Genomic DNA, 115,406 nt, shown 5'->3' with positions numbered 1-115,406 from the left:
CGTGCCGCTGGGAGAGCGGCGGGGCAGCGTGTGAGCGGGCCGGGGAGCTGCCGGGTACGGACCGCTGAGGGCCAAACTGCTGTCATTGGAAAGACCGAATTGCAAAAGTACGGAGGGAGCGACGTAGAGGAGCGGTGCTCGTGGTGTTATGGCACGGAGTGCTGCTTCTGCACGGTGTAAAGATAGAATAAACAGTGAGGCATCGGTGGAGTGACAAAGGATCGCTGCGCCAGCGCTGTGGGAATGGCGCGGCGGTGACCAGCAGGCTATTAAGGACAGAGCGGAACTGCTTCTGTGGCTGTCGACATAATTGGCATCTTCTACAAAAATATACAAAAAAAAAAAAAACCCACCAAGTTGTTTTTTAGGTACCAGGGGACCTGAATGCACCAGCACTGTCATCAGATGGGTGCTGCAGAGCCTATTTGTGACCGAGGTATGAGGGCTCCTCCAAAAGTAATGCCTCCTGTTTCGTCACGTTGGCCCATGATGTCAGAGGCAGATGCTGGCATGGCAGCAGAGGTTGAACCTTCCCACCAACATCTCGCTCCATTTCGTTCTGATGGCAGCAGATGGGAGGTCTGACAGAACGGTGTCTGACACGGGAGTACAAATGGAGCAAAGAGATGGAACTGAATTCCTCCATGCTCAAAAAATCGCACCCACTGATGTTCATCAATGGCTGCTGAATGTTGATGAAGGCCAAGCAGTGGATGTGAGCACAGGGAGGGGCGGTGCTGCGTCCCAGCAGTGGGGCAGAGGGTCACCTCCTTGTGCAGGTCCTTATGAGCGCAGCATGCAGCTCTTGTTCATCGCTGGCAAAATTCACAACTAATGTTGGCGACCGTGATGAAACGCAGTGTTTCTTGAAGTTGAAAACGTGCTCTATCAGCGCTGTTGCACTCTTCTTATCTGTTAGTTTCCATGGAAATAAACGGGAGGCATTACTTTTGGAGCAACCTACACACATGAAAGTTAAGAACAAATCTTCCAAGATTATTATTATTATTTTTTTCTGTGCAATTATTTCCTAGCAATCGGAAACACAACTTAGGATGCAGGCACGGTGACGTTTAAGGCCCCTTCTCCCTGCAGCGCTCGGCGGGAGCACAGCCGGGGGCGCGAGCCCCGCAGCAGGGAGGGGTGAAAGGAGGGAGCGCGGGGCTCGTCACGTGAGCGCGCGGGCTGACCTACTTTGGGCCAATCGCAGCACGCGAAGCCCCGCGCGCCTCCCGCAGCAGCGCCACAGCGTGGAGCCGCCGCAACGGTCGCTCCACGCGCCCCGCCCCGCCCACTGCGTGGCGCCTCGCCTCGCCTCACCTCACGGCACCTCGGCCGTTTTGTCTTCTAAATACACTTTTTGGGGGGGGGCGGAGGGAGAAAATTGCAAAAGTAGCGGGAAGGATGCAAAAGCAGGAGAGCGCGGTTTGGGGAGCGTGCAGAGAAGCAGTTCCCCCTGGCTGAAATACTTCGGTTTGGCACCGCCCTCCCGCAGGCTGCACGGAGATGCGGAAGGGACAACGGCTCCAGCCTTTGTTTTAGGTGTAAAACAGCAGAGCACCCCCAGCTTGGCCTCGGGCGTCAGTCCTCCTCCATCTGCCCGACAGGACCCGTTACTCAGAGGTGCATAGAAAGACAAATGCTTACGTTTAGACACCCACATGCCAGGCAGAGCTCAGAGCCGGCAGCTCCTGAAGGGCAGCACGAAGCCCCAGCAGCACGCCCTGCCCTGTGCCGCGCCCTGCTGACTGCTGCCCGCGCGGCTCCTGTGAGCAAGGACCTCTGCTGAAGGAACCACCATCTGCCCCCTCCGTTTTTATTATTTCATTTCTTTTCAAAGGTTTTTAATGAATGTGGGAGAGACAGGTTTGGAACAGCGTTGGGGTCATGGCAGAGGAAGTTCTCTGAAGTAATGTGGGGGCAGTGCCAAGAGCCATTCCAGTTCTCAGAAAAATAACCAGTCACTGCTTATGTGCTGGGAGCTGAAAGATTGATCATTTTTGCTGCCAACATTTACAGTCAGTCCTGACCATGACAGTAGATCAAATACATGTACTTTTCTGGACAGCTGACCTGGTTTGAACTCAATGAGTATTAAATCTCAATGATGACTACGTTTATTTAATAAATACTTTGCTATATTTTTTAAAGCAACCATAACCTCACCAAGCACCAAGCAGCCTCTTAGGACTGTTTCAAACACCTGGTGCCCTTGGTGCCTTGGGGAATTGCTCAGACCCCGCAGGTGTGACTAGCTGGTGAAATGAGATGACACAGCTGGACTGAACAAGCCACAAAGAAGTCGCTGGCCTGTTCTGCAGTTGGACATTGATTTGAACGAGAGTAACTTCCAGCTGGTGCCAGTGGGAGAAACAATTTGATCCTTTCTCTGTGCTCGGCTCCTATTCCTTTCTCACTTTTGGCTTGTGTGCAGCAGGAAGGCAGTTAGAAATAGCTGTTCTTACATGCTTAAGACTGTTTGATTTTGGAACTTGGTGCTGGTTTTACTGGAGATAGAAGAGCACCCACAAGCAGAGAATGAAACATCCCATCCCCAGGCAGAGCTGTAACGGGAGAAAGGAGTGAAAGGTGAGCATCTCTTCCTTATTCAGAGTTTCTAGCGAAGTCAATGACCCAGATTTCTCTGACTTCAAATGGCTGTTTTCAGCAAGCTTGCCAGAGGCATGGTGCTGGGGAAGGTCAGGCAGAATTCAGCCTCAAGTGTTCTGCATGTTCAGGCTTATCAGATCTGGATTTGTAAAACTTCATACTGAACACTCACTAAAATCTGACCAGTGCCCTGGGCTCCAGACTTGCAAGGCAGCTGCCCAAAGCTTGGGATTCCTTTGTCTGTACTTCTGGGCTCAGTTCTGTAACAGTCGCCTTGTTCTGAGATTTTACTCTTAAAAAAATTACAGAAAACCAGTTTTTAATCTGTGGTATTTATTAAGAACCTAGAAATACAATAAACCTCTTTACGTTCTCAAGCAAGCCTGACCTGCTGGAAAACTGGGACAAGTCCTGCAGACAACAATCAACCTTCCAAACAAAGGCATTAGAAGTCATGCTATGCCTTTTTATGAAAGAATCGTCATAACAGCACACATTTTAAAAGAACAGCAAGCAGTGCAGGAGTGCTCGTTACTAACCTGTATGCAGTTTATCTTGAAGGACTGGATCCATTAAGGCTTGCAGGTGAGATTTTCCCCCCTCATTGCACCCCTCCTTACCACCCCAAAATGTTTTCCCACTCAGTTATATGCAGTAGTGGAGAAGGTTCTCAATTTCAAGGTTAGGCTGTAGCACCCTTCCTTAAGATCTATCCTCATGTCTCTCTTATGCCCTTTTTTTTTTTTTAATCTCTCATAAATAAAAAGAATGAGTTGTAAACTAGTTGTTGTTATCTGAGTATTAGAATATATACACTGAGTATGTGTAATACCAGTCTACCAGACTTTGCATGTATTTTGGAACCTACATTTCTAAGTACCATAAAGCAACCACCGTTTTAAGAGGCAAACATACCTTGCATTTTGTGCACGCAACTCCTTCCTTTATTTGATGCAGTGAGACTGATTAGATCTCTAAAGATTAACTTGGATTTTTAAAATGCATTTCCAAATATTGAATAAGCTTCACTAATACTGAACATCCAAAATCTGGATTTCGGCTGTATGCTCAGTATTTACCAAAAGGAAGTGGAGGTATTTTCCCATAACCATTTATTGGCTCTGCCTTAGCAGTGTCTGGGGCTGCTGCCTGCTGTGACTCAGGATGGAGCAGCTGCACACTGGGAATTGTGCTCAGAGTGCAAGATCCTGGGCAGCCACAGTGCAGGTCCTCCTGCCTCAGCTGTGCTCAGCAGCCCGCTGCAGAGGTCCTGCTGCCTTCTGAAAGAGTAGATGAGTGGATTGTTAATCTACCAAGAGTAGATTACTGATGTCTCCTGTAAGGACAGACGTGTATGGAAAAAAATATACATTAAGAGAGATGTATAGCAGTTGCCATTTCAAACATGTTCAGCTTTGTAAAACTATTTTTGTGCATTTAAATGAAATGCAAAAGTTGCAGTGGTAGCTGGCAGCTGCATTGTACAAACTTCTGATGTTCATGCAGACACAAGAAACCATGGAATGATTGCTTTTCATTGCTTTATTCTGCCTTTGACTTTTTTTAATCCTGTATTTTATTTTGAAGTTGTCAGCCTTGATATGTGGAAATGTGGATGCGTAATTGTCTACATCTGGGTTAAAGATATTCTTGCCTCTATATTTTCCTGGTCAGGCATTTAGACTACAAGCTATATTGAAAGCCTTGGGCAGCAACCTATTCTGAAATCATCAGAATAACTGGTTTCATATTAAAAAGATCTGCATTTGTTTTACTCCCACACATTTTGCTTTAAGCTTTTAAAAAAATCTATCTTTAATTACCTTGCAGTGTAGCATTTTCGTAGGCACTGGTGAGTTTTATTTTCATTTTTCTTTAATTGCCAAAGGGCATAAAAATAACCAGTATTCTATGGCCATGCAACAACACACATGCAAGGAAATAAAGATGTCCTCCTGTATTTTCCCTTAAATGGCTTTGACCTGGAGAACACATCGTTTTGATTGACATAAGAAAGAAGGCTGTGATCTTATTTTTCCTGTTTGCTATAGCTGTTTCAAACTTATCAAATGAAGAAATAGAGGCTTTTTAGATGGCTGCTTGCCAGCATCACTAATCAGAATTTTAATGAGATTTTTCTTTGAAGGCCTAAATTAGGTCTAATTAACAATATATAAAGCAAATATATAATGCCATAAAAGAGATGCAGCCTGCAGTCTTTTATACAGAATACGCATTTCAATCTCCTTACAAATAGAATTGTTAAGCTAAATACACATCTTTATGCTGCTTAAATATAGGCAGAATTTCTTTACTGTTAGGCATTAATTAACAAATTGCCTTTAGAGAATGTGGTCCTACACTCTTACAGTAAGTTGGAAATCTCTGACAGGGATCAACGGGAGCGCTTACGGCTGAAGCCCTCAATGAATTCTGTTCACGTTGACGCAGACTCTGAAAACTCCAGTCCAACACACGCCACAGTCACAATGGCAGGGTGAGCTGTTCTCTTTTACTTCCCTCAAGTACTCCATTTGCCACCATCGTGTCTCTGGATGGACCATGTGTTCCTATTGTTTGTGGGATAACTAGCCTGCAGCTCCCATTTCCCAACCATCATAAAAGGCGCTGTTAAATTTAGTCTGTAGTTTTCCCCCCAGCATTTAGGACAGAAAATCATTAGCAACTACAAAACATTATCCTCAAAACACAGCATTGTTTCTTCTGTTCCCCACCAAAGCGTATAGCACGAAAAGAAAGAGGAATAAACCAAAGACATTTTTCTTTCCCACTTGTAGGGTTTTGGTGCTACTTACTGTTCTCTCCTGGGCTGACATATCTCTAACATTACACAGTTTTTTAGAAAGGGAAGCATCTTTAATTAGAGATGCTCAAATGCAGCCTATTGCAATTAAACACCTGAAAGTATGGAATTACAACATCTGCTTAAACAGATCATTTTATGCACAAACTGAGACCATTAACCAGGAAGCTTCTTTCAAAGCCTTTTTCCAAATTTAATGCTTAGTAAACAAATCTCATTTCTTTTATCCCTGTTAAATCAATATCACTTCTGATTCATTCAGTTCGTGAAACTAAAGATGAATAGCAGCATAACAATGGGGGAACAAACAAACAAACACACACCAAAGCACAGCAGAATAGAAAGAATTGAAACCCCAAGTGCTCCCCCTTGCACAAAATCCAAGTCACCAGTTCAAGTGCTGCTGGATCGAAGCATTCAGAGTGCTTGAGCGGGATAATGCTCTAGGGATTGCTCTGGAGCAGGTCTATTTGGGAAGCTGTAGGCAGAGTTTATGTTAAATTGCAGCATCTGTAGTTAATAAGAATAGTCTCTCAAGTGCCCATTAGCTTTGAACTAACATCAGACATGTTCTGAGTAAGCTTAAATAGCCATTTCAAATGTGTATTTCTTGAAGTGTGTAAATAAATATATTCTCAGCAATTTTAAGAGAAGAGCCAAACCACAGGGTGAAGTGAGCCAGAATCATTTCGCATCTGTTACAACACTCTGGATAATGTTTTGGTTGATTTATAGTGGAAATATTTGTTTTTCAGCTGGAATTTTGGTAACTCAGAACAGATGTTCACAGCAATGTTGGAGTAATGTCTACCCATACTTCTCTGTTAAATAAAGCACTGTTACACATTTAAGCTAACCTAGGTTGGTTTAACCTGAAATCTAATACACTGTGAAGTTAGTAAGCTTAAGAAAGATATATAGTAATGGAGATGCTCATGGAATCCAATATCATTTCTTTTCCCATTTTATCAGAATTAAAAGGCTTACAATGGTGCATATAAAGAACTGCCAAAGCTGTTAGATTTTCTGTTTTGTGAATCTAGATGGAGAAGTGCTTGTCTATCAATTTAATATTTTTTCAAAGCTATGTAGTGTTGAACCAACTCATTTTTCGGACTTTTTTTCCCCACCCTCTGCAAGCAGAGGGATATTTCTTAACCAGGAGAGAGAACCAGGTTCTTGTGATGATAAAGTTATGTATGTTTCCTAAAAATCTGGCTAGTTGTCTTTAAAATCATTAGGAATTCAGTACATAATTTAGAAAAGACAACACACAAAACAGTAATCAACTGTCTGTATCACCTAGACCTTTGACTGCAGAACAGAGATGAACAGAGTCCTCTCTTCTCCACTAGAATTACTCATCTCTCAACATTTTGCCAGATAAGCATAGATGCAAACTCATATTAGCTGGATAGACAACACGTTGTGAAACCAAGTGATATCTCTGCATTTGCTTCAGTGGCGTGGAGCTCTGTTTTTTTTATTTCCTTTTGCTCTGTGGAGGCCAGACAAATAGCATCCAAAGCTCTTTGCTGATGCAAATTCCAGATTGTCGGTGGAGTTGTACCTGATTTGATGTCTTTACCTTATGATGCTGGTTGCTTCTTCTAGGAACTTTCAGCTTCTCTGCTGTACTGTTCTTGCTTCCCAGGAAAGAGCCCCATTATCTGGCATGCAGCTATTTAATGGTTATCCCGTTTGCAGCTGTATTTCTTTCCAGGTGGCATTACTATTTTCCTAATAGCTGAAAGCATTAGCAATGTCAGAGAGGTTTCAGTTACTCATTTCTATGTGGAGCACATACTTTGAATGGCTGCCACTGCATTTAGCTCTTGAAGGTATACCCAGAGAAGCTTCCTCACTGATTTGCTGAGCTCCCAGCAGTACCTGATGATGCCCAGCCTTGTGCTGTGTGCTGTTAGAGGCGCAGTGTCCTGCTCAGTGCTTAACCCCAAGTGCTTCCAGGTGGGAGAGAAAGGCAGAGGCAGAGCACCAGGAGCGTAGATTTTCCTTGGGCTGCAGCTGTTTTATACCTGCGTCTCCTCCTCCTCTAAGCCATCACTATGCACTGTTAGCATTTGGAACAACTGGAGTCTCAGCAGAAGTTGTTGTGCAAATGCAGTACAAATGCAGATCTTATTAGAATATACTTTTTGCAAGCAGGTTTGTATTTTTAGCAGTGACATGAGTTGCCTCGTTAGATACCATGGATACAAGCTGGCTGATTTCTGCTTCTTAAAGAATCCTGAACTGCTGAGAACTCTTCCAGGTCCAGAGGGCATGATCCTTCCAGGCTGTGAACGCTTTCTGGGGCTGAGCTGTCCTCATTCCATCAGAGGTGAAGGCTGTCCCCATGCTGTAGGATCAATCGGGCTTGAACAGAAATTCTGTGCATATGGCCTACAAGAAAGCACAGCTTGCTCTGGAATGCCCATAAATAAGCCTGGTTTACTTAAGAGTTGCACTGAGGCTCTTTGGAAGGCAGTCACAGGTGTGATTATTGTGGGATTAGTGGCTCATGAGGAGTGCCTGCTGAAACAGTTCACTCTCACTGGGCTGTTGGAATTTCTCTGGTACTGTACCTCACTGCCACACAGACTTGTTTTGAAAATCAAAGAAATCTGTGGAAACACCATATTTCTGTCATAAAGGTCAGAAAAGGATCTGTCATGTTCGTGCCAATGTCTTTCTTGAAAAGGTAACACTGGATTTACTATAAATGTATGGTTTGCTGGTAAACTTTTACAAAAACTAAAATATGTACATGTTCCTGGGATGAGCTTTTGTAACTCTGGCACATGCTGCAGCTATAGACACAAAACACTGCACTTTTGGTTCATTTAGTGAATACACATTTCAGCACTCAGAGGCCCCCTTATGATCAGGCATCAGCACAGACTGCACTAATGGGAATTTTCAAATTAACTCTGGAAAAAAAATCATTAGAAGCTTTCCAGTTCTATGCTAGACAACAAGAGCTGTGATTTTCTTCAACACTTAGAGGAGTCCCTCTCAAAATTGCAAAACTCTGCTGATTTAGCTCTTCTCCAGCAGGCGTGCGCTGCAGGGGAGGAGCTGCTGGGCCCGGCCCGCAGGCCACAGCGCTGAGTGCAGTGCAGACTGCACAGCCCAGCCTTGCCTGCTCCCTGCTTGTCAGGATGGGCAGCAGGAGCTGCTCCTAGCCTGCCTGTGACCTGGATTCAAGAGGCTTGAATCCAGCTGGATCCTGCTGTAATCTATGATTTTAATCCTCTCTCCTCCCCCAGAATTGCATGAACTGCAGTCGTGGCTGAGGTTCATATCCAGAATCTGCGCACAGATTAAAAAAAATCTTGACAGAAAAGCTCTCAAAAATATCTTTCATCAAGCAGTAGTCACTACTTGTAATTACCCTGCTTTCATCTGTAGCTGTCATTGCACTGTAAAAAGTGGCTGTTATAGAGGCTGTTACTCCCATTTTAGAGAAGAAACAGATGTTCTAGGGACTTCTGAACAGATTAATACAGAAATTGCATGCCTAAAAGGTCTTCTAGAAAATCCTGTCATTATCACATGACTGATTTGGTTCAGTGCACCAGGAATTCGGCAGATCTGCTTCTTGTGCTTTGCTTCTCTTATTTGTTTTAAAGTAGTTTTGGTTTGGAGTTTTCATTTCACTTCTGCTCTTGGGCAAAGCTGACATAACACTAGCTGTCAGCACTTTCTTTTCAAGGCAAACTTTCAGGTAAGGATTTGTTTGAAACTTCTTGAGGCTTAATTTGGTTTTCTGATCAAGAGACACAGAAGTCGCATTTGTGCAATCCAATTAGGCTCCATCCCTGGCAGGGACATGGCGCAGTGCACGTATGTCCAGCTGACTCACTGTCCTTCCCTGCTCTCAAAGCCTTCAGCCTCACTTGCAGAGCCATGCCTCTTATCGCAAGTATTTGGGATTACTGCAGGCTGTTTGGGAGGTGTCAGAGCTGTAGTCTTTCCCTCAGAAACATGGTAGGTGACAGTGAGAAGGGCAGGCGAAGAACAGCAGGTGGCTGTTGTGTTGGTATCAACAACTTGAACTGCTACAGTCAGTCATTACTGCATGCCACTGTTTCCATCCCCAGCAGCACCATGTCCCTCAACTTACCTTTCCAATTTGTCTGCAGCAGAAACTATAGATCTTTCTCCTTAAGTGAAGAACTATTTCTCTCAGCCACATCAGAAATCAAATTGCTAATTACTGCGTTTCTCACCTCCCTAGGAAGTAATCATCCCTCCCCGCAGAGACCTCTTGTAGAACTCTCTTGTGCCATGAAAAAATTCTTTCCTGCAGGCTGAGAATTTTTTTTCTGAGAAGGAATCTGTATTTTCTAAATGTGCTGAAGTTACCGAGTCCTTTTCCTTCACTTCCCTGAAATTGCATCCATTTGTAGATAGGTTAATTTGTGTGTATACATAACAGTGAGGACAAGCAATTATAACAATCTTCGACTAAAATGGACTCCAGAGCTTTGAACCAAATATCTCTGAGCGCAGCACTTATCTTCAGCCAGCCACAGGACTTTCTTCTTGGTGTGCATTTATCACCGATCTGTTTTAAAAATATGATGTGCTGCTGGAATCTAACCATTTTGTGGAGCACTGCAGCCCATATTAGCTGCTACTTTAGCACATAAAACTGTAACCAGCTAAGCACATAGGTATTTTTGAGAACTTAAGTTCAAGTGGCTGTACTACACGCCGAAGATGAGCAGACACAGAAATGAACGAGGTAAGATTAATTGCATCTAAACATTTTCCTTTAATGATAAGAGGCCTCCTTTCAGTTGCATCTTCCAAATAGCCAAATAATAAGACAATCAGTCTTCAACTCTGCAGGTGTCCTATTTCCTGTTCCTCTGCACCTTTATCGTTTACAACACTTTCTGTACTTAATTTTAAGGAACAGGATGTTCTGAGAGTGACAGGCAGCTTTCTTAATGGGCTCATCAGCTCCTCTTCATGCCATGACATCAATTATGTACAGTTGTCTTTGACTTGGAATTTGTTACCCCCATGGTGACTAATTACAGTACCTAATGTTAGAGTCCCTGGTGGCACAGGCTGGAGATTAATAAATGCAATTCAGCCTGCTGCCTGGGGATGGAAAGCTTCACAATCCCTGGAGAGCTCATGGCTCTTGGATTTTTGAGGCCACTGTAGTTGGAAAGGAATGGTGATTACCATTCCTCTTTGCAGTTTGGAGTTTGTTACCTTCCTCCTTGGAGTAAAAATGAAAAAATGAGAAGGAATCCCAATGCTAAGGTCGTCTCTTTCCCGTATTGATGCTATTACCTTTTTATTTTAGGCCACAAACATCATTTTATATTTTCTTCTATTTTAATCACGTTTTAAAGAATTCTCTTCACATACAAGAGCAAGGAATGTTCTTAATAATAATTGGACCATAGGGAAATTATGACTTAATAGGTTGAGAGCCAGGGTTTGAAAAGAAGATCTCTTGAAAAGAGATTAAGGCATTTCTGATGAACTTGTGGCTTCTAGGAGTTGGAGTGAAATTGTGACTTATCCAAACTGTGGCAGAACTGCTGATTTTCCAGAGCTTCTTTTACTCAAGAGATCTTCGGGTAACGGGATCTGACTACCAGTTCTGTGTTCGCTCACTTCAGCTCTTGTTGAGGCAATGTAAAAGGGACGAATCTCTTTGAAAGCAGGAGACCGAAATCAGAGACGGCCTTATGGATTCAGGGGCAAACTCTGCAGGGATACACTAACATCCCGGATAACTTCACAAGTGAGAATAACTGGGAAGGTGTGCATTGGGTTTTTCTTTTTTTTTTTTTTTTCCATAGATTCCCTTTGAATCAGCAGTTTGAACTAGTTTGAATTTGACTCGGGTACCATACTATGGTGACAAAATCAGTATTGGTCATTGGATTTTAACTTCCCATCCTAATTCCTAATTTATCTCTAAAGAATGTTACAAAAATATCAACCTATGGATCCATGGGACCATTAGCCATATATGTTGAAAGAAGAGTATGGAATGAGCAACGAATAATCAAGCTACCAAAAATGCGAAAAGAACCTGGATGGTACAACCTGTGAGACAGCTGGTATTTTTAGTATGATGTGAAATCAATCCCCAGGGAAAGGCAAAGCTAGTTACAGAGGACAAAGGGCAGGCTTTATTCATTAGTAGCTGATTTTTGGTACAGTATCGTTGTAGGCTGTGAGGAGAAGGACTTACTAAGATATTTAGGTACCTAAACATGCCTAGCAGCATTTATAGCAGCATCTAAGTAGGTTAGGTACCTAATTCCCATTAACTCCATCAACTTCTTTAAGCTGCTAAACATCATTGTAAAGCTGGTACCAGTGTGAGCTGACAGGTGCCTCTATTTAAACTGAGGTGGCTGTACTCATTAGCAGCAGCTGAAGTCTAAGCTCATGTTTATTGCTCAGCTCAAGAAACGCACTGGAAGCTACCTGGGAAACCTTAATGCTTACTTCAAACCTAGCACCAAAACTCAGCGCCCTTCTTGCAAATTCTGGTTGGAGTGACTTTTGCACAGTTCTACCTTAAATTAAGTCAGAAGCAAAATTTCAAATCAGCTCAGGAATTAGAATTGCCCTTTGAGGGCAACTACGTGAGAACTGAAAGGGCAAGTTCTCAGTGCAGAATCTCATACCACAGCAAACCTGTGTGAATCCTGAAGGCTCCAAGTGAGGTTGTGTCCACGTGAATGTGGTTGTGCCCCTTGGCTTGTGTTAAATGTCTGTGCACAGATAGCAACTGTTTCTGTCATCCTGATTGATCTATAGAGGCTCCATGTATATGCTTACACAACATCTGTATCTTTTCTGCACTTTACTGCAGAAGACTGGCAGGGCAGCCATTATACTGGCTTGCCTGTAGAACACCAGTGCCTTAGCACAGGTTAGGCAGTGTGGCTGTGCTCCTGCCAGCATAGGTGCCTGAATATTTATGCTTTATTCATAGAATGGCCAGCTTGCGTATGTCTGCATGCATATATTTATTGCATGAAGTTGATGAAAGAATCATCATTTATTGAGACCCTGAGTAGTGTTACAGGGAAATTACTTATTATATCTAATATGCCAGTGTAGGTATCTGTGCTAAGCTGTTTGCTTTGATGGCAGCCAATGTGCCATCTAAAGCTTACAGTATTTGTGGTATTTGAAGGGCAGAGTGGTGCAAATATTCAGGTCAGTATTAACACCTGTGCGTACCAGAACGGTATTTCTCAGTGTCACCTTTGTATGGAAAATAAATAAGAGATGCAGGGATTACTTATGGCTCTGTTGCCATTCCTTTCTAAAGCTGACTTTCATTATTTTAAAGGCCATAAAGTGCACTTTTTTTTGTCCACATCATTTTTTTAATTCTGCAATGAGAATGGGAAGCCATTGTTTACAGCACTGTATATTTTGACAACTGTTCTTTACAAATTCTTCTCAAGTTATCCTAGAACCATTTTCTCAATATGCATAGTTCAGTTCAATCAAAATAATTTCACAAAATATTTCACAGAAAGGAAGAGACAAGGGGAGATACAGAGAAATATCCTAGGAAACAAGCATGCCAGCATACAAAAATAGATTAGAACATTTGGAAATTGTAGGTATGAAAATGTAGCCTCAATAGCAGAGCAGTTGAACTAGTGGATCATCTGAAGAGGTAATGCTTACCAGAGAAGAAGCTAGATAGATGCAGAGATCTATTTCTAATGACTTTAATTTCTAGGCAAATTTATAAGAGAAAGAAACAGTCTCCATGTTTCTGAAATGTTCTCATCTGGGGGTGGAGATGGTAAGCAGAGCTGGCAGGATGTCAGCATTGTGCCTTGATTTCTTCTCCTCTCATGCACAGCAGGCTGTGCGATGCATTCTCAGAGCAAGAGATCATTACCAGCTCTTCAGGAAGGGCCAGCACTATGTACATAGCTGTCCTCCTCCAGCTGATACAACAGAAGGACGGTTTTAAATTGCTGCTAGGTCTCCGTAAAGCCTCTTCTGATGAAGTCTGCCTGATCCATAGCCTCTGCCCCTAAATAGCTTCTCTATGAGGAAACTCAACTAGCTGTCAGAAAGCCAGCAGCAGAATAAATCAAGACTGCGAGGGTCAAGTGGAGCTTGAAACTTCTTTGGAGCAGAACTGGAAAACTGGAGTCTATATGAAGTCTGGCTGCCATGGAAGTATGAACTGAAAGCGCCTGTCATAACGCATCCAAATTACTTCTAAGGCTACAGTAAATATTGCAAGGCATTTAGAACCTGGCATACAGTTTATGGGTCACAAGTCTATGCCATTTCAGAAAAGGTATTTAAATAATAGTGCATCTAGAGTGCTCAAATGAAACTGAAGCACACACTTTGTCTTTTCACACTGTGCTCTCAGGGAACACAAAGGAGACCATGAAGCACTTAGGGGTCACTGGAGCAAAATATGAGAGAAGCCCAAGTGTTACTGCTATGAGAAATTTTCTCAGAACTATATGCTACTGTGAGTCTGCTGAGAAAACTCCTACCTAATCCACCTGTGTAGATTCATGGATAACGTGGTTCTGACCTACTTAAAAGTACAAAACATTTTTTCCTATTTGCTTGTTCAATGTATCCTGACATCTCCTTCCAGCAAAGACTGCAAAAGAAACTTTCATGAGCTGCACTCTGTTCCTACACGAAGAACATTTGGTGATGTGCTCTACAGCTCACAGGCCATATGCAGTAGATTGCTGCACGGCTGTTCAGAGAAGAGACTTGACTTGGGTTTTTACAAATTGTGTATTATTTTAGATTCAAAAGGACCAGCAGCCCCTGTGTGCCTGGCTTGGCACAGCTCTGCAGTGCTGAGGATGGAGATATGACACAGACACCAGAACTAGGAGGAAGTCTGGGCTTTATACACCTAGCTTGCTCTGAAAGTAATGCTTCCTATTTATTTCCATGGAAAACACAACAAATACAGTGAGCAATACAATAGTACTATTTGACAACAAATTCTCAGCTACAAAACAGTATTTTTCAGCATAGGCATCACTGGGAGCTATACATTTTTGCCAGCAGTGAATAGGAGCTTGCATGTTGCACTTGTAAAAATCTGCACCTGCAGAGCTGACTCTGCTGCAAAAAATTTTTTCTACCTGGAGGAATTCAATTTCATACTTGTTCCATGCACCCTTCCATGTCAGACCGCCCCTGCTGCCGTCACGTGGCAACAAAACAGAATGGAATATTGGCAGAATGGTTCAACCTCTACTGCCATACCGCCACCATCTGCCTCTGACATCATGGGCCAACATCATACAACAGGAGGCACTGCTTTTGGAGCATCCCTGGTACATTCTTCTACATGCTTGGATTTTTAATACCACATCTGCTGGAGACAGACCTCCAAAAAATGTGACCGCAAGTCCTAGTTTCTTCGTATGGGCCAGCAGAGGGGAGCTGGAGTGGAGAAGGGTCCCCAGCCATTTCAGAGAGGTTTAGAAGTCCTAAGTGTGTGCCTCAGAAAAATGCAGGTTGCAGCCTGTGCCTTCCTCACACTGTTACAGTACTGTTCTCCTTGGCCTGAAGTTTAGTAATAGGGTTTTCTTTTGGGAAATCCATCAGTGCTTCTGCAATGTTTCAGATCCTTCTTTCATTTATTAGTCAACACCTACCATATACATATATATATAAAATACATACACAGAGTCTCTAGAAAAACATAGCATTGAATCATGTTTGTAAAGCTAGCATCATATGTTGTGTTGTGAATAATGAGATTTAAAATATCCTGTGCTATTGAGGTGCAGCAAAATCTGTTTACTTAGATTGCAGTAGCACCCCGTCATTTTCTTTATCCTCTTTAAATCATCACCAGTGTTTACAAAACGATTCTGTTCTCCTTGAAGACCATTTTTGAGGAAGTGACTGATTTCTGCTGATCCTGGAGGTGGTTTCACAGGTTTCATTGTACTTGAAACTTCACAGCTTCTACTGAAGTATCTGATGCATGTATGCACCAGTTTAGCAGAGTACAGAAGTAGAATAATTTTCTTTCTTGCCACATATTGTTATCGAGTACGGTGTCTTCTCCCAAAACTGCTTCTTTTTGTTTGACATCCTATCAAAGATTCATTTTCCTTAAGCCCAACCTTAAAAGTAATCAGGGCTGCAATACTTGTAATTTGTAACTGCCAAATTTCTGTTAGCAAAACTCATTCACGAATTTATTCTATAAAAATAAGATTATTCAGTAGCTACACAAAAGGCATCCATCTGCATTACACTCATTAGCATTGGTCTTAAAAAAAAGCAGGCCTTGCATACTTCAGCAAACCATCAGATGGAATATACAACACGAAGCGTATCCAATGGCTGTCACGCTGGTCAAAATAGAAAATTTCACTCTGAGTCAGTGGAGTTATGCTGCTACAGAAGTCATGAATTGGGTCCTAAGATTCACAACTGATCCCTACACAGCTGGGGAACTTACGGACTAAGAGAGACTTCTGCAGTGCCAGCATCTTTTGAGGCACCTAAAAATAAAGCCATGTAAATAGGCAGCAGAACGGCCCTGACTTCATGGGGAGAAGTGTCACTGGGTACTACAGTGTTGGTACTACAACGATGAGAGAACGTTAGAATAAAATGTGTGCTTCTCCTCTCTAATGTTTGGAAATCAAACTGCTTTCAGTCAGCAGGTGCCCTCAGTGGCTCTTGGATCCTGGAGGCTCTCTTATTCCATCGTCATCATCCTCAGAGCAGAGCAAGCTTAGTGCGCTTGTTACAGGGTGGATCCACGATGTTGTCTGTGTCACGTGGCTAAAAAAGAAAAGACACACTATCAGCAATCTAGAAGGTTTACCAATCTCTGAAACAAGAAATGCCAGATGATATCCATTTTCAGGCCTTGTGTTATCATTACAATACTTTCAAATACTGAATTCTCTTTTTCTTGTTAACTAGGAGATTTTACAAACAAAATGAGGAGTCTTCCGGATGCTAGAATCTGGAAAGTTTCACTTCCAAATAAATGAGAGAGTGCTTTTCTAGGAGATTCCTGGTTCAAACTAGCAACATTTCCTGTTAATGAATAAAACTGACCCAGCAACAGTGAACAGCCCAGACTATCAAAGTCTTAAAAAAAAAAAGAGGAAGTGGACTGAACACTCATCATTAATATTTCTCACCGAAAAAAAGTTGATGAATAAACCCAAACAAGGTGTACTTTGTGTAAGTAATAAAAAGGAGTATTATCTTTTTAAAGGCCTAAACCCTATACTTGAAAAGGAGTCTGAGCTGCTTGGTATTTTTGTTGAGCTTCCAGATGAATGGGAAGAACCTGCTCAAACTCAGTAAGGACAGATAAATGGGATGTGCTCATTGTCTGAGGGTGAGAACGCTGCACACCCTACGATTGGTAGCATGCATGCTAGCCATACTGTGTGTGGGCAAGGCACAGCCTCTTCTCCCTTCTGGAATAATGTGTTCTTGGTAAAGGAAATAGCTTCTCTGGACTTAAAAAATCTTGCTAATAAATTCACTGTTTTTATAGTCAGGCCAGTGCAAAGATGAATTTTTTAATACAAGTTCATGAGAAAAAGTTGCTGAAAAATATGGCATATTTAATATAAACTGTAAAAAACAAGCAGTTCTCCTCAGTTAAGTCTCACAACTACTAACTGTACCTAAAGCTCATTTCTGTACTCACATTTCTGGTGCATAAGTTTAACTAAACATGAAGTTGTGATGAAACTACTCTAGATTTACCTTTTCAAGTGAAAAGTTTGCATTTTTACCTTCAAGAATGCTATACAGAATATCTGATAATGGAAATTGATTCACCAAAGTAGGATTCTGCGGGTCAGAGCTCCATCACACTGACTTACAGGTATGGAGACTGCTTTCCATCTACCTGCGTTGAGACACAGCGCCTTCCAGTGCCTGAGGAATCACGGGATTCCATCCATTCATTCACTGCCAATGCAAGATTTATTGCCTGCAGTACCACTCAAGTGTTTATACTGCCTTTTATCAAGCCATTTCTCAGCAAGCCATTTCTGAATTTAAATAAGAACCAAATTATTTTTGAATTTTTTTTCTCATTTGGTATTCAGCTGTAGATGCCTTGACCTGCTGCATACCTTAGAAGTCAGTTCTTTCAAACTTGCACTAAACTTTGTCCCATGCTTCTAGTAGTACAGTTTGTTTGAAACCTTTTGTTAAAATCCTTACTAGGAAATAACTCTTGTAAATAACTCTTAAGTCCAGATAGCATGTAAAAAGCAGTTGTAAAAAGACATACATTGTAAGAAAACATACACAATATGCACAACATGATTTAGGTAAAGAGTAGATGTAGAAACCTCCTGCTATTTATTTTTAGCTCCCTACAAGTGCTGTGGCTAAAAAGCTTTGACATAATCAGTCTGAAGAGATAATCCCAGATTTACTGGTTTGCAGAACATTCCTGTATTAGAAATACATCCTCTCTGATTTGTGTTAGGCCATCAATACGAGCAAGAGAGAATACAAACCTACAGGCATTTTTGGAAGGCTTCTTCTATTTATGAAAATCAGATTACTTGAAATTAAACATTCTTTTTTTTCCCCTTCCTTTGTTAAAATTGGTTTAAAAGTGGCCACTCCTTCAAGGCACAGTGTATAAAACTATACAGGGAGCTGCTAGGTCCTGAAGGATGGACTGACATCACCTTTCCTCGGCTGCAGGAAGATTGAGAGCACTTGTCACTGTGTCCTAAGGTGTCATAAATGTTATTTTTTCTTTAATGTCCCTCAGGGACTGAAGGTTTGGCTTAATGGTAATTAATGCTTGAGGGATACCAAGTGAAAGTAGAGAGTCTCGCTGTTTATCCCTGGATAAAACAGTTGTCTACTAAGAAAAATGTATGAGCAATCTCAGAAGTCTGTTATCACTAGGAAGATATGCGCATCTAAATGGCATGCTCGATCATTAAAAATTACCAACAACAAACTAATGAGCCCACTGAAAATGAAAGCAGTAATAAAAATGGGATCGGAGCCAAAGCTGAGTAAGCCCAAAGGTTTGAGTGATAGGATATACAAACTTCTCACAGTTTCACAAGTCTGACCTGAATTCCTCCTCACACCAGTTTTAGCCAGCTGCTGTTAACCCTACAGCGCTGCGTTAACCAGTGCAGTTACTCACAGCCCTGAGTGCCTCCCCAGGCCTCACACGAAACACACATGGAGCAAACCCTTACTGTGCCCTGCTCTGCCTCTCCCCAGACGCAGGATCCCAAGAGCCCCGACTCAGCCCATAAATGCCCCAGCACAGGAAAACTTCCTGGGAGCCTGAACTTTCCAGCGTCCAGCTCTATTTATAGAAGTTGCTAAATAGTGAAAACTAGACCCTTGATCACACCAGGCTAAGAGTAGAATTACCCAGCAGAGGCAACAGAAATCAATGCACTGATTTCCGTCGAATTTACAAGGCTTGAGCAAAACAGTAATTTCAGCTGTAAGTGTTTCCTTACTGAAATGTTAACAGCTGCCTCGTATGACACGTCAGAACCTGGACACAGCAGTGTTTGTGGAAGCTGAAAGAACGCTTCTCCATTTTGGTTCTTGAAATTAAAAAACAAACAGCCTCTGAAGGAAAAAAATTATCCAATCAAAAGCAGCTTAAGGACTCAACATTCTTGTATTACAAGCTCATGTTATCATAAAATCCAAAGCCAAGTTTTCTGGTTGCACATCTGAGGCTATTTTTCTTATAGTCATGCAACTAGTGAAAATCAGACTGGCAGAATTCCCTACAACCTAATCATCTGCTGATGATACACTTCCAAACCTTAGAAATTATTGTGAATTTTCACCTTATCTCAGATTACTACCAGTAAGCCTTTAAGTCTTTTTGTTAGCCAAAAGTCTACCTCTGTAGAGGGAGGTAGGAGCAGAGCTCATACTTGATTCATTCCCACTGCATGTTCAGTGCAGCAGATCAGAGTTTCCCTTAGTTTGTTACTCTGAAGTCACTGAAATACCAACCTTACTGGAACGTGCAGTTTACTCTTAGATCACCTCTGCTACAATTTGATCTTAATTGAGCTTGATTTCTTCTTAGATTGCCTGTGGTCAACTAGTATATTGCAATACACTAAAAACAAACACATAGATGTGCTACATTTTTGGGTTCTTTGTAATGCAGTAGAGATGTGAAAGTGCACTTACAAAAGGAGCAGGTTTGTTTTTCAGTTGAGCACGCTAAGTAAAATCAGCTGTGATTTATTTTCCATTTACGATGATACCTTTAGCTCTACTTCACTGTTTACACTACAGAAGTTCATTTACCACACATGCTTTCTATTCTTAGTTGAGTCACAAAATCATAAACAGTTTCTGTGACTGCCCAGCTTTCAGTAGAATTAATGTTGGCTCCTTCCCATACAAAACCAAAACAAATAGAATATGATAAAATAAGTCCAATTTGTTATTTTCCAAAGTAGAAGCATAATTTTAGGTACGATTTCAAAAGCTACCAGAACACACTGTGTGTTTTTATTAACCTGTAATGTATGTATTGCTTGTCTTCTACTCTCAGTTACACTGACATGCTGTCAAAGCACCTGTGCCTGCTTTATCACACTGAAATACGCAGTGCTTCAATGTGAAGCTTCTCATTTTTAGGTAAATTAATGAAAGATAATCCTAAATCAAACATTACCATTTCCTTTTTAATATAAGACTGAAAATCCATATGTCCTAATTCATCTACGAGGAAGCATCCCAAAACATTAAAGGAACTTCTGTGTGTCTTTTAGGCTAATTTAATTTAAGATAAATGTTCTTGAGAAAAATAACAGTTAATATGGAATAGCTGGAACCTAGTCCTGTTAAAAAGCTAGAAGAGGTGTTACAGGGGCAAAATTCACAGCTGGTCCTTACAAACTGTATACATATGTAAGCAGTGGGTGGGAGTGGGAGGGAGAATAGCAAGGCCCTACCTAATTATAGGTGCCAGTCTCATGATACAGAGATGCCATATGTTAAAGGTGAATGTAGTGGGAGGGTGGAAGAGATCAACTTTGATGGGTTTTCTGAGGAAAAAAATTAGTGTCCCAGCTATACTGTAAGTAGAATAGCATAGTTCAGTTGGAAGGGACCTTCACAGATCATCAGGTGCCCGTTGGAATAGGGTGCTTGGATAGGTGGTGGAACCTTCCTCCCTGGAAATGTCCAGGTCTTGGTTTGACAGGACTCTCATTTACTTTTCCGCGGAAGGTTTGATGACTTGACCTCCAGAGATTCCTTCTGATCTAGACTTAGGATTTTCTTCTCTAATTTTGGAATTGCAGTGGACTGCTGAAGAACCCATTGGGCTACGTTCAGTTGCTGCTTTAAGTTCATGAGGTCAAGATTTCAGCTCTTCTGAAACAAATTCACCGATGTAAACAGGGATAGAAATATCAAGGGTAAAATAGTGAAGAAGCAGGCATGTATTTCTATTAGACATCGTGTGAGGGGGCATGAATGTGGGGCTGCACGTGGATGAATGATTGCTGCCAGGCAAAATAAAATAATGCTTGCACTATCCATTACTTTAAAGTATATCAGATTATTTCAAAACATATCTGGGGCCAAATTCAACTTTTCCTCTTCAGCAAGAGGAGAGCAGAGCCACATTAGCAATGAAGCTGATTGCTGCCTTTTAGTCTACTGGCATAATTGTTGTCCTTTTGATAACTTCTTTATGTTATATTGCAGAACACTGAAACTTGCTCTTGCTGCACTGTATGCTGACACATAACTCAGAGAGGCATACGCTGCTATCTGATATTGCACGGTAAGTCTATATGCATGACCTTAATGCCTTGCATAGAGGTACGTGAGTTTATGACACGATAGCAGCCTGAAAGCTAATTTCCTCTCACTTGCCTCGCTTGCACTTTGTGACTGATCCTTAGCAACTTGGTTGATTGATAATAATTTACTGCAAAACTGAAATCATTTCCTGAGTAAAAGAAAGAGGTGACTTCAGAAAGTTGTCTGCAGGTACATAGAGGTGAACAAGATGAGTCTTTCCACAGTAGATGGAGAGCAGTTTAGTGCCTTAGGAATAGAGCCATGTAAATGTTTTATTCATGTCATTTATTCACATAAGTGGGTTTTCACTTCAGTGTGTAACACAAGCCAGCTGGTTTGCTTCTTTTAAACTCTGATTTCTCATGCACTTCATATTGCTACACCCCCTTCAGAGATATTTATGGGAATTTCACAGCAAGCTGTCTCAAGCTTATGTGCTATTAAGATTCCGTTCTGGGGTGTTTACCACATTAGATTTATAGCATATAGATTTATGGACTCAGCTAGTTGATGGCACAATAAAGCACAATGGAACTGAAGGCAACTGCTAAATAATTCTTACACCCCTCATGGCTTTGGATCTTCTAAACATCAAAGAATAAAAGGATTGATATTCACAGCCAAAGAGAACAAGTTTACAGTGCCAGGACGGTGAATTATCAACTATTCAGCTAAATCAATTTAAACAAATGAATTAAATTATGTGAATTGTCTAATTATCTGAAAAGGATGAGCTGATAAAGATGCATCTCAAGCAAGCTCCTCCTAGAAAAAAGATTTTTTCAATGATATTTTTAATATTAGGTAGAATTTTATCTTCAAATTTCTTCAAGCTACATTAGAAACAAGAGACTTGCAACCCTTGTTCCTTTCTCCAAATAACTGTCTGAGATGAATACTGAAGAGGTATGAATTTTCAAGCCTATGAAGAGCCTGGCTTATACTCTGTATGTACATTTGGTAACAAAGATATAAACAAAATTAGGAATTAGGTAAAAAAAATACTAATTAATATCATGTTTTATCTTTGCATTCAGTTAATTCCGTTCTAATGAAGTGAATTAAGACCTCTTAACAAATGTGGTTGTTCCATTTAGAACATGACAGGTGATTTCATTCCCTTCTCTTCAATTAAAATGGATAGATTTTCCTTGCCAGCCACACAAAGCTTCACAGGACAGGTTACAGAAAGTAGCAATGATGGAAAACCCAGGGCTCTATCACTTGCAATGCTAGGAGCACGTTAAGAAGAGGGAAGAACATTTTTGATCCATTAATGGTCAAAGGCCAGATATGCAAAAGTTCCTAAAAAAACTTGTTCATGTGACCAGTTCAGATCTGTAGCTTCAACAAGTGGGGGCAAAGTGAAAAACATGGGAAGCTTTCTGAAATTAACTTCTACCACCTGGAAAGGCTGAGATTCCGCTGTTGCTAATAAGCATCTCATTACTACAGCTGCAACAGTTCATCCAAGATCCAAGAGCAGATCTTAAGAGTTCTTGAGCAAACTGAGCTTTCTGCTGACACCCAAAAACACTTGTATGAAAGACACCAGTAACAAAACCAGGAAAAAGTGTTAGATTTCTTTTATTCTGTTGCTAGTGTATTGTTTGCATAATTCTCTCTTCAAGCTCAGTTCCCAGTTATGCTGGTAAAAGCCTGTATTCCAAGTGCTTTACCCAGAGCAGAACCCAGCATCCACCTTAAGCATCCGACTGTGCCATAATGTCTCCCTGTATCAACGCCCAGATGGAGACCAAGTGAACAGTGCTCTGCTTAATACTCGCTCTTGTATTTATTTGCATTGTTATGAAATTGGCTGCTGATTTGTTTTCATTTCCTAAATTATTTGCCTACAATTTTATTTTTTATAAATCCCATTTAGTAACTCGTATCTGTCTGAAAATAAAAGCCACCCTTTGACTAGAGCTGGAATGCACTATTGTGTATGGTGTGTTTGAAAACCTCTGCAAAAAAAACCCAACAAATCACGTCTGCTTTAACACACGTAGCCTGAGGCACCATGGGATGAGTCAAGGACAACAGAGCAGTGCTTGAAAAAAAAAAACCGAAAACCAAAAAAAACCAATTTCCTGCTTTTCTTCACTAGCTAATACATAACCTTCACTGTTATTTATGTGACTTCTGCAAGAGTTTGAGATAAAAGCAGTTGCATCTCAGTGCAAAGATTCACTGCCTTTCATGTCTTTTAAGAGACTTCAGGGAAATCTACCTGCAAAATCAGACTTAAACAGTATGTAAATTCCAGTAGCTGAAATAATCTGCTACGATGTAAGCAATCATTTGTGATGTATACAGAATGGAGATAAATTATATTTTCTCAGCAATTGTTTCTGTCTTTTAGAGGAATAGTAAAACTATTACATGAATTAGTTTTCACTATATTCTGGAAAAAAAAATGCTTTGCAGCAACAGAACAACTGATTCCCACAGAAGGGAACAGGAGATCATATTTAAAAAGTCATCAGTAGCTGCTGATAGCTCGGAGACTGAATTCATTGCTAAGGCAGTTCTCCCCAAGATGTCCATTCAGGACAGGAGGTGACCAGGGAAAGATGATCTTTCTAGTTACAGTGTGCTATGAGTGCTGCAGAATCAGGAGAGCAGACAGAACTCCACCTTCTGGGGCAGCCGACACATTTGGTAGGACAGCTGGACTCTGGGGTCCTTAATGCCACAATGGGACTAAAATCCACCGATGAAACAAGACTGGCATGTTCTAAAAATCCAGCCCTCAGAATTCTTCCACTTCCCCCAGAATATAAGAACATTTGCAAATGGATATATTTACTCTACAATTTTGGGGGGATTTTTTTTTCCTTCTGTATCTTCTAGGTCTGTTATATGGTCAAACACAGCTGGGGACGTTCTCAACACATGCACTGGGGTTTTCAAAGACATCTGAAAGACAGAATCTCACAGTTCTCACTGAATTTCAGTTGACTTTGTGACCTGTAGGACTTTCTAAACAGTGCAGTACTGAACCAGAGGAATGAACAAGTGATGTTGGTAATAAAGATGTGTATTAAAAATGTGAGAGCTTTTGTTAATTTGCTTTTTTTCCTGTTCAATCTAGGTTTAAAAATGCAGTTAGATGGGATTTTATTTTAGCTCCAATCCATTTCCTCTCAGAAATACTCACTTGATAAAATATTTGATTCCATCTGCTGTATAAGCTTCTTCCCATCCATAAGGTAGACCTACAATGAAATAAAAAAAGTCTCAAAATTTAGGTGACACAAGGAACAAATGGTTTTGAAATGGCATAAGTTCAAGGCATTTCATGAAAAGATTATAAACAAATTCTTACTCTTTTTGTCACAGATGATAATATAAGCAATGCAATTTAATATTTGCTGCACAAAGAAGCTACGAACCACTCGATGATACTTATATTACCAGCATTTCTCTTCCAGAAGCTGACAGTCTGGTCAAATTGGAGTGCAGCAATTTGGGCTTTGGAACTTTTCTTGTAATTCACACCTTTATAATATCAGCAAAAAGAACCCTGTGCTTTACCGAGGCCTGTTTTAATTTGTTTTTATAGCTTTTCATTCAGATGGCTATATGAAGTACCAATCTGGACAGAATCAACTCCTCTACTGTCTGGCTTGTCACCGTCTTCTGTGCTGCTACATAATTATTTGGAAATTTAGACCAACTCCAAGATAATGAATGAAGATAAAAGAAAGAAAATCCTAAAAATCTCTTCATTTTTTCTGTAGACTAGAAATATATATGTGCAGTTAAAAGATGCATGAAGATTGTTCTGCAAGAGTTTTAGCTTGAAGTCATCTGGAAATGTTACTGTCTTACAAGTTCCACTATTTTTGTTCAAGTCACAGTCAATCTCAAAGACCAGCTCATTAGAACCATCTGTGAGCCTGCTTTAGATTTAAAACTTGTATTTGGAAAACATGCTGGCTTGCACACACCATATGATCTTCAAAATCTTCATACCAAAGCTTGCCCTAAGTGCACACATTTTCTGGGAGGGAAATTCTTTCTTAAAACACTGATTTTCTTTTCTCAAATTGTCACATCTTTGTTTCTAGTGCGTTCTTCTTCAAAATCTGGAACGGGATGGCTTCAGTTCTCAAAGAGAAACAAAGTTCACCACAGCTATGGAAGCACTGGCAGTGAAGCAGGCACAGACCAGCTACGAGGTAATCACAGCTGGATGTAGACACCATGTGATGAATAACAAGGATGTCTACCAGAACTCAGAATTCAGATGGGTGACCTGAGAACAGGTACCTGTGTGCTGTCACAGCTTTGTACAGCTTTGAAAAGGAAAGAGCACATCAATCACATTTTTCCTCTCTTTTGACCCGTATTTCCCACTTATCTCAAGCATCTTTACATTTTCAGTTTAGCATAAGTCTATGTAATCTGGTCCTCAGAACTTTCCACCTACTGCCTTTGAGAAGGAATAATCCACAGCCACTTCCCTTTAATACCAAGTAGTTGCTGTGTAACACTTTTCAGGCTTTGATTCCTACAGAGGAAAGTAGGAAAGGATATTTTTAAGTTATAAATACACTAGACATCATCACTAACTTTTCTGCCCTTCCCATAGATCGTGGGAATTTTATTCAACTTGGATATTTTCTAATGATAAGAAGGGAAATAGGATTCATCCTTCAATTACTACCATCTTCCCTGGCTTTTCCTCATTCCTGCACGAAACACACAAATCCAAAACAAGTGACAACACACTTGCTCTGTTAAGAATAAAACCTCAGCATCTCCTCTGTGCTCACTCTGATCCCATACATCCCCTGTTTCATTCATCACTGATAATTACATTTTACGCTGGTAATTTGTCTAAAATTATTTCACTTTTTTTCCTTCTAAATAAAGGCTGGCATGTAGGTAGCAGTGATAACTGACGCAACCACGAAAGATTGCTTTTCATAAATAGTGAATACATTTGTCAGCTGTAAATGAAACTGCAAAGATAACTCTGCAGCTTTATTTGCCTTTCTCACTTAATATGCAGTAGTTTGTATATCCTACTCTATCTCCATGTTCTTCAAAGCTCCACCTTTGTATTTTTTAATGCCTTAGTTTTCCACGCTTTTTCACTGTTAACTGTCCTTAACCACTGTTCTCTTCATGCCTTTCTCTCACTGTTAGATTTATAGTTATTTCTCTAAGTTTCTGGTATTTCCCATGGTAGCCAGGAGGCTCTCATTTTTTGCCTTGTATTTCCCCAGACACCATCTTCACTTACTTCCAGCTCACTTTCTCCATGAATCATTCAGAAGTTGATCTACTCGCTAGTGCCGTGTTTTTTCACACTGTCTGGGGTCAGATTTGTTGTCTTTCCTAGGACTTGCTTTGGAAGACTGCAAAGCTCCCACCTGGGGTAATTGGGAGGTAAAGGAGCTCAAACAGCAGAAGCATAGTCTGAAGACCACATTTAGCCTATGTAACCCACGGCAGTCTTAGGTTTCCTACATCTTTATCATTTCTTCTGTGAATTGCTACATTCTTTGATGAAACTTCATAAATAATGTATCTTAGCTGTAGTTGTCAGCATGTATAATCTTTTAAAAGAGTCAGATTTGCAGTATTTAAAAATAATTTCCTCACAGCAGAAAATACAAGGCTTCTAGCTATTCAGATTTTTACAATTATTTGTCTTTTGCAAGAAGGTAATAATACAAAAGTAACAATGCATGCAAAACAAAAGGAATACATCCAAAGGCACCCTTTGCCCAAACAGAATAGTCTCCCTAGAGAGCATATTAACCAAAATATATTATAACCTACCATTATTTGGTTCAGAATATATGCATCTAATTAGGCTTAAGGCAAAGTATATAATTTTATGCAAAAAAAAGCAAAACAACAAACTGCTTGCTGTTGTATGTGCCAGTACTGCTGCAGCTGCTACAGAGCAGCAAGGCAGTATCCGAGGGGGACTGCTTGCTTCTCAGCTGCAAGATGCCTGCTGCAGTAACTGCTGTATCAAGTTCCCACTGCTTAAGGCAGAGGGAATGAAACCCTGGGGCTAACCAAACTTTTTTCTGCTACTACATGAAGTGTGCATCTCAGTGATCTTGTTTACTTCTTTGGTTCAACAGGACAAAGAAAACGCGTTGATACTTGGCTGACTGCACTAAATAGAACAATAAAGATAAGGCCAAATTATGAACTTGTACAGGGTGAAAAAAATGTGCACACTGTGTCATCAAAGGTACGTCACTAAAAGAGCAAGGAGGAGAGCAGAGAATTTAGGGAGGAACCTCATTTTACTGGGCAGTTATCAAGCCTGTAAGTAGTGCAGAAATGTTATTCCTGCTCTTCACTAAGTTAAGTACAATTATAGGACAGGAAATGTGGAGAACAGCAGATGAGAGTAATAGTAGCAGATATTACAGCACAAGCATTGAGTTGAATCTAAAGAGTTATTTCTCTAATGAATAAATAGTGCAGTCCAAAACATTTTGGTTTTATTATTTGCTGATGACAAAATTACTTAAAGAAATGAAGAGATTCACAGACTAGTAAGAATGGATCAAAATTTACTGTTCACTACTATTCAATTACCTCCTTGCAACTGATATTTAATATTACAGTTCTCCAAAATGATAAGTTTTTGAAGAAATAGTAATTATCTATTAAAAGTACATCTGTTAGAAAAGGTTTCCTAAAGGACGCTATTAAACGGTTTTCTCAAACTTTGGATAAATGAAATTTTGAATTCTGATCTTTCCAACATCCAGCAATTTATGCTCTTATTCACACTCAAACCCTCCTCTAATGGCCTCAGTAGTTGTGCAAAACTCATCAGTTAGGATCTCCAATGCCTTTGGCTCTTCTCTTTGAGCTATCTAGGCCATGCAAAGGAGATGGAAAGCCGAAGATCCAACCTGCTGGTCATCTGATGGCTGGTCTCAAACTCCTGAGCACTCCTGGAATATGGGAATATCCCAGATAGACTGGAGACATCAGTGATGCAGGACAGGCAGAGAAACTCCTGTGTGAGTTATGCTGTTCGGCACAGCTAAGGCAAAAATTTGTGGAGGAAGATTCATCCCTGTTTGTCAAGAGTGGGTCAGGCATAAAATGGCTCTTTGTTTTTTGAAGCTGCCAATAATTTACGTATATTTTAGTGCTTACTTGCAAGTTAACTACAAAAACAGCTAGAGGTCCAGGAAAACAGCTTCCAGAAGAGAGTATGCACTTCTGGCATTTGTTTGTGTGGTACTTTATTCTTCAGAGCATTTCAAGTGCTCTTCCCACAAACAAATGGACTCTATTTTATGAATAATACTCTAAGGGGACATTCAATTCTTGTCTTTCACATATCAAATTCAATTCTTTTTTCTTCTTTTGTTTGTTGTGATTTAGTAAAACAAAGATGGAGTCAGTAGTTTTCAAGTGGAGACATCTGGGAAATACTGGCAATTGAAATTTATGCTAATTTAGAGTAAGGTTGGCAGGGTGGCTTGTCTCCAGTCAGCAGTGTTCCTAGAAACCAAGCTTTAGGAAAAATAGTGTTCTTATTTTGACACAGAACATGGTGAAAGACAACCTTGTGCCTTCCATTTCCTGTTGATCATATGATACTGACCCATCTATGTCAGCAAACATCTCTTACTGAGACAAACGCACTGCACTGAATAGTAGTTAGGTACTAGGAGAGTAATGAAAAAAATAAATCACATGGCAAAAGCTTAGATCTCATTTTTACTGGAACACTGGCTTATATGATCAACTTTAAGATCTTTCTGGTAATTTTGAAATTATTAACTATTAAAAGTGTTTTTGTTCCAATAATTGCCCTTGAAGAACTTGGTACAGTTATCGGAAACAGCATGGATACAATGGAAATGCTCAGTCAGATGGCTTATTTCAGGAACCAAGACTGAATGACCTCCGATCAGTACCTGGGGATCGGACTTTACTGTAGGTGTCCTTTTTTTCCTAGCTTAGGAATTAGGAAATCCAAATTTGAACAAATTCTTCCTGGAATGCACTCTTAAGTTCAAGTGAGAGCAATAGTCATGCAGGCACTGAGGTTACTAATAGGTGCCTTCAAGATGGATAAAGAATCACATTCCTGAAACATTATTTGAAGAAAAAAAAAGGTATCCCTTCAGAAGCTGAATGCTATTAAAACAAAAAAATGCATGTTTTTCAACTAACTGCTAATATTCTCTATTTAAATACAGTTTTACATTCTGTAGGATACAATTATTAATACTGTAATTAAAAAGAGAAGTGAACAGTCTAGCTGAGGCCTGTTTTTATGCAGGAGGTTCATAGTGTAATGAAAAATAAGCACACCTCGCTTCATTAAGGCAATAAAATGCTTTCTTCTGCTTAGCCGACAGCAATCAGATGCATACAACAAAACACAATTATGCAGAAACCGCAGAAGTCACCACACTGTGCAGTAACATCACTGTGAAATACTCTGACTTCCTTTTTGAAGGAATGGAAAAGCTGCAGCAAATAACTGGGCTGTACTGAGTCTGTCTGCTTCAGCAATGGATGCTGTTCCTTTAAGGTACGCTGCAGAAGATGCTCATTTTTGTGAGAACAAGCTGAGGTACATAAGCCATTATCAGCTAACAGAAAACCACTGACCTTTGGATAAATCCTTATAGCCCAGAGGGAACACTGACGATCCAGCCATGCCATCAGCTAGGCACTGGCCTGATCCTGTGCAACTGCACCAAGTCTTGGTAAGAAACTGAGAACGTCTCTTAAGCATGCAGAATGCCCAAGAGAGACTGCATTCCCTGAAATTCCAACACGAAAGGAATTTAAAATTATTCTGATTATGTCTGTAGAGAGAAACCTTCTAGAAAACATGCATTATTTAATAACTTACACTGAAAACCATAAGCTCTTTATTTCTTGTATTCACTATTAACATGATTGCCTGTTTGTGATCAGTTAAGAACACAATATTATTTTCACAACACACAATAATTGCTGTACAATCAGAGACATGGGCCATAGCTGGGGAAGAAATCTGCACCACGTCCTTACATACATTACATTTAAATCCTGGCTCCTAAGTTCATTCCCAGGCTAAAAAAGCTAAATTCATAGAAGTGAAGTGCTCTCTCGAGTACATTCTTGCACTAAGTCAGCACTGTCCTCTTCCAGCTAATTTCACTAATGTGGAATAACACGTTCTGACTTCAAAAGCCAATCCTCTGCACACAAGGCACGCAGGACAAAGTGGGAACAGCCTGGAGTACTTCAGTGCACAGACCTGCTCCAAATCATTTTTTTCCACAGCATCCCTTTCTCTTGCTCCCCTGGTTACTACTCCCTCTGTTCTGGAGTTCGTTTGTCTCCTCCTCTCCTCACTGGATCAAATCCTCTTGTCACCATCTATTGTGCTACCCGCCCACTTCCATCACCGTCATCTCGCACCGCTCCCTGACGCATTTGTTAAATATAAGTTTAATTAGAAAGCGTTCATTGGTAACAAATGAAAAAGCCTAAAATTAGAATTGGACAGAGATTGTCTGAGATTTAAAAAGTAATACTATTACATGATATGCCTTTATTGCTAAGCAATATCTTACTTTTATGCACTGATGATGAAATTAATCCATGCAGGGGCTGGCATGTACCACCTTCAATTTGAGAACCACACAACTACTTTCAGCTGAGCTCCACAGTAAGTATGGACCAAAGTAAGTAAGAAATACTATTTTGCTATGAAGCAAGAATTGTGAGAATGCATTAAAACAACACCCATTCAGCCTGTTACTAAAGCCACTGTAACTACACCTGAGTTAAAGAAGGGCTTTACTTATAGACAGACGTGACTCCAGGACCAGTGTATTATAACAATTGTCAAATGTTCCTAGAAACTAGGATAGATGCCTTTTTTCCATAGTAAATCTGAAGAAAAATAAATTCATTAATTCACCGTGTACCAAAATTAGCATATTTATTTTATCCTAATTGTGAAAGATTCCAACAGAATAATTGTACCAACCACTAACAGGAGCCAAAATCACCATCCCCAACTTCCGTTCATGATATACGTGCTTCATGGGATGACAGATTCAGTACGAGATGTATATTTTGTACCTCATTTGGGTCTCCTTCATAAGCACCAAGCAATTATGTTTTGCTATTGCAAATTCTCAAAATACACTTTTGAAATCTTCCTATTCCACTCTTGGCAATCAACTTCTTCCATGCCTCTTCCCATTTCAGTTTTCACATTTGTGCACCACATTCACCATCTATGTCTAAGTAACTCTGCTAGCCCTCAGCTTCTCACTCCTGCCTACTGAAAAGAAGTGAAAAAAATGTGCCAACTGAAGGAACTGACAGAGCAGCACATTGCCCCTCCTATGCAAGATGAGCACTGATGGCTTCAGCATGCATTGACATTCTAAGCAAAGGAAATTAGCATTAATCCACTCCCAGGGTGCTCCTAACTGCATAGCCATGGAAAATTAACTCAGCATTAACTGCACAAACAGCTTTGGTTGTGCTTCCTGCTGTAATGGTTACCTAATTTTTTGGTACCTGAAATGAGGAGATAGTTACTCCCTGACAGGTGTGCAGATACGTGCACCCCAACAGACATCTGGGCACCCTCCTCTCCTGACAACCAGCATCCTGGGCTGACCTGTGCTGGCGGGTCAAAAACAGCCTGGAGTTTGAGGTACTATCTGGAATTGAGAACATGGGTTCAATTCCCATCTCTGACTTCTTTGATTGGGAGCAATTTGCATGCTACAAAACTGAGAAGTATTTCTGTTTTCTTCTTCCTCACGTCAAGGACGTTGTACTGTAATTAATTGTCAATACATGTAAAAAAATTCTAATCATTATGTCAACAGAAATTAAGACGAGGGAACTTAGGAAGTACCTACCATCCGGCACAGTTGTTGGTTCTACAGACTTTTGACTGTCGTTTCCACAGTTACTGAGAACAAGTATGGGAAGAGGCACCAAGTCATTTAATTTTTTCATGGCTGGGTCACAGTATGAACTGAACACGTGCAAAGACTTCTAAAGATTTGTTCCTTAACAAAGTCTTCTTATCAGAGATGCTGGAAATTTACTTAACAAGTCTGTCCTAATCTTGTTAGAGCATCTCCATTTTATGGTATAATAATATCACTTACTTGTTTTTCATTATTAAAATGTTTTGATTAGAAAGTCAGTACAGACAGTGCCTATTCAAAAGCTGATTCATCTTTTCTCATTAAAGGTAAGTGAATGGAAAAGGAATAAATTGCTTTTCTAGCAGCAGCAGCAGAGTTCTAAAATCTAGGTCACATTAAAGAACACTTAAATAGGGTTTACACATTGAATTGTCTTTCTCATTGCTGTGAAACACTGGGAATAAAATACATGTTCAATCACCAGTAAATTAGCTAGCAATTTGTTCACATACTTGCTTTAAAGTATCCCTTCATGATACTTTAAATAGTTTTTCTTGTAATGTGATCAGACGATAAAATTATTCTGTCCTTCTAAGTATCACCTCTTATATAGCTTCCCAGCTTGTACATAACTGCAATTTGCAATGTTCTGATTCTTGGACATGAATTTAAACCTGGAAAGAGGAACACGTGTACCAGCCTAAGAGCTTTTGTATGCTGTATGCTGTATCTTAAAGCAAACAAACCGATTAGTCCATTTTATTTCCCATAGGAAGGTCTCAATTCCTATAGCATAATGCAGTGTTGATGAACTGGAAAGAATCCAGAGAAACAAAAGAATGATAAAACAGCCAGAACAGCAAAAAATGAGCAAACTGGTATTAGGGGCTTATTTTGGGAACAGAAAATTCAATGGTGAAATGATATCTTCAAATATATTAAAAGGTACCACAAAGAAGAACATACTAGGATGTTCTCAATAACCGCTGGGATGAAGAAAAGCAGCAATGGACTTAAACCACAATGAGGATTTAGGCCAAAGAAAAAGCCTCCTAATGGCAAAGATAATTAAGCATGGGAATCGTTTGTCTAGAAAAGCCAGAAAGCAGAATATGTTTGACAAACACCTGTCTGGATTCATGTAGGTGTAATTGCTGAAGGCAGGCAGGTGCTCCACCTAATTGCTGGAGATTCTTTCTAGCCGTATGTTTTCAGATTCATTGGTACTATTCCAAGTACTTGTCTACTTTTGGAAGCATCTGTGTGATTTACATTACATATACATATTTCTTCTGCTTCCCATTCACAAGGCATTTTTATACCTCAAATTCACAGAAGTAATGCATGTGCATTACGTTATGTACCACACAAGTCTTCACTTGTCTCCTTCCAAGTATTTACTGTAAAATCAAATCCATCCTGGCCAAAGAAACAGACTTTATGGCTTTTTTTAGGTTGCAAGATAGCACCTCAACACACACCCCATCAATCACATTAAAACTGAACAGAAAACCCAAAAGCAAAACTGAGAGCTTTTGCTGTCTGCTGCCTTTCTAGTCAACCATTAAACCCCAACGTGGCTTCACTAGGCTTATTTATTTATTTAACACTATAGACACGGCTTTTAAGTTCAGGTATTTCCTTAATGAGCACTGTTTTCTATCAAGAAGAGCAGGACACCAGAATACCAGTGCTGCTAATTAACAAATGTAACCTCTACACCTTCAAAGCACACAGCATAGATTTTAAGATTACTACTTTTGCTAGTCAAAAACAATGGGAGCTGTATAGATGCTTTAAGGACATATGTTGTATAATTTAATAGGGCTCCTCATTTCTGATTTGAGTAAGTCACTGAAATATTTATGGCCTTACCAGAACAGTGAATGTACAGTTATCTCTTCAGTTGTTATTATGCTGCTCTTTCTCAAGCAGCTCTTTCATTCAGGAAGAAAAGGTACATTCCGAGTTTATTAGCTGGAACTATATTAAAGCAATGTTGTCCTCCCAGTGCAGAAGTGTCCCTAGAAAGACACCTCACAGGGAATTATTTTCTTGCTCTGACACTGAAAAAATAAAAACATAGCAGCACGAGCAAGTGGCAGCAATCTGAAAATATTCGTGGGGTCAATGGAAGGGAAGAATTTTGATACTTGGGCTCTGCAAATGCATCTTTAATACCACTACGCTAATTACTAAGAGTCAAGTTAGCCACAGTGTGCCTGTCTCACAATTACATCTAGATATCAATGCACATAAATCAAAAAGGCAGGGGGAAACACCCAGTGCTTACCTATTAACTTCTCCACAACTTTCCCAATCAGCTAAGCCAAACAGCTGTACAAAATTACACCACTGCCATATCCTTAATTTTAAGAACAAAACTAATAAAGTATATGGCATTAATTTGACTGTAATAAATACACTGAGGCTGTAATGTGTAATTAAAAAGAACATGAATATTTAGCAGTATTAACTATTCTCAAATTAGCAACTGCTGTTTGAGAAGACTTGCTACTTTTCCTTGTAGCTCTGCCACATAATTGTGTCAAAGGAATGAGAAGGGACAACTAACAGCTTGCTAAACATGGAGCTGTGTTGGCAACTTACCATAACGTAGTTTAAAAAGTAAACAGAAGAAATTGAGGGATTCCATATTTTAGCTGTTAATACCTGAGATGTAAGACTTCATCTGTGGTCCAGAAAGTAACAGCAACTTCACTACCAAAAGAACAAACACCCATGGCTGCTGATCACCAGCTCTTCCCATTGCCTTCTTTTTATGTGCAATCAGCATACAAGGAAAATGAACGCAAAAAGTGGGCAACTGAACCCCTGCCTGTAGGATCTTCATAAGTGAATGCATAATGCCTACTGCGGTACCTGGAGAGATCAAAATCAGGGCAGCAGGATTTTTGGAAGATATGTCTTTGGAGATACTTTTAGTGAACTTCCAATGACGGCCAGATCCCAGGCAGGAAAAGAGATTAAAGGAAAATGATGTCAAGAAATAGCTCAAGATATGCTGCTTTAGTGCCTGTGATCAGAGAAGCAGGGTTCTGAGCACGTAACAGATACTGATGGTTGGGATTATATCAACAAGGGCAAGACTGTATTTTTTAATAGAAAAGTCAGAGGCAGGGTGAGGAAATTAGCAGTCAGAATACTTGAATGCTGTGTTATTCTGCTGAACGTTTCAAAATGCTCACCGCCTGCTGCTGTATGAAGAGAGAAGTATGTTCCAGAGCTAATCAGATTTTTGCCATTATCAGTAGCAAGTATATTTCTTTTTAAATTTTGTAATAGGAAAGAAGAAGTTGCTTTCTCCATTTTTTTCTTTACCATATGGACTACTAAGTGCAGCAGCAGCTACTTTTAAATGTTACGGTTCCTTTGCTGAGGCATTACGATCCTTTGTAAGATGAAAGTAATTTTCTTTGTGTCTTAAGGAGATGGTATTCTGCAAAGCAGAAAGGCCTCCCAAGACTTAGTGCCTAAAAATAGCTAACAGCCTTTCAGGAAGATGAAGAATGAATCTTTCAAGAGACGTGCTTGATTATTCTGTTTATTACTCTGATTTGCATTTCTGGAACGGGAGGATCCTGTAGTAGTAAGCACTGTAAAACAAAGGGGTTTGGTTTTGTTTGTTTTATACAGAATCCTGGCTTAAATCACCACACTGACATCACGTAGCTGTCATTCAGCCTACCAAGCTGTAAACTGCTCTGCAGCATCATTACAGACAAGGCAACGTGTACTTGGAGAGTTTCAAGAATACACTGAACTTCTTTTAAACCTCTTCCCCCAGGCAAAATGTGAAGCTATTGTGCAACAGAGGTCACTCTGTGCAGCTAGCTCATGCATATGCCATTTTGTTCTGGATGTCAAGGATGATTTTTAACAAGGAAATCAGTTTCCATTTAGAACAACACTCTACACCTAGACGTGTTTCACATCTACTGTAAATAAAGTAAAAATTAAAGGGTATAATGATGAATGTCCAGCAGTAGATTTTTATCCACTTAGCAATCTCAGAAGTATTCAATCCAGTTCTGTAAGAACTCAATAACAAATTTTAATTTGGAGGCACTTGTCTGGATAAAAAGGAAGTCTTCTAAGTAGTGTCTACAGTCCTTTTTTCTTTAATGTATGATATTTATGAAATGCTACATACATGAGAGCCCTTTTTAGGACAGCACATCTGCAAGAAATCAGAAGATCACACAGAGAATGTGCTGTGAGAATCTGGCCTAGAAGGCTGCAGACAGAATGCCAGTTCCTGTGCTGTAACTATTTGTCTTTTTTTTCTTTTCTTTTCTTTGAGAGAGGAAAGCCTTAAAGCTTTAATCTCACACACCAGCTCATCACATTCCAAGTCTATCTGTAATGCTCTCCAAATGAGAATGAACTCGGAAGGATGATGCTCAATCTTTAAATCCTTCTCTGCAGAGCTGTTTTCAACTTACAGTTTCATAAAAGGGATCCTTGCTGTGGCTCTAGAACTTTCTGACGTGTCCTACCTGTTATGCTTGACAACCACACGGTAGAATTCAATTGCATTTAGGACTAAAAGTTTTCCTTGCATGATTTCCTGTGTAGTGCGATAGAAACAACTTAATGTGACAGCACACTTCCATTGTCACTGGTGGAAAACAAATCCCCCTCCCTCCTGGCCACTGTTATTAACTCCAAAGCAAAGAGCATGTGCAAAAGGCAAAGGAAAAAGAACAAATGTAAAAACTGGATCCGCTGCTACCAAACTGCCAGCCCACCAAAACAACATACATGCTAACAGAAATAACACAAGGAAATGCCCCGTGCATTTTCCTAGAAAAATATTTAAAGATTCCAAAAAACTCCGTGACTTCATTGTCATTCAAATATCATATCACTGTTACAAAGTCTTATTTACTTTTTTGTTCTTTGTTTACACTATTTATTTCTGAAGAAGTCACACTGTTATCTGTTACATGACTCAGGGAATTAGCAAATACATTCAATTTACTTAAATAGGGTAATTACTACTACACTCAGCTGATATTAATAGCCTTTATGCAATGAACTGCCCTGTGATGTGTGCTTAAAATTAAGGAAAATATGCATGTATATTTTAAGAGCATTAAGAAGGAAGAACACTTGTAACTCCAGACATGTAAAAGTTTTTCATCTTCTACTTTCTGTATTTTTCTGAAGTACTGATTGAATCTTAAGCTACCAGAATGAAGGCAGCTCTGTAGTCTCAGAATCAAATGAAAAAATAATACAGTGTATAAACTCTTCTGGGTGAGATAGACCACAAAAAAGCCACCAAAACAACCAATAATGCACTCGAAGGAGTTAATGTTATGGTAAGGTTAGGGCTGGAAACACTGACAGGATAGGAGCAGCAGCCCCTAGCCTGCTTTGGTAGGTCTTCTGTCATTCTGAAAGACAGTGCATTCTGGTAACCATACCCACACCACACTCTGAACACAGTGGGAACAGAACCCATACTCAGGAGCCTTTTTCCACACTTGGGAAAAAACAAACAAGGCGACTGCTGAAACTCATCATGCTCAATTACTGAGCAAGATGCTAAAGCTCCAACATTTAATGAAAGAAATGAAGTGCTTATGTGCATGTATACAAGTGGACACACACACAGGCATGCAGCTCTTACTCACAGTTTACTTCCAGAATGGCACGGACAGACTTGGCGAGGTCTCTGGCTTCTGCTGCAAGAGCTGTGGTAACAGTTGGTCCAATCCTCCCCAGCCGGGCAAGAAGTGCTTTAGAAGACAATGGTGTCCTTCTGCCACTAAAAGAAGGGGACAAAAAGGCATTTATTTGTAAGTTGAGCAAAGGTTCCTTTCAATAAAGTAAAGCTTGAGTGTCATTCTATGAAAAAATCACTAGTATCATCAAGCATAAGTTGGTTTCAGAATTATTCTGTCTGTATAACAAAGGCTTTTAGGAAAGTTAAAATAAAACAGCATATTTAATTTCCCACCCCCACATTGAGAATAACAGCATTCAGAAACACACAACAGAAAACTAAGGAAAAAATACAAGACAATTTTTAGGGACAAAAGTAGATTATTTTTCAATATGTGTGTGAATAACAGCTCATATCTGCTTACCTCAGAACAGCCGAGGAAGGAGAGTTTTCGGAAAGCATTTCATGCACAACCTGTTGGCCACAGTAAGAAGTTAACAGCTCATAAATCAGTGCAGTCAAGAAGGTCAGATCTTTGGCACGTGGGCTCTGATCTGTACTTCATAATTTGTTTCTGTTATAGCATTTCAAAACATTACTAAATACCATTTTTCTGCCTTCTTCCTCTGCAATATTTCACAGAAATCAGTATGCTCATGAAAAATACGTTTAAGAAATCCAACCAGTTTCACTGACTCCACGTACAGCAAGATGAAAAGACATTCCTACAAGAACAGCACCCGTATTTCCAGCATGGTGCACCAAGCTGGGGAATCAACACACAGCTTTCCAAGCAGAACAGTGCAGTGGCACAGTTACCTCTACAAATTGTAGCAGTTTTTCAGTAGCCACCTCAAAGCTCTTCCTAGCCGACTCCGATTTCCGCAGCTGACAGTCAAGAACAGTAACCCTCTTTCTCAAATCTTGGATGCTATCCTGGAAAAGATGTTTGGTACATGCTAGTTTAAGGCTTTTATTTTCATCATTTGCTTCTATGGCTCACAAAGGTAAAAGGTGCGGATTAAAATAGACGTCTGAAATGTTTTACACCTTATGTTTCCTACCCATACCTGCTCAGGTAAGCTCTAGTAAATAAGCTCCCGGTTATCACATCAAGATAAATTCAGACTGGCAGCTGACAGCAGTGATGGGCTGAAACTGAGGATGCTCTGTACTGATTCATGAACGGATGAACAGCGCTGAAGTGACGCTGGCAGGACCTGTCGGCAGGGTGCCACAAACAGCCAGTGTGTGAGGAGTTGTGGTCCTCTGGTTTGCGTCTGTACATCCTTTGTCCAGCAGAGCAATTATGGCATATCATATTGAAAATTACCCCCCAGGATTTGTCCACGTGCGCTTGTATAAGCTATCGACCTGAGTTATTCATCCTTCCTCTACTTCAGCTTCAGACAGTGTGAGCCCAGCACCACTGAGTCTCACTCATTAGGTCAGGTGCTGAAGGCTCAGGGTTTTCTCTCGAGTCCTTGGAACTGTTCACCATGAGAAAAGTTTTCATGTGTATGTAGGTTGCCCAAAAGCAATGCCTCCTACTTACATACATGGGAACTATAATACAGAGCAGTACAACATTATTTGATAGAGCAAATTCTCAGCTAAGAAACACTTTTTCTACACAGGCACTGCTTGCAGCTGTGCATGTAGGTATTTCACCCCAATGTTTGGAAAGGCTGCGACTCATCACACATGCCATCAGATGAGGGGAATTTCTCCCTGGAAGTTACACACATTTCCTGTGTTGCTCCTCCGTAAGCTCATACACCGCAGGGGTCAGTTTTATCTTATTAAAACCTTTTAATATTGAATTAATTCTCACCGTGAAAAAAGGCAGCAGTTCATTAAGTCTCCTTCACCATTAATTCTTATGCACATCTATTTTTCAAGAGAAAAAGAAGGCAAACACACACACCAACCTGTTTGCACTTGTTTGAACCATGTGTAGAATATTAAAAGCACCTCCAATATTTTTACTCCTCAGCATACTTTGAAATGATTCACTGGAAATGAAGTAGTTTTAAACTATGAGACTCAATTAAAAAATTGTAGGAAATTTCACTGGCAGACTACTGTTGGTATCATTTAAATTACTATCTTGATTAAATCCACACGTACTTAAGAACAGCACTGGATTTTGTAACATTAATCTAGCAGAAGCATAAAAAACCATTCAGGTAACTTTTACATAGGTACAGAGGCAAACAAATGCGTGCATCATCTTCACAGCTGCTGTCTACAGAGCAGAAACTATTCCTGCTCTAATGCTCGAGATGTGCCATGGTGACCTGTGGCCCACATGTGCTTCCAGCTCCTGTTTTTCCAGCCCAAAGACGTCTGGATAAAGGAAGACTCACGCACTCCACATTATCCCCCCCCACTACAAATCATTCCAGTTATTGAATAATACAAGACAAACAGTGACCTACTTTAGCAAAGCAGATGAAAAGAAAATGAAAACAAGATACATGACAACAGCAAGGAAACCATGGTAACTATGACAGGAGACTGCTTTGCTTACTTTATTTTGGCCACAGTGATCAGAGAGCTGAGCCTTCAGCTCCACTATTTCAGCTTCCAGCAGGCGAATTACTTCTTCGTAGTCCATCTCCATTCCGCGCGCCTGTCTCTGTGCAGCTTCTGCAAGATGAATCCTGCTTCGCAGGGCTCTTGTCTCCTCTACAGCTGCCTTGGCTTCCTGTAGATGATAGAATTTAATTGACAAGTTACAACTCCTGCTAATAACAAAGGATTTTTTTTTTTTAACTGCAAATTTAGCTTAAAAGCATCGTGGTTCACGTTAGGGCTGCCTTCTAGTGTTCACAGTCAGCTGATCCACTTCCTGATTTTTACATCAGGTTTTTACAGAAAGATGACATTCTCAAAGAATTACAACATTAATTCTATGATTACTTTAAATCCAATTGAATGAAAGGCTTTATGGAAATGCATCCAAAGCTGTTAATTTTTCCCATTGCTTCTGCAGGAGGCGAAGTCCTTCTAATGATGTTGCTACATACTTTACTGTCACTGCCTGAGTTTGCACATCATGCAGGTGGATTCCAGATGCAACCATTCAGTCCAGACTGCTCTTAAAGTAAGTGCTGTTTTTAATTTTCCTGCCCAGTTCCTGCTCTTGTTATTCTGCATTACCACAGAACAGCGTCACATAACATTTATTTAGAAATATATGTAGAAAATTAGAAAAGAGAAACTGTTAAATTCTTATTCAGCTAGAAATAAATGCTGTCAATGCTCAGTTCATCAACTCAAATTCAACTTCAAATTTCATGGAAAATACGTCATATAATGTTTAACAGGTGTCATAGTATGAATGAGTAGAAAGTTCAGTTAGGCTTACAAAGGCAGATTTAATTCCATTGTTTCCTGATTTAGAAACACGCCTATTTTGCAAGCAATATTCTTCAAGCCAGGTTTTCCTACACTTTGTCTGAATGTTTTTCATATAGAATGATGGCCAGCTCCACCACTGTCAGTTTCATATGTTTTTTAACCTGTAATCTGTTAGCCCAAGAAAACAATTATATTTTTTCAGGCTGTGAGTAAATTAATCTGAATGACATATATAGGACACCATCTACCCCATATTTACAATGGTTTTGCAACGTAATACCAATTTGGATAATTGCCAGGGACATTCTGGTCCTTTGGAAAATAAAGCATTGAAGGAAATAAGCATACACGTAGCAAACAGCAATATCACTAGTACAGATGACAGCTTTTATATAAAGACCTTTCTATTATAACTGATGAAAGATACATTTTAATACCCTTTGATAGCGAATATAGACATTTGCTATTTTCTTTTAGAAGCACAAGCAGGTGTGGCCAATGCATTCTGCATGACTGTCATCTGCACCTGGGAACACAGGCGACCCGAAAGCAGCGTCTCTGTTGGGCAGCTCGTCCTGCTGCCAGCCGTTAGCACAGCACCCGGAGCTGAGCAGCGCTGGCTAACAGACAGACAGACAGACAGCTGCTCACGGGCACAGCACAGACAACGCGTCCCTCCTGCACGTGGCTCACAGCAGTTCCCTTTCCTTCAAATTAGTCAGGGGATTTCTTAGAAATTCCAATCCATATCTGCAGAGATCAAACCTCCTGCTTCTGCAGGACTTCCCTGCCGCTGTAACTCATCAGCAAGAAAAGGTGGGCCCTGCAGATGACAAAGGATGTTTTCATAGTCTTCAGTAGCAAAGGTACCAGCAGTGAGCCCAGGTGAGGGAAGGGCTCTTGGAGAGAAAAGTGGAAAGGTACTAAGTTTGCTGAACAGAAATGAACACAGGGGCCCCGACAAAGGGTAGCATCTTAAAAATGCATTGGTGGGAATTATTTAAATATTCTGATAGCAAATAAGTCATGGGAGAACTGCTATAATGAAAAGGGAGGTCTTTATTTTGAAATAAGACTTCCTTGAGATAGAGGTTTAATCTCTTCTAACCCAGAACTGCCTTCACTCCTCCATTGTTTCTTCTGAAACCCAATTGTTGAATATTAATTCCTCTGTAATAGCAGACTAAGTATGACCAGATTTCAACAATGAAAGACCTAAAGGAATAATTAACGAACAATGGACTCTTCTATTACAAGGAAACGATTATCCACACCAGGACTGAATTAGCAGAATTTTCTGACAAACCAGAGCTGTTTCCTCCAGCAGGGAGCACAGAGGGATGGAGGCCATCAGCTTTCCCAGTTCTACAGTTACTGAAGCTGGCACTGCTGTGACGCGGTCGGTTCTAACCCACAGAGCTGAGGGGCATCCACCACGAGAACAGGTGGACTACAGCATGCTGCAGCAGCACCTCGTCTCATCCTTTTGACTGCAGGCATAAAGGAAGACATAACAGCTGCAAATATTTTACCCAAATAAATGCTTGATGGAACCCTTTGTCCCAGTGTGGCACAAAGCCACCACCACAGTCGAGTGCAGGCTGCAGAACAGAATGGAATCCTTATGGAGAAGGTAAGGTGCAGCTTTCTTACATGCCAGGTATTTCTCCCTCAAATTAATTCAAATGTTTACAGGCTTTATCTGAGAAATAATCCAGCCACCACAATCACTGAACCAAAGTCACAAGACTGGGGAGGAAAGGAACAGAAACCCTGAAATGGCCATACCTACATGGAAAGCTGCAGAATCTTTTGGGAAAAGCCCCTCAGCATCTATGCCTGGAAAAAAATCACAACTTTAACACTGACTCAGTCAGTGTTCAGTGCTGAGACTTCTTCCATTAAGGACTGCACCACACCTCTACCCGTCATAATGAAGATGTATTTCTTAATACATATACAAAAAAAAAGAGGCAGCATTCAAGTTATGGCTTCTAGACTGGCAGAAAGAAGGGTGAGGTGGGCTTGAGTACACCAAGAAAGAAGTTGCTCGTGCTTTCACTTTCACAAAATCTGTTTTTCCATTATTTCTCCTGAAATAAAGCACCTCAGAGACATTGCACCCATTTTATTTCTTATACTTCTGTGTGGATAAGCACCTAAACTGCATATCTAAAATGCATCCTCATGTTCGCTCCAGGAAACATCTACCTCCTCTGAGCACCTTCAATGCAAATTAATGCAAATTAAAGTAGCCACAGCTTAAGGCCAAAAACATATTCCTAGATCAGCAAAGCAGTTTTCACTTTCTTGCTGAGTGAAAAATGGAAAGCACTTGCACTTTCACTTTCCTAAGTCGTACCCTTCCTCACCTCCAACAATCCCTGTGTGTCAGAGGACTCAAAGAGGTTCAGATAAGAAGCCTGAAGTATATCATTATAAATTAAATGACAACTGGCAGTCTAGATTGCCTATTATTATTAACTTTGTATCACTATGAACCTCAGTGTCAACAATGGTTCTGAACCACAGATGTATATATATGCACTATATCAACATATAAAAATGTAATAATTTCATATATACATATAAATACTATTTATGTATAGTTATATGTATAGTTATACATAAAACACTTGAAAATGTGCAGAACACACAGAACTGTATTTTCATCAAAAGCCTTCTCTATACCTCCAAAGTGGGACTCAAACAACAGCACTGCTGCAGTGACACATCAGTTATTATTTCTCTCTTTCACTGTCTGGGCCCTTTTCAGCAGCAGTTACTCAAAACCTCAATGGGAAATGTTGGTATTTATCCCTTGGTGGGCTGCTTCACTCCCAGCAAAGCCACCTTTAGGACACGTAGCAGGACTGGACAGAAAACTAGAAGTATGAGGACCTCACCAGGTAGAAAAGGGGCATTGCTTGCACCGGAACCGACTGGTCCTAATAAAAGTCCTTCTCAACAAGAGCAGCTGTGTGAGCTGAGGCTCCACGAGGAGGACCTGCTGCCATATCACCCGTGTTTATTGTTTGTGCTTTCTCTCGGCTTTAGTTTGAACCGATGGACACCAGCTCCAGTCCGGAGTGACGACCTGAGGGCCCATTAATGAACAGAAACATATGCAGCACCATTGTAACGTACTTCTGCTTACATTCATCCAAAAAAGAATCTGGTTTAATTCATCAGGGTCTGCTGTGGAGAAGGTAACACCATAGGATTAACGGAGGAAGCTTCCAAGCAGTTCTCTTGCATTTGTGGAATGAAAGGTACCAACAGTGGTGCTTAACAGAAACACGTAACGAGCAAAAACGTAAAACTGATCTTTGCATAGCAGTGAACTGAAAGATTTTTCAAATTATATTTTGCATTTTTGCATCTGATGCAACTGAGAGCCTCCAAGGAAGCCTGCAGCAGTACAAGAGAGAAGAAAGGGGAGCAGCTTTGGAGGAGGGCTGACAGAAGTGTTTGGTAGAAGCAGGAAACAGGGAAGTTGCTCCAGCTGGAATTTGGGATATAAACAAATTTCAAGAGAGAATGATTTTATTTTAAAGAAACTTCAGCATACTTGCTTGACTGCTTGTAGTTCCTCTGTTAACTGCTTCTGTAAATTCAGAGATTCTGATAATTCTTCCTGTAAAAACAAAAAAATAAATAAAGTATGCCATAGCTTGTATTCCAAACCAGATTCCAACTGCTGTGTTTGCAGTTTGTGACACACTCTACAAATGACATCGAATAAGCCCACAAACACACAGATTTTAAAAGCGCTGGTGGGAAAAAAATAAAATCTGAACATTTTCTTAAGATCTGGGACAGAATCAAGCTGTAATTCATAAAGGACAGTTTTTGGAGGGTTCATTAACGTCATACTCATTGCATTTCTCAAGCATCTGAGGATTACACACTGAATGTTTCTGCAATGCAAATAAAACACGCTTTAAGCCTCTTGCTGCACAGCCACAGAGAAAGTGCACAGAACAAAGACATCTCTGCAGCTTGCTGCACAGCCTAGCATTCACAGCAAGGTATCTCCAGCACTGTGTTTGACCACTCTTTTAGCTGCCTACTGACACCAGCAGCACAGTCAGGCTGTGCTGCCACAGCCTGCACCATTTCCAGAAGCTTAAAAGCTCTGGAGAAGTTTATTAAAAGTGCCATAAAAGCACAGAGATGCTCACACTGAGGCAGAGCTTACAGATGTTTACAGGAAAAGTAAAAGAAATGGGGCGATTCTCATAAGCTGACCTTACCAGCTTTCAACATCAGCTATTCAAGGCCTCCTGGTCAGTATCCAGTTCTTCAAATTGATCACTGGAGACCAGGCTCTTTCATTTCAGTACAAAGTTCTTTGTGAGAAGAGTCCTTGTGCACAGAGTGAAGAACAGTTCTTTGTGTGCACCAACCCAAAGCTTTTGCAGTCTCTAGCAAGGATGAATTTGTTGGGCCAGTTGACAACATATAGAACTGCTTGTACCCTGGGATCACGCTTCCCACTCATGTCCAAGAACAAGAGTTAGGGGCACTGAATACAGAATTTTTTTTTTTTTTTTTACATCTTGGATTGCTAAAGAAATTCAAGACCACAGGACAATGGTTGTAACCCGAGGTATGAAGTAAAAATAAATACATTAATTGCTTTTGATCTTACGTGTTTCATAATGTCTGTGAAAATACGCATTAATTTTGCAAATGGATTCATTTATTTTCCAGTTAACTTCTTTCAAAATTATCAGCATCTGCTCAGACACTGTGGTTGTGAGGATCCCACATTTCCAAATTAAACTGCTCTGCAAATCAGTCACTTCTCCAAAGACACTTCAATGAAATGGCTTCTCAACCTCACCTCCCTGTGAATCAGATTTAAAAGTCTTTGTGGTCCATGGAATAAAGCTCATGTTCTCCATACTGTGAGCACACGATCTCTAAGCATTATGCAGTTTGCTCTGCCTTTTTATTTATCTATCACAACTTGAGTGTCAAAAGCAAAGCAGCAAAGTACACAAAAATTCGACTCTTGATTAAAATAACACAAGTCAAAATTAAGTATTACCTTTAATTTGCTCATTTCTTTTAAAGCTTCATTTCTTTCCTTCTTAAGCTTTTCCATGTCATCCTCCAAAGAATCCCAGGTTACAAACTGCGCACATTTAAACAGGCCCTGTTAGAAACCAGCCCTACGTGCATCTCTCATAATCCTTAACATCCTACCCTAAAAGGTCTTGTCAATGAAATGAGAGAATGATTTTAGAATGATTTAAAGCTCTAGAAAATATTATTGAAATCATGAAGAATTTTTAAGAAAATTCTCAGCAACTTATCAAGTAATTTTTCCTGTTACAAAGGACTCCCAAACTACTACAAAATGTCAAGACCACTACACTAACAGTCACCACTTTGTTCAATATTTTAAATAACACATTATTGTATTTAGATTTTCCTATGCTACAAATACACTGCTTTGGCACTCACTCCTAAGTTACCTCCAGAATGAAGTGATATTCCATTTAGCAGCAGCACAAATCACCAGACCCCATAACTGTTTATTATGCACACAGGTAGTAGCAATGTGTATTTAAGAAACCTTGGCAAATCACCATTGTCTGTACTCACAACAACATCGTTATGTGAATTGCTTTCTGCAATGTAGGTTGCTTCGAAAAGCTTCACGGAAACTGGGTTATCTTAAAGCACAGCATGACAGGGAGCTGTGCTGAAAACCTGCCCAAGATTTGGAATAATCTCACACTTAAGCTCCCCAATAATCCCCTCCCAGCAGCTGAACACTGCACACACACACACACACACACACTTCACCTGCAAATCTAACAAACTGGCAATTTCAGCAATCCCAAACGTTACAGGTTTTTGGCCACCATCTGTTGCATCCAATTGCACAGAGAACAGATTCCTTGAAACTTCAATGAAATCTAGAAAACAAAACAGTTCAGGTTTTGTTGCTGCAGTCTGCAGGTTCGTGTCAGTAGCAGCATCAGTGGGTGCAACACAACTGCTCAGAGCACGACACAAGGCTGCTCTCAGAATGCAGCATCTGCTCTCCACAATTTTCTTAAAGGAAAACATAAATCTTACAGTTTTGTCAGACACAGCCCTCTGAACAGAAGCAAGATGGCAAAATAAGAACAGGTCCTGGCACAAAATGCTTCATAAGTTGTGAAGGAGAAAGGAAAACCAGAGTTCAACCTCCAAGTACCTGCTTAGAGATGCTGTACACTCGCAGACCCCTGTGGAAACCTGAGATCTGCACATCTGCTTTACACCCACCCTGCCCTGTGGATTGATCTTCTTAGAGAGTCTGCAGGAAAGACACAATTCTGTACTAGCTCACCGCTCAACTGCACCTTGGGGAGCCTTCAAAAGCTCTGACAGAGACCTGGGAAAAGCGATGTTGGACAAGGAAATTTGACAAACGCTGTGACAATCTCAATCAGTGCAGCCCGAACTTAATGTTCATTTTGAACGTATCAAAGAAAACGTTCTGCTACACCAGGAGAGGAAATGTGAAGGTCAGTTTGTGAGCACCACAAAATCCGATGGAAGATCCACCACCTTCACCAACAGGATACTTGGAAATCCAGTGTCACTTGTGGATGATTTGGTACAAGCAATTATTTTTGTACCAGTATGAAAGTTGCATTAAATTTTATTACCAGTGTTTGATGCCGTTTTTCACAAATTTCAGGAAATTTCCATCAATTTTAGCATTGGAAATAAAATATCTCAATGTAAAACAAATATTCTGAAACTGTTGGTGTCACCTACCAGCACTGCCACAACCAACAGCAAAAAACTAGACAAAGCAGCGTGCTGGGCTGCACACAAATGTCTCTCCACACGTAATAGCTCTTCTTGGTTGTCACCAGCTGACCAAGTGAAACCATCTGTCAGTTTCATTTCTTTTCTCTACCTCTCAGATACAATCACTTCGTTTCAGAATTTTAAGCTTATTTTTATTAAATAGAAAGGTTTCTGCCCTGCAGTATTGTTTTATTTGTGGTAGCAATCTGACATTGACAGAAAATATATCTGCTATTTCTGTATTCATACATCTTGCTGTTTTCCAGAGTAATTAAGAAATTATTACCTCCAAAAGACACTGTTCCTTTGGAATCTTTCTGAAGTTGCTGCCTTAGGGCTTGCTGCTGTTCAGCTGAGGGCTGAATCCCAAGATAATTCAATGCCTGGAAGGAAAAAACTTATTTTGGAGAAAAAAAACACCAAAAGGACCAGGGATAAATGGCTGCAGGGACAGAGCTGCACTTCAAAGAGCTTTTGTATCAGAGTGCACTCTCACTGACTACACTTTTATTCCAGACACTCTTTGTGACTTCTTGTTCTAATTGAGAGATGTTCAGATATTATTTAACCTTGAATACAGATGAGCATAATAAGCAAAACCCTTTGTCCTTAATAACTTTCTTAAAAATCCTGAGGGACGTCAGATCCTCAGAAGAGTTAGTCAGTAATTAGATTAACAAAAATAGTAATTTGCCCAGTATATAAAATGAAATATTGTCCCAGAACCTGAAAGAGCTGCCTCAAATTCATACCTTTGGTTTTGTCAACTTAGGAATATCCTCCAAATGCTTTACATTATAAGGAGGGAGGAAGGAAGATTCAGAAGATTCTGTTTACCTTCTCTAGCTTTTCTGCTTTGAGACGAATAGCAGAGCTGAAGGAAGCCCTTCCTGGCAGACTGTAACCATTGCTCTGGTTGGGGGCAATGACTGAGAAGAAAAAAAAAAACCAAGCAGTAACAATTCAGTTGTAATTCCTGCTTTGAAAAACGTAAGTATTGATACCTTAAACTAATCTGAAGTTTTCTTTAAAAAAATTGCAACTACTGAGTTAATAGAGAGAAACCAGAATAATTTGATGTGTTCATGAAACATGCAGCTTCTTTTTGAAGTGTTTTCCTTTCTCAGATCTACACAGCAAAACTCTGGAAACAGAAGGGGAAACACTGTTGTGAATTCCAAGAAAGATCTTCAAGACACACCTTCAGCACAATCAACAGTTCCTAAAGGCACATCCAGTGATCTGGAGAACCCTGTGGGAAGAGAGGCAATGCCCTGCTGCCAATTAAGCATGTGCAGAGGTAGCTCAGCCTGAATTCCAGCAGGATTCTCAGCAGGTTTTTTGGGGGAGGAACTCTTCCCAGGACTGCCATCCATTAAGTTCCATATTCCAAGTGTTCATCACCCCCCTTCCGGTTTGTTCAGTCAGAAATGCTGCAGTTTTGCATAACTTTAACTAGTTGCATTGATTAATTCATTACAGTGCATTAAGTTCTAATGGAAGTTGAAAAATGCAGCTACAGCCTTGTCATGTTTCACACACACCTGTGAATACAACAGCACAAGAGGAGGCAAAAAGCATAAACCAAAACATCTTGAACATCTCTGATGCCTCTCACATGCTGTATTAAATTCTGAAGACTGGGCTAGAACCTCAGTTCAGTTGGCACTCTTTCTTTCAGCTCAGAATGACAAAGCTTTGTGCACGGCTTTCTGCAGGACTTTCTCAAAATTATGCTGATTTTTCCTATGGCATTTCAAAAAAATCCCAAAGCTACTTCAATTTTTCATGGTTATCTTTGGAAAAGGGCAACAGGAGAGAAGTAGCAGCTTTGGTTAAGGCCTGGCGACAACTGAAGTGAAAAGTGACAACAAACTTCAAGCTGGAGTTGCAAGTTTTTCTGCTTTCTACTGTTAGCTACGCTCTTCAGAGAGGTTGACAAATTGCAGCCTTGTTCTCTTTAGGCAGCGTGAAGCTCCTGTGTATTGCATTGTACTAAACGAGCCTCCTATTCTGAACACACCCAGCAACAGCTGTTTGTCTCGTGCCTTTGATTTAATCACAGTGTTTTTAATCATCAGTACGACAGAGCTGAGATCATTAAACTCCAGGTGTATTCAACTACAGCCTTTGCAGTATCAAAAGCTCATATTCCATCAGCTCACCCTTCAGGGAAGAAAACCAACCAGTCAGGTTTGCACTATGGAGGCTTTCATCTGGAATTGGGATATCTAACGTGGACCACAAAAAACCCAAGCACAGCTTAAATAATCAGTGCAGAAGCATCTAGGATGAATCAGATGCTGTATGTTTGTCCTTCATCTCATCGCTCTTCCCCCTCAAACAGAAAGAAGCACAGGTTCTGCTTCCTTACTGCTGCCCAGAACATCGTTCAGGTTTTCATACAGAGATACAGTTTCATTATTGCTTTCTGTGAGGATCTCACGATCACGTCTGCATTTGCACTGTTTATACATGCATTGCATATCAGCATCTCAGAGGAACGACAGGTGTTCAGTTCAGACTCGGTTCTGACCAAATTCTAGAACCTCTCTTTAGTTTTCCCTACTGCTGCTTTCATAACATGTATTTGAAGATACAATCCAAGTGATTGCAGTCTTAGCTTGTAATGTCACAGCTCTCAAATACACGCATGCATTCTGTTTGTTATTGAAATAGTGCTGAAGAGGTCTGCATGTTATGCCTGTACTTCCAAAGCCTTGATTAAAAAAATGTGCAAGCAATATACATCCACAGAATTTCATTAAGGCAAGAAAGCACGGTTTCTATGGCAACATAATCTTGATCTATATGTGAGTCCTCATTATCTGCTTTCTACTAAGTCGGTTATCATTACTGCCATACAGCAAATGTTGTGATCACTCATTTTTGTTTGGTTTCAGATGTTTGTTGTTATATCTGACAGAAGCAACTGCACAATCCGTTGATCTCTGCTCATTTTGTACTATAAAGTGGTGCAATATTCCTTTTTTTAGAAGCCTAAAGAATCTTACTACATATTATTTTCTGTTAAGACAAATACTAAAGAAAAAAAGAGTGACAGGGAATTAAACCAGCATTTACCAGGAACAGATACATCAGGAGGACTGCTCTCTGCAGAAGTAATTGGAGACTGCTCTTCCATTTTGACTCTAGTTTCCATCTGTGAAAGGAAATCAAAAGTCACGAAACACCATTTTGTAAGAAGGTCACAAACAGACCAGAAGCACACATTGAACCAAGAGAGGGAAAAAAAGGGCTGAACAAACTAAAACAACTCCATCAGAAAATGCAAAGCACAGTGAGAAGGTGCAACAACCAGAACTCAGACCGGGGCCTTATCAAAGCCTTCCATGGGTTTTGAGTATTTTCACAGATGAAAATAGCAAAGCATTCATGCAACTTGCTTCAATGCTTGCACCCATGAGAGGAAAGAAAGCGGGCAAGAATTGAGAACATGAAAACAATTGAGAACCAGATTCTGATTGGGGAATCTTTTGTTCTTCCTCATTCAAAGGAAATGCTTTATTTTGTTCCAAAACGTTGGGTTTGTTTTTTTTTTAATACAAATCATACACTAGCTAAAAAAGTGTTTCTTCTTGTGTTCAGCATTGTTCCTTTACATTGAGGATGAACTGTGCTAACTGCCTCTTACTTAGCCAAAATAAAGAAAACTTCCCATTTTTCTGGGATGCTGATTTTTAAGCAAAAAATTCTTCATCATGGAAGAAGTGCAACCTGTGAGATTGTACTGTGCTCATACAGAAATCAGGCACTGAGATACAAAACTGAATAACTCGCAGATATCAAGTTCTGAAGCTTTGCTGCCAGGAAGAAACAGAAAGAACTCTGTAACTCTAAATGCAGTTGTGGCTAATTTTAAAGGATTTGTTTTCCTACTACAAGTCAAATAATACTCCTATCACCCTCATCAGTGTTTATCTTGCTGTTGCACAACGTGTCTTGAAAGAATCCTACGCTGAAATTCCAGTAAAACCCAGGCAAGGGCCACTTGCTTCCTACAGGAGCAGTAAGCACACTCACAGCGTTAGGAAGCAGCGCTGACACGAGCTTTGTGTGAGGAGATGCCACAGGACCGGGGCCTGCAGCTCGCTGTCCAACAAAGGCTGCAGGAGGCGCTACGAGGCTGGGAGGACGCTGCAGATTCTCTGAATAACTGGGAACACTTTTTTGTCTTATAAAAGCTATTTCACAACAACTTTCAAACCTAAAATTAAAAATGAAAAAGCTTTCAGCATACTGGATGTGATTCTATTCATGAGAGCATGTACTACTAGTGCAAACATTGTTTTTTCCCCACCACTGCATTATTTCCTCTTCTGTTTTTCTAAAAAGATGTTTTATTCTCTACCATTAGAACCATTAGGCAAGCAGTGCTTTTTGGTTTTCTTTTTCTCCTTTAAAAGGAATGCAAACACAGTTTTAAACAGCTAAGGGGTGCATTTGAGTCTCCTTCTGTGATGACAGTATTTCAGCTGAATGTATCAAAACCACGAACACCCCTTGTGTCTCCTCTAAGCACAGAGCATTTCACAGTAACCCAGTGTTCACTGTTGTCTAGTAGCCCATTTTGGAGCAGCTGTCTGGCAGTGGCAGATACCTCGTCCTGGCTCTGTCAATGATACTTTTTGCCTCTTCATAGGACACGCCAATCAGTGACTCCTTGTTTATGGAGACAAGCTGATCTCCAGGCTGCAGCCGTCCATCCTGATCCACAGCAAACAGAAAACAAAACCACAGATTTTGTATTAACTACCAACACTGGATTTTGGTGAAGTTGTGTAAAGAAATTTGGACAGCAGGTCATACTTCTGTTGAAAACAGATAAGCCATAGATATTTGCTTCACCAAGAAGTAACGACCCATAAGACGAGAGGAAACTTCTTACTAATTAACTCCGCTGAGACTTGGACTAATTTGTATTTCAAGAATCAGACATTCTTGGATCTGAGTAGGACTTTTCAGGATCTCCTACCACATTCACCTTACCAACACAAGCAGACCTGCAGACCTGTCTGTTGGGAATTGGCCAGGCAGAATTACCATAGAAATAATCATAGAAATAATATTGTCAACTTTGTGTTGAATTGTTCATTGCAATCTTTCTACCAGCACAGGATTCAACGGCATTTTCCTGCTTCAGGTCTGCAAAACAAAACTTTCAATCTGCGTGGGCAGATTTCTCACTAATATAAAGCATTCTTCACTCACTTTTTAAACAAGCCTTAACAAATTTAACTGAAAACGCATGGCATTCACCTACATACTGCACATCAGCCATGCTTATGGTTACAGATTCAGTTCAGACAGTTGTGCAAAGTAACACACACAGAATAACATCGTGTTCTTCCTTTTTCAAGAAATGAATCACAGAAGCAACCTGACCACATAAATCAAACTACAAAAGTGAAATACCTTTATAAGACTAATATAGTTTGACATACTTAATACTCTCATACACTAAGATTTAGTTATGTTATTTCAGCATGTGATCACACTTTGTTACATTTCGTGTCATTAAAAGCTCAGGTCTTCCACTTCTCCTGCAAGCAACCTGTTAAAAGATATCAATTTCAATGCTGCCCTCCGGTGGCACAGATTTAAAATGCACTCCTCATTTCGGTTTCTCCAACAGGATAAAGAAGAGGGAAAACACCTCCAGCACTGCTAACACCAGAACACAGAACACACTCATGGCTCAGCCCCACTCCATCAATTACAAGCACGACAGTCTGTAAGTGCTTTGAATTTACACACTTACAATGAGAAAAATGTTTCAAAAGCCAAAAGGAAACAGCAAAAAGGAAGAGAAGGAGGATTACCATTTATCTATGAAGCCTTGGAGAGATTTGGCATTTTTTCCCTTCAATCTCTGCCTTTTAGGATTAACCTCAATCTACAGATGTTCAATCAGAAATAGTTTAAGACTATTTTGGAGCAAAACTCACTGCTTGTGAAATTAACTTGTACCCTCTTGCTTGGCAGATGGCAAACGCTGGCTTATCTACACCTCCAAACAACCATAATAACACAGGATGACAAGAAGACTCTTAGATAAACAGATCTGTGTATTTGAACCAGACTGTTCTGTTGTTTATTTTTTAAACTTACAAGCTCTCCTGATTTGCATACTGCACTTGTCATAAATGAAAACAGAAAGCAGTACTGATTCATACATTTTATAAGTCTGCTCTTTTTTTTGAAATTATTTGCCTATGCAATGCTTTTCAACTGCACGGATTCAGCTAAATCCAGTGCAAGGGGGAAAAAAATAATGCAGGTCTGCAGGTCTGTCCCCTCCCTGATTTTCCTTGCATCATAAAGCCTCTTACAAAAAAATCACTTTCTCAAGTTCCTCCTAAGTGGAATAGGGAATAAGATCTTCATTTACCCCACACAAACTCACACAATTTTCATTTCAAGGCAACCACGCTGCGGTGCAATGAGACAATTCTGCCCAGGGAGAAACAAAAATGGATTCCATAATGACAATGTGTGCATATGATGTATATTGGTACACAAAACGCAGGCAAAAATACAGGGGACTCAACAGTGTGAGAAGGAAAGGTCTTCACCTACCTTATGACAGTCACCGCCAGGGACAATTCCTTGGATGTATACCAAAGGCCCCTCATTTCTGTCAATCCCTCCAACAATATCCAAACCAAGGTTTGCTCCCTTGCAAACAGAGATGATCTGAAATGCACTACCCCTGGGAAGAGAAAGAGAATGTACACTTACCTCACAGCTCTGCATACTCACAAATGAGTGTCAAGCCTACTGATTTCACGGGTGTGCACCACAGTAACAGACATAACCAGTGGATGGAATTGAAACATGATGCAGCTTGCTTACTACAAAATCTCTAACTTCGGGTGTTGCTTCAGGGAATTACGAAAGGAACCACTATATAATTTTGCAAGACTATGAATCTCTCTCTCTCTCTTTCTCCCTCCCTCCAATGCACCATCCAGGTACACGAGCCAGAAGCATGCATTCATTACAAGACTCTAAGAAGAACAGTCAATCTGATTAATCTAACTTTACCAACTGAACAATTAAAAAAAAGAGAAAAAAACTTCTCTACTCTGACAGTTGGTGTTATCAACAGTATTATAGGATTCAAAATACAGTAATTTTGAGCACTTCAACGCTCAACTCCCTCTCAGACAAGGAAGTTACCATCAGCTTTGGGAATTACTTTGCAATCTTTGGAGATGCTGCTGGTGCAGAATCTTTTCTGCTGACGGTGGTGACAACGTCCTCTGGAGGCAACTGAGGGCTCTGTGACCTCGAGGATGATCCAGAAGAAAGGCTGTCCACAGGTTTTCCTTAAAGAACAACGAAAAAAGAGAAGTAAAACACACCTTTGGGAAAAAGCACAGTTTCAGCTCACTTAAGGGCTCGGTGGCATTACTTCATGTTAGGAAGCAGAAAACTGTGAGCAGTTGGGCAACAGAATAAAGTTTAACTCTACACAGCGAAGAATTGCAGCCAGCATTCCAGGGACACAACAGAGCAAGGGATGACTTTAAAAAATATGGTGAAATAAATAAACAAATAAATAAAATCACAGCAACTTTCCAAAAGAGTAATGGTCCAGCAATTGTTGTGTACAGACATTCTATGAATGTGGTATAACTCATAGAATATGGTATTCTAGCTCAAATTTTTATTAGTAATTCATAATCTTGTGGCACTTTTCATCTACAGCCAAGCACTGTTCACACAATTAACTAAAACTGATGAAAGTGGACAGTAGAATATGTAAGTTAGAGCTGGGAAAGCTGGCACAAACCAAGTGAATCACATGTTCAGACTACAAAGTAAATGCTAAAGTCCCGAGTAAACGTGCTTTGCCTGACTTCCTCTTGCTCCAGTACCCTTCCCACAAAGCCTTTCAATGCAGGGTTCTAATGCACACAAGCATAAATTCTGCCCCACAGGATTATGTCAGGGCAGGAAGCAATCTCTCACCAGCTAACAGCTGTGTTGGAGAACTTCTTGCAGAATGGGCGTCACTGTGAGAGCCGTACTTATCCATCAGGTCGAGGAATTCCTTCCTGTGGGAATACAAAAGATCCTTTTTGTCAGGACTTGGTACTGGTGCTAAAGGTACCCTTAGCATCCTGCTAGCATCTCTGCTGGACAGTCAGTCCCTCTGACTGGATAACACAGGTATGCTAAAAAAAAGAATATGAAAAAAGGTATGGAAAAAAAAAAAGGTATGAAAAAAAGATCATAAAAAATAAAAATGGTGTTTTTACAAACCTACCAAAACAAACTGGCAAAAAAGCAGCAGAGATGTAGAACAAAGTACACACATTACAGAAAAGGAAACAACTCCTTATTAATCAAACACTGGATGCAGCCTAATAGAAAAGCATGATTTTTTAAATAATCTGAGCTATGAACATCTCAGTAATAGAAAATGTAAAAATAAATACATAAAAATCAAGACTGATGTAAGCCAGAAACATCACTGAATTAATATTATGCAATTAAAGATAGAGGACAAAATTAACTGACCACAGTAAGTTCCTGTCATTGCAGTAACTGCAGACTAATTGAAATCTTGTTGGATGTGTTGCTTAAAAAAAAAAAAAAAAAAAAAAAAAGACCATTTACTGAACTAACATTGAACCCAAGGAAAACACACAAACCCAGTTAAATGGAAATTGAACCCTTTATCACAGGGATGTGATGAAATTCATTTACTCAGAGGCATCTGAGTGAGGGACTGTGCAGAGTGGTACAGCATCAGGACACTGAGCATACCACCAGGATGGCAAAAGGACTGATGGGTTTTAATTATTGAGGGAGTTTAGAGGAACTAGGTCAGAATGCTTTAGATAAAAGCAGATTAAGAGCACACCTCACCTATCTGGGCAGCCTTAAAAAAGGAGAGATCAAGGGCTGCAGCAGGGAGTCATTTACATTACTGTCAGATACAAAAATAAAGGAGCAGAAAGAGGAAGGGTGAGGTGTCACAGCCATTTCCTCCAGAGATTTAAGTCAGAAGGGTTACAGGTGTGGATCCTAACATCCCCTGTGGTTCCAAGTATCAGTTTATATGGCTATCTTTAGACAAGATTAAGCAGTACTTCACATAAATGTACTTACAATGGAGGTTCTGGACAACCTGCTGTGGTGAACAGTTTAACTTACTTAGCCAAACTAATTCAGAGCTCATTAGAGACTGAAAAGAAAACTCCTGAGGAGAATCAATACTCAAATTTGCCTTTTTTCAGAGGGCAAGACCAGCTTAAATCATATATCTTTGTGGTACTGTAGATCTAATATATTCCTACTTCTTTATTATTTTAAAATGTGAAGTGTATAAAGAAAAACCTATCATTATTGCAAATGAATTGTAACAATAAGGGTTGGTAACATAACATGTCAATCCTCTTCATTAAACTGAAATCGGCCACAGCTTACTGCTATCAACAGCCTTGATAAAGTGAGCCTCCCATTCCCCCCTGCCCAGGGCACTAAGAAAACAAACTGCTGTGAGATGCAACGCTGGAAAATGTGACATGTGCTGCAATTCTGTGATTAATCCCATCTGAAAGTAAAACACGTGCAATCCTGATCCCTACAACCTCAGGTGCTGCGTTGGATTCTGTCAGTTTGAAGTTGAGGATTTCTTTTTCTCTTACTTTGCCTCTTCATCTCTGGCAACCAGCAGAGACATGTGATTAGATGCAGAAGCTGTTCTCAAGATGTCAACGGCCCTAGGAAGGAAAAATAATTAAGTAAATACATCAAAGTTTCAATCAAAGTTGGTAATGCTAAAGTAGTGGGAAAATGAACACATATTTAATGTAGTTAATCATTTTAACAGCTGGATACAGAGAAAAAAGTTTGTCAGTATCATAACCCAAAACTGAGTCAGTGCCAGCTGACAGCAGTAACCTGGGATGGCCCTCTGTCTCCCACCCTTTTGTCCCCATCTCTCCTTGGTCGATCCTACTGCCTTCCTGGATCTCCTTCAGAACTGACAGCTCCATCAGCAGAAGAGCATTGCTCAGACACTCTGTTGCTCAGGATTTCACCTGGCAACACACACAGTAGCTTTACTGTGAATTTTAAATGTACATCATACTCCAGAACGAGGCTCCACATCGATCTCTGGTGATCCAGCTGCAGAAACCATTCTGCCTTTTTTTGAAGCAGCAGCTCTTTAATTGTCTCATTGCAGTGACACTCGTTAGCTGCATCATTTACTCTCACCTCTATTCCATCAGCACACGGTTATAAAAATATCCTAACAGCTCAGTATCTTATAATGCTATTTACACATACATTCAATGAACAACATTATAAAACAGACATTCTGTCATTACAAAAGCATTTAAATGCCTGTCACTTTTCTACAATGGTTTTGCACAATAAGATTTATTGGATCAATTCATTGCTAGCTCAATTCCAGTGACCTCAGTGGAGCCATCTTTCATCAGTGGTCAATACTGTCCAAATAATCCCAAGCATATTCCAAGCTCTAATCAACATCTAATTAACAGGACACACGTACCTTTCATTGGTTACTCCAGTTAAGTTTTCTCCATTGACATCCAAAATGAGATCTCCCGCCAGCAAACGGCCTTGCAGTGAAATCAACAGCAATTCATCAATCAACAGGAGAGTGCAGAACATATGATATCATGCTAATAAAACAGGATATGTTCTTTCAATTTAAAGTAAGCTGCAATATCAGGAATCCTGACTACGCCACGCTATTTTAGACATCCTACCTAATTTTTTCAACAGCTTTTGCTTCAGAGCAGATTTGCAACAAAAATAAACAAAGTTACTTACTGTCCACAGCAGCGACCCCTCCAGGCAGAATTCTCTTTATGAAGATCCCATAATCTTCTGCTGTTTGCGCCCGGTAACCTCCAATTATTTTAACTCCTGCACAAGAACAGACACAGGCAAGAAAATGGTTATTCCACCAGTGCCAAACTGATTTACAGCCGAGTCCCTAAAAGGCAGACAAATTAAACTACTGACTGCAGCGTGAGCTGGAAAAGCTCACAAAGTGCTTTTAGATCTGGTTTCCTATGAATCAACAGAACGTGCAACCTATTTACCTAATCCATTCTGACAGTCAGAAAAAGAGATGCGGTGAACAGCTCGATTGATTCCATGAGGGCCCATGATTGTCCTAGAAAATAAAATAAGAATCATTAAACCCCTCATAAATCAGTGTATGTAAAGTCAATGCAGAATAAAGTACAGCGACCGTGTTTGTAACACAAACCCAAAGCAGCTTCTTGGCAATTTCTTATTATTTGATACCTCCAAAGAAAATTCAATCTGTTCATAGAAATCTGAGATGGTAAAATAAAGTACGCTTTACTTCCTCTTCTCCCAAAGCATTTCAGGCCAAATTCTGAATCCCACTTTGCTTATAACAAAAGGACTGAAAATCCCATGGCCTGGTCCAGCTTAACAGTTTGGCAAGAACACATTGCAACATCTCAGCTCAGGGAATGAATATTAGAACAGAACCACAACTAAGACAGTGCATACAAAAACATTTCCTAAGATTCCCACCATATCACTGATTTTTCATTAACATAATCTTTTCCCTGCAGCTTCTTATCTTTTCTTCAACACCATTCCACGTAAAAAGGCAAACCCTGCCTGCTCCCCTGCACACCTCCCACCCAGGCCAGCACTGCAGGATGGCATGTGCAACGAGTGCTCCATGGGCACCTGATAATGCTAAAGGACTAAAGAACTACGCCAAGTAAAATCAGATCCCTGAAACCTACATTCACAATCTCAACAAAAATATACGGCCGTGGGAATGCAAAGGGAAAGGACCATAAATCCAGTGCATCAGAGATGCTCTGCCCTCCCCCTGTACCATTTTGGGAACAGTCTCACCAGATGCCTCCTAGAAGAAAGCACAAGCACTGTTCAGGTTTTCCTGCTTTGACCTACATTTTGTTCTCTATTAGATAATGAGCAGTGCTTTCTAGAGCATGATGCTGAAGTGAAATGGAACAACTAGAATTCATTAACAGGGGAAAAGAAGATCAAAGTGGAGGACATAGTGACCCAAATCCTCCCACGCGACCAAATCCAGCACAGGGCTTCAGCTCCAAGCCTGAAACCCCACATTTCTGTGAAACCTGCAGAACGTGTCATTAAAATGTGCCATGCCAGAGAAGACAAAAACACAGGAGGCCCAAATGTTGCTAAATTCCAGCACCAGGCAAGAAATTCATGTCCTAAAGAACATGCCAACCTCTTGCATTTTTGTGCAAGAAAACAAGGTGAGCCTTCTATCGATGGGCAAGCACTTGAAAACACAACAATCCGTTCCAGAACCTCAAATTCCCAAGCACTTGAAACATCAGCCTTTGCTTCATAGAGGCTCACCTAAGAGCAGCCCAATAACCATTCTTCCCATCCTTTTCCTATCTTGCCTTCTGTTACCACTGTTCTGTTTCTCATGCACCTGGACTCTCGCTGGCACTCTGCAAAGACCCACAGACTGGCATTCGTTATTCAAAACATATTCTTCTCGGTAACAGAGACCTCAATTACACTGCATTTCCTTAATTTCATCACAGTTCTGCTGTGTTGGTCCATCCAAAATACTGCACTTCTTCCCAACTTCTGAAGCATTAGCGTAGAGCAAATAGTAGCAAACGAAGCTCTCTCAACACATGCATAGAATATCAACTTCCAGCAGAACTTTCAGAAAAGAGAATCTAAAAGCGAGCAAATGTTGAGCTTCAACTTTACACCATTTATTTTTGTGAAGTTTGAAAATAATAGATCTCAGATTTTAAGTCTTTAGTATTTCAAAGGCGGTGGAGCTCGCAGTATATGTGCTATGATCACAGCATATTACCAAATTTAGGCACAGAATACATCATACAAAGCTATGTTACCAGGAGCAATGCTTGGAAGAGGGATCCAACTCGCATGAAATTCATTCTGAGAGGATACAGAGAATGTGAATCAATTGACAGCAATAACAGAAAACAATTTCTTTGTAGGAAAAGATGCAAATCATCAATTGAACATTGCTGCTCCCTCCTGTAGAAGTCACTCAAAACACCTGTGAGCGAGCTTCCAGCAGGCAGAGGGAATGGATGAGAGGCAAGAGATGAAATAAACAAGCAGGTGCTGAAAAAGGTGTGCTGTGACTTTGGGACATTGAAATTATGAAAAAAATATTCCAAAGCACTTCAACCAAAGTCACGGAAGATTAGCAGACAGCTTTGTGCACATGTTCCAGTAAGGCACTCAATGAAATCTCTGATACTCTTCTCTATCACTGTTACCAGCACATACACGGAAGCCAACAGTTCTGTTTCCTACCTTCTGGAGACTGAGCAGCACACACAGCTCTGAGCCCTGTTCTGTTCTGAATTCCTCAGAAGTTACCAGTCACTGCCATCTACCAACTACTCGGCTGGACTTGCCAAAGGGTAACAGCAAACAGCAAACCCTCCCAATTAGCCATCACCTGGCACTCCAAATCTAAATGTTAACCTCTGACTGCTTATGAAAAGAAGGCAGCAGCTGAAAACAATTACAGCTTGTAAAGGACTGAAGGCTGCTTTCTCCATCTGCAGGCCCGAATGCCAGCAGACCCGAACGGCTGAGCGTACCAGTACAGCAGGGAGAGACCATCAAAGCGCTCCGGCTCATCTTCGTCTCCAGGTGAGAGCAAGGACATCCTGCAGCACAGCACAGCAAACCCCCGGCGCACAGCTCAGCTTCCCAGTGCAACTGCACCAAGGTTACGAGCAGGGCAATTTCTGCTCCTAACCAAAAAAAAAAAAAAGCAGACAGAGCCCCAGACGAGAGTCTCTGCCTGCTTAATCTGCTTGAAACCCTCTGCGTCACATGGACTAATTCAGCTAGGGAGGTAATGTTTACTTTTTCTCCTTTGAAATAAGGATTTGTAGCAACTTTAAAGAGACTGATAAACGCAAGGGAGAGAAGTCACTCGCATTTACTAAAGCTGTGATTATGTGAACTATATTTAGCAGCAGCAACCAAGGGAAATAATTAAACTTATTCACTCGTGTTCTTCCAGTTCTTTATGTGCTCCATACAAACAAGGTCAGCAGCAGCAAGTCCTGACCTCCACAACGCAGCCCATCAGCAAACTGGGTCACCTCCACCCCGCACAAAAGGGAAAGCCCACAAAGCAGGCAGTGGGCAGCACTAAACAAAGGCCATCATGCTATTACCTTGCATTCTCTACCACAGCACTGATCCATGTCATGCTGTAACTGATTTTTAGCCTTTCAACACCCAGCAGTCACAAGTTAAGCAGAACTTGATGTGCGTTCAGTAGGAATAGATGCTGACGTGTTTTAGTCAAGGCAAGCAGAACTGGTGGAAGAGATGATTTCATTTTGTTAGTATATCCTCTGATGGCTTTTATGGCATGAGGAGTTGCAAAGCAGGTAAGATTCTGCACCTCACGTTCTCCTACAAAAGCGATCTGTGAACAAGCTGTGACCCTGAGGCTTTAAAAAAAACAACAAAGACTTTTCACTTGTCACCCAATGCTCAGAACTGCCCTTCTTAATCCAAATGAGTCTCAAAAATTGCCCCCCAATTTCCATGTCCACTTCCAGGAATGCTTTGTCACGGAGCTATCGGAAGAGCCTCACAGCCCTGCAGTGCCAGCTTGTCTCAACAAACCCAACAGTACAGCAGAATACCAAACAGAACCGTTCTCTGTTGCTACTTGAGAATAATCCTTTCAGAAAAGACAAAATACACCACAATTTGCAGAGCTTACTCTCCTGCTACAAGACTCAGCCCTTGCACTGATTTTCAGAAGTTCTGAGCTTCCCAGATCAGTTTGATTACCGACTATTTTCCACATTTGCATCACAGTGCACTTCTATAATCCCCCACTTCCTAAAATACCTTGGCAATATTGCAACCTAAAATGAAAAGCAAACATTGTGTGTTGGATGAAGGCTTTACAACAAATCCTCCCTGCAGCAGGGTGTCACCTTGCCATGAGACAGCATCTGTCAGCGTCTGGAGCCGCACAGTGGGACAGCTTGGCTATGCAAGGAATGCATATGCTGAGCCCAAGTGCTTTTTTTTTTGTTAAAGTTACAGCAACTGTGGCTTTATGAGCACGTGGGCATTCCAGGAAAACAACCCTTTTGCTTACAAGCATGTATTTATTACGTGGTGATCAACAACTTTGAGATCAGCCCTCAGACTGCGCTCCCAGGACACAAGACAGAAAGCTGAAGGCTGAAAGCCAAAGTGACCCACAACAGACAAGCCTCAGGATGGAAGCAGAAATATGAACGCCGCCTTCCCAACTCCCACAAAGCAAAGGACTCCCACCAGCCTCATTCAGATTGCTCACACGCATTCAGTGACAAAAACGTGTGCTCTGTAATCCTTTCTACTCAGTTTAACTCTGCTACTGTTACTGGCATTAGTCCAAAAGAGGAAAAATCACTGTTATTTTCAGCACTGTATCAATTGGATTTGCTCCAGGCAAGGTTACAGATGATAGCAAATAAAATACCCACTGCCTTCCTACAACTATTTTTTCAGTGTTCTTAACAGTGCAGTTCAGTTTGTGTATCACTACACGGAGCATTTGTCAAAACAAATCACTCAGACCAACACAGCGTGCTCACATCATCGTGCTTTCTGCAGCACCAACACACACCTTTAAAAATAGTTTCAAAGCTACGCATTTCCATTATTAAAAAGACTAATCCTTATTAAACCAGGCACAATAAACTCCCCAACAACACGTACAGATGCAAAGTAGCATCACCTCCTTATTGCTCCAAACTATTTTTATTAGTGTGGTGATCAACAATGCATCCCTAGTTCAAATACTTGCTCCTCCACTCCTTCCTCAAGAGAAAACCCTGCAGTTCAGCTTCCTGAGCTCCTCCCCAAGGCCTCTACCCCTCTTCACTTTAAAATCCTCCTGCTGTGCTGCTCCTACAGTTCCTATAGAGTCAATTGCAAAACTGGGATCACTTCTGGTGCCAGCTCTCCGCCTTTCAGAAGGTGCTCTGTGCAATACGAATTCCCTTTTACTTGCAGAAAGAGCTAGGGACACTGTGACACCTGCAAAGCTACTCCTGCTAAGTGCAGGTCAGACTGAACTGTGGTGGGAGATGAGGCACAGCTGTGCAGCAGGCAGACAGGCTCCATTCCTAACAGCCAAACCATCCTCATGTAGCAGTGTTTTAAATTATGACTCAGCTTTCCCCAAAGAAATTCTGTAATGCTTTAGCAACCAAAATGGATTACAGGATAATTTAGCAGATGATAAAAGGACCTGTATCATCTCTGATAGCAGCATTCACAAGATCTTTTACAAATTAAAAAGAGCTTTATGAAAACCCCATTTAAGCAGATGATGCCAACAGAACCTTTTTAGGTTTGCTAACCCTAAAAGGTGAAAATTCACTGTGACCCCAGGGACCCGGCCAAGAGAACACTTTATCACACAGTGTAAGCAAACTCTTTCTTCTCATCTATTTCAAAGCATTAATTATTCAAAACTGTATTTTGTTGATTAGATCATACACATTAAAAGAAAACATATAATTACGTGCTGATTAGTAAACACAGAGGAAAAAAAAGTTGGAGCAACAAACTGTGTAATTGTGGAGAAGCAGGAATGGTTTGAGGGTAACCCCTGCATACAGCAGGAATGTATTTAAGTTTAGGTAAACCTCAATTAACATTTAATCAGCTGCATTCTTGAAACTCTCTATGCTGATACTGTCTCCCAGAGTTTAAAACTAGTATAGAGAATGCCAGTCTGGCACCACAGTGTGGCTCAAGTACGGTTATAGCACAGACTTCGTATTTGTTTCTTACCTGAAAAACTGCTTTAGGAAGTCAGTGGCCCATTAACCATTTATATGAAACACTTCACACAGCAAAATGTAACTACTTAAAGATATGTTTGCATTACACGCCCCATCACCCTTTATTTCCATTTGCCTCTTCAGACCTCAGTAAAAAGTTAACTCTTTTTAATACCTTATGCTGGCTTTTTTCTGTCTGCACGATTTAACCAAGTTACTCACAAAATGACGTAATTAAGCTATGCTAAATCACTTAATGAAGCTTCTCAGCACCACAAGCTAGATCCTATTGCACAAACACAGCAAACATGATACAGCCCAGCATGAGCTGCCTGCTTTTAATTACAGATTCGATGATGCTGTTGGCATGGTTACCGAGCAGTTTATGACATTAAAATAATTCTTACTATTCTGAAAATATGATGATTGTACCAGCTGTGTTCAGCTATGCCATATAGTTGGGGTACCTGCACAAGGAACCTGTTTGCTACACAGCTCACAAGTACGTGCCCATAGTCTTGGGACCATTAAGGAATTTTTCCATGGGGTTTTATCTGTGGAGATGCAGCTCAAATTAAGTGCTGGGAAACCTGATGAGAAGCAGAGAAGCTCTCCTCCCTTTCTTTGTAAACTCATGGCTGTTGGTGTCACCGTCTGTAAGTAGTTGTTTCACATTGTTTCAGTGTCGAAGTTACTTTTAATGCACCATCAAAACATGTTTCTATGTAGACAACTGCAAGAACTTTCATGTTACAATCCCATAACTGGTGTGAAAGTACTTACGTTTCACTGGAAGCTGCTGGAGGCTCTGTTTCGGGCATCTTCTATTTCAGTAGAAGCTCAAAATGAAGAATTCTGAGATAAGAGGCTCATATTTCAAGCAGTAATGGCTGTGAAAACAGGAAAGAAAAAAAAAGCTGTTTTAAATTCACACGGCTATGTTTCCTTCCATGCATGCCAACCATTCCATCACTGCCCCACACCAGGGTCAGATGGGGAAAAGAAACAGCGATAAACCAAGCCTTGCAGCGTCAAAAAAAGCAGATAACACTTAGGACCTGACTGCACGCTGTACTGAAGCGTCCGACATCCTCATTAATCCTTCATCTACGGCACAGGGAGAAGCGAACCTACGTCTAAAATCTTCGAAAAACCGAATGAAGTCACCGAGATTAAAACAGCTGCGAGCGACGCGATGCTAAACGGGCTCGGCTGCAGCCATCTGGGAGAGCAGGGCTGGAAACCAGCCGCTATCAGCGCTCAGCGCAGCTCGCGGACCGCAGGTGTGGAGGAGCTGCGGGCTGCAGCGGTGCGGCACAGCCCGCACGGGAACGGAGCCCCGCGCGGAGAAGCGAAGCGGTCCCTGCCGATAAGGCTGCGATGAAGCGGTGCGCTCAGTGCCCGCGCAGCCCCGCACGGCGCAGAGCCGCTCCGTGCCCGCAGCGCCGCGCCCCGCTGCCCCCGTGCTGCCGGGAGCCGCCGTAACGCGCGCACAGCCCACCCGGTGCGCGGCCCCCGGAGACAAAGAGCTCCGACCCCAACGGCCGCGACAGTTACCTCGGCACGCGGACGCCGCCCGAGCGGCGCGTCGGGACACGGGGAAGCGACGGCGCGAACCCCGCGCGCCTCAGCGGGGCGGCGCCCACGGCCCCGCGCGCCGCTCCCGCCCTCAGCCGGTCCGCCCCGGGAGGGCGGCGCACGCGGCGCTGAGGCGGGCCGTGGGGAGGCGCGTCTCGAGCCGTTCCCGCCTCCTCTCGCGAGAGCCGCGCGGCGCCGCGTGCCGGCAACATGGGGCCGCGGCTGCCCCTGTGCGCGGGCGCCCTGCGGGCTCTGGCGCCGGGCGGGACCGCGCTCCGGCCGTGCCGCGACAGCTGGGCGGCCCGCGGGCTGCGGAGCTCCAACCCGTTCACCCGCCGGCAGGAGGAGGAGTGGCGGCGGCGGAACCGGACGGCGCTGACTTACATCGCGGCGGCCGCCGTGGGCATGGTGGGGATGTCGTACGCGGCCGTGCCGCTGTACCGCCTGTACTGCCAGGTAGCCCCGCGCGCCCCTGGCGTTACCCCGCCATCCCCCGCCCGCCCCCGCGGCGCTCCGGGCGGCGCCGAGCGCGGCCTTTCGGCCTCTGTGTCCGCAGGCGACGGGGCTGGGCGGAACCACGGGCGCGGGGCGCGGCGCGGAGCGGCTGGAGAAAATGCGGCCCGTGCGGCAGCGCCCGCTGAAGGTGACGTTCAACGCGGACGTGCACGCCGGACTGCAGTGGAACTTCCGGCCCCAGCAGAGCGAGATCTACGTGAGTTGCGCCGGGTTTGCCCTGCCTGGGGCCGTCCCGGCTCGGGCTCCCAGCCCTCCAGGACGCGCAGCTGCCGCAGCCGCGGGGTTCGCCTGGCACGGCTCGCGGCTCCGTTTGGGCACCGAGAGGGATTGCTGCGCGGTGCCCTCATGCAGCCCTGCGCTCACAGCTCCGTGTGCTCACCGTGCGGGTGAGATGCAGAGTGCACACGTACACCGACACAGCTTAATTCACAATGGGGCAGGTTGTCCCAAAGCAACACATTGACAAAGTTACAGAGAAAGTTCTCCTGCAGGTCGTACCTGGAGAGACGGCGCTGGCGTTCTATAAAGCAAAAAATCCTACAGACAAACCAATAATTGGGATCTCTACCTACAACGTAGTGCCCTTCGAAGCGGGACAGTACTTCAACAAGATACAAGTGAGTGAGCACGGATATGAATCGTTATTTGTAAATTATTTCTTCTAATTTCAATCCTGGGTATCATTTTAAATATGCCAACATGTTAAGAAAATACCTTAATTCCTCATTTTTAGCCTTACCCTCTTCATAAAAAGCATTAAAGAGGTTCCTAGTTCCCTGGCATTTGGTACAACTGTTGTCCTCTTGCTCGTACAGTTGTTCCTTCCCCAGGCTACAGGGATGTACAGGGAATGAGAGTTAAAAGATGAAATGTTCCCATACTTTTGCAGAGAAAGTTCACAGTTTCTGTCTCATTTTTTTTCCTTCCCCCTGTAGTGTTTTTGTTTTGAAGAACAGTGGCTGAATCCTCAAGAGGAAGTGGATATGCCTGTCTTCTTCTACATCGACCCAGAGTTTGCAGAGGACCCCAAAATGGATAAAGTCGATTCGATCACCCTCTCTTACACCTTTTTTGAAGCAAAGGAAGGACAGCACTTACCGCTCCCTGGCTATCAGTAACGGGCAATCCCTACCCCTGCCTTCAGCTCCCTGACTGCTATGACATCATTTTTCTACAAAAAGAAAAGCTGAAGGAGCACTGTGAGACATGACAGAATTATTAAACTACTGTGGGCGCATGCTGGTGTTACGGAAGCATGCGTTTCTTATTTAACCTTGTACAGTTGGAATGTTACCTCTTAGGAGTAGTACTTCATCAGAAGACAGAAGGGATCTCTTTGTGGAGTAGAAAGTTGTCTCAAAGCCATCCTTGTATCAGATGATACATGCTCAATAAATTCCATGAGGCAAATTTTTAAATCTAAGTGTAAATTGAGATATGTAAATTTAGAGGAACAAATCAGTTTATTAAATACCTAACACTGCATTGCTGGCTCTGAAAAATAATTAACTTACCTTTATTCAGTGAAAGGTTTTTACTTCTCAGTAGCAACCTAATCAGTTCACGGACTCTCAAAACTTGACTGTATTGCTTCATAGCCTTCCCACAGCACAGGAAGATGGGATGATTTGAAGATGATGCTCCTTCTTGAATTATTACTGAATCAGTAGTTCATTTGGTAAGAGCAGACTGCTCTAGAATTGTTGTTTGAGTGAGGAACAATAATTTATGGACTGCTTGGAGAAGCATTTGACTTGGAAGGGAAGTAATCTTATTCTTGTGTTTATAAATTTTCTGCATAGCTTCCATGTAGGAAACTCATTTAAAATATCAGCACTGTTACAGATTCCTCTTTCAGTCCTGCGAGGGCTGTACACTGGGCACCTCTATACAGAGAGAAGCTAAACTTGGGTCAGAAAAGTGCTAAAGGGAAAGACAGTGCACAGCAACTGCTCTGCATCACAGGCTAAAGTACCACAGAGGCACCTCAAAAACCAAAAGGATGTCGACAAGTCTGCCCAGAAACACACCAGCTGATCAGAGTACATCTGAGTACTCACTGTTTACCACCAGAACACGTAACCCTGTATTTATGTAACTTTTTGTCATTATCTGGGGGGGGAACGGATAATAACACTTTATCATAACCCTGCAAATAAGGACTGTGTTGCAGAGCAAGTTTAAGTGATGTAGGCATTTTCAGACAGAGATTAATCTCAGTTGAGTATCTCATCTACTAGGCCAGTTCTTTCTACCCCTTCAGTGGATGATATCTCAAAAGATAAGACTGATGTTGTTAGAAGACTCTAAAAAGGTACTGAGTATATTGTAAGTTGCCTTAGTCTCAGTTGTGTTTGCATACAACAATAAGAATGGTGCCCTCTGAAAATACGCAGGTGCTACCTTCAAAATGCATTTTTGTACTGAATACCTTGTGTGTTTAAAAGGATTCTGGATGATGTGTCATGCTTTCACTGTGTATTTATTAAAGTTTAAAACTGCCATTAGTGCTGTTGTATCTCTTATACGCTTTATCCAGCAGAATGTGGATCCCACACAAGTGGAATGCATCTGCATGAAAAGACCAGCAAGCTTTATAATAAATCTGTAATTCCAGTTGTGCTTCAGAAAAAAAAAAGTTACCAAGACAAATCTTAGAATGCAGGCTAGGGAAAAATAACAGTAAAATCTTACCTTGGTTTTCTTTACTTCTTTGTCATTTAGAAAAATGAGCTGATCCTGGAAGTCCTCTCTACACCTTCCTTTGTTCTGGCCACGTGTTTTAGAAGAAAATATCCTCTTGACAAATGCTACTTCATAAAGGCTGCCTTCCCCTGAGTTTGAAAGCCCAAGTCTGCACAGATACTGAGCACATCCCAACGATGAAACAAGCTCTGTAACCTCAGTGATTAGCCAGTTCCCTTCACAGTTTTTACCTATCTGTAGTAATTTTCCTTCCTTAAATATTGACAAGTTCAATTAGCAATCATTTCATTATGGGTTACCCTTGAAACAGGCTATTTAAAACTTAGATTTGGCATGCTAGGGTCTGCATATAACTAGGCTGTAGGAAAAGTCATCCATCTCAAATCTTATTTTCAACTGTCTTAAGCTGCTTTCCAGATCACTCTAAAAATGCAAGAAAAATAACAGCAGAGGCTTACCTTTTCACCTTTGCTTACAAGCCCCCCCACCTTCCAACAGATTCTACTGGTTCTACACCCAGCTGCAACCTTGAGAACCAGATACTTGAAACACCACGGATCCACTCAGCTTCTTCCAATACTGTCTGCATTTAGAACATGCACGTCAGCTACAGAAACTCAGAAGTAATGGGGCTTAACTATTCAGTAAGAATTCGTTTTTATTTGGAATTCTATGCTACAAAAATTCCTTAAGGCTTAAGTGTTCGTGTCACTTAAACAAATAACCATGAGCACTTAAAATGCAGTACTTAAAGATGAAGTTAGCTCATCAGCTATAAACATAAACCACCTTCTCAAATTTTTTTTTATCAATTACAAATTCAGAGAACTAGATCTGTAAAGTGCAGATTTTACATTCAGCATTAAAATAGACAAGGCACTTAAACTATTAAGAGATAAAAGCAGCTTTAAATTACTTGATTAAAATAAATGGATAACTAGTGCTCATTTGCATTGTAGATGGATATTTTTCCTTCACCAGAACAAGAAGCTGCAGAGCAGGAGCATTGGAAACAACAGTGATCCCTTCCACTATTTACTAATAACCACAACATGGCAACACACAGCTTTTTTCTGCTCTGTTAATCACAGATGACAGCACTGGATGTCCCAGCTCAGCTTCTTACCAAGACAAAAATCCTATTAATTTGTGGGGTTTTGCAAAGAAAACAAAATCCATATTCAGAATATAAATGTCAGAAAGTGATGACTGTGTATCTTTCATATCTATCAGGAGGCTCAATTTTAGATAAGTCATACATTTCAAGAAATATATATATTTGTAGGGAGAGAATTTCACAGACATCAACATGGCCAAAACAGAAATAGGATTATGTAGTATGAAAGAACAGATTAAGGTGGAAGAAAAGCTTTCTTCTATAGCTGTGAGAGTGCTTTTAATTTACTTGGTTTTGATGTCATGTGCTACCTCATACACAGGTGACTTCGAAAATTATATTTTGAAGGCCACAATACTTAAAAAAATAGCAATCATGTAAGTCACCTGGAACAACACACAGTTGAACATTCAAGACCAATTCTCAAGGTGTGGATCCAAGTACTTGTCCACTTCTCATTGCTCTTTGTTCACGTTCCACAAAGCAGAGCCCAGGAGCAGCACCAGAGTAACTTCTGTGTTCAGATCTCCACCTTCAGCATTCTGAATGCTTTTCAGCTTCTGGCTTCAGCACAGCAGCATCAATTTCTTCATAAATTGCTCTGGCAGAAGAAGAACAGGGCAACTCTTATGTCACAGCTCTGTTTTATTTAGACAAAATGCACCAATTAAGTCCTGGCTGGGAGTTTACATTGTTTATCTAATATGTACAAGCTGCAGGATGCTCAGCTTTCCACATTAGCAAGGAGCCCATCCTGAGATGTCTGTGATTGTACACTGACTGAGATCTCTCTGGAAATGGTCACTTTTGCTTAAATAAACATGACTGCAAAATGCAAATGGCCTCCATGCCATGAGATGTGCAATTACTACGCTAGTTCAATAAGTAAATGAAACCTTTGTTGAGATCTTTCTACCTCACAGTTTGATGGTTCCTTGAAAGTAAGTTTTGTGCAGATGACTCAAATCTTCTCAATTTACTGTTAAAAGGAGAGTGCTGCCACCTGGTTAGTTTATACTAGTTTTCTGCCTAGTTGGCTGTCTGGAGAGGCCCGGCTTGTACTGGTTGCTTATATTTTAAATTCAGGATTTTCTTGAGATTCAGCAAAACATTAAAATAAGGTTGTTATGAGCAGGAATTACTTCACAGAATCATGATATGGTTTAATTTAGAAGGGACCTTCAATGATAATCTGATCCAACCCTCTGCCATGGGTAGTGACATCTTTCACTACATCAGCAGCTCAAAGCCCAGTCCAACCTGATTCAAACTCTTCCCATGGTTGAGCAACTTGTTCCAGTGTCTCAGTGTAAAAAATTTCTTCCTTATGTCCAGCCCAAACCTATTCTCATTCTGCTTACAGCCATTATCCCTCATCCTGTGACAAGACAACCTGGTAAAAACTCATCCACCTTCTTTATGAGATTCTTTATGTACTAGAAGGCCACAATATAGGGTCCCCAAAGCCTCTTCTCCAGGTTAAGCCATCCCAACCCTCAGCCCCTGTAGGAGTGGTGTTCCAGCCCTCTCATCGTTTTCATGGCCCTCTACACGTGCAAGTCACTCTGCTCCAGAACTACCTGTGTTGAAACATCAACTGGCTTCCTCCACTACAGCCCAACAGCGTTGCATTCACCTTTTCCTATCACTTAATAGGATTTTATTGGATAGTTTTTGACACAGCACTACTTCACCATTTTTGCAGATGCTGATTACTGGGCACACTACAGGAGCCTATTCCTTAATCAGTTAAGCAAGGAGTAATAAAAAAAAAAAAAAAGCTCCAATCCAATTGGTCACTTAACTCTGCCTAAAAAGCATGGTCTGTTTCCTCACTCAGAAGAAAGCCATCTCAGAAGCCCTTTTGCCTTTGGCACCTAAGAGAACTGTAAATTACTTTAAAAGCTACTTACTCTGTAGGAGCCAAAGGATCAAATTCCATTATCTCGTAGTAATGAGGTGTCTGCAACTTGTTCTTCGATGCAGCTGAAGGGTAAATACAGACAGATAAATCCAGATTTAAACATAACTAATAGCACGTGTTATGAATGTTACTTTTTTATTTCTTTCTGAAACAAGCATATTATCTAGTATCTAGTTGCTTTAAATACTAAAATGGGCAGAGAAAACCATGAACTATATGAGTTTTTGTCGGTGTTTGATGCTGCTCTGGTCTTTAACAGGCATTATACAAAGCATTTAAGTGCTAACAAGAAAATAAATCTCCATTAAAGTTAAGTGGTCTGCAGTAATATTACCTGGTGGCGATGGTCCACTTGATGATGTAGTATGTCCAGCCTGTAGACTTACTGGATTCAGAGGCACTGGGCTTAAAAGAGTTGCCAGCTGAGGGAATAAAGCAAAACAATGCACAGATCTATGAGAAACTGCTGACTTTAGACTCTTGGACTAACACAGGTAAATTCTAAAGGCAGGCCAACGTTCATAATCCTAATTAATCTCCCTTCCCCACACAATTAAGTTGGCATGGCCACAAAATACAGAGCATTCCCTGATGACTGTGACACAGAACAGGTCCCTGTGTCCCATTTGGACAGCAGTCAGAGTAAATCTTTTTGACACTTGAAGAACAATAATTCTGAAGAGGAGTGCTACTCACATTGCTATACGTATGTCCAGCTGGGGTGCTCACACTATTGTTTTGTGCTTCAGTTGCAAATCTAGGAGAGTAATACATTGAAAGTAACTGAGAAACTAGTACAGCTAAATATTCTGATCACTGCATTATTCTTATCTGCTGTGCTGTCTTTACCTTAAGTCACAACTGAGAGCAGCATGAGCAAGTGCTCCATTTACGTAATAGGTGGAAAACTGCAAGGATTCCTTTTTCTATTTTAAACTGTTCTTGGTCTGTACAATTCATCTGTTTCTCCCCTTAACTACAGCACAGGCAAGACTCAAGCAGAAAGTCAACATATATCTCAAGTATCTTGAGATAAGTTCATGGTTATGACTAAAAGGTGCTTCAGGGTTAGTAAATATTCTAAGCATGTTAAGCAATGTCTAGCACATGGAGTTTTCACTTTTCTACTGGACTAATCTGTAGAAGTATTAAATAATTTCTTTTTTCCAGAGCTTTCCATAAAAATTCCTTGTCAGTTACAGCAGACTCATAGTTCTGATTATCTGCTATCTGCTATCATTTCTTGACAGATTACTCACGGGAACTGCTGAACTTTCACAGCAGCTGCTAAATCTAGCTGGGGGTAAATGGATGGATGGAGCCTTTTTGTATCTTCAGGGTGTGCAGATATGGAATCTGAAATTCAAAGTGATATTTAATGATCATTTAAGCGTTATTAAGCAAATGTTCCTTACTTGTACTATGACCAATGATGTTTTGTTGGGAAGGCATATAAAGAATACAGAACCAATTGTGTTTATTGTGACAAAATTGTAACTGAAGTTAGGAGATTTAGTCACTCCTTGCACTCTGACAGAAGTCTGACACCAGAGAAGGCAAAGTGCCCTTCTCAAAGTGAACTGCTGTTGACATCAAATGCCTCCTTGAAAAAACATAGGAAATCAAGAATAAAAGAATATCTCAATTTCTTTCTTCCAACCTACAGAACAGGCAGCTATCACAGTTTCATAAAGAACGTTCTTTTGCTCACGCTGAAATGCGAGACTGAGATCACTGCTCTCCCTCTAAAAATATTAGAAGGAACCTTATGCCATCTTGTATTTATTTATTTTTTTTTTAACACGCACACCCAAATTATCATGTTTTATCAGCTTATGGATACCTTTCTTTCAAGAAACTACTTGATCCCTCCACTAAGCTCATGTTGGTTTGTTTTAGGAAATCAGACTGCCAGGGAAACATGCATTCATCACTTACTAGGACTTGGAAACTGAGATGCTGCAGGGTCAGTCCCCAACACTGCAGCCACAGGCGATGGAGAATCTGTAGAGAAGTCAAGGAGATCACAGGAGGGAGCAGATGGCTGTTTCCTGTACAGCTTAACATTCAAAAAGAAAGAAGAGAGTAGGAAAAAAGGAACATGTAGTTTTACATAAGCTGTCATTTTTACAGAAGGTAAATGTTTGAAATCAGATTTGTCACTAACCAAATGCTCCTATAAGTGTCAGCGATATCGGATTTAATGGAGTGGGTGGGGGCTGTGGAAATGCTAGCTAATGGACCAGAGAAGATTTCCAGATAACACACATTGCAGCAAGCTGACTCAGTTCCAAAGCGTAACTGTGAGTTTGCTCAGACTCTGACCTTTAACACTCATACATTTCTTACTGGGGCTATTTTGATTTGATAAGTACTTAGGGAATGGGTGTTCTTCCAGTTTCGATTTTGGCAGGAAAAGTTCAAAATCACAACGTTTCCCAGAGCACAGGAGAAAGGTTTGCCTTGTTTCTCTATGAAAGTGTGAGAATTAAAAACGTAGCCAAAGTTTTTAATCAAAATCACGTACTTGAATCAGATGTGGGTTTGGCCACACCAGATGGAGAGAAAAAAAATAAATCCATTTTACCATGGAAATGCCTGGATAAATAAAATACAAATGCACACAGTGCACCATTCAAACCATCCTTTAATCCTACAGTGCCTCTATCAAGCAAAACCATCTACCTACATAACCAGACTGCAGCAACAGCAGATTTTCCAAAGGAAACAACATCGTCTTCTACCTTTCTTTAATAACAATCAGCTGTATTTCAGCTTCCACGAAGCAGTCATTTTCCTATTGAGCCCTGGATGACTGTGCAATTATGGCTTATGAGAAGCTGAAATGTGCAGAACTACTTTGCGCAATATAATTAACAACCATAATTATCAATCAATAATGGACAGCCAGATTTGCTACAATCCATTATTCAGAACTCAGAAAAGGCTTTGACTGCAGAAGAAAAAAACCAACCTCAGTAATAGTGAATTCTGATTGTGTAACGCATTTTAGTCTGTAAATGTTTGTAGAGAATAAAAGCAACATTACAGTTTCTCATTTCATGTATGGAAAATAATTGTGCTTAGCTATAAAGGTAATAAAATTTAAGTAAATCTCTTTTTCCTTGATCAAGCTTCCATCTGACATTGTTTTTTGCTTTAGTTAAATCTGCATGAAATTCTGCAATTGCAACTTCTGAAAACTGGTAAGAGCAGCATCATCTGCTGGGGACAGCAGGCTGCACCTCTCAATTGGAGAAAAAACCATTACAATACGTTATTACAAAACATTACAAAACATACAATAAAGAGACAGTTTTCACAATGAAGAGAAAATGGGAAGCTTGCAGTCCTGCAGCTCACAATTCATCCATCACTACTCACCTCTTCACGTTCACGCTGTATTCTCTGGTTCTCCAAAAATCGAACTCTGTTTCGAGAGAACCTGTTGGAATGGCAAAGCTAAACGTTCGTTCTGACATTTCTGTTGTGCTGCATAACAATCTGGCAGTTATAAGCAAAGCAGCCCTCATTATTTCAGGCAATTTAATTGAGGAAAAAAAATAGGTTTTGAAAAGAAATCCCTGCAAAATATGTTTGTGTACTGATAGGCAAAATGGTGCTACAATGGGACCAGAGGAGTCAGATGAACGTCAGCACCTTAAGGCCAATCTGTTACAGAAGGAAAGGCCTGAACTGGCACGGATATGAGACTGGCACGCACTGCACTTGGTGTTCAGGCCCACCATGCTGGTGAGGCCCATAAGGATGACATAAATGCAAAGAGGGGCAGGAGAACAAAACCTTTCTAACAGCAGAACAAGCATTTGTCCAAAATACATTAAGAACAGAGTTGCCAGGGCCACTAGAGGGAGTCATCATTACATACACGAGGCCAGCGTGCTTCACAGCGGTGACTGCTCCTGATTTAATTTAGACTCTACACGAATAATCAGAAACAGAGAATGCAGCATGACTTGTCTTCAAACAATGCACACAGCATGGAACAGATGCAGCTGGTTAAAATAAGTTTGTCTTTTACACATCTCATTTTCAGAGGGAGTTCCAAAGAACAAACCTGCAACAAGCATTAATCAAATAAATCTTAATACTTAATCAACTCCCATGTGCAAAGGCACCTGCACTCAGGAAGACTCGTTACAGTAAGCCACAACATCACAGTGCTGAGAGGCACAGCCTTCTGCCCATTTCACAATGGCCTATTAATTGCTCCTTCAATCACCTGGTGAGTCCTCCACAAGGAATTTTTTAAATCATGCCCACAAGCTGCTATTCACAACTCATGAGGCTCGTGGCATTGCCAGCACTCATCAGCCTTAATAAACATATAAGCCCACCTCTGACTAAAGTGGATTTCACAGGATCATTTAGGAGGATATAAACTGCTGAACATGGAAGGCTCGTTCCCACTGAACAAGAATATTCTCCACGAGTATATTCACTTTGGTATTTTGGAAGAAAATGGTGGAATTCTGAATTTATGTTTCATTTCATTTTTGCCAGCACCTCATCAAGCTGCTGCTGCCATAACAGGCAAACACACGAGATGTCAACACAAGCACTGCAGCGCTTCCATGTGTGAAGAAACATTTCCTGCTGTAAGGCAGGTAGAACAGCTTGTTTCGATTCAGTTGAGAAAAGCAAGCGACTCTCTTCAGCATGCAATAAAGCAGAACGCTATTCCATGGCCAACTTCTGCAGTTAAGGCTGTCAAAATTGTTCAGAAAGGACAGTGAATATTCCTTCCTGGAATTGTATATATATAAATGTAGTGACCATCACTAGACCCGAAAGATTTGTAGCAGACTGACGGCAAATCCACCGTGCTTGACGAGAAAGGAACACCAAATTCCAAAATGATTTTTGTGTGCCTCCATCTCAATTCCTGCCTATGCTGTCAGCTTGTTTTACCACATTCTGATGGTCTTGTAACTACCATTATCGACTGCTTCTGATGTGCCCAGGGGAAGGCAAACATATTATCTGCTCCTGTTGTTATCATACCTCTTTCTGGATGTATGGAAAAATCTGCCTCCTTGGAAAGATTCAGCACTAGTCCCACAGACTGACTGTAGCCACCAGGTGTGCTTATCCAGTTCGGACCACTTACCTTTCATGTCCCAGGAGAACATTATTCAGATCTTCATTTACTTGTATTAACTCTATTATCACATCTTCATTCTCCACTGTCACCAACAGCTCCATGATCCGTTCCTGCATCATCCGGCACGTCTTGTACAGCTTCTACCCAAAGAAGGGGAAGAAAAAATCTGAAGTCACAACAGTGTTCTCCTAATTTCAGTTTTGGAGAAGAATGATAAGACAGTGGAGCACAGGAGGCTCGCAGGTCACGTCCCTTCATGTACACAAACCACACACATACCAAGCATTGCAAATAGTGTGATTTTCATGTCTTTGATCTCTGCAAGGCCATGCTGACAACTCCTATCATCAAACCAGCACTCCTACCCCTACCAGCCCCTACCCATGACCTACCTTCGTTTCTGAGGATATAGCTGTCTCTAAATCCTAAATTACAAATTAGAGAATAATGAAGACCCCTCTGGGTGATGTAGAGTAAATTTGACTTGAGCCTGATTGAAGCTGATTAAACTCAGTAGGATACTTCACATGAATGTAATGAATGTCATCCAGGTTCAACATCTGCTAGAAGGAAAGACAATGGTAGTCTAAAGGATAAAGTGCTCCGTGACATCACCATGTAGCTCTAAGTCCTCCTCTCAGTGGGGAAGTCTGGATGCTCCTCACCCATGCACTTTCTCATGCACTGGCACAAACCTAGCATTACCATCCGGTGTGATATTTATGAGATCTTTCTCAGCAGAACATTGCATTATTGCCAGCTAAAATGGTGGTTAGTTTATTTACATTTCTCTCCCCTGCAGGTTTTGCCTGTTCAAAGAAACACATTCTTTAGCATCAGAAGCTTCATCTCAGCCAAGATTCTTTTTCCCACAGTGTATTTTTGCGAATGCTGGCTGGCTCTGCTTAAGGAAAAAAAAAAAGGGAGGGCAAAATACTATTTGCACACTGCTATTCAGAAAGGGCTCCGGTATTATTTTCAAAGTGTTCTTGTTTTTCTCAAGAAACATAAGCTTTGTGTAATTCTTTAATTTATTATGTAAGAAGAAATGTTCCACCCCTCTGCCAAATCTGCATGCACATTACTTTATTGCTCACTATTGTATCTTCACCCAGCCAGGATAGAACACACAAAAATGTATGCAGCTCAATGAATACAATTAAATTTTAAACCTCTTCAGCTCCACATCTTATAACCTTGTCCACACTTCAAAAATGTGTATTTCTTATGAATCCATTTTACAGGCAATTTTCTTTGTAAAACTGAATAAATCACGAAGCAGTAAATCGTGATACTCACTTTGAGGAAGAATTTCTACGTTTTATTCTGACTCACCATGAAGTCCAGCATTTTGAACACTGGAATTTACAGCAATGCACTACCAGCTCATATAAAGCCATCAGTGATCCCAATGAACTCGTGCCAATGTTCCCCACCTGGCAATGTGGGCCTTAATTCCTGCACATCCATCAGACATGCCTGTTCACTGCCCAGTACAAACATTTGTGGCTCTTTTAGCTTATAATGGGCTTCTGGTATTCTTCAAAAACTGTTACTGGCAAGCACAATGTTTCATGTGAGATTTGCTATCCTTAGTCTAGAACAGGGTGGGGAAAGGCTGGAAGCAGTCATTCACCAAACTGCAGAACCAAAAATATGCTGCACTGATGAAGTTTACCCCCTTAAAGGTTTTTACTCAGAGACCCTGGATAATCAGAAGGGCTGATACTCATCTCTCCCACTCACTCAAAGCCTAAACAAAGAGCTCTTGTAACAAAGAACTTTGTTCTCCAGCAACAAAAGCCTAACACAAGAAATCCAGGTAAAGCCACAAGCAAACATGCATGTTAAACATGGTTAAGGAAACAGGCTGGCCATGCTTGGTGTCCTGTACCACTCAGTGCATGGAGGAAAAGAACAACAATGAAATTAACATAGAAGGAATGAGTTTTTAGTCACTCCCCCACAAATGGGAACTCCACACCCTGTCCTCAAACTTTTGCCAACAATTTTATTACTGGGAGTGTCAATAAGAATCCACTGGTTTACTGTGGACAACCTAGTGTGTGCGCCCGCATGCAGAAGGGCTGCTCTGCAGGAGCCAGGAAATGAAAGGCGCCCTTCCTGTTTCACAGCTGAAATATCCCTGGTTCACTGGCCCTTCCTCCTTGGACCTGCGGCTCTACAGATCTCTGCCAGAGACAGCAGTGGAGGTGCCAGGAATTTCCTGGGGAGCAGAAACCCAGCGATTGATTCTGCCTCCTATCTGGTTCCCACCCACCAGCACTGCTGGTGGTGAATGGTGGTCATTAAAGGTGAGACACAGTGGTCAACTAGTGCTATCTTCCTAAATCTCAGCCTTCAGCTGAGAACCAACACAAAAAAAGGATGCAACTGAACAGTATAACCCTGAAGGCAAACAAACAGTACCCAGAAAAATTCCCTGCAAAGGAAGAATTCTCCACACCAAAGTCTTGCAAAAATTGTATCAGTTCTTCAGTGCATTTATGCTGACAAATTACCAAAAATGTTTCCTTATCACAGAATTTTGGAGGTAAGTTTAGAAAAAGAAGGATATGATAAACTTCTTTATTTCTTCCAGAAAACATGAAACATCAAGATGTCCATTTAACATAAAAAGCTGTTGAAATGCTCAACAACGTTACATTTTAAATTTCTGAAACAGAAAAAGTATGAGCAAGTAGATCGTATGCATCTTCACTATCAAATCTAAACTTGACTATTGCAAGACACTACTTCAGGCTACACTTCAAGAGCACGTGGCTCCATCTAACGTGCAGCAAGCTTCTGGGCTTTGAGGTCATGTACAGAAACCCAAAGCCTCATTTTCTTCACTGTCCTTCAGTTTGCCTTTAAGGTATTGGCAATAATAAAGAGAGCTCTGAAAACTCCAGGACGGATATGAGATATTGTGTCATCACCTGTTTTCCCAGCAGGCAACTGCGCTCACCTGGAATGTTTCTCAGGGCTGTTTGACAGAACATGCTTAACAGAGAATGCTCCATTATGAAATTCCTTTGCCCTTGGAAGTCCCTACAGCTTAAATTTACCTTGCAAGCTGCATTGTCCTTTCATGACTATCTAGATGTCGGGGAAGGTAAAGGAGACTAGAGGAACTGAGCAAAATCAGAGGCAGAAAGTTGATGTTGGTTTGATTTTGCCATCTAAATTCCGATGTTACAAGAAAGGATACAACAGATCCTAAAATCAGTTTTGTTCAAATTAATAACCCCATCAATGAGTTACCTCATACCTGTAAAAGATTCATATCATCCGGATTTTCAGAGCCAGGAACATTTTCTTTTAATATTGATGACATGACTCTCACATTCATTTTCGCCATATCCAGTTCACTGTACAGTTTCCCAATCTGTTCAGTTCAATAGGACAGAGTATTGTGCAGGTGAACAGAGAGAGCAAAGTAATTCTTACCTCTTAATACGTACTTTCTTCCCCATTAGGCATAATATGGGTCTAATTAGCATTATTTTACTCCACTGACATTCTATGGACATTAGCTCAGTTTTTATACATCCAATCACACTAAGACCTAAGCCCAAAAATACTAGTGGTTTCCCATACATGTAGTGCCTCTCTAAATACTGAGAAAACTTTTTAGTTAACTGCAGGCCAAGTGGGATCAGAAGCAAACTGTCCCTTCCTTTCTGCTTTTAAGTACAATTTCTTCACATGAGTCTTATCCAAAACTAAGTTCGGCTTCCTCACTCATCTCTGAAGTATCTTTTATCAACATGCATAACTTGCTCCTAAGAGATCAGCAGAAATTCTTAGCGCAAGTGAACTATTCCACTCCCTGGCCGGGTACAGCCTGGCATTTACCCAAGTGATTTCTGCATGCTTTGTTTTGGCAAATCACCATACGAAACATCTTTAGGTGAACATATCTAGAACCACGAATAATGAACTATGCTTCTTGAGATGATGGTTCCATCTACGACCTGCAATGCTGAAATTGCATGTTCCTAGCATGTTTCAGGTGGAATGCCCCTCCCCTCCAAACCTGAGGTACTGTACCTGTTCAGGTATCAACAGTAACGTTGGGCCCGTGGGAAGAGGCAACAAGGAACGTTTTGGGGGATTAGCAGAAGACGGTGATGACTTTGCAGAAGATGGGGACTGCTAGAAGACAAAAGAGCAGAGCTTGCATTTAACAGAGGAATTGAAACTGACTTCCAGATGAGAGTGCTACCATCATCTGTCAGACCACAGAACCAGGCATTAGCTTTCAAATAACCAATGCTGAGCAAGCTCTATTTGTAAGAATGAGAGTAATAGCTAGTTTGTAGCAGGTTGGAATTTGAGAATGTTTTTCAATTAGTTTGCTTAGTAAATTCCACTACAGACAAAGCAGGAATGGCTGAGAACAAGCTGTCTGTCCTTGACCTCTGAAGCCATCTGACAGTGAGTCCTACCTTAAGTGCTACCACAGTTCTACAGCCATGGGTGGTTTAGAATGCATTCACACATGGAAAGAGTGACAGGCTGGGGGGTTTCACTTGTGTTATAACTGAACTGACTGCAGCAGAAGGCAACCCTGCACAAGACTGTATACATCACATGCTTAATCTCACAGAGACTGAGCTATAGATTGTATCCAGGTCTGCTGCAGCTAAGATTGACAGGTTTGCAACAGAATTTAATGGACTGAAATATGTGGTGGACAGAACTGTCTCTTATTGCAACTGGTAAGGAAAAAATTGTTGTCTAGCAAAAGCACTCTCTTTCAATTGTTCAAGATACAGCTTGTTCAAACAGCCTTAAATACACGAGCTTTTGCACTCTTTGCTATTCAGTCGTTGAATCAAACTCAGTATAACGATATCCTTCCTGTCTACACTGACTACAGTCATCTAACTCTGTAATTGCAAGGTTGCACCCAAAGGTGAACAGCTTTCACATATCCCATGTCTTGTGAAAACTTTTCTAACAGAAAAATTCTGGAAGTAACTGCTGGAAAGCATGGATAGCACGTACTGTATTTTGAGCCAATGTCCCATGCTCAAGCCATATTTATATTTAATGTATCCCAGATGCTACACAATGATATTTAGCATATATATGCCTAAACACAAAGGTAGAAATTAGCTACAGGGTCAAACATTATTGAATTTAAGTTATGCAAACAGCTATGGAGAGATACAGGCAACAGACCTCTCTTGCAGATCTGTACCTCTCTCAGATTAAAATTAAAAACAGACACTGTTCCAGGGAGATGTTATTGCAGCCTTCTAAATAATCTAAAGAAACTATTTACTCTGAGTGTGGTGAGGCATGAACCAGCCTGCCTAGAAAGGCTGTGGATGTCTCCTCCCTGGAAGTGTTCAAAGTCAGTCTGGATGAGATCTTGAGCAATCTGGTGTGGTGGGAGGTGTCCCTACCAATGGCAAGGGGACGGAACTGATGCTTAAGGTCCCTTTGCAACCCATACCATTCTATAATTCTTTGAATGCTCAAATTCTGAACGGCATGTTGTCAGGCAAATCTTACTCATTTTAGTTAAGGCTTCCAAAAGCTGACAAGTTTCAAGCATTCATCTCTCATTCATTTTGAGGCAAACTGGTTGCTCAAATTTTTCAAATGCTCTGGAAGTCTCAAGAGACAGAAACTTCCTCTTTAAGAACATATCTACTATTCCGTGGTTTTAAATAAAAGACACTATTATATAGGACAGGTTTCTTTGTTGTTATCTTAGCTGCTGTAATTGAAACTGATTTCTGCTCACATGCTTAAGTAGATTGGTCATACTCTGCCCTGGAGCATTTAGAAAACAAAACAATAACATACACACCTTCTGTGTCTACAGACCTCATACAATTAACACATCCTGCTTCTGATTTACAGTGGATTAATGAGGCATCCCTGCATATCCCCACCTTAGACCTTCCTTTGCTGGTAGCAGAAGATGGAAACTCCACTCCTTTCTTCAGCAGTTCCAGATAAACTTCTTTTACTTCGGTCACATCCACCATTCCTTGGAACCCTCGGGCCCATATCTGGTTTTGAAATAACAGTAACAGTCACAGAAATGGACAGTCAGTTGGGGCAGACAAACTTTTCTAAAACATACAATCCTAAAGGCATTTTCTCCATGTGAACAGCACGTTTTCTGCCTCTATCCGCTCCAGCTAGCCCCAGTTTAAAACATGAGAAAGACTGCAAAACTCTCAAGTTCCCTCTCACCCTGCTTATCACCACAGAGGGGAGCAAATACACAGACTGGGAGAGGAATATGAAAGGCAGAGGCTGACAGTTTTCCAGGACTCTTTCTAGTTCTGTCTTCTTGTCTTCCACTCTGCGCTACCCCTGCACGAAGCAGAAGAATAAAGCCCACGAGAAAGGTTTCCATGAGTACACTGCAGGAGAGAAATGAGATGCATATAAAGCAGAGAGACAAACAGCCAGTGTTTGCTCTGGGCTCACCATGATGAAGGTCAGGATTTTCTCCTGCAATTCAATGGGCAGGTTGTATCTGGGGTTCAGCAGTTTCACCAGCTTGTCCTTGCAGAAGTCCTTCTTCACAACTAAAGACTGGAACCTTGGACCACAGTTCTGCATACACATGTCTAGCAGCTGCAACCACAAGAAGCTTCTGTTACGTAGATGTAAGGAAAAGAAAACCTTTACTTCCTTAATTTATGCCAAGGTGTTGCAGGGAAAGAGTACTAATGGATCTGAACAGATTATTGCCAGTAGTCTCACAGTGCTGTCTGAGGAGGTTACTGCAGGGAAACAAAAGTTCAGTGTGTGCACTTCTACTGCTATGCATGTACAAAATGAGATGGGTTACCCAGAATTAAACTATTTTTGACAGCGAAGCCCAGCCAAGCTTGTTTCCTTGTCACAGCAGTTACTGAACACGTCATACCTTAACGGTGTGAAATCTGTCCGTAGCCTGAAAGAAATGACTTGTATAAGACGATTAATTTAATGCCTAGCAAACAGGTCCCCTGGTCTGACAGATTCTGAAGAGCTCTGCAGATGAAGAAAACAAGCTTACTAAGTGCCTCTCTTCTAATCTGCCCTCTAATGTGAGAGACTAATGAAAAAATAGAAAAGAACAAATTCAACAACTCAGAGCACAATTTCTCCACGTGTTTTAAAGGTCACACTGATTTGAAACAGAGCAGGTGAATTGTTCCAGTTGTCAGATTCATCTCCACTACAGCTGTCTACTTTCAAAACTGCCTGGAACGCTCAGAATGGGATCTCTGCAAGCAGCACATCTGCCCTATCAAACACAGCACGTGTCATCGTGACGTTACACCTCTCCTTCATGCACCTGGAGACGGCTGGCTGCAATTCCCTTTTTGCAGAAGAGATATCAACGGCTATCAGTACATCCTAACCACCTGGAATCAGGCCAGTACAGGTTTTGTTAGGGAGCTGGGGCTGATCACAATCAGAACTCATCTTGCCTGGCACAAAACTGGAGATCAACTAAGGTACTATGATGCTCCACACAGAGAAAGAACACTCGCACTTTTCACTCTTCAACCTTGTCTTTTCTCTCTTGATTTGAGAGCGAGGACAGAAAGGTGAAAGCAAAGGGCAGAATTCACAAAAGTTTGCAGAATTCTGTGGCTTTAGAGTCATAAAACTTCCCCAGCTTCACGCATCAGGCAGAACCCAGTCACAAAAGGATACAACAAATTTAAGGCTGCTATTGTAACCATGATCAAAGTATGCAAGTTCACTCTCCCACCCAGAGCAGACTGTATTTGGCTCTGCTGGAGTCATTTTAGAAACTAGTTTTCCAGCCCCAGGACCTGGGGATTTTTCTCCCAGCACTATCAGGAATTTCAGGAGAAGTGGCTAAGACCAGAAGAAAATGCACTGCTGAAATAAAGAGAGCAGAACAAAGAGACACTGGCAAACTGCTGCGCAAAAAAACAAAGATAATTACCAAAAATCTTGGCTGGAATCATTATTTTTCATGAGCACATGAAACGTATGCTAATAAGCCAACTCATCTGCCTGTACAGTACTTCAAAGATGGCTGGTGTAAAACATTCCCAACCCAGAACACGAGAAATCTGGTATGCTATTCTCTATCATTAATTTTTTGCATACGGGACTGAGTGTTTACCCTCTGAAAGTACTGAAGCTAATGGATAAGACCCTCCATTAAATTAGGCCAGTTCAGCCCACTTACTTCTCATGAAACCAAGCTGGTGAAACAAAACATAACAAAACAAGAATTTGACTTTATTTTTAACCAGCCCATTCATGAACAAGACACTTCTGTACTAATAGCACCTTCACTTACAATGTCAATATGGTTATTTATCACTGTAAGCAGGACTTCACTTTCCTGAGATCCATTGGAGCAAATGGACCCAAGTCAGCCCAGCCAATTGCTGCAGCATACAGCACAACGGAATCTCAGCATACACATTTTCTAATAACAGAACTGGTAAATTAACTTGAATCAACCCATTAACCCTTCTCTCAATGAGGGGCAGGATTTGAGGACTGTAGGAATGGACAACGCTGCTGTGTTCCAGGCAAGCTGATAGTGGGCAACCATTGAGAAGAGATTTGCACTGAGTGGGAAGGGGGGAGAACTGCACAAGCACAGCCCTGGGGTTCACAGAGCACCAACACAAAGCTGAGGCGACAGAAGGCACCTGAGCAGACACGAAGGCAAGCCTAAGAACTAAAAGGCAGAAATGAACAGGGGAGAAGCTACTGGGGATAACAACAGAAAAGCCAACTACATTCCTTATCAACAGTGACCTTGCTCAGAGTTCTGTAGGACTAACTGCTCATCTCAGGCAGCCACATATGAGGTCCATAAAGCAACAGTGAACGCATTAAGTTTGCAACAGGTACCTTCAAACTTAATGCGAATGCAAGAAAACACAAACAGTCTGCATTCTAATACTTCTAACTGAAAGAGAACAAGTCATCAATCCCTGCCCAGGCTTATAATCCACTAAACTCATACTGCTGTCCTACCAAATAGAGTTTCTGAAGGCCAAGACGCTTGAAGAAACTGGCACAGGCTGCTTCTTAGCTGCCATTCACTACTCACAATGTAGCAGCCATACAGGCTTTACCAAGATCTTTTATTCCTAAATGCATGCGTGTGTGTTAACACAGGTGCACAGAGGGACACAATAAACTACTTCCCTATATGTTGTTCAGTTCCTAAGGCCTCACAAGATTCAGAACTGGGGCACTGCAGAGACACCGAACAGGTGCCTCAGCATTCACTACGTAAACACATTTTACACAACCAAAGCTTATTAATGAGCCAGATAACACACGCAGACTCTGCTGGATTCCTGCCTGAAAGTTCCAATCCTCGTTCTGTGGTTGTGCAATCAGCACTGCCAAGCCTGATCTCTCGGCTTTATCAGGGAGAGCAAGAAGCAGCTTCAAGGCCTGGCACGCACACACCTTGATCCATGTGACTTCACAAGCACCAGGTAACTTCCCTAGATCAGAGTACAAGCAGTTAGGCCACAGCCAACACATTACACAGCTGGCACTCACCCTTCCTCCTGCAAGCAAATAAACACATGTTTAAGATAGAGGAGGAAGACAACACTACTGAGATTTAACATGTCTCGATGACAGTACTGGGGCTGCGCCACCATGCAGTGGTGTTACTTCAGACACAGACTTGCACATTTCAGTCTGCCTGCATTCCCTGGGAAGGATCTGCTTTAGAAGTAGTTTTATTAAGAAGACGATTCCAGAATTTCAAGGTTGAGTAAAAAAATGTGGATCAAAGTACATTCCAAAGGAAAAGTGGTTTCAAGACTTTGCTGCCTTCTTAGAATCACAGAATGGCCTGGTTTGAAAAGGATCTGAAAGATCACCTGGTTTCAACTCCCCTGCTATGGGCAGGGTCACCAACCACCAGACCAGGCTGCCCAGAGCCACATCCAGATAGAGCTACGAGAAACACAGGCTGGAGAGAGAATTAGATGTAGAGTCCCAAAAGCAGGAAGACAGCATCTACTGCAAGAAAGGCAGGCAATAAGTATAGCTTGTCAAAAGAAAGAGCTCTTGTTTTTGTTGAAATCTGGGAGAAATCAAGGAATTTTTAAAAGGTAATAGTTGAGGGTGGGGCCTCTGCTGGTTTGTTTATTAGGAAGTGAAAATGGCTTGCTTTCCATTTGCAATGACTTACTGATCCAATCCAAGTATCTCAAAACGAGAAACAGGAACAATGTCATTATTACAATCAAGAACATAAAATGGAATGGCCCATAGAAGGACCAGCTTGGGATCAAAGGAGTTAAAAGTCATCCATGGTTAGCAGTGAAGTCAAAGGGAAGGTTTCACACACTGAACTGATAGCAGTGAGGGCAGAAAAGGGGAAAAAGGGAGCCTGGAACAGAGGAAGAAGTGAGGACAGAAAGTCTTACATAGGAACAAAGGTAGGAAAAGAGCTAAATGTGAGTGGAGAAGGAGACTGGAACTGCAAAGAGGCTGTGAGAAAGCGATGAACAAGAAGTAGCACTGAAACCTGGTATGCATTCCACCTGCAAGCAAACAGAATAAGCTTCCAAGTAAACATGATAAAGCTCTTCCTTGGACACAGCTGAAATAAGAGCTCCTTGAGTATGTCTGCAGGGTAAACATCCTGATAAAGACTCAAATGTAAGTACTGGGCCCTGTAAACTCCAGCTGACTGCATTGGAGAGCTGGGGTGCACAAGGACTGCAGAAGAAAGCAAGAAGATCTGATATAGGGATTGCAGTTACAGTGGAAACCAAGTGTTTCTGTTATGCAAACACATGGAACACACAAAAAGGTGACTCATGAGACAGTGGAGGAGGAAACTGAGAAAGCAGTGCGGAAGTGGAATGAGCTGAAGGTATACAATGGTATGTTCAGCACATTTATCTGCCTCTCAAACTTGTCAAGTGACACTTAAGCAATTGCTAACCGACCTACAATTCAACACTATCAATCACCTATCTTTCTTAATCACCTCTCATATATTGATATAGATAATGATTTTGCACAACAAATAGCAAACCTGTGATTAACAGTACTCAGAGTGCAATGCAGACAAACCTCTCTACACCCTTAAAAAAGTAAATTGTCAAATGCAGCTCTGCAGCAGCTTATAACACAAACTGCTTCTTCCTGCAGCTGCTCTGCTGTCAGCCAAGAGAAACTCAGGTGGGGACCTCTGGATTTATGACAGCATCAGGAACTTCTTGCTACTGCTCGCCTTACCAGCGCACTGGAGAACATCAGCATGCTCCTGTAAATCTTAAACCGACTGAAATCATAACTCTTCCCCAAAATCTGGGAGAGCTCAAAAGCAGTGTCACGTTCTGAAGGCCAGGTAATCTGCAGTGAGGACACTCCCGGTCACCCCAACCTTTAGTCACAACATCTGAATCCTGCAAGGCTTATCCTCTGCCTTTCTGCATCACTTAATTCACCACTGTTAACCCTTCATTCAAATCTTGTTTATTTACAAAACAGGTAACACACATTTTAGAATGCGACCTCAAGCACTCAGTCTAACCAAGGTCACCACGAGGTAAAGGAAAGGCCAGACAGCTTTTATGGCATGTCCTCAGCTCTGTGCCTTTCACAGACAGGTGGGGTGCTCACAGAGCCACAGTTGCTGGAGTAAAGAAGAACCGAACTGCTTTTACCAGCTGCAGGCTTAAATAAAATACAAAGCAGCAGTAAATTTAGGAAGAACGAACACCAGTGGACCATCAGATCTACACTGGCAGAGCTATTCACACAAGCAACAAAGACAGAAAACGCCCCGGAGAGTCATATCAGTGCCAATTTGCATGTCATCTTATCATTTGAAGTGTTTTCTGTCTTAGCGTCCAATTAACATAACCAGAGCTGTACTTACAGACAGGGTGAGCCTGATCTCCTTATGGTTACAGTTTTTTGAAAGCTTCTTCTTTAACGCTTTGACTGCATCCTTAGGCCTGTGACAAGACATCAAATAGAAAAGTACCAGAGAAACTGTTTTTCCAGTTCATAACTACATCCAAAATCCCAAAATACCGGCCTGAGATTGGGGCATCCCTGTATTTACACCCACTTACAAACAGAGTCATTTCCCCACAGATTTTGGTAAAATTTCTTCAGCAATGAGCAAGATAAACAAAGCAGCCCATCAGGAGCATTGCTGCTGAGATTTGTGCAGAGAAATGAAGTTATTCTTCGCAGGGCCTCCTTCCAAACTGTATTACTTCACTGTCATACTGTGGATTTACTCATCTAGCGTGGACAACATCCGTTGCTATGAAAGGGAATAGGAAATGCCAAATGTACCAAGACTTGACTCGCACCTATTTTTCAAATATGATGTGATCAAAAGATATTCTCCTGGGAGTGCTGCAAGAAGTAGGGGTGTCTTGGCTAACCCCCAATCTTTTAATTGCTGGATGCTTTTAACTAATCTGAGTAATTATCAGGTACAGACAGACAACGCATTCCACCCAAGAGAGTGGCACTTCCACTACAATCTTTCTCATTTCTATATATACACCCCATATCTGCTAACTATCTCTGTAGGAGGAAAAGGGTGGAAGACAGTATCAAAGTTTATCACGTGTGGGAAACAATTCTGACTGATTAATATGGGCTATGTATAGTGTACCCAGAAATTACAGCTATTAGGGCCAGCTCAGTGCTCATCATCGACAAAAACAAGATGTCCTCAAGTCTCTTTAGGATCTATGTGGAATCTAAGATGGAACCATAAACTGAACGTGTCAATTACAGAAATCTTTGCTGAAAACATTACCAAGTTGATTAACTTAAATGGGTATTTACCACTGCCACTTCTTTTTTTTTTTCCCCTCAGTTTGAAAGGTCTGCTGTACCTTATGGAAAAAAAGCAGCAACTTCTGTATTTTTGCTTCGATCCTATGGCCACCCGCAATTAGACCAGCAGAACACAGAGTCAGTGATGGATGGGAGGGGAGAGGAAAACCTCCCCCTGCAAAGCGACGCTGCTACCCCACTGCTGCTTCTGTCTGAAGCATCTGGAAATGCCCTGCTCAGGAGTTGGGCATTACATTAAAATAACAATTTGCCTAATTAGATACAGCAGTTCCTCTGTTCCTAATATCCTGTTACAGACTGGGACTAGCAGCAGTTGCCTAGGAGGAAGCTTTAAGGAGCTGCTCTGTAAGCATAAGCTGTACACAAGAGGAAGTAGTTCATTAAAAAAAGCTCTGTTGCATAGGAACTTCACATAAAACTACCACAGATGGTCAGAACGTGCTGTGGCTCATGGCAGGGACTGGGAAGGAGTTACTGCTGAGCCCCCGAGCTCTCAGTCACAGGTGAGAGATGACATTGGGAAAAATGAAAGGAGGGAAAACTTGCTATAAAAGAAGATACGGATACCTTTTTTTTCTGAAGAAAGCTCTCCAGCAGCGTTATAGCGTGCCACTGCCCACTGCCTGCGAGTGCTAGACACGTGTGTGCCAACAACGCGTGTGCCAGCAGGTCCCACACAGAGCTCACCTCCCCCTGCCCACACCGCTAAACGCTGCAGCTGGGGCCGGGCGGCCTCGGGTTCCATCAGCAGCTGTGCTTTAACACCTGAGCGACCAGAGGACTTCTCCTAGCCGGGGCTCTGCAGGGCACGGGGCCGTTCTGCCCGACGAGCAGCACGGGCTGCATGAAACGCGGACGGAACCCGCGCTGCCACCTCTCGCCAACAGCTCTGAGCCGCAGCCCCGGCAGACGGGCAAAACAACTCCCGAGGAGCCGGGCTGCCGTTCGGCTGCCCGTACACACGTGTGCACACACACATACAACACATACACACACACACGTAGCCCCGGCCCCGCTCACCCCTCCTCCGTGGCGTTGATCACGTCGCAGATGTGCATGAACTGCCCCCACTCCTCCGTCTGCAGCGATCCGAACGTCGCCCGGTCTGTAAAGCCAGGGGCACCGCGGTCACCGGCAGCACTCGACCGGCCCGGGATCCCCGCTGCCCCCGCCCCCTACTCACCCACCAGGCTCCCCACGGCGGTGCCGAACGGGTCTTTGGGCGCCTTCCCGAAGGCCATGGCCGCCGCCTCCCCGGGGCAGCCCCCTCCCGAGCGGCCCCGTCCCGCCGGGCGCTCCTTCCCTTCCCGGGCCGGGGCGGAGCCGCCCGCAGGTACGGCAGCGGGGCGGCCGCGATCACGTGCGGGCCGGGCCGGGCGGCACCGCCCCGCGGGGCAGAGCTTCAGCGCCGCTCCGGCCCGGGGAGCTGCGTGTCTGGCTGCGGAGCGAGGCCCGCCCGCCACAAGGGCTCCTCGGCCACCTCGTACGCGGAACCGAGCGGCGCGGAGCACGGGAAGCCCGGCACAGGGCGAGGAGCCGCGGCTCGGAACTGCCTGCTGGCGGCCGGCGCTCGGAGGAGTTCGACGGAAGAAACGGCACGAGCTGCCTGGGAGCGCTCGCCCGGATCGGTTCTGCGGGAGAAAGAAGTTTGGGCTGAACGCTGTAAAGCTCGCCTGTAAGAGCCCGCAAAAAACCGAGGTGGAAAAGGAGCTGACGCTGATCCCATTCGCGCAGTCACCCCACAGAGCTGCCTGTGCATCCCACAGCGGGGCTTTCTTTTTGTGGTTACTATCGGTGTGCCGCTCTATCGCAAGTTTGGCTTTATCTCAGACCCAGACAATGCCGGGGAACAAAACGTGGCATGAATGAAGATTAAAAGCTCAACTGCAGTTTTTGTTGACTGCGAGTTGTAATTATTGCAGTGTCAAACAAACACGGAATCGCATTAACCTTCACTTGAGTACAGCTTAATCAGTCACAGTCAAAACACGATGTAACCAAATAAGTCATTTGCGTGGCATTAGAATATCATGAATGAACAAAGCTGTCTTTGCACTGACGAGAGCCCTGCCCAGCAGGAACGCACTCATTTGCGTACATCTACGGCCCCACCTGCAGGCCGGCACAGCACAGCACGAAAGAGGGGAGCATCTCCCACATCCCTACCGAGCAGCTCGCCTCTGAGTTCTCGCGTTTACAGCACGTTCACAAACCCAATCTCTTCCTCACACTTTCAATAAGAAATGAGCTTCATCACACAATCTGGTGAGGTTTCAGCTTAAGACTTTTTCTAATGAACTCCTCGATTCTCTATGCTTCTGCTCTCCTTGTCTGGTGTTCTACAGCACACAAAGTAGGAGTCTGCTTGTCCTCCGTTGCAGAATACTGAAAGACAACCTCTAAACTCATTCACTCTTTACTGCCTGAACTCCAATAAGGGCCCATTGAAATGAGCCCTTGTTAAACCTGCAACATGAGTCAGCTCTCGTTTCAGAGAGCATATTTTATTGAGCTGCTCAGGGGAAAAAATTAATGAAGCCTTTTTTTTCATTGGAATTTACTACTTAAAGTTACTCACTGAGATCAGCTGCCGGCACCAACTGAAGAACAGCCCGGGGTTCGGGCACAGCCCTCAGCTCTCAGCATGAGCTGCCCAGCAATCAGAGCCCTGCTGCACTCCCAGCACTCTCACTGCTGTTGCGGCTGCAGTATTACACTTCATGACCATTTTTAAGGGGCACAGCATTTGGGAGAGTGTTCTAAAAAGAAAGGAGAACAAGCCCAAAACAAAACCAGGAGAGAATCCCGAGCACACACAAGCATATTCAGTCTCACCGAGAAAGTGCTGAAAATTAACTTTCAGCTTCTTTGAAGACCCCATAAGTTCAGGTTCTGCTCTGCCTTAGATGCATAAACATCTCCAGTGTGAAATTAAGATCCACAGTGGGACTTCACTTCTAAATTTTGTGCCATTTTAAAAAATTCTCAACAAATCCCAAGAAGGCACTTTGGGTTTTGGAGGCCTTATTCTGTCAGTTCGGAGGTAGCAGAGCTCTGCAGACTTTGGGAGATGCATGTACTGCTCACAATAAACTCAGGGGCAATAACACAAATAATTTCTCTTTGCAAAACACTTTGGAAAAAGAAGGTGTCCAGTGGCACCACCTATACCCACCTCTTGATGCAGCATGTCTTTTGTCAGCCAAGCAGGCTTCTCAGTGCAATTTTATTTGTACTACAGATACTGTGGATGCTGTGACAAAAAACAAACCCCTAATTGCCAAAGCTACCCAGAGATTTTTTCCCCTCTAATTTTGCCGGGTTTACAGCTTATATATCATTAAGTTGTAAAGTCAGACTTTATTTAATCTTCAGTCTTATTTTCAAGGATTTGTGTACACATACAACACAGAGTAAACATTTCACCTAACAGCCCTCCTACTCATAAATTGATCCATGATATTGGCTTGTATCTCCGTGATGTGTTGTATCTACATGCACCACAGTGATGACTTTTGACACGGTTTAAGAACAGAGAGATTTTTAAGAGATCACTATTTCTGCAGCTGTGCAGAGGAATTGCACAGTACCGTCTGCCCCAAGAGCTGTGTTTCCTCCCCAGCCTTCGCCAGGAGCTGTTTGAGGCTGATTCTTCCTTGTTATCCCATACAACAGAGCTGCAATCAGCAGGATTCTCGCTGCAGCTCATTAGACCAGATGCTGGTTGTGGCCTGTGCTGGGAGCTGAACTTGAACAAACAGCCAGAGGGCTGCATCAAATCCCTTCTGCACAATCTCCATTAGCTCACTGCCTTCAGATAACAGCAAACCTAATCAAGAGCCATTTGGGCAAATTAAATTAATGCTTGTCTTATTTGGGACTGAGCCTTACTAAGAATGCAGAGCTGTCCCCAAATATCCGTTGAAGTAATTACTACTTTATTGTAAAAAAAAAAAGAAAATAAAAAAAAATCCAACCCTGGTTGTGCGAGCAGCACCTTTAATTTGCCCGTGTAAGAACAGAGAAAGAACATTGCAGCAAACGAGGGAAGTGTGTGCAGCCTGCAGAGGGCAAGCTTGGCCAGCCAATCTCCCCATGCACACAGTGCAGGTGCCTCAATGAAAAGGCACTTCTGGATGGGCCTTTCTCACACACACCGTGGGCTTCACCTGCAGCTTTTAAGCAGTAGGACACTGTCTTGTTAGGAATAAGGCTGTCTCTGTACGTGTGATGCAAAGCTTTCTGAAAGTAAACCGGGCAAGGAATGCAGTATTTTGGGGACTCAGGAGTGCCCCACTCAGGTTTCCCCCACAGCTCTGTGCTGTTTCCTGGACACACTGCCATGGCAAAGCTGGGCAAATCTTTGTGGCCCACTCCTGCCCCCAAGCTTCTCTCCAGAAGTGTATTTCCTTACAACAGATTCTAGATACATAAGGTGAAATCACTATTACATAGCACAGTTTTGCAAGTTTTGACTCAACTTTCCTGTATGAGATTAATTATTAAATATACCTCTGCTGCTTCTTCTCATTTTCTCAGTACTCGGAGAACAGCGGTATCTAAAACCAGACCCTTTGTACAAAACTGCATGTAAAGCAAATGATTTTCAAACAGGGTCCTGAATTACTAATTGCAGCATGACCTGATTGCCCACAACAGAAGCACTGCCACCAAAACTCACCTGTAGCCTGTTAGGAACCTCAACCTGCCTGTAGCCCCGTGTCCCCCAGCCCTGGGTTGAGTCCACCAGCCCCAGCTAACGTAATGCCACACTGCTCACAGGGCTATCTCCTGTCCTAATTAACCACGAGTCTCAGCTCAACTCTCTGCTGGATTTTAATTACTGAGTTATTAATTCATGGGGAAAAAATTGACAGATGTTTCAGGTTGGTCGTAGCAAATTAAAAGGCAGGTGCCTGGCACCAAGAGTCAGAAATGATTAAACAAATGACTCATGGATGTTCAGCTGTTTCACAGCAAACAGTGTGCAAGGCACTGCTTGGCATTCTGCAGGGCAGGGTGACTTCTCAGGATAAAAATAACTGCAACAGATTTCACTATCTCACTTTTAAATGTAAGGAGGCTTTTAAATGGGTGTTCTTAATTTGCTTTGCAGTTTTTCTCTTGGTTTGTTTCACTCTCCTTTAAAAAGGAAATTCTGCTTTTTCCTCAGATTCTTAGTTTAGAAAGAAGTTGGGGTGATGCCATTAAGGAACTATCTGGTTTCCCTTCAGTTATCACAAAGCAATATGCCACACGTTACTCTATATACAACATGTATACATAACACAAGGTTGAGAACTATTTTCCATTTCTTACAGGGGACAACAGTTGTAATTCTGCTGCTAACTTCAAGGGCTTGACAAAGCTCATGGAAGCGTTAGTGCAGATCAAACACATTACAGGAAACGCAGCCTGAAAGGCTACCGAGGTCGGTGCTGTTAAAGGAAAGCAGGAAGCAGCAGTGCCACGGGCTGTAGCTCTCCATCACTCGTGCTGCTCCGCAGAGCCGTTCCGTCAGGTCTCAGCAGGTCCCATTTGTCATGATGGCACACGCAGCCTCAGCCGAACTGAGCAGAAACCACCTTTCAGAAGATGGCTGGTTATTAAAACCCATCGCTTGGCCACAAGTGCTCTGCATCTCTTTGGGCGTTTCTGCTGGGAAGGTAAAGGAGGTGTTCCAGGCTGGGTTTGGTGACAGTGTTGCTTGTTTGACTGAACACCCATACACAATTTATGGTACAACCCTCTCCTGAATGAGGCATGCTGTATTTTCCACACGTTAGAATCATAAAAAAAGATAAGTGTTTTGCTAATATTTTAATTTCTGTACAGGTTGTTGTTTTCTTTTTCCCCCCCACCCTTGTATTAAAGTACAGCTCAAACTACACCTCTGGTTCAAGTCAATCAAAAAATTACTCAAAGACAAAAAAAATAAACAAAAAAAAAAAAACACTAAATTTGATTTGGACAATGCAGAATCAGATATTTTGACAACTTCAGAACTAGAATTGAATGGTAATAGATTCGTAGGAACAGTCTGCATTTGTCAAAATCATTCTCTGATCAGACAGCAGAAAAATTCCCCACAGCTGTAGGCTATGCTGTGTAGCAGCTGTCCTGGAGCTATGAGGAAGTTAAACAACCACCATCACCACCACTGCCTTCTTCCCATAGCCTACCAAAACTCACCCTGTCTGCTTTATTACCACAGGACACATCCAAATGCATTACTTGGGAAGCTCTATCCAAACCATCTCTCTGTAGCCCACAGGCACAGCCCCAGAATGACCAAAAGCTGAGTTCCTGTGGAAGTTGTGATGCTCGGGGACACAGCGACCATCCTCCTATTATAACCTGCCCCTGTTCTACCTCCCCTCTTGCCTGGAAGACCCCTCAGCTCCTGCACAGCACGTAACTGACATGGCCACGCAGGAACTCAGACTCTCTCGGGGCTGGAGATTTTCCTGTTGCCAGGTAAGACACTGCCAACTGCCTGGACTGTATACAGAGCCCCAAGACTCACCTGTACCCCATGAGTTAACAGAAGAAACAAATAAACACAGACTTCAATGCTGTGACTCAAAAATATCTTTCCCTGTTGCTATGAGAGGCTGCATTTCATCCAGAACACGAACACGGAAATGCTGTCTGCTGGGCCCTCTTCTAAGCAGGAGCACGTTCACACTTAATTCCTTCCACCTCCCTCCCGCCTTGTTAGCAGCTGCAGCCTGGTGCCTGTGGCCTGCAGGCTTCTGCACAGCTGCCGCTAGCAGAGTAACACATTAATGGAGATTTATGGCACTGCCACGTGTGTCACACTGAGCTCAGGGTACTCCAGAGCAGAGGAATCACGCTGCTCCCCGAGCTCACACCCATGCTCTGCATCGCAGCTCACTGCTTTCTGTAGTGCATGTAACTGAGCAGCAGCACAGTGAGAGCCATGGGTCCCCAGCTCAGGACAGAGAGCACACAGCGTGCGTGCCCTGGGCTGGGCACAGGGAATTATTGCTGCTTGCTTTTCTGAACTCTACAGTAAAGATATCTCAAAGCCTGCTCAGAACAGCTGTAAACCTCAACATATTCTTCCTGCCTTGGCTGCATCTCCACAGGGATGTTTTTGGCACATGTTCTCTTGCAGTGCATTTTGCCCAGGGAGCAGGAGCACCGGTGTGCTGCAGGACCACGCAGAGAGCAGCAATTTAAAGCTATGGGGAACAACTCTCGTTAAGACTAAGAGGTGGAGTTTGACACACTGCAGGAATCCCGGCAGTACTTCCAAAAGCACAGAACATGTGGGATGTAGTGCATGCTCATCCTAACAGACACTACGTGTCCTGCATGCAAACAGGACATTGCAGCTCATCTCCACAATGTTACTGCAGCTATCACTGAGTAACAAGGCAGCAACACAGGATTCTTTCCTGAAATATTTCATACGGTCTTGGAGTATTAAAATTATTTGAATTGTTGGTTGTGAAGACAGCCATGAGGAGCAGCCCCCACAAACTGCTGTTTCTACCACGAAAAATCACTCTGATGCTCAAACAATTATAACAGCCTCTACTGATTTTTAGCTACTTACATGGTTCTCATGGCTACAGAAACTGACTGCTTTACAATCCTTAACACACTTCCCTTCTGTCACTACATGTAGCACCACAGGATCCCCACTGGAAATACACAGGGTTGTCTGTGGTCCCAATGGCTGCCTAAAGCCATGGAGAAGTTATACAAGGATGCTGAGTGTCAGACCACTGCCTTTTTGTGCTCCACTTCACGGACCCTCTTTTTACATGCTGTGCAGGAATCCTGCGTGTTGTCAGGGCTCAAACTTTGATGCCTGTAAACCGTTTATTGGATCTAGAAATAAGGAATTTGCTTAAGGTTATGCAAGAGATCAGTAGTAAATCAGGAAATTGAGCCTAAGCCTCTTAGAGCAGCAGCCTAATGGTTGTTTTCAGAAGAGTTTCACTACATTACACCAGCTAAGTGCCTGGCTCACTCACTGCTCTATGGATTAACAGAGGGCAGATTGACTATAGTTTATTGAATTCCTAAAACAAAAAATAAATACCGGCTATGAGCTCTTAAAAAGCTTTTCCTAGCAAGGCTTTGGGAAATTCCCAGCAGTCTTAATTGGATATCTATACATACACAGAAACTAAAAGCACATACACCTACATAGCAATAAAGCCAAGTCAAGTATCATTAGTTAAAGTTAACAAAAAGCAGTGTAATGCCTGACATCCCAGATAAGCTGCTTTTCATTGCTGTATACAAACACACTGAAATACAGTTAGCATTTCATTCATCGGGCAAAAATAACCTTTGCCTCTTCCATCCTGGAATTCTCTAACCACCCACAGACAAGAGGACATTGTGCACTTACCATCAAGTTACAGTATTTTTTTTGTCTTCCACGGAATAAGGACTGAAAACAAAACACGCAGAACCTCTCACACAGCAACTCCTGACACGTAAATTCTCTTCTGCATCCCTGCCTACCCCTAATTTAACTCAGCTGAGCCAAATCTATATCCAGCTGCACCTGGTACTACAGCCCTCACAGCTCAAGGTCACAAGCTCCAAATAGCTGCTTGCTTTTAACTGCTCTCACTTGAATGGTAATAAGCTTCAAGTAGTGCCTAGTCTTAGCTTTGATTCAGTTAACAGTGCACTATCATCACCACCATGTGAGCAGGCTGTCTGAACTGCAGTTAGAACCTTGCTGCTCCTGTTGCTCCAGTCTAACGCAGAAAATATGCAATATTGTGCAATATCATCAGCAGCCTTCTGAATATAGATGTATACTTACTTACACACCAGGGAAGCTATTGCTAACTTCTTGGTTTTTCATCTCAGTTGTAGTGTTTTTAGTAAACCCTATGCTAAGGGGATAAAGATGTAATAAAATAAATTTATTTTGCTATCCCAACCCAAAAGTGCAATGTAATGGTAACAGGTGTAACAGCCCAGAGAGCTCACGTTCTAGCAGGCTGTGATTCTGAGACTGTTCCTATGGAAGCCCAAAAATATCCTTCCTTTGCTCTTTTTTCAATCCTTTGATTTCCAAGGCCTTAAAGGCAAGCCAGGGAAAAGAGGGCTAATTAAACCTCTGATCTTGAATCATGGCATGGCAGCTGCAGCCTTGGTGTACAGCACCACACAGCAAAGCTGCTACGAGTAACACCCTGATAACCTGTTAGTATTTGTTAACAACAGTTAGAGGGAATTGGTTTCAAAGCCTCTCTGCTTAACACAGACTGAGACCATTAAGTCTGCATACTAAAGCTAGTTTGGGAAAAACGGCTCACTTGCAAAGTGAAACAGCAAAACCCTTTGAGGAAACAGCAGCGACCTTTGCTGGCACTGTAGTTTGCTTTGCACGAGGATGTTTTGACTTCCTGACTCAGTCATTTTGGACAATTCAATTTGGCAAGCCCTTTGTAATTGCCCTGATTCTTAGGAATGCTGTTAATATTTAATATCTAACTATCAGTTGAGTCAAATCTTTATTACCCTGTAAGGTTTTTTTTTCAGTTCTTTCTTTATTTCTAATGGCTGATTATATTTTTTAGCCAGAAAATATTTGTGCTTTGCCCTTTGCTTTGTAGAAGGAAGCTTATTAGGGGTTTCTTTCAGAGTAGAAACACAATGCTGTCAGTCAAACCTCTACAAACACAAAGCCTCTTTACACAAAGTTCTCTCTACATACCCAGACAAAACTTTTTACCTAACATGTATTTCATCTAGCCTTACATTTATTATTTCTAGTCAGTGCATATTGCTGTGGCCGTGTGAGGCATTTCTACCCCATAGGAGCTGCAGTTCAGATGCTTCCATGTCTGTTCTGTGCAGCTGGAAGCTTCTTTGAACTGCCTTTGTCTTGAGAGAAACCATGGCTTTCCCTCAGGCTGTCATACCACGAAACAATGGGATTTCCAGGAGCTTGGTGGGAGCATCTACTGCAAGAGCATGTGGACGTGAGCTAGCACCAAGTATAGACACATCTGACTCAGAAATGGTATTTAAGGCACAGAAGTAATTGACAGATCTCTGTTAAATCAGAGATGGTCCACGTTATACAACCAGGACGGAGGAGCCAGGAGTCTCAGCATCTTTCTCCTGGTTTTAAGCTGCTTGCTGCGCTCTTGGGGAGCACAAAAAGTCACTCACTATGCTATGCTGTAGTTTTTTCATCTGGAAAAACAAGATAACATCACTGACCTCCCTCAGAGGCAGTAGGTGAGCCTTCAGTAATACTTGTGGAACTACGCCGATCTCCTGGCAAGAAATACTCTAATGGAGCACAAATGTCAAAGATTGTTTTCAAGTCAGGCAGGTTTGAGAGCCGCTGAAAAGCAAGTATCAGAATGCTGTATTTATTTCCACTAAGATGCTTCTCTTATTGTTTCATCTCTTTTATGGTCTATTTCATGGCCTATTTTGATCAGTTAGCATTGTCTAATACTTTTTCTTTTCTCTAAAATTTCAGGTGTCTCCTCAGCCCTCTCCCTGCATTCTGCCCACCCCACCTGCTCTCACCCAGCATGGTGGGCAGAATGCTACTAGCCAGAAATTTGCATACATTCTTCATTATCTCTTTTCCTTGTTGTGGTAAATCCTCCTTAAGTTAGCTTTAAAATGCCAATGGCTTAAATATTTCCTGTTCCTGTTTTGTCTCTTGGGATTATGATGCCTTTCCAGCACCAGGAATTACTATTTAATAACTTGGCTACTTGAGGTTAAAGTGAAGGTTTGTAGAAATCATCTGTACATTCATATTGTACAAACAGATCTCTTCAGAAATATCGTGAAGAGGACCAGCAGCAGACTCATGGAAGGTAATCTTTTACTGTTCTGCATGTAGGGAAGATGCCTTATCTTGAATATGCTTTGTAATTTAAAAAAAGGATTATACATCCAAGTAGGAGCAGTAGCAAGCAATTAATGAAATTACTCCTCTGGGAGGGCTCAGTGTACACTCTTAAATACGTTGAAAATTAGCCACAACCCCTTAGGAGTTTACTTGGAACAAAAGCCAAATTTAAATCCTGAAATTAATACAATAATGTGAAATAAATCTTGAGACCAGTGGACCAAAAGTTTTCTCAACTCTTTTTTTTTTTTTTTTTTAATATTTAAAGTTTGCATTCTACCCAGTGCATGTTTCTTTATCTCTTTATTACATTTAGTTTAATATTTTATTCCCCCTAATGTTGTCGTATGTTAAATATCGTAATCTCCCCAGGTGATGGAAGATAACAGCAGGCTGTGTGCAATGCAAAATCCAGCTCAGAGCAGTCTGGCACAGCGCTGTACTGCATCCAGCAGAGCTGGGGGCAGCAGTGGAGACCTGCAGAGAAGGCAGGAGGGTTTGGGTGTCCTTGGGAAGAGCTGCAGTTGCATCATTTTAACTGAGGAACTGCTCGGATTGCATCTGCAGTGGGAGAATGGGGAAAAATCCAGCCACTGTTTTTGAACCAAATTCATGACGTGTAATTTGGAATTTGTGGTGCTCAGTGACTTTTAGAAACTGTTCCCCAAGTGGGTGCAGGAGGATTTAACAAGCAGGCCTGGATGGAGCTCGCTGATGTCCAACATGAACCCTTCTGCCTCCTAGGAATGAGGGACTTCTGCTCACACAGCCATGGAGATGCCCTGAGACAACCACAGAGCTCTCCCAAATACCCTTCGAGAGAAATACCTTTCAGAAAAGGGATGAAATTCTTTCTGCCTTTTACTTTTCCTGTTTAGCTTATAATGTCCTAACGACGCTGGACTGGCTGCTTTCCATTGCTCCATTAAAACAAGTCTGCATTTCATTAAAATACGTCAGACGTGGCCTATTCCTTTTTCTTTCATCCTGCCTCTACAGAGAGCTGTGTGAGACACGAAGTGCTCTCTTTTTTTTCATGGGGTGCGTGTGTCTTTGGAGTTTTGTCAGGTGGCTCCTGACCAGCTCTGTGCTGACCATCACGCATGGCTCTCTGCTCTGCAGCCCTAAAGATCTTCTGAAAGTGCTCCACATCAGCGAAGGAGCTCACTCAGGAGGAATTCTCCTGCGAAGGAGCTCAAGATATTTTCCAAGTCGTAACATTGCTTGTGATGAAGCTGGATATCCTTACTCCCACCGGAAGACACTGGGTAAACGGACCCGACGTCGAGTCACATAAAAGCTACACACAGAGCCAAGTTCAGACACAGAAAAAAAAGGAAAGAAAAAGATAAAAAGAAAAATAGGGAGAAAAGAACAAAAGGAAATCCCAAACTGTTACTGTTATCTATCTTGCTATCACTAATTCAGGTCTGTGAAAGGCCTGGGCAGCCGTTCTTTACTCCCATCACCATCTCAGATCCCAGGAAGGCTAGCAAGCTGAACTCCTAGGGTGGGTTTTGTACTGGAGACTGCTTTGCTATATAAACCAGAGTGAAATTATCTTGCAGTATTTCAGACTATGACCTTTTGAGTAGACAGACCCAATGATTTTCAGTCAATGCTCCCTCCGCTTGATTTAGAAGCCCATTCAGAAGGCAAAAAGGCCAGTTCATTGAGGCAACTCATTACTCCACTGTGCTGCTACATCCTGATAGATAACAAATCTGACCTTTGCTACAGAAATAGGTTGTTGTGGGCAGTAAAAGTTCACTTTGAGTGACACGACGAATGCTAACACTCCTGCAGACAAAGACAGCATGGGGGCAGAATGTGCAATCAATGGTCCACTTTGAGCAGCTCGCTGAAATCCTCTCTGAGAAAATGCATGGTTATCCCATTTCTACAGATGGGATTGAGCCCGTTAGCCTCAGATCTCAGTTTACTGTCGTGGGAACACCAAAAAGTCCAGAAAACAACCCACAGGTAACCTCACTTTTGTTTAATGAAGTGGGGATCAGTTGAAAATGTAACTAAGTGAGCTCCTTGGCACCAGTGCTAAAGCTGTGCTCCTGTCTGTCTATCAGATATTCTGGCTGATGATGGTGAACTATCAGAAACTATCTGGAGAATTCAGCCCTTAAAATGATGTATCAGTAAAATGGAATCACAGATCTGCTCAGGTTGGAAAAGACCTCAAAGATCATCAAGTCCAACCACAACCCTCTGCTAAATCACATCCCTGAGCAAATAGTTTTCTGAGGAATGTGCTAATTATGGCAACGTTCAGTGGCTCCCTATTCAGCAAATGAATTTCAAACATAAAAATTGATTCTTGATTTTATTCATCACATCCATTTTATTTTAATGCCAGCTGACTTGGCATAATGAGATATTACTTGCTCTCAGGAATTATTTCTTTTCCCAAAGTCAGGCAATTGAACAAAAGCTTGGATGATCCATTTTGTGAAGTTTCATAGATGAAACAATAATATTATCCAATACCTATCACAATCCAGAATATATAAGCTCAAAAAAACACATTCCTCTGTTTCTCATGCAGCTCTGTCTACTAAATCAATGTATTTCTATTCCCTGCCTTCCAAGTGAGAACAACTACAAAAATCTGATGCAACTATTTCTGGGGAAGTGTGGCCATACATCCACCTGCAACCTGCAAGAACCAATATGCCAGAGACACAGCATGAACCACAGTGCAAGGAGCACAGAAATGAAGCTGATGAGCTCTGCAGGCCTCCTGCTCCTTCACTGAATGCTTCATCATCAGTGAATATTGACATCATCTCAGAACTAAAATCCTAACATAAAGTCAGCAGTAAATTAAAGATCCTCCTCAGGAGAAAGGCGTTTGGCATTCTGGAAATATTGGTCTTTGTTGTTTAAGACTTATGTATTTATGTGAAACCTTTTTGGCTGAAGCTTCAGATGATTTTTCCCAATCTCACACACCCACAGTCTATCTTTTCATACCAGAGAAGATCAGGTTGAACCATGCTCTCAGTCCATCATTTAGGCTATTTTTTAACTGAAAAATCCCTTATTTTTTGAAGCACTGAGGTTTCATTCCTAGGAATTTGTGCTTCTAGCCTGGGAACTGCAGCGCTAATGAAGGCGGTGCTTTATGGCAGGGCTGGCTTGGCAGGAAGCAAGTGGCATCAAGAAGCCAAAAAAGACTGGATCCCCCCCCCTTTTTTTTTAAATCACATCTTTAATGGCCACAAGATCCAGGGTATCATCCTCCCTGCTATACTGCTGGGATGCTCATTAAGCACTGGTAATTAGAATACTCCTACTGCTTTCTTATACAGCACTGATAAAAACTGTTAACTTGGCTTCCTCCCAGATCAGCTCATTTCAGGGAAGTTCCTCCCACTAAATTCTGTTGACCACAATCCCTTTTAATCTGCTGACCTGGACACTGCTTTAAGGCCATTCTCTTTGAAAAACTCAAAGAAATGAAGAATTAAAAACGATGAGAAGGCAGCTACTTTCTGGAAATGTTAGCACTTAGAATTCCCTCACTCACAGCTATGAGCAGGCCTGCAGACAACAAGGCAATGCATAAGAGTGATGTGGGAACACTGATGTCACCCATGGGTCCCTGCCCTTAATAGCCCCCTGGCAGCCCAGCCTGGTGACAGCTGGGTGAACCAGCCTGCACCGCTCAGGGAGTGTCCATCAGCTTTGTGGGTTAATGCCTCAGTGCCCCGAGAGTCTTCTAGAAATGACTTTCAGAAAATAATGCCATCAGCAGGAGAGCAGCAAGAAGCCAGCGTATTTGCAAGATTACTTCCCATGTAATAAATTCCCTGCGACGAGCTGTGTTACTGACCTTGCTGTTTGTCTGCAGCTGCACAAAGGCTCAGAGGGAAAGGCTGACCCAGCATCGCACGTGGCCCCTCCAGCAGTTGCAGTGCTGTGCAGTGACTGCAGCCTTGAGCTTACGGACAGATTACATGCAGCTTTCCAAAAGACCCTTCTGAAAAGGTGATGTCGGATATTTCATAAGTTAACACCAATGAAAACCAGATTTATTCCTAGTGACAGGGAGCTTAGCCCTGCTAAGCAGCCACATAATCATTTGCTGCTTTCACTTAGTTCTCATCAAAGAAATGGGTATGTTGGAATGAATGATCTGAGGGATGGAACATCAGACATGAAATACCTCATCTCTCTAACTAGCCCTGCACACTGAATCTTGCTTGGGCTCCATCTCACCACAAAATATCATGTATGTTTAAAACCTCCTTTATATACTTTGCAGAGCTTGTCAAATCTTAGAACTTCTGTTTTGCAAATTATTTCCAAACATGTATTGACCTATGTTGAAACAAAAACAGGACTAAAACTCCAAAATGTCCTGGAAACAAAAAAAAATGGATGTAAAAAACTCATTCGGTTTATCATTTTGTAGTTTGTCATCTTGCATATTTTCATATTGTTTTATGCCAAGCTGGTAGCGGTGATTCATTACACGAAATTGGAACATTATAGATTCAATACAGAAGCATTCATCTTAGTGACAGGAAAGGATCCTTTAGGTCACAGAACCACTTCCCTGCAACCGTAGGAAATCCCATAAAAGACACCGAAACCAGAGATACTGAGAAACTCAACTTCATTCAGCTGTGTACCCCTGGAGTTACAAACCCCCGAGCATCCCGTAACAACACGAAAGCTGTCAGAGCAAACGAAAGGCTTCAAAAGCTAATCTGATGCTGCAAATCTATGCTATATAACAACCCCAAAGCATTAACAGTGCTCTGCCCTGGCACTGGCACAGCCTTTGTGAGGTTTCATAAAACAAATATTCTGATCACAAATGCCTGATGAGCTCAAAGCTTGAACTTATGGACAAGACATGCATGTCCATGTGTTGTCATCTCCTCTGCAGGGTCATTAAAACAAATAAACATTGCTGGCAGCCTGTTTCATCCAAGCTCCAGTGCCCTCAGTGCCCACCCTGCTGCTCTACAGTGAACTCTGAACTCAAAAAGGTTGCTTCATGTCTCCAGGAGTGATGCTCAGGGCTGTGTGCATGTCAGCTGAAGCACATGGGAGTGAAAGCAGCTCCCTAAAAGTAACAGATGGCGACATTAGTTCCTATTCTCACAGCAGGCCAAACTGTGAGAAGAAGTAATTGAGTTGCGAAGGATTATAATATAAATACCACTATTGTACCATTATTTTTATTCCTTTGATATTCTGGAAATGAATTGGCCATAGATATTTTACTGTGTTTGAGTAGTGCCTTATTAATCCACATGAAAGAATCATAATGTCTTTCAGAGTGGATACTGGAGAGTGGGTATGGAATACCTAAAGGCAAGAGCTAGACAATACCCAACTGCATGGAGGCTATGCAGAGAGCTACAGAAAGGTGGGCTTGTATGCAGACGTGGAAGGGGCACAGCTGAATTGGAAAATGCCCTGAGGTATCCAAAGAAATGAGATGCCGTAAAACCATTTGGGATCATGAAGGAATCTGGTATACAGAATCTTTCAGCAAGTACCAACAGTTCAGTGACACTGCAGATGTATTCTTTATGCAGAATAACTGATATGGAGATGGAAGAAAGAAAAAGGGCAGGAGAACCAATTGCAAAGCACTGTCTAAGTAGGAGGACTGATATCATACTTCTAAGTTCTTTGGTTGGGAATTCTCTTAAAAGTTTCCACTCAGTTACAGTGAAAGAAAAATACCTTCCAGAATTCAGCTACAGATTTGATTTCTACACGGTAGTGACCAGTAAGCACCACAGAACTTTAAATTAAAAATCACCTCAACATCAAGAATTGCTCTGTGTCCTTCATGGCCTGGCACAGCAGCCTGCCTGGCACAGACTCAGTACTTGCCTGGAAATGCCCTCCCAAGCTCCGAGCATCAGCTGTACCTGCACAGAGACACCCCTGTGCTGAAGCTCACACCCAGCTGTGTTGGTCCAAGGCTTTGCTCTTAGCACTGCTCTGCTAATGCTTTGACAAGTGAAGAAAAAGTAACTGAATTTGTGAAATGAACAGAGGGAAGCACTGACCTTGGTCTATTGTCCCACTGACAATTTGACTGAGTTATGTATCCAGCTCCAAAGACCTTTTCTGTGCAGATGTCCAAGAAAATATAAAGGAAGAATTATACCATACAGTCAGCTTTCAGAGAAGTGTACGTACGGGCTAGTACAATTCAAATAAAGACTAGATGTGTTGGAGAATGATTCAGAGAGAAAATTCATCATAGGTTGTGATTTTGGAATATGCTGTTTACCACAGGCTCGGCTGGGTAGCTAGAATTTCAGGCTGGCCAGGAAAAAGCCACAGCGTTACCTGGTCTATCTGCAGACCTGACTGTTCAGTGGAGAGAGCAGAAGAGAATCAAGGAATCTTGCTTCCTGGGCAGATGCTGCAAAGCAAAAGACACTGCTTCTTCCAGACCTGAGGCTGCCAGCCAAACACATGCTTAGAAGTAATTACAAACATACCTGCCCTGCAATCCCTTGGGTCCTACGTTGTATCGCTGCCTACAAAACTCTGAGAGGAAAAATGCATTTGAAAGTGTTACATGATTATGAAATGTGCATGTCTGATTAGAAGTGTAATTACTTTGCATTTTGGTATGTCAGCAGCAAATGGCATTCCTGTGGGACACATCATAACATATGCACTCTCACCCCTAAACCTCAGGCATTTCTCAAATGCCATTTTGAAAGCAATAATAGAAATCCATGTTTTAATTTCTAATATTTCAGAGCCTGTTCTTTTAGCCATTATATATGGCTGAATCAATCACGCTGTCTATAGCTGAATCTCTAGAGGCTCTTTACCTGAACCCTGCTGCTTTCTTCAGGCTCCTACACGGATTCACTACATTTTCATTTTCTATTACCCAGATGGGTATTAACAATAAGGACATTAAGTCATAAAAAACATTAACTCATTGGTGGAAAAATAGACAGCGAGAATCCATTTCATTCCTCCTTGTATTCTGACATTGCATTTGTGAGTTGTATCATCATTTTATGAGTGCGGGCAGAGCAGAGCACGGCCCTGCGATGCTGCAGAGCGTGAGAAAGCAAACGGTGCAAGGCTGCTCTGAGTGCGAGCCTTGGTCAGGGTTAAAGACACTGTCACCCAGGGGAAAAGCATTGATTAGAAAAGCTGTTAAGGGCCCACAGTTAGGAAGGACCTGGAGTGTGAGTACAGGCAGAGCACCTGAGTCTTGTGTCCAGGGTTGGCAGAAGAGCTATAGAGCTGCATCAGCTCAGGGTGTGCACACAGAGCCCTGCAGGTGTGCCAGCTCCAGAACAGCACCGCTCTGTGCATCTCTGCATGATTCCAGGAGGGATCTGCCTGACACAGGAGCCAGAGCTCTTGCAACCATTAATTTAAAAATGCCTCCGGAAATGTAAAACCGAAACCGAAGAGCTTCTAACGGGAAGAAGTGAAACAGCAGAACCTGATGGAAGTTTTGATGTTTCCTCTCAAAGCCCATGTTAGCATTAGCACTAAACAGATGTCCCACATTCCAAAGAAATGGCAGGTTTGGCACCTCTTCACGGTTAGCAAATTTAATTATGGCTTCAAATGCAATAATGGAGCAACCTTGCTTGGTTATAATTGGATCTACAACTGGCATAGACTTTCCTTCCCTCACTGTGCCATATGGGGAACTGCAGAACAAGGTGCTGCATATGTTCTTGCTGAATTATACTGGGTCAAATCAGGGTCAGATTAAAATATTATGGAAAGGAAGGGAGGGGCAATCAAAAATGAAGAGTGGGTGTTTTCCTTCAATGCCAGTTTCTCTGACCAAATTACTTGGGATCAAATTGGATGTGGGCTACAATAAAACAGCTATTTTAATTAGGAGAGCTCCCAGTCTGTCTGAAATAACAGCGTGTTCTGGGCAGAAGATCAGGAGAGGCAGAAGAGCTGGCATCAGCTGGATACAAGACAGACCCGAAGAAAGGAAAATAACCCTTTAAATATACCACAGATTCTGGGGGGAAAGCTTTCTCTTTTCATCCCTTTGGAGAGTTAATGGCATTTCAGAAGATTTGGAACAGGGTGGGGAAAAACATCCTGCCAAGTCACATTACAGATCTGAAACACCACACTGATTAATGAGAGCAAAAAGAAAAGCAGGGCTATCTTTTATTTGGTTATGTAAAACAGCCCTACAGGCAGTGAGGGAGCAGCATCTATGAGTGAGACTGCCTGACACTTTCCATTAGCAGACCTTGTTTTCTGTTGTTAATAACACTGTCAGACTTAAAGTGTTGGGACTAAAATTGCCCTTCCTGATCTAAGTCTTAGCCTGAGTTTGTCTGCCACATGTCCATGCAGGCACACTTACACCTGACTGTGGTGGTGGATTCTAATCCAGAGGAAGAAAAAGCAACCTATAAAATAATTGCTCCAACAACTTCATAGCACCAGCAAGGAAAAACAGCATTACAATATTCATTGTGGCATCCCTCTGCCAGAAGAAGAAAACCAGCTGTGTGAAGGGCGAGAAAGTGATCGGATGCTAATGCAGAACTCCTTACCTCCAGCCAATGTCAGCACTACACACAAGAACATTCAACACCACTTAGTTTTAATTTAGTAACATTCCGACAACATTTTCTTTCTCCTGTTGAAATGAATGGGATTTCTGCAGTAACCGACCGGGGCCTCTTGCGTGTACGTCTGCTTGGAGTTGCATCCCTCTGTGACATCTCTTAAGGCACCAGGAATCACAGTCCACTGTTCACTATTTGAAAGCCTACTTAAAAACCCCAACATCGATGAGAAGTTACTTATTCTTGTTTTCCTTTTCCTGTACTTTCTGTGTGATGATTTGAAATTATGATTCTCCCATACTTGGAATAGAACATGAAATTAGCCCTGATGGCACTGAGACCAGAATCAGCACAGCAGCCGAACCCAGCACAGCATGCAGAGGTGCCTGTAAGCAGAGCCCAGCTGACTGCAATTAAGCAGTGTTGCCGTGGCAATGGGGAGGGCTAGGGAGCAACACAGCAATGCCATTTACACGGGGCACAGGGGGAAGGCAGCTGCAGGTGACTGTGGCACTGGGATTCGGTCTCTCCGTCAGAAAGCAACAGAGACATTTATAAATATGAATAATGATTTGCAACACCTGGAAGTAAGGAAGAAGGCTGCACACTACAGACTACAGAGCAGACTACCGAAATAAGAGGGCTGCTACTTTTCATGGTGCTGCGTGCCCTCGGTGCGTGCCCTCTAGATGGAGCAGCTGGGCAGAGCTGCACAGGGGCCGAAGGAGTACGAGGAAGAGGAGTTGGATGCTGGAGTTCCCAGTCCCAACGACTTCAGCTCTGCCAGAGAGCACTCAGCAGCCCCATTCCTTTTCTGTAATGCCAGGGATTTCGCACTCCTGCTTCTGCTGGTGCCATCTGCATGCAGGACGTTGATGCCAGCACCACCAGGCTGCCAGCACACACTCAGCCAGAGAGCAGCACGACATTTACCCTCTGCTCCTTGCACTGCTCCCACTCCCTGGTTTAGGGACACATCCCTGAACACCTCTGACAGCAGCTGTCTGGAAGATGACCAAAGGGAGGAATGGATTTTTACTCCATGTGGAACCCATTTTGGTTGTGTGCCCCTTTCTTCCCCCAGTTAATATCAAATAAAAAAAAAAATCAAATTCAAATATGAAATGTTCTCAGTTCACTTTAGGAAGAGCAAAACCAAACCACAAACCAACAATGAGACCCAAAAACTGCAGTCTGGAGCTGAAGGTCCTTACAGCTGTGCACATCTGCAAACACCTGCAGACAGCTCTGGACTGAAATAAGCTGCATATTAATGTCGTCCTTGAAGCAGCATGAACAGAATGTGTAAAAGTCATAAGAATGAATAAGGGCAAAAGTCTGGAAGATCTATTTCTTCATTACCTTATCTGGATACATTATGCTAGCAAATAATTCAATACTTGTAGAGAGAGAAGAAAGTCTGCAGCGATGTCCTGGATCCCTGGATCCATATCACTGCCTTCTGAGTTACTAATAGCTGAGACCTTTGCTTTGAAACTCCTTAAACCTGTGGCTTTCCACCTATGAAACCACATGTGTGGTAACATCTCAGGTGGCTGTACTTCTCCTGAATTCATCCTGGAGAAGGGGGATTTCCATATACCTCATCCTGCTCACAGGATGGGTCTTGCTCTTTCTATCAGATTCATTTGGGAGGCACTGCAAACAAAGTGTGTTTCTCTACATTAAGAAGAGAGACAGTACTTGAAAGCATGAGCATTATTTTGTCATTCCACTTAACCTGTAAGAAATACACAAATACAGCTTCCTCATATATTGCAGTCTCATTCTACTCATCACTCATGGCAAAAGCCTCCATAAAACATGGTAAGCTACAAAACACAGCACTCGGGCCCACATCCCAAGGGATCCTCAGTCTCTCTTACATAATAACACTGACGTAGAACTGATAAGTTCTACATTTATGTCAACATTTCCCTGCAGGGGATGCCATGGCACAGAGAAGTGGGCTGGGTGCATCCTGCCATCCTGCTCATGCCTTCCACTCCTTTTCCTCTCTCTGATGACCAATGACTTCACTGAACCCTGAGTTCAGCCACGTGCCATGTACAAATCCCAGTGCAATTCGTAGTATAAGGGATTTATTGGGTCGTAAGAGGTGCAGAGTTAGCACAATTAGATTTTATATCGGCTGTGGATACGTGGAATATAAAAGTACCTGCTTTAAAGTTGGAGCAATTTCTAGGAAATATTATTTGCTGCAAAATAAAAATTAAGACATTGCTGGGAAGACCACAGCTTCACTCACAGCTTTTGGATAAAAAATTAAAAAAGAGCTCATTCTGCAAAAGCACAGAATACAGTGTGTTTATGTAGTCAGCAAGAGGAGGATGTGCTCCGGCACCGGAGGTACCACGAACAGGACAGACAGAACTCAGATAAGTAAGAAGCTTCTTGAAGAAGATAACTTGCCAGGCTTTCACTGCACAATGCTATATCTGAATTTCCAGTCATCTAACAGATATTAAGGGTGCTCCTTGTCAGATAATCCCAGCTAAATCCAGGACATATCTCCGCTGGTATAAAATACTGTTAGATTTTGTTCGTGTTTCATAGTGTGGGAACTATAATTAATGAAGTTCATTAGATTGAGTATCTCAGCAGAATGCTGTGCTGCCTTGCTACGTGCCACAGCCTGTGCTGTGATGGAACAGCTCCAGTCAGAGCCGCAGGCAGTGCAGGTCTTCACCTGGTTTTACTGCCCAGGAAAAGGGAGCACAACTGCTTGTGCTAAAACCTCCCATTTTTGCTAAAATTGAAGCTCTGTCTGTCTTTTACAACCCCGGCTGCTCTGCTGCTTATTCCATTAGCAACCATTAGAGTCCTGCCGCTGCAAAAGGCAATTATTTGTTCTCCACCCGGCACACGGAGCTGGTGAGTTTGGCTGAGACATCACCTGGAGGACAGACCTCGACTGGCAGCTTCCAAAGGTAATTCAGGCTCCACAGTGAATGCAGTAACGTAAAACATTTTTTCTTTGTATTGCAGCAGCATCCTGTTTGTGAGAGCAGGTCTTACAGCATGGAAAATGATCTTTTATTCTCATTTTAATTGGAAGATTCCCTCTCATCAGCCTTTTATAGCACTGTATCAGGCCTTCTGGAGGTAAAGCTGAGCTAACTTGGTAAAAGGCCTTAGCAGAAAGAAAGGAGGTTGCTGTGGCTTTTTGATTAAATTCTTACAGACAAGTGAAAAATAATACAATTCCCTAAAGCCCAGATACCACAGCGATGGCTGCACCGGCTATCAGAAGAATATTCACATCAGAAACATTTCTGCAGCTCTACTCTACCCATCTCGTTTCACCTCTCCACCACTCCTCCCAAATGTGAGAGAGCCAGCCTCGATGATTCAAGGATCTTGGATAAAAAATGCAACGTGCAGAGCTTTAGCTGGCGAGCCAGCTCATAAATTCAGTGTTTCAGCTGGCAGCCCTCGGCAGAAAGCAACCACCCCATTAAATCACACCGGGCAAGAAACTGTCATTTTGGTGAATCATGAGAATTACTAATTCTAATATAATGTGTGCATATATGAGGAAGGTAATTCAGTGGGAGTTTTAGTTTCATTTTTATGGTGTCCTTCAGAAGATTATAATCCTTGCTGCTTTTCCCCGTTGTCCACCCAACTTCCAAAGCAGCTGTTAGAAGTGTTCACAGCAGCAGTTTATAAAGACAAGCCAAGCATAAACCTTTGCAAAACTCATTCCTGTTTTGCTGCTCCCCAGATTCCGGCATTAACATCCCATAGACTGGGGGTTGTTTGGGAGAACAGAAAACCAAAACCAGCCCGAGCAGTAGAGTGCTCTTATTTACCATGAACTCCAACTCTCCATAGTCCATAGGACAAAACAAGCAGTGCAGCCCAACTTTAAAACCAATCCAAGAGCAGAGCAAACAGCCCCATCCCAACCCTGAGCGTGGAGCAGGGTTCTGTGGTGTTCTGGTAGCAAATACTTATTTTTGCACTTTGTTGCTATGCAGTGGGAGATGTGGGGTAAATTCTATTGACCCAACTGGTTCTGAGAGATACAAATGTATGTGAACGATGAAAAAAAATTTGCCATCTCAACACTTCACATCAAATGCATAAATCTCCCAGAGATACCAAGTGAATACAGATAGGTTTGATACTTCAATCCACCTGAAACAGTACAAACCACACCAACCAGTACTAGCATATTTTGTGGGAAGCTGCACAAGTCCAAACTGTTTGTAATTTCAGGTCCACAATTTAAAAGTACATGATTTAATTCAGAGTAAAGAGATAAAAAGCAAAAGCAAATCTGTTCTTTTTTTTCACCAATGAAATAGTACTTCACGGTGCAGTAAAGAAAATACTTGGCTGCAGTCTTACTGCAGTGTGTCTGGAAGAGGCACACACTGCTCTCGATTCATAAAATCTTGTATGTGTTGATGTGCTAAAGAAGATGCCAGCTTGTGTCACTGGTATCTGTGAGACAAGTTTATTCATTTTTGCATTAGTAAACGTAAATTGCTGGAGGCGACCGTTAAACACAAGTAACCATGTGTTGTCTTTTGAGCACTGCCACTGCTCCAACAGATCGATGGCATGCTTATAAATATGGGCAAAGGGCTTTTTGTGAGTTATTTTAATTTATTTTCAAAGTACTGCTCACCTATGTCCTGCCTTGCTTCCTGTACGGCCCCTGAGTCTTTTGTCTTCAGAGAGCCCTGTTTGAACAGTGAGGAAAGAAGCTCATTCTCTGCACACCTCTGTACTGCTATCACCTCCCCTCACCTTAGTTTGTGAGACATTTAACTACACCTTTACTGCCCTCTCATAACAAACCAGAGGATGAGCAGAACAACCTGGGACTGAGCTACAAAGAGATTAAGGCCATGTCTGCACTGTGCAGTGGAGCACGCTGGAAACAGCACTAGGGAATATGTACTTGTGTCTAATAACTGCCACAAGCACTTCTGCCTGCTGCATAGCACTATGTCAAGCACTATTCAAGTCCAAAAGGCAGGGCTAATTAGCACTGTTACCCTCACATGGTGATCTTGCTGCTGCTTCTGGAGCTGGCTTGTAGCATCCCCACAGGGTTGCTTGGACCAGTGTGCAGAATTACGTGCTCAGACCAGTGTGCAGAATTACTTGCTCAAAGTCACGCCAGAAATCAATGGCAGCAAGAAGAGAAGAGCCCAGATGTACTTAATATCAGCCTT

The 115,406-nt window shown here is 41.9% G+C and overlaps 3 protein-coding genes across 3 annotated transcripts; 1 reads left to right on the top strand and 2 right to left on the bottom strand.

Moving 5' to 3' along the window:
• Nucleotides 1-16,131: 16,131 nt before the first annotated feature.
• On the bottom strand, nt 16,132-61,868 carry STXBP4 (syntaxin binding protein 4; the record flags this gene model as incomplete). Its single annotated transcript, XM_079544264.1, has 22 exons — nt 61,723-61,868; nt 59,179-59,252; nt 58,904-58,999; nt 58,620-58,689; nt 57,745-57,819; nt 56,060-56,145; nt 55,284-55,413; nt 54,662-54,794; nt 52,683-52,789; nt 52,106-52,289; nt 51,146-51,224; nt 48,899-48,990; nt 48,348-48,444; nt 47,060-47,172; nt 46,296-46,382; nt 44,811-44,876; nt 40,407-40,583; nt 38,693-38,809; nt 38,298-38,347; nt 37,842-37,975; nt 24,435-24,492; nt 16,132-16,246 (listed from the first exon to the last, which is right to left on the bottom strand). Exons 1-22 carry the CDS (start codon nt 61,788-61,790, stop codon nt 16,132-16,134), a joined length of 2,208 nt encoding a protein of 735 aa, XP_079400390.1. The 5' UTR covers nt 61,791-61,868.
• A 5,053-nt stretch (nt 61,869-66,921) lies between these two features.
• COX11 (cytochrome c oxidase copper chaperone COX11) lies at nt 66,922-68,150 on the top strand (the record flags this gene model as incomplete). Its single annotated transcript, XM_079544355.1, has 4 exons — nt 66,922-66,972; nt 67,073-67,228; nt 67,524-67,649; nt 67,968-68,150. 4 exons carry the CDS (start codon nt 66,922-66,924, stop codon nt 68,148-68,150), a joined length of 516 nt encoding a protein of 171 aa, XP_079400481.1.
• Nucleotides 68,151-71,389: 3,239 nt separating this feature from the next.
• TOM1L1 (target of myb1 like 1 membrane trafficking protein) lies at nt 71,390-91,976 on the bottom strand (the record flags this gene model as incomplete). Its single annotated transcript, XM_079544323.1, has 16 exons — nt 71,390-71,456; nt 72,769-72,841; nt 73,114-73,201; nt 73,476-73,536; nt 74,039-74,135; nt 74,718-74,838; nt 76,164-76,224; nt 77,911-78,044; nt 81,179-81,295; nt 81,961-82,065; nt 83,820-83,939; nt 84,367-84,516; nt 84,812-84,838; nt 89,792-89,870; nt 91,756-91,840; nt 91,919-91,976. The coding sequence occupies 16 exons, from the start codon at nt 91,974-91,976 to the stop codon at nt 71,390-71,392; spliced, it is 1,443 nt and encodes a 480-aa protein (XP_079400449.1).
• Between the last annotated feature and the right edge of the window lie 23,430 nt (nt 91,977-115,406).

Source organism: Tetrao urogallus, assembly GCF_951394365.1.
Source record: "Tetrao urogallus genome assembly, chromosome: 18".
Taxonomy (NCBI): domain Eukaryota; kingdom Metazoa; phylum Chordata; class Aves; order Galliformes; family Phasianidae; genus Tetrao; species Tetrao urogallus.
The sequence above is the reverse complement of the archived record's forward strand: the minus strand, read 5'-3'. Positions and strand labels throughout refer to the sequence as shown.